Source organism: Poecilia reticulata, chromosome 5 (genome assembly GCF_904066995.2).
Source record: "Poecilia reticulata chromosome 5, P_reticulata-male-v2, whole genome shotgun sequence".
Classification (NCBI taxonomy): Eukaryota; Metazoa; Chordata; class Actinopteri; order Cyprinodontiformes; family Poeciliidae; genus Poecilia; species Poecilia reticulata.
Genome location: NC_088834.1, coordinates 25,402,958 through 25,547,136, shown reverse-complemented (window position 1 = coordinate 25,547,136; position 144,179 = coordinate 25,402,958). Strand labels below are relative to the sequence as shown.

General features: G+C 40.2%; 1 protein-coding gene and 1 long non-coding RNA gene across 2 annotated transcripts; one reads left to right on the top strand and one right to left on the bottom strand.

Moving 5' to 3' along the window:
• The first annotated feature begins 28,914 nt into the window (after positions 1-28,914).
• suclg2 (succinate-CoA ligase GDP-forming subunit beta) lies at positions 28,915-142,087 on the top strand. The gene is made up of 11 exons (XM_081607364.1): positions 28,915-29,072; positions 53,128-53,269; positions 81,279-81,378; positions 82,972-83,062; positions 85,235-85,387; positions 88,546-88,635; positions 89,982-90,078; positions 94,198-94,359; positions 96,103-96,245; positions 130,641-130,761; positions 141,129-142,087. Exons 1-11 carry the CDS (start codon positions 28,989-28,991, stop codon positions 141,239-141,241), a joined length of 1,296 nt encoding a protein of 431 aa, XP_081463490.1. The 5' UTR covers positions 28,915-28,988; the 3' UTR covers positions 141,242-142,087.
• LOC145551745 (uncharacterized) lies at positions 94,001-99,587 on the bottom strand. The gene is made up of 2 exons (XR_014087637.1): positions 98,346-99,587; positions 94,001-94,395 (listed from the first exon to the last, which is right to left on the bottom strand). It is a non-coding gene; the product is annotated as an uncharacterized LOC145551745 (long non-coding RNA).
• Positions 142,088-144,179: the final 2,092 nt, after the last annotated feature.

Sequence of the window (144,179 nt, the reverse complement as noted above, 5' to 3'; positions counted from 1 at the left end):
AGAACCACACAGCTTTGGATAGCTGTTTTCTTAATCTTTATTAATTGAAATCATTTTAAATGTTTAATGTTCTTGAACATTTACGTGTGACAAAAGGTCAAGATCAGAGAAAATCTGTAAGGAGGGAGCTTGGTGCTCATGAGTGATGGACCTGATGGTCTGCGATATAAAGGCGATTTATCTAGATTTTAGCCACAAAGAAAAGGTTTTAATTTCTTTCTCTATCTACCTTCCAACCCTAAGCAATTGCTCCCAGTCCATTGACTAATTCTCAATTAGTTCGGGCTAAATTACCAGTCAAGTTAAAACAGTTAGTACTCCTTGTTCGTTCGTTCATGTAGCTGAAGGCTTGGACCAAAGCCAACTCAAATGTTTGATCTCATCAATCCTTTGACACATTCAGTGCCTCAGGAACCTTCGTACATTACGTGAGTATTTACACCTTTTTCCACTGTAACTGATTCTCTTTCCAAGACGTGTCCTTGAAGAAAGTTTTAGCTGTTCTTGATGTACAAAAACGAACTTGGTTCAGTGAGCAGTTTAATGCCTTAAGCCAGGTTTCCAAATTGCTCCCAGTCAGCCCACGGCTCTCTTTCTTCCCCTGTCCTCACCTTTCTTTGCACCTGGCCCTTTTCGTAGCCCTATATATGGATTTATGGAGTTTTCTTTTTAGAACATTAAAATAAGCCCCAACAGCTTTTGTACGTAGCTTTGTAACACAGCCAATAAACTGCAGATGTCTGCATTTTAACACAAAGGCGGGAGGGGGGAAACGCATGTTTTAACTTTTTTTTTTCACCCAGTATGGCTGCAAGTAGAAACCATAAAGTTGTTGCAACACTGGCAGAAGAACAACGTCAGGATTTCCACCTGTGTATTATAAGCCTGGCGGGCCACCAGGCTTTCCTTGTGTCCCCACCAGGCTAAGCACTGCTTAGTTATTTAAGTTTTCAGACTTTATAGTTGGTGTTCAGGTATTAATCTTCCAATCCTTCAATAACACATAATTATCAAGTAATATATAAAACACGACAGGCTGCTGGATGAATGACTGTCCTAGCGCCCAACCACCAGGTTTAGCAAGTTTTCTGGGGGAAACCTTTAAAGTGCATGAAAGGAGAGCATTGAACGCCGTCCTCCTCCCCTGCCCCCCCAAAGTGACTCATTACAGTGAAACAATTCCCCATTTTGGTCTCATCTGTTTTTGGAGCCCTTGTTGCTGCAGGTCTTGTGAATGGTTCAGGTGCAACTTTGCAAACCTAAAGCTGTGCTGTCAAGTTCCTATTAGGAGCAGCACCTGGATGCTACCTATCCTTTACAACTTGCTTGGGCCAAGGTTTTAAAACACAGCTTCTGTGTTCACATTTATTCAGAAACCAGTATTTTTCATGTATGTCTGAGGATGAGTAAAAGCTCGTTTTAGTAAGTTCTGCTGCACTAATCCTCAAAACTGGATGTTATTGCTTTTTTTCCTCTCTCTCTCTATCTCTCTCTCTCTCTCTCATTTTGACTTTATTCATGCCAGATATTGTGTTGTGTGCTCATTTAATTTTTAGAGAGCCAATGTTGTGCATTCGAAGATTTAGCAGGGTTCCATTCAAAACAGAAGCAGAAAAGCTCTCTGCAATATTCATTAACTATTCATTACCTGTTTACTGTTTCTATTCAGACTTTTTTTTTTCCCCCTTCCTTGTTTGTCCCATTTTACTAAAACGTGTTAAGAGAGTGCACAGTGGGTACAAAAGCAAGATCTACATTTGCAACAGTAAGCCGCATTAAGCTCCAGGATGTTCCTCTTGTGCCACAGATGTTTAACAGCTCTTACCTTTTCTCATAAAATCATGCATCAAGGCTGCCGGGCGTTTGTTTTGTTTGGATGCGTATGCTTTTTGATTTTGATTCCTTTTAAAGCAAATAGCCAGAGGTGCATTTCTCAACAGCTGTAAAGTTACAGTAAAAACATGGCAGAATGACGAAAATGCGACTTTTAGGCAGAGGATTTTACGAAAACGTGTTTCTCAGTCACACATGAGAACAGAAATATCCGTATATAGTGTATACATGTCGGTTTTATCACAGGAGGTCTTAAGTACTGACCCCAAGGAACTTTAATAATAGCAAACAGCAAGGATTAACGTAGGTTTTGCGTCATATTCGTCATATAATTTTGCTTGTCCTTAGAGCTTAAAAGAAGGAACATTTTCAGCATGAAAACTTTTTGACAGTCTTTTATGATTTGCCTTTAAAAAGGAATGAACCTGCCAGGCCTTTTTTTAATAAGGCACCCCAAATGGTTAAACAGGCCTTTTGACATTTGTAGGTTGCGCTTTTCAATCATTAATACTGTAATCACTTAAAGCAGTAAAGGAAAACTGTCCGATAATCACATAAGGAAGTGAAACACCTGAAACGGCCAGGACAAGAGTGATGCTTGGACTAAAATGAATCATGCAAGACTGGAAATAATTGGTTGTTAATGTTAAAATGACAATATCATGGTGTAAAAAATTATTCTTGGACACTGTGCTTGGCAGATTGGTGCAGAATATATAGCTAAATTAGGAATTCTTTATTTTTTTTACTGCCATTTTTTTTTAATTAAAACAATTTGAAGAAAACACAGATGGGTTCTCTCCAGTTTCCTCTCACAGTCAAAAACATGAGTTAGGTCAATTAGACTGTAGAGATTGCTCTCAAGTACAGTTGTGTGCATGAAATGCTTGTTCGCTCTGTTGTAATTCTAATGAACTGTCTAAGATTCACCTCACCCAATGACAATGATGCAGCCGCCGCACTTCCTACGACTATACAAGGATAAGCAATCGCAGGCTTTTCAGGCAGGTATTATAAGAAAAAAAATTGGTAACAGTTTGCATAAACTTTTTTATTGCTGTAAATACTGTGTGTGTGCAGGGTTTTCATCATGCATAAGTTGCTACGCATGGAGGCACAAGAACTACATGCAAATGAGCCACAGCCAGTGTTGCTCATTTGTTGGCTTTGTGTAAGATGCCCCCCACGCCCCCCCACCTCCGTTTCCCCAAAAACATATTTTGTGACTCCTAATGTATGCAGTGACCCCGCCGGCTGTCAAACAGATTGGATTTGGGATTTAAGAGGAATAACACAAATCAGCTCTCTCACAATGACACAGAGGTCTGCCGAACACAGGGAGGCTCGGCTCGGTCAGCACTCTGCGAGAAGAGGCGGCGGCGGCAGGAAGTGAGCTCCACAGACGGCGTAAATCATAGATCAGTTCATTAACAAAACGGCACTGATGGATTTACACTGAGGTCAGAACATTACCAAGCGCCCCGCAGGATCCCCGGCTCAATTTGACAACCTTGTGTAATGTTCCGACCCTGTATCCCTTTCTGACGAACATTTTAATTCTACACTGAACACCTCAGGCAAAGCGGAGATTTTCACCTCAGACAGCCACGAGTGAGAGAACAGGGTGGTCATAGTATCAATTTAGTGAGACTGTGACATTGTCAGTACACAGACGTTGCACTGAAAGAAGCCATGTGGCTTTTTTACACTTTTATTACATCACTGCCACACACTTCATGTGATATTATATGAAGTGGAAGGAAATTGATGTAAGGTTTTCCAAAGTTTTCATAGATAGTAGAGCCACTGGATTTACTGTGTTTGGCTTCTTCTGGTGCAGGAATGTCATGGGTTGCATTTGGCCAAAAAAACAAACAAAAAAAAGGATCTCAGTTGCATTCTTAATGTAGTTGTTCCAAAAAGCTCAGGTTTTTAGTAGTAGTGTCCTGAAACAGTCTTTCCCACTTGAGCTGTGGATTCTTGAACAATTTGGTCATTTCCATTATTTTAAGATGGAATCATCTGTGAGACGGCCGATACTGTCACTCTTCTTTTAGAACCTAGCTCTTGCAAGTTCCTGTTAAGATTTTCAGTTGGGAAAACAATGCGGTAAACAAGTGCAGCATTTTCTTAATGCACTTAATGCTCTACTTACTAGTCTCTAACAAAAGAAATCCCAATAACATGCATTGTGGTTTGAGACTGTAATTTTTCCACATACAGCAAAAACAGAAAAGATATCAGTGCATCTCTGAATTTCCAGCATTGATATCTAGATGTTAATATAAAGGTGGACAAGGTTATGCAGAGACTGAGTGGGCAGAATGGTAAATATGCTCAAGGATGCAAGCATTTCCATGTTCCTCTTGCATTTTTGTGCCAATGATTGTAGTTTTAATTCGAATGTATCGCAAAGTGACTGAAGCAAACGTCTGCATAAAATATAAAAGAGCATATGAACAAGACAAAGACAAAAACTGATTCATTAAAAGCCTACAATCACACATATTGTACAATCACTTCTGAGATCATTTGTGATCAGTTCCATTAATGAAGGCGGGCGCTAAACAGTGATGGACGCACCAGTTAGAACTGTGACAAGCAGGGAAAAAGCAGGAGCAGACTCTGAGTCACACAGCACTTCTTCCTGCATGAAAAGCCTCTATTTTATTTTTTTTCCTTCTCTGGCATGAATTACCGTTGCCTGAAGCGCCCCCTTTTGAAAGTCAAAAAGGGCATTCACACGGCATTCAGGAACTCGTCAACAAAGACGCATGTTTATTATAAAACATGGTCTAAGCCGCTTTGATCAGCGGACGAGATTGGGACGTTTTATTTATCTGTCTGCCCTTAATGCTGCAGTGAAAAGGCCAATTCAGACTGTAAACACACTTATTTTTTTAGTATTTACACACAGCAGCAGCTCTATGGTCATTATTCAGATACAACAAACCGTCACCTCTTATCATAAACCCGGCCCCGTTTAGCCAGCCCAGAGAGGACCGGTCTGTCGTTTCTGTCTCCGGTGTTGACTGTTGTCCCTCTGCGGGGGTTTCTGTGGCTCCGCTGTGACAATGAGTATTTCTTTTCAGAGTGGCAGCAACTCGGCCACTGCCTGCCGAGAGCAACTCAGCCCACGCCGGGTCAAGTAAAGGTGAGCCACTAGTCTCTTTGGCCCCGGTGAATAACCTTCTTTACTGCTGTGTGAGGAGTGTCTTCTGGGCTCGGCTCACGCTCCAGCCGACGAGAGCGAGTGTCGCTCTCTGGGGAAGGAGGGTCTGTCGTGAGTGGGAAAGGTACTGAGGGGAAGGAGCTGCAGGTTCAACAACCACTGACCGTTAGGAGATGTGTACAGCGACGGAGGGAGGATATAGAGACGGGGAATCAATTAATCGCACTGCAAAAAAACAAAATCTTACCAAGTGTTTTTGGTCTAGTTTCTAGTGCAAATATCTTAGTACAAAACTGACTTGAAAGTAATTTTTCAGCAAGATTAAGAGGCTTGTTCTAAGTAAATAACTGCTAAATATTGATGGAAAAGTATTACTTCCATTGGCAGATAAATTATGTTACAACATGGGAAAAATGTCTTGTTATAAGTTAAATAACCTGCCAATGAAACTAGTAGTTTTTCATCAATATTAACCCCTAAATTTAAAACCTATATTTTTGCTTGTTTTAATTGTACACAGTTCTTTAAATGTCATGTGCGTAAATATATTTGACTTAAGGAATTATTGACATAAAAAAAGCTTCAATATCTTGCTAAAACAGTTACTTGTAAGTTAGTCTTATTTCAAGTTTACTAAGATATTTGAACTAGAAACTGGACCAAAAATACTTGCTAAGATTTTGTGTTTTTGCAGTGTGCAGGCTTTCCTTTCTGAGAGGTGCAGAAATCTTGTGACAGGAGCTTCACATTAAATTTATTGTTAAAGCTTCCCCAAATCAAATAACGTTATTTTCTTAAGTTCCTAGACTTCAATCCCATACAGAGCCTTTCTGTGAACAGCTTACAAACCTGAGTTTTCTCATAAAACTCTGGCTTCCTCTAACACAGTGGTTCTTAACCTTTTTTGAGGTACCGAACCCATTAATTTCCACAATTATCACATCCTTTCCACATTCTTCCGGGTGCATTGTTGAAATTTTAGGCAGCAGTCTGACATTTTGCTCACTTTATAATCAGATGGTGATTATATTGTGAAGTCAAAATGACTAGTTTTGAAAATTTAGAAAGAAATCAAATTAAATAGTTTATATTTTGTACATAAGAATGTAAAAAGTACACAATTTTTTCATTATTTCTTAAGAGCTGATGCATTTTTTTCTTTCAAATCGTAACAATGTACTACTTTGAGCTCATCTATCAAATAAAATCCTGGTGAAATATGTTAGAAATTTCTTACATTAATCGACGGCTTTTGTTTTTCTGATCCTTTCTGGTTTTTTTCTGAATGTCACATTCCCTACAAACACTAAAAATATGCACAAATGTTACAAGCTGAGACTGTTGAGACAAAATAAAAATGGAATCAAGACAAATAAGTATTAACATTTTGAAGCTGTAGACTGTATATTCTATATCTTGCTGCTAATGCAGAGTGTAGCTCACACGGAGCTGGATGGCAACGTGTGGAAAGAAGCTCTGCACTCATGCCACCATCTATGAAATCCAGAAATGGATTTTTCTTTCTCAAAGCAAATCAATAGAAGAACTTTACAGTCAAGGAGATCCTGGGAGCCGGCGGCTCGGATTCCAGTCAACAGATTAGATTTGGTCCACCCGTCTTGTGCTGATTATCGACTTGTGTTCTTCTAAATCCGAATATGTTTTTGGTCACCGAGGAGATTTTCAGTTTGCCTCTCGGCTAAAACAGAAGCTCAAACACGGTGCTGCTTTTGCTTTAATCTTGGTGTAACATTCAAATTTTACTCAAGCAATAATAAATTGCAGCCCATTGCAATTTAGTTTGTTTATTATAGAAAAATTAAAATACTGGAAAAACTGCACATTTGCTCTCTTTTCTATTTACATTTGTATTACATAATCACGTGAGGGTGATTGCACTGATAAACAATTATTTGCCACAACTCCACTTTGTTCTGTGTTACAAAGTAACACAAAAACAGGAAGTGCCCCAGCCCTTTCAAATGCAGCTTCCTGTTGTATCCGGTTTCAACCGATTTTTCTTTTAGCGCAGTTTTATTGTTGCGTTACTGCCCCCTTGTGGCCAAGAGAGGTATCGTGCGCTAATTCACCTAACTAAATGTCGTTGCGTTGTGTTCACACAAAACAAAATTGTTTCGTTAGGTTAACGTGACAAAATCATGTTATCTTTACTAGAATGAATTCATTAAACCCAACAAGCACATTTTTTTTATGTGTTAACTTGAAATGAAATATTAACATAATGTGAAGAACTGCCCTGTTTCACTTCTGTGAGGGCATGACGGCACGCTTGGCTTGTTCAGCTGCTGACCCCGCGCATCACCTCGCTCCAGGCTCTTCCTCTTCAAAACAAACAATAGCATCTTTCACCCTGCCTCTTCAAGCGGTGGGCTGCGGACTGGCAGCTGTCCCGAAAAAAAGGAAAAAGGGAAAAAAGAAAAAAAAATCAATCCAGGTCTAATAAAGCATTTTGTGTGTGGGAGGGCTGGCGAGTTTAGGCGAAATAAAAAAGCACAAAGTGATAAATTTAGCATCATGAAAGCTGGAGCTCTGAGATTGTGGGATGCTGTGGGTGTTTACGAGAGAGGAATGTTTTCATTATACCTCCGTTACACGTTATTATAGTGACTGTGCCATTTTCCAATTTATTAGTACATTTATTTTTAGAAAGACCATTCGTGGGAGAAGGAGCTATCTGCTAGCGGGGGCCGATGTTTACAGTAGTGTTTGATATGGTGCTGGCAATCGCCATATGTTAGAGACTGTGCTTGAAATAGAATCATTGAACCGCAATATTGTTCTAAATTATGAATGCTCAAGTACAGAGAAACACATTAGAAGCACTTAACTGAAGATTAAAAATAAATCAGCGTGTGGGCTGTTGCTGCTGGTGAGTTCATGGTCTCGCCTTCCTAAAGAACGCGATCCGAAAGATTTCATCAGATGCAGCGCCGCCTGCTTTTATTTGCAGTTCTTAGAAAAACATAACCAAATGTTGCGATGCCGAGTTGTTTTGGACCTTTGCTTCAGCTACCTTTTGTTTTGATTGCTTTATTGCTTCGTTATATCTTGCAACTTCCCATGTTAGCTCAGTTATTATTGCTGGTGATTTTTTGGATTTGTTCTGTCAATATTTATTTCTATTTCCCCTCAATTCTTTGTTTTTGTTCTCGCACTCTGCCTTACTTTGCTCCCCTTCCCAATTCTGTTGATCATTTTCCTCATCAAACAAATCATTTAATCGAGTTCAGTTAAACAATTGATATAATTGATATAATTTATTTTGTAACATTTGACACAAGTTTTTATCAGGGCTAAGACAAATTAAAAAAAAAATACTTTATAACATGAGAAGGACATAAAAAAAACATCAAACAAAAAACAATGTGTAAAGGCAACCAAAAGGAGTTTTTATGGATCAGTGCGTTAATACATTTTTGAAATGTATTAAATTATGAGAACAAACAAAGTACAAGTATAAACCAACTTGATTGTGAAATATGTTGCACAGGATGGGTGTCTCAAAGGTCAAAATTGTTATCGCTGATGTTAGTAATGTGGAAATAATTGCACAGTCAATGACGAGAATGTGAATTTTTAGCGTCATTTAATGTGGAAATACCGTAATGCTTCATCTGGTGTGGGGGAAACTTTAATGATTGTCGGTGTGTATGAGACAGGCAGGAAATGAAAACATCTTCTATCTTCTACCTGCTCCTTTTCAAACAAATTGTGTAAAATTGCATGATGTTTTGCCCTATTTTTTTATTTTTTTTCTATTTTCACTTTTTATCGTCTGTTTGGATGAAATCATATTCATGGAGTCTCATAAACAATAAAGGTATTCGTACAAATAAAGAAAAGAGGTATTGATCAGCATTATGTAGCACACTGTGTTACTTTCTCTACTATCACTGCATTTGCTAAAAGAAGCAAAAAAAACCCGCTCTCTTCATTATCATACAATAGCAAGAAATGCTTTGTGTCATCACATTATCAGTCCTCTGTGCCGTATGCGGTTCAGTAACAAAAGCTGACTTTGGAGGTGCACAAAAAGCAGCAAATCTGAAGAAGACACAGTGAGAGGTGAAGCATGAGCGGGAGGAGGAGAAACTCAGGGGTCACATAAACACTCACAAAACAAAAAAGAAGAAGAAAAATATGATAGCAAGGAGCTGGAATCCAATTTAGTGCCCTAATCAGAGCAGTGTTGTAGCAGAGAGACGGACGGAGCGGATCTGGAAAGGTGTCTGATGGAATTCAGCGAGCGAACATCAGCACCCGTCTGGCCCCACGTCACGGAGGAGATGGAGACGGTGCACTTGGCTCTGAAAAATCCTTAAAGAGATGGATGTAGTTTTTTTTTTAAAGCATAAGGTCCATGGCTGACAATCATTAGATTATGCACTGTTAAAGACAAGACATCTATAAAATGACCACCTTTCAGTGTGTAAAGCTACTCTTTTCAATTTCCCAAAGCATGCCGCCACTGCTTTTATGCCAGCGTGAAACAGAGGACTAATATTGCTTTTTTTATTTTATTTTATTTTTTTATCTATTAAGCCGATGAAAAGTTCCAGCTTTAAAAATAATGGCAACAGGCGCATATGGTTTAGCTCAAGAGCCCTAAAAGCAATTTTTTTCTTTAAGTTATTTCACTGACATTGCTGGATTCTCAGCGTGTAGCTTACTTCGTTTCGCCGGTGCGATTTTATGGAATCCACCAAATACATGTCGCTATAGTACAGAAGTGAGGCCAGAGACAAGACTGAACTTGTTCTGATGAGCCATCTTCCTGTGATGAGACGTCCTCGTCCTTCACATCGGCCGGTGTTTCATTAGATCAGCGGGAGGGACGCTGCGTTTGGTTGTTTTCCTGCTAACTGGCTGTCAACGTTGAGATTTGGAAACACTAATTTCGCGACCCGAGCAGTTCCCAACAAGCTCACGCTTCGCTCTCTGAGCCCGCTCCTATTTTCTTCCTCTCTTCCTTCTTCTGTTGTTGGTTAACACTCAGCTCACAGAGTCCAGACAGCAGGTATCTGCTTGTCCAGCGTGAAGTGGTTTCATCGGCCGACTGAAGCCTTACCAAGTTACACCGAGCTGAGGTCCAGCTGAGTGGCTCTCTGCCCCCCAAGATTAAAATCACACATCTTCGAACACCACCTCCATATCGTAAAATGATTCCTGACAGAAGGGGATGTGCTCACTTAATGGAGACGCTAAAGTTTGACCAGGTCTCTGTCTAACGTAGCAACCGTCATGCTTTTCGAGTTTTGTCGTGTCGCAGCCACAAACTTCAATGTATTTTATTAGGATTTTATGGCAGACACAAAGTAGTGCTTATTTGTGAAGTGGTCAGAAATTATCATTTTTAATGTAGGTAAGGTAATTTTATTTTATTTAAATAGCACATTTTCAGCAACAAGCCAGTTCAAAGTGCTCTACATGAAGTAGAAATAAATACAAACAAAACAACAAACCAAAGGAAAGAGCAAAAACAAAAAAGTATAAATTACATGTTGGTTCTCCATGTTTGATTCTATAAAGTAGAGGGTGCTAAATGTTGATCTAAGGTAGAGTAGTTTCTCTAGATAAACTAATATGAGTTTATCTGGATTCTGAGTTCGTTCAAATTCCTGTTTTGGGTTGAGTGAAGTATATGAGCTAGATTCTCCTGTTCTGGATTGCTAGGCAGAATAAGAATATGTACACCAGGAGTTTTTCTGTATAAACTAATGAAGCCTTGGCGTAAATTCAAAGTGGAAGACTCTCTAGCCTCACCTGCATTATCCAATCGGTGCGACTCGTTCGTCGCCGTAGACCAGGGTTGCCCAAAGTCAGTCCTCGAGGACCGGCATCCTGCACATTTTAGTTCTCTCCCTGGTGCTATAACAACCTTTTCAGCTTGTCAATGTTCCTCTTAGGCCTCTAACGAGCCATTACTTGATCCAGGTGCGCTAAACCAGGGAGAGAACCAAAATATGCAGGATGCCGGCCCTCGAGGACCGACTTTGGGCACCCCTGCCGTAGACCTATCAATCCCGGACCGAGCCCCGACACAGCCAATCATCAACCAAGCTCCCGCTTATAAAGACCTCCATCCATGACATCAACCTCTTTCCAGCTACGCTCAACCCACCTCCGCCCCTTTTCCACCTCCACTCTCCGAGCTCTTCAGGCACCCATCCTTCACCGACCTCCACCCCCAGTATTGGGTCCCGGGGGGTGGCATTCCTAATCAGCATCGGGAATCAATCAATCAGTCAATCAATGATGAATGCTCATCCGAGCTTATTGCAATTCACAGCTCGATGTCTTCAGCTGGGGTCCGAGCGCCAAAGAACTTTAATTCATGCATGTCAATAAACTTTTTTATTCGCTCTATTTCTTCGTCTGAGTCTCTCCAGATTGAAATAGGAGTTCCTCTGGAACTTTTTGTTCTAACTAAGCTTTTGTTCCTGTTCTGGGTTGAGTTCACAAATAGAAATCTGAAAACTTTCTGAAACTATGTTTTGTTGTTATTGTTGCTTTTCAATCTGTCTTCTTTTTGTTTGGTGTGTCTTTACCAGGCTTGACTGAAACCTTTTTCTGTTACTTTTTGTAAAGTGGTTGGAGATCATCTCTGACTTTGACAAAGATTCTCAGTGAAATTATGAGGAAAAAAGGGGGTGAAGGATCATGCCTAACACCGTCCCAGTATTACATCTAATTTCAGCACAGCTATGTGTCAAATCCTCACCTCCATGAAATAATTATTTTACATTTTACTATGCTGTGGATCTCTGTGGGTCTAACAATTTCCTCTTTGATCAATCCTCTCTTTCCCTGGCCTATCAAGTTGGGTGGGGAGCCATATCTTTTCTTTATTTATTTTTTACCATTTTTAAAAAATAATGAAACAGTACAATGCGAGACGTTCACGGCCGCTTTTATAATCTTAATGCCCTGCTTTAAGCTTTTCCACAACTGAATCTGTCATTTGTTACAAACATTTCTGCAAGGCTCTCATCTGGAAGTGGGAATGTTCATCTCACTGATGAATCCGTTTTAATATCGTAGCACAGATGAACTTCAGACGACGCAGAAATCTGGTTTCTGGGGTACCTTCACGTACAATTAATCTTTTCTTTTATTAGTTTTGCTTATCCGCAGTCCTTTATGCTAAGAAGAAATTTGCATATTAAATGTCCGGTTGTGTAAATACGAAGGATGCTATTTTGGAAGTGTGCCTGCACTTATTAGTTTATTTATTACACTTTTAATCAGGGTCTGCATTTTCTGGCTTTCTGGTGTTATTAAAACTGACCTACTCCCCCGACTATCCTGAATTCGCTGAGATTTTTGCACTACAACCTATTTGGCGTATTGCATCTGGGTCTTCTCCCCTTCATTAATCAAACCAGCACAGTGTACTTTCAGGTGCTCGGAACAAAAGGTTTTGGTTCGACACACTCAGACTTGTATATTTCTCCCTCGTATTTCAGCTGCCGCATGACACTATTTTTACATTTGTACTTTATGGTTACGACTCCCGTCATCCGTGACGGAGGTGATTCACCTTCTAAGTGCAACAGTGAGTTCAACCTGGTTTGTTGTCTTGGGGTTGAGTGTTGAGAGAAGAAGACAGCTGCAGCTGCCGTCGAATGATGCTGGACACGACCAACCTGGAGGAGGCGGGTGAGCTCTCAGCTGTAGTCGCTGATCATTTTTGAAACGCAAGCAATCAGAAACTGGAGGGGGAACAAAATTGTACTTTGAACCATGAAGCGCCTTTGTACCTGGATGACGGATGAAAGAGCCTGCTTGTTGTCATGCATCCATTTCACTCCGTTTTCAATTCGTTTCTAACGTCCTCGGTTTTATCTGTTCTTATCGTCTCTTACTGATTTCTCTCATGGGCTCTTCATAAAATAAACATTGTCAATGCCAACATTTTTCCTGTTGATCTTAGTAATGTGCTAAAGTTACATTTTTGTTTTGTAAAAAATTGTAGCATATTTAAATAAAAAAAAATCATGTTTAATATGACATATCCTGTAAAATTTGAATGAAAAACAAATCTGTTTGGGAAAAAACTAAACAAAAAATTCGGCAATAACCTGGTCGCAAAAATGAGCAAAATGTAAAGTTAATACTTTTTTGTCTTCTGATTTATGGTCCATCAGTTGCAGTGAATGTGATAAATAATAAATAAAGTTAATTTGTCCCGGAATGATTTCTTGACATCAATGTGTCAGAACAGTTTCACTGCTCACAGGTATCAGTCAGGAGAAGGTTACAAAAAAATGTGCACACTATTTTGCACATGCAATGACACAGTAAAGACACTGATTAATAACCGGTGATCAGAGAATCACAATCGTTTTGTTGGTCAAGTTTGTTTTTACTTACAAGTAATTTGACTTTTGTATCAGAGACATATATTAAATATAAACATGTAACATATAAACATGGGACAACAATTTTTCCAAAATTGACAAAAAGCTAGAAAGAGGCAGACAGCAACACTGATGGATCCGCAGGAATTTTTTGCAAGTAGTGGTCATGTTTTACGTACTAACAATGTCCGTAGCTCTCCATTTATAATTTAGAATATATTCAAGAAGGAAGCATTTTCTTCCAAAAAGTACCTTCAGGTCTGGTTAAAATCTCCCAAAACACGTTCTGGGCGAACATGTTGCTGTCTGATAAAACTGAAATAGAATTTTTAGGACTTACTTCAAAGAAGGTATGTGTAGAACAAAACAGCGACACACAGTAGTGGCAGGATCATGCTCTGGGTTTGCATTTCTTCAGGTGGAACTGGGTTTTTATCAAGATGAATGGAAATATGAGCGGTTCCAAATAGTTTGACCAGTTTGACCTCAAAACCATAATATTTATTATTAGTTTAAGGGTATTTACAGCATCCACAGTAATTTTCACACCAGAGTCAATCAATCCATTTTTAACACGTAAAAGTTTCCACATTTGTGTTTACGCTCGCCTGCCACTCTTACCAACAAATCTGAAAGCGTAATCGTTTGATTCAGAGCCCCGTCTCGTCGCTGCGCCTGAACTTCCGGGAACGCTTCATATTAATGTTCTTGTAAGCAGCTTTCAGCTATCATGGAACCAGATCATATTTCATGCTTTTATTGAAAAGAGAGCCCATTTGAGTTCATAATTACCTGTGCATTGCGCCTGGGGCCCTTTTTCCTTTCCCCACTTTTCTGATTTATGTTCCACTAATCTTCGGCGCGGGGTGTGAAGGCAGCCAGTGGCTGACCTGGATATCACCGAGCATTATAAAGCACTACAGGGAGTCTCAGGCTTTGAGAAATTGCGCCAATGGGGCCAGTGCTGTGAGCATACATCTATTGTTAATACGTCTTCTGCCCTCGGGGCCCCCTATAAGGGCACGTTAGGGACGGCGGCAATCCATTCACTCCAACTTACTGTCAGTGACAGAGCAAACAAACAGACTTTTAAAAGACGGAGCTGTCTTGAATTCTCAGTTGACTTTTTGTTGTTATAAAACCACTTTTTTCAAAAAGGGTCCAGTTAGCCAGTGCATAAATTGCTCATATTTCTTATTTTGGGGGGGGGGGGATTTTATGTGACAGACCCATAAATAATAGCGCTTAATTGTGAAAGAGGAGGAACAATATATATGGTTTTCAAATAGTAATAAATAAAACTAGTCTAGTCTAGCAAGCTTTTGTGCTCATCATTAAATAAAATCCAATGCAACAACCTGCTTAATAAATGACCTCATATAAATAAATAGACTCCGTCTGTTTGTAATTTAACCACAGTAATCACAGCAGGGCTTCATTATCCCAAGGTCTGAATATTTCACAGAATGTTGTTCAATCTATCATCTAAAAGCAGAAATACATACACAAATCTACCAAGACTGTCCAAAACCCCTCCAGACGGTCACTCTGGAGGAGCTGCAGAGATTCACTGCAAGAACCCAAAGTCTTGCCAAGTATTACTGTCTACACTGTAAAACATTTGAAGGTGGTTTAACTTGAAAATGAAAGTCCACCTGCTGCCTTGAAAGTGCAATTTAAGTCAACAAGACAATTGTATTGGTTTTAACTCAGAAATCAAAGTTCATGAAGTTGATTTAACAACAAAAGACAAGTTTGACTAAACGTTGTTTTTTTTAAGTTCACTAACTTTGTTTTGTGAGTTTTAACTTAACCAAATAATTATTTCACAATATGCAAGAAAAAAAACTTGCCCTGGCCTAGTTAAAGAGCCACGTTCCTGTTATTTTCACTCACAATATCAAGATAAAATAACTACTTATTTTACTTTATAATTTAATCATTTAAATTCTTGTTTCAAATTGCATGAACAACATTTCTTATCTGATAATGAATTTTATTAAACATCACAATGAATTCAGCTCAAAAGTATTTAGTGTGAACAAAACATTATCCTCAAGCTTTGCAAACTGAGAATTGCATTAAAATGAACATTTGTCTTAATAAAAGACAGGAGTCACATCAACGTAACGCACTTCCATCTCAGGATACAAAAACAAGCCGCTAAGCATTCTGGGAAATAATTCCCACTCCTGTCGTTTTCTACTTTAATTTTTTTAAGTGCTAACCTAAAAACTCTAGTTTATACAACTCCTGTAGTTCTGACAACATTTTTTTTAAAAAGTTAACACAACCTACTGCTGTAAGTTTATCTTTCACAAACTCACACATTTATTTTCAAAATCTAAGATCGCTAAATTTATTTGACTTAAAGAGTAGAAGATTACAGACACAACTAAAAGTGGCTCAAATGTTTTACAGTGTCGTTTATAGTGCAAATATCTTCATGTACCTGAAACAAGATGAAACTAACTTAAAAGTAACGTCTCAGCAAGATGTTTAAGTTTGTTTCAAGTTAATAATTTTGATTTTTTTTTTTTTATTGTTCAACTGGTAGATAATTATTGTTCATTTATAACAAGACGTTTTCCCTGTTTTACGTGAAAGAAATCTGCCAGTGGATCTAGTGCTTTGCATGCATGTGTTTTTACAGTGTTTACGTCTAGTCTGGGAGATTACTTTGACAAGACAACTCTTTGAATTTGACCTTTATGAGAGAATGGCAGGATTAAAGCCGTTGTTGACAGAAAGAATTAAGTCCCATTTGCGGTTTCTCACCATGCTAGGGACAAAGAAACCATGTGGAGCGAGGCGTTCTGGTGAGATGACACCAAAATGTGACTTTTTCAATCATCCTGGGGAGGATTGGGGAGGGGGGCACTTTTCTCCAGCACTGACAGGAAATCTGGTCATTATAAAGAAAACCTGCTGGAGGTTGTAAAAGATTTGATACTGGGACAGAGTTTCCCCTTTCTCCAGGACATTGACCACCAGCTACATTGTTAAGTTAGAATCAATGCAGTTTCATGTTAGAATGACCCAGTCAAAGTCCTGATGAAGATCCAAATGAAAAAGGAAAAAAAAGTGTAAAACTTGAGTATTGATGCTTCCCATCTGACCTGGTAGAGCTTGAACAATGATTTGGCAGAACTTTCAGTCTCTAGATTTGTAAAAATAGAAAAGAAAAAGAAAACATACCCCAAAACACTTGTGAATTTAACGTTACAACCAAATGTGGTTGCACAAGGAGGCTGATGTATAGATACACACCACACTTTTAAGATTTTCATTTGTAAAAAATATTCGAAAACCACAAATATGATTCTGGTGTGTGAAAAAAAAAATAGGAAAACGTTCCACACTGAAAAAAGAAACTTAATTGAATTGTTAGGAAGCAATTCAATTAAGTTTATCTAACTTACTGCATTAAGTTGGTTTAACTTGACAAATTTAAGTCAGTCTTACTCAAATCATTTAGCTTACTTCAAATAAAGGATCTTTTTTCTTTTGACTCAGACAGCCTTTATTTGAAAGTCACTAGAGAAGAAAGCAGGTAACAAAAGAGGGGGAAGACATGTAGTAAAGGTCATCAGGCCAGGAATTGAACCTGCGACAGCCACATCAAAGACTAAGGCTTCCTTGTGTGTGTTGATCTTAACCCCTGCGCCACCGCAGCACCTGGTTGGTCCCTGGTGAAGCTTTCATCATGGAGTCAGACGAGATACGAACACGGCGTTGAACTTAACTGTTTCAAGTAAAGTCAAAGTAAAAAGTTAATTTAAGTTAAAAAAAATTCAACTTTTAAGTTAATTCAGCACAAAAAAGTATCACCAAGCCAAAAGAAGTAAGTGAGATTCATGTAAATGAGTCCACAACATGAAGCACAGCCCCAAACACACATCTTAGCGTGCAGGGCTGGGGGAAGTTTCCAGATGGACTGCACAGAGTTTACCAGCGTTGTAGTTTTGACACATAAAACTATTTGATGGTTTGGAGTCTGGGTTAAAGTGGAGCATCTTTACTTGGGACCTAATTGTTTTCCTGAGAGTAATTTGCACATCAGGGAAAGAGTTCCAGCTGTGATGAAAGGGAAGTGATTCATAATTCATGGGGCTGTAAATGCGGGGAGCGACGGGCTAATGGGCAATATGACGTTATGCAATGAAACTGTGCATAATGAAATTTGGGGATATTTTGTGACCCCTGTAATGAGAAGCAGGATTTTCTAACGAATGTGGAAGTCAGCCTACATGTGTCGAGTTTATTTAATTTCACTTAACGACGTGGCGCGCGTTTGCAGAGGCAATTATCGTGACGTTCGCAAAAGACGTGAACACAAAGCAAAAAATATCTATTCTCTGCTCGTCATCGTCGGGGAGGGTTGGGGGGATTGCGATGGAAGCGGTTGACTTGAAAAGCTCTTTTGATGTGACACTTAAGACACGGTTCCACCACCGGTCAGATGTCCTTTACAAAAGAAATCATTAAAACCAAGAGATAAAAGCAAGGTAGAGGGACAGATTGGAGAAAATAAGGGGAAGACAAACAGCAAAAGAAAAGGGGAGGGGGGGTAGGTGAATGATGGGAAGAGCATCCTAAGGAAGCACAGCTGCTTTGTTCTCATGCCACACACAAGAAAGGGCCACATCAATGATGCTGGCTGTTTCCAGCAAATCGCATAAAAGTGAGGGGGACGGAGAGGGAGGACTCAGTAGAGAAACGGGGAGAAACTGAACATAATCCATTTGGGATTCTGGAAGGGACTCAGTCCTTGCTGTCACCCGTCCATCGTTTCCAGGAAACACAAAGAGCATTATGCATGAAGCCCAGAAGGTCTCGGAGCGCGCGCCGTGCTGTCGCACAGCTCTACCTCGCAAAGTTGCTCCGACACAATTGCTCCAGGATCTCACAATGCCGCCATAACACAATGAAGTACATCCAGATCAATGACGGGGTAAGAGGTGATCATTTGCATGGCTTTTCAGCCTCGACCCAACCCTCCTCCCCCACACTCCCATCTCCTAAAACTTTTATTAAAGAGTGAAAATGTAAGTCACCTTTCAGGTGCGACATTGCTTTGCTCATAAGTTTGAGTTTAAAAATAAAAAATATGACACGGGGAGAAAGTTATAAAAGATATTCAAATGTGCTGTGTCCTTTTTCTTTTGAAGTCTTAAAGTGCTTGTCTGAGATATTTTAAATTTCTGTGGGTTTTCTCTTGAGTGGAAGTGCAAAAACTTCTGATTCTGCTGTAAAGTTTAGCAAAGAGATACAAAATCAGGACGTGGCAATCGTCCAAACATTGTTCAGCTGTGTTTTGCAGATAGTGTAAAACTCACAGCAGCCAGGGAAACTAAGGAAAAGATAAAAGCTAAGTCAGATTACATTGTGTAAAAGCGGTGCGATAGAGCTGATGGTGAAACAGAGCCACTTTCACCTTCGTATGCATTTTTATAACCTGGTCCTTTGCAGAGAAATCCCAAGAAGCCCAGAGTAAACCAGTCAAAGCTTCGAGCTCTTCCTGGCATGCTCAGGCTGACATGTCTTAAATCTTAAAGGGACATATTTTGTCTCCTTTATTCTGCATTCATCTGTATGGTTAAGATATGCAGAATGAAAAATGACTCATGTCCAGGTCCAAACGGAGCCAAGAACTCTGATTTATGCAAAAGTGTATTTACATACAGTACGGACCTATATTTAAGGTTCAGCGAGATGATGCCTCATGAAGGAAGAGTAAAATCACATGAAAGCATCTGGTCTAATATAGTTTCATATCTAATAGCAGTGCATCACTCTATGTCAGGTTGTCACCATAAATGTAGCAACATTTGTTTGAACTCAAAACATAAACTGTGTTTCATTCCAAGCTTTTAAAAAATGCAGTTTCAATTTGAATCTTTTCACCAACATGAGTACCAACATCTCACTGTCAGATCTAGGGGTGAAATACTTACTACGCGAGTAATAAAAAGTCACTTTTGACATCATAAATTAGCACCAATATCATAAATAATCTTTGTAAACGTTTCTAAATTAGCACCACAAAATCTGTAATTTTGAAATTCAGGAGAGTCTGATCAGTGTGGAAAGATGTTCAATATTACTTAATTTTAAGAAACCCTTATTGAAGGCTGAAACAAACAGCTATTTATTAATATTTTTAACAGTTTGATGGGCCACTTAAGAACATTCAGATTTTTGATATGGCTCAAAATGAAAATGACTTTGACACCTAATGTGTTTGAAGACAAAAAAATGTGTTCTTGTTCATCTCTTTCTATCAGTTTCTAGTGTTAAAGTCCTATTGAAGTTTGAAATGATAACCGCATGGACTGTAGTTGGTCTCTGGATGGTGATTGTAACCTTGTTTCAACACCCAGCGTTGTGCTGTGGGCTTCGTTAAAGTTACTGCAGTACATTTCTCTGCCTGCGTCCTTGTTTGTGAAAACATGTTTGTCTGTTTAGAATGACTTCCCCTCCACAGCCCAGACATGCAGATCATGAGAATTAATGAACCCAGTGGCCGTACATATGCTATTCCCACTCTGTTTCTTTCACATCCAGATACAATACAAAGCTTTGAATTTGATTTGTTCTGATGGACAAATAGTTTAAAACATGACGGGTTAATCGTGTTCCCACTTTGCATCTTTTGGTTAAAAGTACATTTAAGAGATGTGAACTAGATGAAAACTACACTAAACATTATTGGCATACAGAGTGTGAATGTGAATGCATGCTACTTGAAATACAACATCCCAGTGTAATCAAGCGGCCTTTGTGACTGTAATACTGCAAACCCTGAAATTGCAATGAAGATTGGGATTTGATTGGTTGTGCAGCTGGAATCTAAACTCTGTTTCTCATTAAGGCTGCAGTGAAGGAATGTCTGATTCACTCAGAACAATCACCACTTCTCTTTTATAAATCAACCTTTCATGTTACATGTATTCTGTACAACAGAGAACATTACTAGCTAGAAAATGAAAAAGGTGCAATAAGCTGCTTAAACTAATACTTTGATAAACTACTATTTGTTTTAATGTCAGCATTAAGAGTTCTTAGATGGAAGTGAGAACATCTCGACTAGGTAACATCTGCCCACTCCCACAGAGGCCTTCCAAATCTATAGTATTGTGAATACATTTTTGTTTCCACGGCCATCTTTAGGTGACCTTAGAGACTTTATGTCAGACCTCGGGATGCCGACGTGGCCATTGCAGAACTTCACAATGCATCTGGTGATACAAAAGATCAGGAGGTCAACAGCAAGACTGAAAGAGCTGCAACAATTTCTGGCATTTTCTAGTTGTGTTGTACTATTACTGATAATAACTTGCTGTATCCTCCACATGTCAAGACTAAGACGATGGCTGCAAAGGCCATACAAACCTGGCTCAAACACTTGTAGAAGTTGTTTGGCTTGATGGTCTGAAGGAACAAGCTAGAATGCTTGGGACAAAATTCCAGAAAGCGTGTTTGGCACGAAAACAAGGAGCAAAAGTTGGTGTTGGCCATTGTGAAACACGGAGGTGACAGTATTATATTCTGGGGTTGTGAGTTTTGGAATGGACTAACGAGGGTCCGGAACAAAATCTGACAGCAAATTGGACACTAAATGTTCTCACGGTTTGTTAGGGTTGGAAAACACCTGCATGTTGGAGTGGGCGGACATGAATTTCTTGATAGCACATGTCTCATCGAAGGTGAAAAAGGTTGGAAACAATCTATGATAATTTCACCAGATGTGAATATGTACAGGGCTGTGCCCACTTTTGAGAAGCACTGTTCATTTGTTTGCGATTATCTTGAGCAACTTTGAAGACATAAAAACGTGTTTAACGGCTGAGCTTCACAAGAGGCTACCTTACAGGTGTCGCTTAACATTCAGCCCTGTCCCGGCGCAATGCAAACCAGCGAAAGCAAATATTGGCTTTGTGTCAAAAAGCTACTTTAAAGTGGGATGTGTTAATCTTCTCGCTATTGGCCTGGTGAAGCCTTCCTCATTATTCCGGTCCCAGCCTCCATCTACTGAGGGTATTTCCACAAGGTTAATTAGTGTAGGGTCCCTCGAGGTTCCCTCACTTGATGTGGGCTTAGGATAGTGGAGGTGCCTCAAACAAAAACAAGGTTACTGGAGCCTTAGAGAGGGCCCTCCTGCTTGTTCCCCCGTCCACCTATATCCACACGGACAGCCTTACCATTCCTGCTTTAAACTTCTGGAGGGATAGTTGTTTATCTTGGAAGCGGGAACTGGAGGTATACGCTATGAAGGGGACATTTGCATCAGCTTGAGGTCAATCCATAATTTAGGTAATGGTTCAGCTGGCGATGGGAAATGGAGTTATGGTAAATAAGCAGCTGCTTTCCTCAGCAGTGCTACGAGATGGAAACCAAGAAGTTGAATCATTGCGCGTCAGTGTGCAGAAAGAGCAACAATGGGAAACATTCTCGCGGCCGAAAAATGCATTTGGATATCATTTTGCTCCGGAGAAACCATTTCGGCAACAATCATCCATCAGCGATCTTGCAGTGTTTGGGAGCTTTTCTGATATGGGCAATAATGTTCTATTGAGCTAATCTGAGGCCCACGGGTGCATCTGTCATCATCCCCCAAGAGAAAGTGGCAGTAACACAAGGCTTAAATCAAAGAAATAACACACGGAGTGGATGGGGGGGGCGCCTTGGAAGGTCATCGTGTCACAAATGACTTTGCATCAAGAGTCACACTCTGAATCTCACCCTTGAATAAAGTGTATCTTCGAGCCAGTCCCTACGGCCTGCAGCTGAGCACGCTGCGCCTCGCCATTTATGCCCCTTCTATTTCTGCCTCTTCCTTCCCTCCACCTCTGTGACCTTCGTCAGGAGGAACATGATTTATCACACCAATATCCCCTTCGGTAGCATCCTGATTGCTTTGATTTCTCTATTGACATTTCCCCACCATTCCGGCCGCATGCATTTTTCACACTTGCGAGCGAGCATCGGCAAATAGTGTCAAGAACACACTCTAAAATAACATCTCGCATGCCAACGCACGCCCTGAGCCTAATGGGCAGCTATCGCGTTTGCTTTACATGCTGCAGATTCAGAGGCCGACCCAGCCTGGCTTCTTGAAGAAACGGCCTTCAGCGAGATTGAGATAAGGGGCGTCTCGCAGCACCTGGAGGGTCGCAGGCAGGAGAGGTGTTGAGGTGTTAGGTGTTTGTTGCGGGGAGAAGAAAAAAAATGAAAGGCGGGAGAGGAGCGGCTGAGACTTTTAAAGCCTGACCCGGTTCTCCTTTGGTGACCGAGGTGGCTCGCAGCGTGGACTGAGAGGCTTGTGAAGGAATGCAGCTCCTCTTACCCTCACATGCACATCTAAGCTCTCTCCCATCCCCTTTTCCCGGCGATGCAACGACGCTTCAGACTGTTTGCATTCATGTGTAGAGGGGGCTTGCATGTGTTTTGTGTGTGTGTGAGTGTGTCTGTGGTTTTTCGCTTTATCAATTCAGTCCTCGCCTGTGCAATGAGCCATGCTGTGTGATACGGAAGCCTAGAGAAAAAAAAAAAGAAAATAAAATCCACGATTGAAGCCAACATTTCAGATGTCACCTATGCTCATCCTGTTGAAGTTGAGAGTGTGTCAGCGTTTGTTTTCCATTGCGAGAACACAAGAAAGCCTCTAAACCCCTCTCCTGCTGCAGTGCGCCAAAGCCCCCTTAAAGCTCAAGATCTGCATGGTGTTGCGGCTTTGCAGGAGCTTCCAAGGGGCCAATCGTAGTTGGGCGGCAGTAGGTGGTGGGCGAGCGGGGGGGAGAATTGCTTCAACTCACACGCATGCGTGATTAACAGATCAGTCGCCTCCATTAAAAGCTCCTTTCATGTGATATCACGTTATTATATCACGCCTCCTTTGATCCGAGATGGCAATTTCCATCTGGGGGAACCTGCTGCAAAAACCTGAAGAAACATCACACGGCCGTACACCCGGCGCTTCACAAGCTCCGTTTGATGAGTCTGTCTCCAAGCATGGGGCTCGTCGTGTTATTCCACAGCACATTAATGGAAGGCCTCCAGCTGAGTGTGGCTGACAGGCATCTGGGAGGAGAGAGATAGCGAAGATGTGGCAGCTTCTGTCATCGTATTGATTCGATCTCAACCACTGACATTCAGAGCAGACACAGGCAAAGCTCAAGCAATTTTCTGTTCTCTTGCCGGTATGGATTTTAGGATGGAAAAGTGAAAGTTACGTTGAGGTAATGCCTCGCCCTTCTGGTTAAAAAATGAAGTTTATGCCCTGCACAAACCCTCTGGAAGGTAATAGGAGAAAAGAAAGATAAAGAGATCTTCTAGGCTTATGCATATGCATAGTGATGACATTGTCAATTTAAAGGGCTAGCACAGAAAAATGATGACTGATAATGTTTGCCGTCTGTCAAAGCAGAAGTTGTGCTGAGCGCAGGGTGGCAATGACCCTTTTTCCCCCTCCTTCATGTTCTCCTCCTGTCCGATCTCTCTCTGCTCTTGGTGCTGGTGTCTTTCTTGCCTATTTTAATTTCCTTGTCATGCTGTCTGCTTGCTGTCTCTGTAAGCTGCTACATTTCTTTGCTTGTTGACTCAGCAGTAAAGTGCTGTAATTCCTCATCCGCTCTATTCATTTTCTGTTGCTTTAGACAGAGATATAGGACTTTTGTCGGTTAGCAAAAGCCCTGTAAATCTATGTGCAAACACACAGCTAATGCAAAAACACCCATGCCTCCTAAACTTTTTTTTTTTTTTTTTTATTTTTTTTACTATTTTGTCATGTTGCAAGCCTCAGTGTACATTAGTGGGATTTCATGAGGACAAGCCAACACACAGTAATGATTATTGTGAAGTAGAAGAAAAAAAAAAAGACATTAAAATATGTGAGACGTGTGCATCATGCATTTGTTTTTAGTCAGCATGTAGCATTGTAGAACTGGATCAAGGTCTGGACATTTAGGGCGCTCACAGATCGTCAGCAGACCTCCGAGAGTAGATACCGAAAATCTCGCCACACTAAACAAAAGCCAGTCTAGCAGTAAACAGGAGGCTGTAGTTGCCGTAGACGCCGTTTCACTCTTTCATTTTTTCTGTACGTTTGAGGTCCGACCAGTGGTAAGTACGCTACTTTTTGTGTGAGTAAAACAAGTAAAGCATTTTACTTTGTAACTTTTCCCAAACGGATGTGTTTTACTTTACCACTTTGGCTCGCTTGCTGTCTCACTCATGACATTTTCACCAAATATCCAAACAAAATAGACTTGGGATCTGTTCTTGATCGGACAGAGACACAGATAAAAATGTGAAGAAGTACTTTTTGTCACTATCGTAGGTTGATTTGTTTTTGTTTTCCTGTGCTTGTATTTTTATTTATGCTTATTCCACATCCTATCTTTTTTTTGTTTACAGTTGTGTTACGTTAAATCTTGCATTTCCTTAGATCCATGTTTGTTCCTGCTACTTGTCCTGTTTTCCATTTGCAAGCGTTACATTTATATTATTTAAAAGTAGCTTTACTAGCACCATGCCTGAAACGGCCTCTGCGTTGGCAGACCAAACATGATTGGTACCTCCTGTCTGAATTCATTTTGCTTTCACATGCACGCATGGATGTGCCCTCACTCTTGCATGCGCTGCATGTACTTTCACCGTTTTGCCCTTTTTGCTTTAGTTCCTGTGGCCCATGCATTATATGTGCATATATTCACAGAGGTCAAAACCTGGAAAGCCGTTGTTTGGCCCCTTCTACTCTTTTTAAAACACGAAATATCAGTCCGGGCTGAATAAAATAGACCCACTGGTGTGCATAGAAAACTCGTGAATTCCTCTCTGTACGGTGACCTTCTCCGCTGTCCAGTCAGTTCTCTTAATGAGACGGACCAAACCTTAATTTCCTGCTCCCAGTGACATTTGATGGGGTTCCTACGGTCAGGAGGTTCTCCGCTGAGCTCATAAACGGGACGTTCGGCTAACAGGCAAGCCAAGGAAAGCAAAAACTCCCACACAGAGGGAGGGGAACCAATGTGGACACAGCGAAGAAACTAGAAGAACCCACAATTAGAATTAAAGTTAAAAAAAAAAGTGACAGAGAGCGATGGCACAGCCATCAACACTGCAGTCTATAAGCTCCAAGCTGTGAGTCCTGTGAGCTGTTAGCCAAGCCTCCTGCTGCTGTGAAGGTGAGAGCGAGGAGGCGGAGTTCGCCACACAGTCTGCAGGGATCAGTGGCTCTTATTCTCTGCTGCTCTGATGACTTGCGGCTTTGCCTGGGACTCGCAGTGGATTATTGGCAGGAAACCGCAAATTAGTTGCTCTGCCACCGCATTAGCTCATGTTCCTTTGGAGAGAGGAGCGAGTGGAGGACAAGATAGGACAAGTGGGAGTTAGTGGATGTATGCTGTTGTCTTCAACAGGGGCCACCTGAGACTGGCTAAGCAGTCACAATGCAACCAGGCATGAAAAAGATGCTGTATTGTTCTGTACGAGCCAGAACCATATATAGCTCTACGGCACTTTGCTCATTTGCTCAAAACAATGTGCTGTGCTAGAGAAGAAGTAATGTTCAAACGAAGCAATCAGAGGAAGTAGTTCTTTAGGATTTCTAAAAGGCTCTCAGATCTGGACAGAACTTGATTGTTATTTTGGGTCATTTTTTTTTAAGATTGTTGTGGTTGAAACCTGGAGAAAAGTCTATGATTCGAGGTTATATCAGATTTTACTGGAACCTAAGAGGTCTTCATACCCCCATTTTGAAATTTTTGATGTAAATAAAAATATGAAGCGTGCATTTGTATTCTGCCCCCTCTACCACCAATGCACCTAATAAAATCCAGAGGATATTTTCATCTCGGTACAAATCCAGCTGATCTGTGAAGGCCTCAGTGGCTTGGTAGACAAAGTTGGTGAGTAAAGAAAATCACGAAGACCAAGAAACAGATCAGCAACAAAATTATAGAGAGGTTTGGAGATAAAACATTGTTCTTTAAAACATTGAGCTTTAAAAGTGGACAGTGAAGGGGCCTCTCTGACCTGCAAAGGCAAGTCGTTCCATAATTTAGGGCCCTTGACAGAGAAAGCCCTGTCCCCTCTGAGCTTCCTCCTGGATCTCGGTACCTCCAAGAGCAGCTGATCTGCTGACCTGAGTGACCGATAGGGGTGAAGAAGCTCAGAGAGGTAAGCCGGGGCAAGATTATGTAGTGATTTAAAAACAAACATAAGAATTTTAAAATGAATCCTAAAATATACAGGCAGCCAGTGAAGTGAGGCCAGGACAGGGGTCACATGCTCCCTCTTTCGAGTTCCTGTCAGAAGTCGTGCAGCAGCATTCTGAACCAGCTGCAGACGTGAGAGCAGCGACTGACTGACTCCCAGATAAAGTGTGTTACAGTAATCCAATCGAGTTGAAATAAAAGCCTGGATCACTGTTTCAAAATGCTGCCTGGAAAGAAAAGATTTCACTGACGCCAATCGCCTTAAATGATAAAAGCTGGACTTAACCACGGCTATCACCACTTGGTGATAAGAATTCCTGAAACAAATGGACTTTTCAATAATTTTCTTATTTATTGAACGAGTCTGTACATGTGAGTAAAGTGAAGTATGACAGAGGAACAAAAACTCGTTGAGATTCCAACATAAACCCTCGGCTGGCGAATCGCTTTGGCTTCAGCTCAGAGACTCGCTTTATTCCTATGCAGAGCCTGCTACTCTTCACTGGCACACCGAAGCAGTTTATGCATTCAACAGGATTTGTTAACATGCTGAAATATTATGCCACAGCAGCACTTTTCACTTCATTTGTGCTCGTACAGTGATTATGTTAAACAGGCTTGCAGCCAGAAGAATTTTCTATTTTTTTTCCCTCGCACGGAATATGGATCACCAAGTGTCAAAATGCACTCGCCCTAAAAGAGGAGAGTTGAGAGTAAGAAGATCAAACAAACATGGGGCAAGTTAGACTGGCTCCCATCTGCGCACGTTGTCGAACTTTCCTGGGGTTTTGTCGTCTGGGCTTTGTTGTTTGAGCATGAAGAGGCTCAGAGACAGATCTCCTGGATGTAGCTGTTCATCATCGTCTCCTCCCCTCCATCTCGTCCTCTGTAGCCTGCTGACACTGATGGTTTCTGGGCAAGTATCTCTCTCTCTTTCTCTCTCTCTGTCATAATCACTGCTCTTTATGATTGCTTTGCCCTCTCTGCCCTTTCAAGATGCGGCATGTAATGAGGGCTCTGGAGGACTATGTGAGTGGGCTATTTAGCTATTCAGACAAGATCGCCTCACACATCCCACGCTCTCCAACTCGACTCCCTACCAAACACCTTTCAGCTGAGCGCAGTGATTGTTTGTCCTGAACACAAGGTCACATGCCGGACGGAGCCAGAGTGGCTCCAGAGCACCAACATCCATGACGGGGCCCTTTCACCGCCTATTTATTTCACGCAAATTAACGTCTGTGATGAAAATGGATGCTTTGGATGTTTCAAAACAGCAGAAATATTCTATTTTATAGCTGCAGAGACAAAATAAAGGTCGCTTTCCTCAAATGCATAATGTGGAAAAATAGCTAAGTTTTGCCGTTTTGTATTTTATGTTTAGAAACGTAATAAATACATGAACTTTGTCTTCATAATTAATGTTTGTACATTTCTTTTGTGAATGTTTACCTACGCAGAATAAAAGGACACATTATAACTATTGTATTACTGTCTGGGATGAAATCAGGCTAAAGTTTTCCTGTGATATGTCGACAAAAAGTGCCAAAGCTGTCTTTCTGCTAAATACCAGAATAATAAAAGAGATGTTTATTTTTTTTTGTGCAATGTTTTTTCCTCAAACAAAGTCTTGCTGGAATTCTGACCCATTCCTCCTGACAGAACTGAGTCAGATTTGAGGGTTTGTGCTTTTTCCCTCCCACACATTTTCTGCTTCTTTTTCGGGGAGGAATTTGGGTTTATATAAGCAATGTTGAGCTTTTTCCACAATCTTTTGAAATTTACCTCTGTTCAATAATGTGTTATGTGGAAAATTACAACTTTTAAGCAGATATTAAACTTACTTTTTATTAAGCCCACATTTCTGCTTTATAAAAAACCCCAACATCTTTTATTGGTAAATGTAATATTGGTTGTTTGTGTGAAACCCTCATCATTTATAGTCTCTATATACAATGCACTTTTCAGGATAATTTATAACATATTACATTTTTATATATTATATAATATTTAACATATTGAAAATGACTATACAGTATCAACATTTTATTTTTTACAAAGCAAACAGCATTTGCTTACTCAAATGACTAACCAAAGTGACAACATTTGGGCTAAGCAAAAAGCAAACTTTACTAGACAAAATCCTCTCACTTTTTCATCATTTTACAGCAAGATATAACCCACTACACACATCATGTCCATTTCAAATGTATTGGTAGTATTTATAAGTGTTGTCACGTCAGACCTGTGGGAAAGCGGTTCCCTCCATAGGTTCCGTCTTCTTGAAGCCCCGCCCACATCTTCCGGTTGCCCTATGAACGGCTCCTCATTGACGTACACGTGGGTTCGACGTCACTCCTGTCTCTGGCATTGCGTGTCAACATGGCGGCTTCCATGGCTTCCCAGGCTGCAGTTAGAGGACTGAGGACAACTGCAACAAAGCACGTCCTGCTGGACAAGCTAAAGGTAGCAGTGCGGCTTGTGTTTGTGACGGCGCGGGTCTGTGCTCCCGCAGGTTGTGCGTGGCGTGTAGGAACGTGGTTTGCGGGGTTATGCTACTTCAGCACAGTGACAGACAGTAAAGGCTCTTTCTTCCCTGCAGACTCCTGTAATAACTGTAATTATACATGTCCTGTTACAAGGACTGCTTGACAGAATCATAGTTATTTGACTCGAACTTGTCTGAAGAAAGTCTGAGTAACTCGTCCGTCCCAGAAAGTTGGAAAATTGTAGGCGTGTGTAAGACTAGATTAGTATCTTAAATGCTTGTAAAATTTCAGCCAATTATCTTATAACTTTGATTTTGAACAGAGGCAGAACACGTGAAACATAACTAGAGCTTTTAAATTGAGCTGAAGATACAAAGTGTACCTGTACCCTGCTTGCAGGACAAAGGTCAGAGTGGTGGACTATAACCTCATTTCAGATAAACCTGGAGTACAAAGGTCACCTTTGGTCTGTAAACAGCAGGAAGCAGATAGGCTTAAATTAGTCGAATGCTGTCAAAACTGCTGAACAAACGAGCTGCAGTGTACTGACTTGCAAAGAAACACTGGAGAACAGAGCTGCATCCGTAATGTTTTCTATTAATTTAGATTAGAGGGATACAAATATCAGCTACAAACCTCTCCAAGTTTAACTTTTCCCCCTGTAGTTGTCTTCTCATTTGTAGTAGACATGGCATGGTTTAACTAACATGTATCACAGTCCAATAATGGTGTTTGGAAATTTTAAAACGTACATCTCTCTGATTGAACATTAATTGTTCCATGTACAATCATGTTGTCTGACATTTATTTATTTTTAATCAGCACTTGTATTTTCCAAGTGTTTTGTACAACATATTACGCATATTATACCAACAGCAGCGTTATAGAAATTGATCTTTTTGCTTTTTTTCATGCCATGACTCGAGGTGTGTGTGTGGAGCATTTATCAGTTGAAGAGGAAATCCTGCAGTGGGTAGTTAGCAGGCATTTTCCAGTGATTTATTGGTTGAGTGAGAGTGGCAGATACCCTCTACAACCATGTTTGCATTCTTGTATATATATGAAAAAAAATGTTTTAAGTTAACGTCAATATCGGCCAAATTTAGTAATCGGCCGATATTGAGACATACCGGTTTATTAGTAAATCTGAGCCGATATTAAAAAACAGTGTTTATTTCCGTCTTGTTTGTGTTTCTGAAGGAGAGACGGTTGGACATGTGGTATTTGTTTGTTCGTGTGATAGTGACGCAACGCAGGATAATAAGGTGTTTATTTGGCGCAGTGTGGTTGTCTTTTTGTTTTTTTTTACATTCCTAAACGTTTAGGTTAAGTACATATAGCAGTTACTGGTCACGGCCATCATTGTTAATAATTGCCCAAATTTTGACATTGGTGCATCTTTATCTTAAGTAATGGACAAAGTAACTCAATGTCCACAATCAGGTAAATTCCAAGTTGTGTGTGTGAGACCTCTCATGTGGAAAACTGCACATCTAGTTTGTAAGCGATTCATTACATAAAGTCTGCCAGGTCACTTCTGCAATGCTGGCAAATGTCTTGTTGTTTAAGGAGGAAAACTCCTCCCAGTCCACACCTTCACGTCACTTCTTCCTGGTTCATCTGCTGGCTAAGGAAGTGTTGTTTGTGACTGTAAATATTTCCAAATTTGAGTTTCCTTCAAGTGACAGAAAAATATTGTAGCTGCTCCTTTTCCCCCTGCCAGCAGACTGACAGTGCACAGTTAGGTTGGAAATCGGCAGCACTGTTACTTCATGCTCCAAGAGAAAACTACTCCAGTCCTTTTTTTTCTATCTTGATAAAAATACTTTAAACTGCTGAAATTGTAGGGCAGAATTAAAACTGAATGACCTGCCCAGGTCTTGTCAGTTTTACATCTTTAGTATGTCTGAGTCAGTGCAGAAGTCTTCAAGACAATACAGCAAAGCACTACTTTTTCCCCTCTATGAAGAATCAGGTGTTATGTTTAATTTAGTTAAATGGTAGACAATTATCATTCATTTTGCCCACAAATGCAGGCAAAGTATTTCCTGCAAAGCATTTCTTTTCAAATTGAAAAGTAAAATCCCGGGCTGTCGAGGCTCCAGGAAGATATCCTTTTGTGCCCTTCTTGACTGCCTCTGCTCCTTCATGCTTGCCAAACACAGCGCTCTGAGCTGTCCCAGGGTGTGTTCTTACAAACAGCATGCTGCTGTTGCTGAATCAGAAAAGCGAGAAGGAGGTTGTTGTGTGGTGCAGTGGCTTTCACTGTGCCAGGATATCCCTTACACGCAGGTGTTGATTCAGCTCTCACGCTGGCCCTGATGCTGGCTCATGAATGCAACTTGCAATGGGTCTGTTGCATTATTAAGAAAACAGCGCAGAGGAGGCAACGGCTGCACCTCATACAGCCTGTGGGGTGGGAGATATTATTATGATTACTCTCCTTATAGAGCTCTGGAAAAAATCTATTTCTATGAACTACTGACAACATGTCTCTGAAATTCCAAACAAAATTTTTTTATTTACTTACAAGAAATGAGAAATGGTCAAAATAATGAAAAAACATCCAGGCATTCAGACCTCAAATAATGCAAAGAAAACGAGTTCATATTGATTTAGAAACAATAATACAAATGTTTTAACTCAGGAAGAGTTCAGAAATCAATATTTGGTGGAATCAAAGGGAGATTTTCAATCTGGTTCGGTGCAGTGGGCTCTTTATATTTTCCAGAGCTGTATGTATACACCAGTGACGTGCTGTCATCATGGAAAAATAATATAAAATCATTTATATTGCTATTTTCATGTACTATAAAGTATCTATTTTTTACTTAGCTTAACCAATTCTGATGAGTTTTTCTTCAAAATTGCTGGATTTTCGCATTTTCCCATTCAAATGCTCAGAAGCGAAGCCGGTGAGGCAGCAGTGAGCTGAGCCTCACCTGGGATTGCGCAACCTCTAGCTAACTGCACTGGCTGCCATTAAATGACAGCAAGTTCGTCCTGTCTGTACGCCGGCAATAAAATGCCTAAGAAACATTTAATATATAGACTGATTTTCCATAATTTTGCTTATGTATATAATGTACAGTGTTTTTTGTCACACACTGTGTGTGTATCGTGTTTTGTGTGCGGAGTAGCGAACAGAAACGGCAGAGAACAGAATCGAGGTGAGGCTGGCAGTTCTCTTGCCTCATGGCAGGGGGCGCTCATGTTCCCAGATATTGTGACTGCACAACTGCAGAGTAAGACACAGTGAGCTAGCCATGGAGCTAGCCACACAGTAAATAAGTAAAGTACAGCGATATATTTCTCTCTTCCGACGTCAACATGAAAGACTACATTTCTACACTTAAACAGTTTTCTAAAGTGGATTTTCAATTGAAGCAGGAGATGATAACTAAAGGAAGACCAACACCGGAGCTGAAAGTTTTACTTAAAGACAGTTTGATGATTCTCAAACGGAGTAGAAAAGACATGCCGAGGATAAACTTGGCTTTGGATGAACGGATATTTTTGTGCAGAATTAGGAGTGCATGGATTTCATTGATACGTAAAGGTAAGACAGCAATAAGATGTTTTTGTTTAGTTTTTTAATTAAATGTGCGTTTTGTGGGCTACAGTTAATGTTTACATAATTCAGTAAAGTAGAAGCGGTAGCTAATCTACCACAGCAATAATTTATTAATAAAACATAAACACATCAAAGACATCAAAACCCACTCTAACCCTAATTTAGCCATAAGCAACTCTAAACAGGTGGGCTTTAAGTTGAAATTTAAAGGCACCCAGTGTTTCAGCTGTTTTACAGTTTTCTGGAAGTTTGTTCCAAATTTGTGGTGCGTAGAAGCTGAATACTGCTTCTCCTCGTTTGGTTCTGGGGATGCAGAGCAGACCAGAACCAGAAGATGTGAGGGGTCTAGACGGTCGGTACAGCAATAACAGATCTTTAAGGTATTGTGGTGCTAAACCGTTCAGTCATTTATAAACTAACAACAGTATTTTAAAGTCTATTCTTTGAGCTACAGGGAGCCAGTGTAGGGACTTTAAAACTGGTGTTATGTGCTCTATCTTCCTGGTTTTAGTGAGAACGCGAGCAATGAACCTCACCGCACGTCACTGGTATACACACACACACATATGTACATATGTAGCATCTTGGGAAGCAGAAATACATTGACGCAATGCTACTTGACAGGCTATTGGCTGGCATTTGTAAAGCAGCCAATCCAGAGGCACCATTTATTTTTCTTGGCACTGATTGGCTGTACTACAAGGAGTGGAGCGAAGGAGAACTGTAGATGTTAGTTTCTGTGGTAGTGCTGCTAACACAGTTTCCACTGCGTGTATAAATGTGTATTTGGTGGTTGAATTATTAAAACCGGAAGTTGTAAACGGTTTTAGAGAGGATTTCAAGTATTTGTGGATTTTATCTGTTTGTGGCAGACTCTGGTCCCTAGCCTCAGTCAGTACAGGAGGTCAGCTGCATCTAGCTCCATCCATCTTCCTATTAACTCTAACCTTGTTTGTCCTCAAAAACAAGCACGCTACCACTTCTATAGGATACATGGAATATATGTTTACTTTATGTCTATGTGGCAAAAATAAAATACTAATACACATGTGATAAATAATTATTACAATGTAAGTACACAATGCGTATATTATGTTGGCAGCAGAATGAGTAATTTTCACTCTGGTTTTTAAAAAGCTGTTGTGTTTTTCACAATTGATTTATATATTAGATAATTTACATAATTCTATGAACCCTGCTACTTTTACTTAAGGTTATTGTTTCACTAGGATCTCATACTGGCTCTTGCTTTAAAAACTGTAACTTATAACTCTTCATGAATCTGTGGCGTATGGTGCATTACTCTTATGTACTCACTGGCAGCTCCATCCTTGGATTCGTTTGTGGTAATGCTCCACCTTGAAACTCAGCCTCAGCAAATTCCATCCAAATTTTAAAACCTTTGTTAAAAAAAAATAAGTAAGGGAGCCTGACTTCAGCTGTTATGTGGAAAATGAGCCACTTCAGTGTATTGCTAAACTATTTTTGTCGGGTGGCAGAGTTATCCATTGACTTCTGTTGTGTAAAAGAAGCTGCAGCTCAAGGCTTCTCTCTCAGAAGACACTTCTGAATAAAAGCGAAATAGAGGGGGTAACGATTTCTGTCTCGACTCGATGAAACATGCTGTTACATGAGGTCTGTCACTAGCAATGGGCCAGAATTACAGCAAACTAGGAATGCACGATATTGGATCTTTGGTTGATATCCCATATGCTGACATGCTAAAACTCATTTGACCAATAACTGATACCAATACCAATATTTTTTCATATGCCTACTTACTGAGACTATGGCTTTCTCTACTGTGAAATTAAAATACTGCATTATCTTTGTTAATTTAGCCTGCTACCAAATGCAAATGCTGAAAGAGGCTGAAAATGATGCAACACTTTCAACTTGCATAATGTTTAGCCAAATTTATTCCTGACATTTGCTCTCTCTTGGACAATGACAACACTCAAACAGTGCAAATTTGACGTTATGATGTGCTGCAGGGATCATTGTCACTGGTGTCATAAAAAAAAAAAAAAGCAATCGGTGAGTTATTTTTACAGCTAATATCGGCCGATACCGATACCATACCAATGATATCGTGCATCCCTACTGCAAACTATCACGACAGGATTGTGAAAGTACATGAAAGACAATGTTTGTAAACTTTTAGCTTTAAAGAAACTATAATAAAACCTCATAAAAATGTGGCATTATCCTGGTATTGAGCTAAAAATAATAAATTTAGGTTCACCTAGCAACAAGAAGAAACGTGTATCTAGTTCCAACTAAATATTAGGTTGTCTAAATTACCTCTAGGTGTGAGTGTGTCCAGATGTCTCTGTGTTGTCCTGTGATGGACTGGCGAACCCTCCAAATTGTACTCTGCCTCCCACTCTGGAGATAAGGGCCCAACTCCACACAAAGAGAAAGCAGTTATGGAAAATGGATTGATGTATGTATGCCCATGCTTATCACCAGGCTATGGACAAGCTTGAATATCTGACATTTAAAAGCACATCCTTTTGCAGCAAGATGCAGCTCAAAAGTAACTCTCGCAAAACTTTTAATCTCACTTTTGCCACCTTTTTGTAACTGCTTGTCTCCTGAAAAGAAAGGAAGTCCTTTTGTCTCCGTCTCTTTCCCCCGTTTCTCTTTTTTTCCACGTCTTTCGCTCTCTCTCACCGTCTCTCTCTTTTTATCTCCATCTCTCTCTCATGGGGAAGGTGATAACGGTAATGCTGAGGATTTCTCTTTGGTCCACAGCACAGTGTCGCAGCCGCAAATGATTGGCAGCCAGGTATCACCACAATGGAATCAAATCAGCTCTGACAGTATGTCAACTCAACTGAGAAATTCAATTTGTGATGATTTGTAAACAGCAATGCCTAGGACGCGTCAGTATCCAAACAGTTAGGCTGCAGAGTAGTCTTAAAGGAGTGGTGAGATGTTGTTGTCTTTCTCCAACTCATAAATCAAACCTCCGCAATTCTTCGGTGCTGGGTGAGATAAACCTCAAGCTGTTTTTCCCTGTTCCCCGAGCAGCTGGGAATATGTAAATATTTATAGTTTTCACTTTATGTAAGGTGTTCATGTCTGCTAATAAGCCAGCGGTGTTGAAGTCCAGCCCAGTCTGAAGGGTGCGGGGGGGAAGAGGCAGCTCGGGGGACGCAGGCCTGAATATTTCATCGAGGGGGTGGAGAGCCCTCTGCTCGTAACGACTTCTTTAGCTGGAACTTCAAACGGCGGCCGGTTTCCCCCATCTGTTTCAGCTCGAACACATTTACATTTCCTCCCCGCGAGGGACACTGGAGGCCGTAGTTAGCTCTTACTGGATTTGAATATCACTCTCCAAGGTTAATAGCCGTTTCTGTAGCTGATGTGGTGCTTTGGCTCTCTCAATTATTTAGACTGGCTGCAGTCATTAGAAACTGTAACCAGCCTCTGAAATGAGGAATGCAGTTAGTGAATATGGCTGTACTACCTGCAGAACTTCGACTCTTATTCTGGTTTAGGAGCAAAGAGGAAAAATTTGATTTGCATTGAGAAGTCATTCAACTCTACTTACGCTAGGTGTTTAACCACTTACTGTTTTAGTGGTCTGATGTTAGGCCATCTGCTGTTTAATCTAATTCCAGCGTGTGTGGAAAAGTGCTATAGATGTGCATCCAAATCTCTGTTAGAAATTCTTCAATTTTAGTTGATTTCAAACCATACAGGGGCAGTATGAGAACCTACGTGGCATGTTATCTTCATGCTATGTAGGGTCTTTACTGGTACCATTGCCTTCCTACATATCTCTGCCCGATTCTCATCTCTATTCAGTACTCCATCTGGGATTTTTTCCATTGAACTCGATATTTCCAACTTTTCGTGCTGCTGTAGAATTGTAGTCTCCTATAGTTGTAGTTTTAGCAATGGCAGCAGAGGAAGTAGACAAGTAGACAAAGCCATTCAGTCTGCATTGGCCAGGCTTCCAGATATTGAATTAACATTAATAGCTGTTTTGTTTAGCTTGGCATTTGTCTATTTGCAGTTGAGGATGGCTGTTTGCAGCGCAGGCAATTTCTGGTAAGCATCATAGCGTTGAACTGGCGCATTGTGTACTTCTCTAGCAAAAGTTAGCGTTTGGGTAAAATGAGCACACCTATTGCTTCTCTATAGACGAGGGTTCAGACCCTCTGAATGAAGTAAAGCATAGAAGAAGAAGCTGAGTACTTCAGTTTCATCTTTTTTTCAAATTACATGCTTTCGGTCTCTCTTAATGACCTTCAGTAGTGTACGTGCATATGGTTATTTGTCCTCTGCTTCTCATGTGTTGCCCATGTGGACCATCATTTCAGACTGACTTAATTTAAACCACTTTTCTACATTCTAGATATGGCAATTACTAAAGAGAGCCATGTTTATGGGTTAAGAGCTGCAGGACATCAGCAATTTTACATAATTGGCATTTTTATCACAACTTATAATACAGTTTTGCTAGTGGTGCATATGAAAATTCAGTGCTGTGAAAAAGTAGTTGTCCTCCGACCTTTCATAATTTCTGGTCATGAAAAATACTTTGGTGTGAAAGACAAGTAGATATTAAAAGCAGTTTAAATATGTGTTAATTTTTAAGGAAAAAAGCTACCTTAAATCAACCTAGAATTGTGTACCATAGAAACTGACACTGAAATCTAACGATTGGTTGAGCCGTCATTGGTGGCAATTACAGGCAATGAGTCTTTACATTCCTCAGAAGCAATGTTTGCCAAAGCATCTTTGCTAAATAGTTTTAATTCAGCCGCACTGGAGGGTTTTTAAGCATGAACAGCCCTTTTACACAGCAGTGTTTGTACACTTGTCAAGCTAAGTCGTAGACGGCTGAACTTTGACACAGTTCCGATTCCTCTAAAACCTTGTCCTCACCAACTCTTTATCTCCCTTATTCACTTAACACTCTTCAATACAACTGTTTGCACCCTTTCTCTTATTAGCTATGCTAATTGCTAAAATCCACATCTATAGAGACTCAACAGTCAGGTTTTCCTTTCTTAAGCCTGTCTGCAAGAGATTAGGCCTGCCTTGCCCAAAGACCTGCCGATGATGCAAATCTGGCTGATCTAAATCCCGGAGCCATGCTCTGCTGCTCTCGCCTCTATCTCTGCTCTTGTTCTATCCCCAGCTCTTTACCCGGCAGATGTCAAATCTGTCTGTACACCACTATGCTCCGGGCATGACCTTTAACTCAAAAGGCAAAGACAGGAAACTTGGCAACCTTTTGTTGGTGTGTCCTTGAGCAAACCACTAAACCGTCACTGCGACGTTTTTTTCTCTTACACATGCGTTCTGTGATATAGGAATAAATGCCCTGGTTCTGTAAAGATGTAGCTTCAATAGCAGTGCTGGCTAATCAGACTGGCTATTGCCATTAATCCAACAGATTCAATTCTGCTGTTATCCGCAGTGTTTTCTTTTTTCTGTAAGACTGCTAAACTTAATTAGAGAAGGGGGATGGATCGTTTGTTTTTTTTTTTTTGCTACATCTCTGGCTTTAAATATTTCACAGGGATGTTTATGCAGAAAATCTGTGCCTCTGTGCCTTGTTTATTTGCCTTCATCATATGTCACGGTCACCTCTATGACAGCTCACTTACAACTGCGTGCTCGCCTAATTGCAAAATGGTCTGTATTTACGAGATGCTGCAAAGTGGCAGAGTGCCACCTCATTAACTGAGGAACATTCCACCGCAATCAGTACAGCAATGATTCTGATAGCCGCTGCGCGAGGACTGCCGTCTGTGATTCAGCCTGCGCTCGCAGAAGTGGACACTAAGAGCTCCCATTTCAATCCTTCCTGGATGGTTAGCTAAATGGATAGGGAAAAGAGACGAGTTCATAACCCGAAAAAGGGGAACAAATCAATTACATCGAATTGTTGAACTGGCAATCTGTTAATTTCTTAGACATTTGATATTGCTCTCATAAGAAGCATTCTGGTTAATTAACTCTGCAGCCATTCGTCGTCACTAATTGGGTAGTGTCATTTCAAAGGGTTACAGTTTGGCCATGACGAGTAATTAGGATTTTAACCTCGGCAGACATCTCTGAATTCTGCTTTGTGAAATGGGACTTTTTTTTCTTCCTCCTCCCTCTTTTTTTTTTTTTTTTTTTTAGTGCCTGACCAATGAGTTAGATTAGCAATTTAGAACAAACTGCAAAGGTTAATATAGGTGAAAGTATGGGCTTTTGTTCAGACAGGCCCATTATTAACCAGCGCTGGCAACAGATTTATACTTGTTGTAAAACAGACAAAGAGATGCAAATTGTGTAATTGTTTCAGCTGCCAGCTCTGCTGTTCTTATTTTTTCCTTTGGACAAAAGGTGTGGTTGTAACCCCTGAGGGCGCCGTCAGTGCCAAGCACAACAATAACGATTTATTTAACATTTCAGTGAGCAACACAAATGAATTAGGAGTAAAAATTTAGGAGATCGTAACAGAAATGAGCTGGGGCTCAGTCCCAGCATCAGGCACCTCTACCTGTTCTTATCGCTAGTGACAAGAACAGGTAGACTGCTGCTAGACTCCAGGACGTTCAGTTTCCAATGTCAAGACATGGAGACTAAAGAATTCAAGCCCATTACATCTGTTATGGTAAAGCTTTTTATGAAAGTACAATTGACAAGCTAAGAAGAGACTACTGAGGCACATGCTAATTAGCCAGCTAATGTTAGCTTTTCATCCTCTTAGTGTTACTTTATAGAGATAAGAAGCAAAGAAGTGTCAATACTCCGTGCAGTAAGTACATCCACTTAACTTGAGGTGCCTGATCTTGCTATTATGATCAGACATAATTGATGTTTTAAAGAACCAGGGTCAGCTGCAGTGCTGGTGTCAACATCTCCCAAAAGAGTGGATTTTAAACACTCCCAGTTTCTGCATTGATAATGTAAAACCAGATAAATGGAAATATTTCTCTAAAAGGAAATGTTGGATGTAGGCCTGTCGCGATAAGCAATAAATAAATTAATCATGATAAATTAAAATGAGGTTGATCATTTTTAGTTACTTGCTTGTTTGTTTTTGTCCTGCCTGTCTCTCTCTCTCTGACTGGATGACAAAAACTTCACTTTGGTGCGTTGAGTTACTCCTGCCCTTCTTGTTTCCTTAATGGTTTCAACACATAGGAAGCGACAAACGACAGCGAACAGCGTCAGATTTCCGCCAGTCGGGGTGAACCCAACACTCGGGATGTGGTGGCGACGAATGTCCACAGTCACTGAGGTGTTTAATCGACAAACAAAATGTAAAAAGGCCAGAGCAACATGTTGTACACTAAGACAGTTCGCTAAAGAGATACTTCCCTTTCATCTAATTGAAAAGCTGCCATCTCAAAGAATACTGCCAACATTTGACACCTACTGTAAATATACGCTTTTTTTTCTCTCAACAAAAGTCGTAACTAGCATGATTGCCTGTTTTCCCTGTCTGAGTCAAACCGTGTTATCTGCTTTCCGGTTTGTTTTTGGATATTTAAATGTCTTTTTAGTTCCACTGTTGAATGTTGTTTAGAAATTAGTTTATTAATTTTTGAGAGTGTGGACTTGCATTATAATTCCAACTTTCATTATATTGGTTGAAAATGAGCTCAAAACGACAATATTACCGTTCAACAGAATCATTTCCGGGGCAATTTATCGACCAGCAAAACCGGCAAGTTTGTACGTTTCCTTTCATACATGTGACAGTCAAATACTGTGCCAAAGACGTCTGACATGGACCAGGCCAGGGTTGAACCAGAACTACTTGTTTTATTACAGCTCTTACGGAAAAACCAGGCCAAGATGTGAAACATTACACAATCTGAATTTGTAAAATCGGTCTAAAAGATTCTGATCTGTGCTTTACATAAAATTATTCAACAGAAACAGTCAAATCAATGCAGTCAATATTATATAATTAAAAGTTGACACCATCAGGAACACTTGGGATTAGTTTAAGACATCCCAATATGTCCTAATTTTTCTTTTGAAGATTTATTCAAGATCTCAATGATTTTGTAAAACTGTGGTCCTTCATTAGATATTTGAAAAATAAAATTGAGCTTAGCGCGCCTTCCTCTTTCGTTATTGTCGTGCAATCTTGCTTTACTTCACTTCTATGAAACTAATTACACTTTTCGACCAGTGCTTCCAAGTCCTTGAGTTTTTGAGTGATTGACTGACAAGCGGCGTAGCATCGACTGGCTGCTGTTTATGGACCGGATCAGGGGTGATTGCCTGCTTTTTGACCTTCTCATGTAAATTACGGCTCTAATAAATTTCCGAAGGAGGCAGACCTTCCGTGTCAGATGGCCACTTTTTTTCGACATTGTTCCCCTCTCTCCGAGTGATAAAGACAACTGCTTTAAATTAGCCCGAGGATATTGACTCCGTAAGTTTAAGAGAAGGGCAAACGAGAAAGTAGCGGCGTGACTTTGCGAAGTGCCAAGATCAGACGTCGCCTTTGCCGTGATGACACTTGTCACGGCGTAGTGCAGTTTGACATTGTGCTTCCCGCTCTCTACCAAAACACGACGACGCGCAATTTCAAACCTCTTAGGAGGAGAAGAAGTCCTGATGTTGCACGATGCTGCACTGAATACCATATGGTGCAGCCAGAAAAGTGTTTGGAGAGTAGCACCAGATACCATGACTTTGTCCTTCAGTGGCTCTAGTACGTCAGTGCATCTGCAGAGAGGACATGGTCATCTGCTGCTGCGTCTCTCTCAGGGGCAGTGAGATGAGTTTCAAGCTTATTATTACTCTTAACTCTTTTTTTTGCAGACTTCATGTGCCGGTTTTAATAATTTAATTCAATACAAGTTTCATTATTTTTGGTTGCTGATTGTGGCTGCCTTTTTTTTTTTTAATTATAATTTGAGCCATCAATCAAATAGATTTCTAAGAAAATGAAAACTGTTTTCTCACATTCCTTCCCCCCTTCAACATCATTCAGCCCTATTTATCTTTCATTCCCTCGGCTGTTTGCCTTGAATAACCCCGGACGCCAACGTGATTGACTGCAATTAAAAATAATGTGGGTTAGCTGTTTTCAGAAAATAAGGAACTTTATTAAAAAAACGGAAATGGAAGACTACATCGCTGATTTCAAAATAAGAAGGATGTTTGCTCCTGGCGTTATATGCTACTTCACAGAATTTAAGGAGAAAAACAACAAAAAACTAATGTTACTATATATATATATATATATATATATATATATATATTTAATCTATGATGTACAAGTCCTTTCAATCAACACGTATTCTGCAAACTTGCTTGTGAAAATTAAATTTCTGTAATGTTAATTTATCTTCCATGTCCTTTTACTAATTTGAAGTTTGCTTTAGGGTTGATTAGGCTTTAGCATCAAATTGCAAAGTTAGCTCTAAACTTATTATTGTTTGGAAAAAAACAAAAAACAAAGATTTGCTGGAGATAAGGATCTCTACATACAATGAAGCTTGGAGAGCTTTAAAAAAAATTCTAAACAACAAAATTGAACATTCCTGTATGTGGCAACATTTCTATAAAAACATCCAAACTACTCAGTCAAGACAGCGGCCCACATCACTCAAACCAAATTCGATTTGCCTTTTGAGAACACGACTCCAAAGGCCGCCTGATTCTTCTTCCTGGAAAACACAAAAGCAAAGTTGGGTGGAGATGTTGGTGCTGTTTTCATCCATCTCAGGAATACTTTTGTAACCGTCACCCACCAGATTTTGCCGACATACCTGTCTTACTTAAGCCTCTTTTTAAATACACTGAACTAGATTGAATCATACTTTTCATCTAGGATGCAGTGTGTTAGGCTGCAGAGCTGCGAATCACTCACTAGCTCTAAAAATATGTTCAAAGTAATTGCATCTTCGCTGTCAGATACCTAAAAAACAAACAAACAGTTGAATCGGGAAAACACAGTACAGATTCAGTCCTGGTCCACAGAATATTTCCCAGTCAAGCTTCACTGCTGCTTCAGGAATTCATTAAGAAGAACTCAGATAATGCAACCAGAGCAGGCACCAGATATGACCGTATTATATCATTTCTGACAGGTGCTTTTTATCTAGCTATTTTTATCCCCGAGCCGGAATATAATTCCAAGAACCTTTCGTGAACTTCTGTTTTTCTACTCCTTCGGGCGAACATCTTAAGACTTGGCTTCTGGAAAACTGTAACTGTCAACATGATGCCGCTAAAGTTGTAACTCTATAGGTTTTAAAGTCCTTTTTATAGCTTGAATATATATATATAATTTTTTTATTTTTATTTTTTTAACAGTCAAGCCCATAAATATTCATTCTGGCGGATTTAAATTTGGGATAATTTCCATTCAACCAAGATGTTTGACTTTGGAAGGAAATAAGATTCTCAAAAGATAAAACAATGATTTTTTTTCCATAGCATCACTATAGAAAAAAATATGTTTTACATGTTTAGTTATGCTTATACATGTAAAATTATTTAGACCTGTCTCAGTAAACGATGGAAAATATTTCCTTTATATTACACCAATCAGATCTTGATTATAATCTGACTAATAATCTTTTTGGTAATTAGCTTTAAGTTATTGAGGTTGGAAGGCCTCCTTACCATCACCCTAATCTTTTGCTTCCTTCATAGGTTTTCTATGGGATTCAAGTTAGAAGCCAAACTTTAAAAACACAAACATTACTTCCAGTCAGAAGAAGCGTGCTGGGAAAAATGAGATTGCTTTAAATCGAAATCTGCACAACCGTTTAGTTGTTTTGACCTCGATTTTTGTTGTATTCTTGTATTTGTCTCCAGACTACCAGTAAGCTGTGGATGGAAATGAAACACTTTTCCATAACCTCATAGTTTAGTTTTTTTATCCAAATGTTTTCTATTTATCACCCTATTTAAAACAAAAATAAACATAACCTTCCATACACACATTGGTATAAAGACCACCAATGTCTTCAACTTTAACTAGTACAAAATGTCCAAAAATTATAACCCAGACCACTATGGTTTAAAACCCAAACTTTTTCTGATTTGTTTTCACATGCGGTAAAACATTAATGCGGTTTTCCTCTTGCCTCAATAACTTGATAGAACCAGTTATTTGTCTTTGTCACCACTCCACGTCTCCCTCGCCGGTGTGTCCCACTTCTGCTCTCTCGGATGCATTCATCAGAGGGATCTTTAAGTGCTTTTGTGTGTAAAAGAGTTTGCTGTGAATACTTTATCCCGTCTCAGGCCCTCGGCTCACAACATCGTGTTGTTATGTACAGTGCGTCATGGTACCTTTTCTTCTTCTTTATCAGTCTCTTTTTTTTGTGCTTATGAGGGTAAGTGGAGCAGTGTGTAGGTAGTGGGGCTGTGTAGCATCGTCTCTGGAGTGCCGATGATGATAATTACTGTAGAGACAATGTCTCAGGGGGGAGCCCGGCCAGCTGCCTGCTTCACTGCCACTCTGTCATCCACCACTTACTGTTTTCTGCCAGGGGAGACATGTAGCACTCAGATAATTCCTCTCCATTTTAGGCCTCTGCAGTATCATGACTTTCCCATCTATCAGCATTAAACAGATTCGAGAAAAGCTGAAGCAAGAATTGTGACCATTCTGATGAGTTTTTTTTTTTTTTGTTTTCCCAAAGCTAGAACAGTTCACTCTTAGGGTGGTCTTAATTCTTGTAAGATAATTAAATTTTGTTACAACTACAGCGATGGTTGGTTTTGAACAATGGCGTTTTTAAGCAGCATGCAGTGATTATTAAACAGTATTTATGGAAGGGTGTTTTAAATGTACTTTATTAAAAAAAAACAGTTCAGCAGTGGAAGAGATTGTTTAAAGAGAAATGAATGGTGCTGCGACTGGAGCTAATTTTACCGTGTTAGTGTTTCTATATTCTGACCAGTTTCTCTGCTTTCAGTAAGGATTTTCAGAGCAACATCATAAAAGACGACGGGTCGACCAGGTCGCCTTATTTTTCAGTCTCTATTCTCCAGTTAACGGTTAATCGATTTCTAAATGAGTTATTTAAATAATTAATTCATCACGATTAATCTGATTAATCGTTTCAGTCCTAACGCGGATTTACAGGTTTTGGTTTAGGTGACTGTGATGTCAAGTAAATTTGTCCAGATTTGCTTGATGGAGTCTTTCAATAAACGATGAAGGATGATTATTGTTCTCAGTCTATTCCTTTTAGATTTGTTGTAAAGGACAGAGTTTACGTCTGGTAGGTCCCAAACTGTTTATTTACATTTGCTCACATTAAAAAAAAAGAAAAAACAATAGAACAGAAAATTAATTTCTTTGCAAAACATCTCAAAACTTTCATTTCATTTCAAATAACTCAATTCACTGTAAATGACCAGTTGGTCATTTCAAACTTTTTTGTTTTTCGCTACATGCAGAAGGAAATGTCGTGAGTAGTTTTCTGTTCGTTACTCAGTGCTAAAAAAGGTCACTTTTAGCAGGATGTTTACGATCTTCTGAATAGCCTGGTTTGTCTGTTTTAACTTGTTTCTAGCTTCTCACATTTCTTCTACTGCCTGCATTATGTCTGAATGTCTGCTGCTTAAACCTGATAGGACTGCCAAAATAATATGATGTGAGTTGTCCGTTTTAAACAAGCAAAAAAATAGGAAGTCAAGATAGCTTACAGTATTGTTTTCTTTGTTTAAATTGTTTTCTTTTTTAAATTTTAAATCGTGTTCCCATATGAACCCATAATGCATTATTATTACGCCTGCTTCAGTTCAGGTTCATTTCTGGCTACATTCACAGACACTCCTCCTGTGTTGCAGTTTACCGGATCCCCTCTCTAAAAAGATCTGTCTTTGGATTCGGTACATCCAGTGCCCTAGGTTTATTTTCCATTCTTTTGTGTCTTGCCCCAGGTAACTCTCAGTGCCTGAGGGGTCACCTCAAGCCCACCTGACCTCTTCAATAAGCAGTTATTTTAGGATGTCTGCCTCACTTTAAAAAAAATTTTTTTTTTACTTTGCTCACATGTTTTTTGGGGTGTTGGAGGAGCTCAAGCGTTGGGGTTCTAGTTTGATGTTGAGCTTTTATAGGAAAGTAAAAGTTTTGCTTAATGTACTATTTTTACTCTTAAAACCACGCCTGAGAAATCGGGGTAAAAGAGCTTACAAATCATCCACTCACAGTAGAGTTTAAGACACATTTTAGTTTTTCTTACTAGAAGACTTTGGATGTAAAAATAGTTTGTCCTCTCAATTCTCAAAAGCCCTTTTCTGAATCGGATGGGGCTCCCGGTGACCACGTCAAGGACAGAGATCCTTCGTACTTGAACCGCCTGTGTCACCACTACGCCACACCCCTTGCCACGGCAATAATCTAAGAATTTTATATTACGGCGCTCCATATAAGCACATGTATGGAAAAAATAAAATGATTTATTGTATATTGTAATATAATAAACACTTAAAGTCCGTCTGTCTATAAATCAGTCATTTATTATCTGTTAATCCATCTGTTTCTTGAATATTCTGTCCATCCATCCTTAGATTGAAGCATTTGTTCATCCTTCTGCAGATACTATATTTAAACTTTGATCAATCTGAAATGATTTGAAATTAATAACACTAAATTTATTTGCAGGAGCTCAGAAATGTGCTTGGCATGCTGGAAATTTCCATTTGGAGTAACTTTTGAGTGTAAAACTTTGTGTTGGAAAAAGCCTGAAAACAACGCAGGGAATTCACGAATAGATACATTATTAATTAAAATAATTAATTACTTTAGCACTAATAAAGTAATATTTCCCAGAAACACAAATAAATTCACATGTTCAGAGATGATTATTTTGTCTGTTTGACCTTTTCTATCTTTGGCTCAGTTGGTTTTGCATTGAGGACAGAGCCTTAGTGATGTCTGCAGCATGTTGACTTCACCCTGTTTTCCTAATTCGACTGAAGAGCATGATAACTGAAAACCTCTGCGCTATTGTTTAGCAGATAGATAATTGTTTTTTAGTCTTTACAGCGGCTAGTGCAGTGTTTTGACCTTTTTATAATTTTACTATCTCGGCTTGAATGTCGGATCTTGTTGTGACTCACGGCACATAGTGAGTCACAGGCATCCGAAATGGTCTGCAACACTGGTGACTCTTTAAACCCCATTTACCCATGACATTATTTATGTAAAAAAAGAAAAACAAATTAATTCCTTGCCATAAAGTTAAAAGTCCTGCACAGCGACAACAGTAGGTGCAGCACCACACGACTGTGTTAACTGAACTGTAAGCTGCTGCACCAGATTCCTCCTTAGTCTTTGTTGGTGAGGCAACTCACAGGCAGAAAAACTGCCTTCAGCAAGAGCCTTAATGGTATCGAATCACTTTACTTGTCCACATTTTTTTTTTTGGTCCCCCCTTTCTCTCCAGCCAGAGAATAAAGATTCACAAATCAATTTCGCCTGCATACTTCCAGACACAGAGACCCACTCTCTCTAAAAAAAAAAAAGAAAAAAGAAAGAGAACAGAGCATTGTTGCCGGTGACCCACAATCATTATAACAGCCCACTTTTGCAAATTAAAGCTGCCCAAGTAATTGAGCCTTTTATGTCGCTGCTAAAAAACACCCCAACTTTTAGCTACAGCTTTGCATGGTATCTTGGCTTCCTTAGGGGGAAAAAAGCTTGCATTTGGTGAAAATCACAATTGGCAGGTCCGACCTCAAAGAAAACTGGTTTGAGCTGTAATGCATCTGTATTTTTATTCTACGCGCTGAACTGAATATATATATATACATTTTTCATTATTTCTTATTCCTTATTGCTGGATTTCTGTCTGCATCTTCAGCCTAAACCAAAAACTTAAATCACGTAATGGATGGTGAGTTACAAACGTTGGGAAGTTGGGAGTGGATGTTGTAGGAGCGACGGCCCTGTGGGAACCTGACAGCAGAAAAATGACTGTAGTCTGCAGAACAGGGAAATCCTGTTCTGCAACTCGGCTTGTTCTGACTGAGAGAACATGTTCCCCTTAAGTGAAGTAGTTAAAATAAATGACAGGCAGTAAAATGCAAGCAGGACTATTTCGTCCAAATTTATTAACAGATTTTTCCTTCTTTTGGTTTTTATTTATATTTGCATATTTCTATGTTTCCCTATAGTTCTACATTTAACCTCCTGCTGAGCCTTTAAACCCATTCATGCTGCTCCAGAAGAGCCCTGTCATCATTATGCTCTAAGAATGTTCATCTGGGGCTTCAGAAGCAAAGGTCTACATAAACTTCTAATACAGAGAGTAATAAGGGAAGCATGTGGCTAGTATATTTTAACAGATGAGTGTGAAGAGTTGACCTGCAGGACCCCCTCACGTATTCTTTTATGCAGAAGTTGAGACCGGCGCATATCAGCATGCGCTGTTCTTTTAAAGAATGAGCCGTTTTGGCTCTAATGAAGTCTCTGGACAGCCTCTCAGGAGTGTGGAAGTGCAGAAACCATGCTAATCCAGTTTAGCACCGACATGACTGGTCTCTGGGTTGCACATTCAGAAATGATGACTCAGAATAAATACATAATCTGACTTGATTATTTGTCCACTGAGATTGTCCTAAATAGCTACTCTGACGACCCTAGATTGGTTAAAGGGGGTTCAGCGCTGGATTATAAGAGGAAAGTCATAGAAGGCATACCACAAAAAGAGCTTTTCATTTTTCAGAGATATGTGATGAATTTTGTGGCGTATGAGAATGGATTTGTTTTTCTTCTTTTCTGTTTTGAATGCTCTGCTGTGACTTGAGACCTCCTTCATATTATTGTCATGCCTCTGGCCAGCAAATGGATTTGGTTGATCGGTTGTTTGGGTCAATAAAGAATTAAAGTCTGACCTGAAGGACGTGGTGGGCCTTTTCACGTGACATTTTCTAGCCTTGATCCATTTGTGTTTTGTACATCTTGGTGTGTATTATCACCATGGAGTATGTGAGTAGCAGTATATATATATACTGCTAATTTGAAGCTATGCCAGCAATAACTGGTTAAAGCTTTTTTCTGTGGGGCGTTCCTGCCCTGAGTGGTGTGTGATATGAAAGATGAGGACTGCAGTTTGGGAGATTTATCGATGACCCGTACTTTAATGATGTTACATTTTCTTTTATGGGTGAATTTTTGTAAGCGTTCTGATGCTAAATTCAGAGATGGATGTAATTCAGTGAATCACAAAGCTTTGTTTGCTTGTGTTACCAGCACCACTTCTATTGCATTTATGTTTTTGGCTATCCAGTAAAAATTAAGGATTATAAGTGGACTTCCAGATGGTTTATGCACTGTTCATATGTTACTGTCTCCTTTTTCACTATGACCCTGACACACAACATACAGCTGTCCTCCAACATAATCCAACAGTGGAGATGACATTTAACCAGTCTACAGTGGACCTCCAGTAGTCACGGGTGTTGGGCCCACACTTGGCTAAAAACCGCATACTTGGTATTCTCTCTAAAAATACTTAAAGGTACCTATTTTAATAGTTCAAACACTAAATATACTTTTATATGCGTTAACTGGAAACTTTCTTAAGACTTCCGCAGTGTGACCAATCAGTGTCAAGGAATATAAATGGCAATCGCGGATTGGCTGCTTTGCAAATGCCAACCTATTTAAAACTTCAACACGCCTCCATCATGTATCCCAATAGTCAAGAGTCCAGACCTTCTGTACGAAGTGAAGCGTGGAACAAGTGGTTGGTTTTTACCAGACCACTGAAAGCCGTTCTACTCATCACTTATTGGCTGCTGTGCTGGTTTACCACATGTTCTTTGTAGCCCTTTGATCTGTAATAGTTTGACAGCCTCGGTTGTGCAGCAGTCTTCAGAGTTTTCTCATTTTTATTACTCGTTTTGTAAGAATTTTGACTAATTTTTAGCGTCCAAGTTTCATCACAACATGCTGACATGTTCCTCCCCCGTATGACAGGATGACTAATAGCTAACTATTTGGTCATTTCAGAACAGTTTTCTGGTATTGTGTGTTTTATCGCATCATAATCTCTCTTAGTGTGTAATGCTAATAACAAAAAGGATCTTTCAAAATGCAATAAATGTTGGCTAATATATTCCAAGTTTCATTTTGATGCCAGTAAGACGCAGCCTGTTGAACGGAGTGTGACTGCTCTAGATGCCCACACCCATACAGAGTAGGTCCACGATGCAAAATATTTGCTTAAATAATATGTATGAAATTTCATGATGCGCTCTGTGTGCACATAGCATATCCTCCTCTATCCATTACGTCCGTGCACAGTGGACCAAAATTGTGTTACAATAGTTATAAAACTGTCTTAAAATGTCTGATAAGTCCTTATGAAACATTTACCATTTCTGACACATGAAAAACTAAACAAAATCTATTATGTTTATCAAGTAAGTTTGCACTGGCTTAAGACCAATGCATACTCTGCAAAAATAGAGAAATTTGTTCTTTTACCCGAGGCTGCTAGAACAAGGTTCTGTCTAGGTAGAACATACAGAACTCCTCGAAAATCTTCATACGTCTCTCCGACGACAGCAGACCCACTTCATTTTTCAGAAGTAGGTTTGTCATCAGACATAATCACACAAGAAAAAAGGTTCTGCCCAGAAATGAGCCAAGAACAAGCATGATCTCCCAAATCAAGACTGAAAGAACAAAATGGTCATTCTGCCCTTACAGCCTGAGGAGTAAGAACACATTTTCTTGTTTTTTCAGAGCATGCATTGACCTTTTATGTTCTGAGTCTAATGTTTCCATCCAATTGTCATAGAAAATCTTAAGTGTACTCTTGAAATGTTGGAAAAAAAAGAAAAATGCAAATTAGGCGTAATAAACAAGATGCTGAGCTTGCAAACTAGCATAAACCACATATTTTTCTCAGAAAAAGAAATGTCTACTCTAGACTTGGACATTTCTTAGAATTTCGTGCTTCTAGTAAGACACAGACCCAGCAGTGAATGGGAGTGATCCACTTCTCCTCTCTCAACCTCAAGTTCCTCTCTCCAGCCACTCTAGGCTACAAATCTCTCCTCTGTGCTGGATGTTTGGACTTTGAAATGTTCAGTTTTGTGCTTCCAGTTGGGCACAGAAGGCCTAAGCAATCTTCAGATTAGGCACTAGCAGTGATACTCCAAAATGCTAAAAAATGTCTGCTGAAATCAGTGCGTTTATTATAATTTGGATGTATGGATGGGATCATTTTTGTGCTAAGAAATCCCAGTTGTGAAGACGTTTTTCTTTCTTTAATTACATTTGGAAACTTTTGTAATTCACTTGAACAAGAAGCCCAAGTCAAGTCAATGTAAAGAAATCCCAAAGCATGATGCTACCACCAGTGTGCTTTACTGTCTGCATGTTTGTCTTTCTGTGTTATGCAACGATGCTTCATTTGGAGGCGCCTTTTGTATGTCCTGGATGTGTTATAGCGTTGGTAAAAAAAGAGCAACATGGAGTTGCCTTTTATAGATTTTTGTTTCACACTTTCAAGGTTTGTCCTTCTGCTTTAGGAGCTGTGGGGTCAGGAGCTGGTCACACGGTACATTATTGTTCCAATATGCATCACTCTGAAAGTGTGAGCCCTGGTGCTATTTAGGAGCATACATTTTACACTTTTTCTCTTTCACACACTCTTTGGCCATCAATGCCTTTTAGGTCCTGACTTTTAATGTTGCCATTTATTGCAGTCTAATGCGGCTTTAGAAACACACATCTGGGGCAAATTATGTTGTTTTCTGTCTGTATGTGTAGTGTTGTGGGTTTGGTTAATCATTTATGGCTGTGCAATGCATGATTCAGAAAAGAATAAATCAGTCTTATGTTTATTGGTAATACTTGTATCCTTACTTTATGTCAATAAATGACAAATTCTGGCAAACTCCAGTTTTCTTGTCCTTGTGTTCTTATTCTGGATCTTTCTGAATGCAGCTATTACAGAGCACTTTCTTTTATTTTTTGTCATAGTTTATCCTAAAAAATAATAAAAGTAGTAAAACTGTCTTACTAATATGGGCACAAACTTCTTAGCATTTATTTTGTTGGGTCTCTAATGTCTGAAGAGTCTTTCAGTTTTTATTTAGCAGCTTCTTTGTCTTCGTTTCCGCTAAATTTGTCTTCTGGTTTTAATTTAGTGAAGACGTTTACAGCAGCAATTTGTTTTCCTACATGCAGACACGTATATTTCAAATTCACTCAGACAAACATTTTAACCTAATTTAGCTTTGTGTGAATATTTTAGCATGGATTAATATACGCATGATAACACAGCTTTCCTTTTTTTTTTTTGAAAAATGTATAACTCGTGGCAAAAAGTTATTTTTTTTTCACAGACAAAATATATTCAAGTCATTGTGTTACAGGCAGAAACTCTTGATTTTATTTGGTTATTCGTGGGCTGAATTTAAGAATATGTTAATTGAACATTCTGCCTTACTTAGCTGTGCTTTTAAATGTTCTCTACATGTATAGCATGTCATTGAGTTGAGTATATTTTGACAATGCAAAACAAATTATGGACAACCCTGAGCGTCCTCTTCATGTTCAATTCCTTTTAAAACCTGTAGAGTGTCTTCAATCAGAGGCTTCTTCAGAACCAATGGGATACAGACCACTACAGGAGGTCTGCCTTTATCTTCTGTTTCTCCTGGTTTGGACCAAAGTTGACTGGTATTTAGAACATCTCATAAGTCCATTCAACCCCAAAGCATGATGCTGACACCACTCTGATGTGTCAGAGCAGTCTTTATTTTATTTATTTTAGAAAGTATATATTTGTATTGACTGTAAAACCTTGTGGAGCAACACATCAGAATCTTCTGTTTTGTGCTAAATGTTTATTTTTTTTATTTCAGATTTATTAATTAATGGATAATAAAGTTAAAAATAAGCAAATCTGACACAACACAGATCAAACTGAGTCAATTATATTGGATACATTCCACACCTGATGTTAGTTTGATGTTTGATTGGCAAGAAAACACAAAAATCTGAAGCATCATTTACACACAAAAGCCTAATTTACATCAAAATCCTTGTTTTGCTTTTAATTTAACAGACCTTTCCCTTCCTAATGACTCCCTGAAGTTTTTTTTTTTCCCTCCCCTCTTTGGTAGCATTTGCGTGCATGCACATGTGGCCACTTGCCGACTTGCACCTCCACCTGTGTGCTTAGCACTGTGAGCTGGTGCAGTGGGATTTTATCTCTAAAGCAGCCCATGTTTCTCCTTCCTATTAAAAAGCCAATTTCTTTTTAATAGCAGCAACAGCTGGAGCTGGCAGGGCCAATGTCTGCTGGTGCAGCAAACGGCTCCTTAGCTGTAATTCAGGTGCAGGACGCAGTTTGGTGGTGCATAACGAGAAACAACCCAACAGTTGGGAATCTTGTCGCCAGTCCTTCAAAAATATTTGTGTACCACGTTAGCCGTTTCCCCACGAAGCGAACTTATTCTCCCGCCGTCTTGTCCGTCCTTCCAGTGCAGCTGGCTGACCCCCAGGAGATGGCTGAACCTGCAGGAGTACCAGAGCAAGAAGCTGATGCAGGACAGCGGCGTGGCGGTCCAGCGCTTCTACGTTGCCGACACAGCGTCGGAGGCGCAGGAGGCGGCAAAAAGACTCAGTGAGTAGATTGTGCCAGAACAGTATACTGCGTGCACTGTTATAAGGCAAGTATTTTTTTTAAAGATTCTTATTGAATTGAACAACTACAGTCCTCTGAACCAATAGAAAATATCAAAAAACCTCAGATGTGAATATTTAAGAAAGTACATGGGAGGTTTTGACTTTATTAAACAATATCTGGGTGTGCACAGTTAATTTGAAGCAATTAGGATGTGCAAAATTAAATGATTTTTGTTGATTTTTATTCATTGAAGTGGTTATAATAACTCAAAATGGACAATTAAGCATTTCTGACAAATTCAGTGACCAATAACGGCATTCCTTCTTTACTAGGCCAGTGGTGCCTTCATCCTGCATGTTTCAGTTCTCTCCCTGCTGGTAGTAACAACCTCCTCAGAATGTCAATGTTCTTCTAATTAGCCATCTTTGGATCCAGGTGCGTTAAACCAGGGAGAGAACTAAAACATGCAGGATGCCAGCCCTCCAGGACCAACTTTGGGCACCTCTGCACTAAGCAGTCAAAGTCCCTCCATTCATGCAGTCTGTTAGTTCCTGGATGTGTTGACAGCTTGTGTGACAACCACACACTGTTAAGAGAGCAGAACTGTTTTCCTTCTCTGTAAAAGGTCTCTCACAAGTTCTCAGTAGGGTTTAGGTCAGGTAAGAAAGCGTGACGTGTCATTATTATTTCATGTTTAAGACCTTCACTGGCTAGCCGTGAAGCGGACTACTTTGATCCTTGTGGCGGAGAATTGTCTTAATTAAAAATAAAGCTCTTCTAGAGCTTATAGACTTATACGACCTTAATACAGGTCGTATAAGTCACTCTTATCTCATCGGTTCATAAAACCTTTAAAACAGATATTTCCTGGGACAGTTTTGACGATTCAACTTATTTGTCTTGTTTGGCGGGTGCTCGGCCGTGTCTCTGGACACTGTTGGAGAATAATATCCTTTCTCTATTTTGGTTCGTAATGTATGAGGTTCAAGAAGAGTCAGTGAGTTGAATACATCAGTTCCATTTATTAAGACCAAAACACAGCGCTGGTTCATCGCTATGCTTTCCTTAAGGGACAACACAGCAAAATGGCCCCTAACTACAGCTTCTAATTCCTTTTGTTGGCCTCTGTCTAAGCTACGCCCTTAAAAGTAGCCTTAACTGTGTATATATGAGCATCCAAGTAGCTAAAAGAGAAAGAGGAAAACACAGAACTATTTAATCCCAACAACACCTTCTGCTTCTTGGCAGCTGCTCTGTTAGCTCAAACTTTCTGGTGTCACCGCCTCATTTTTCCAGATAAAAGCATGAAAATACTTCAAATTGCTCCCGGTCCGTCCTTAGAAGAAAAGAACATTAATGCGTTTTTTTGCACAACCTCTCGCATTGAGTTTCTCACGCTTTGCATGCGTATCTGATGATTACCATTTGTCTTCTTGCTGTTATTACTTGGCGTTTGTTGCCTTCATACACTCACACAGAGCCGTGTGCGTAAGGAGCTGAAATTCTACTTGTTCTACAAGTCTGCAACAATGCGTCGCACATGCACGAACAAAGAGGGTTTAGCATCTATTTGTATGCGCCCACACTCTGCGCTCTTCTCCGTTTTTTTACTTTCCCTTTTCTACTTTGCTTCTGACACATATGGCGTGTGTTCCTGCCTTTAGACTTTATTCAGTGTTAGTTTCTAAATACAGAAACTGCTTTTTTGGAACCGTATCCAGACTGGTTTTCAGCCAGCGAGGTGCCACTATGATTGCCGCCCAGGAAGTCGGGAGCCTGCGGTTCTGACTTCAGTGGCTCTGGTTGTGATGCAGAAAAAGATAAACTGAATACCATAAGGGTTATATACATTTCCCTGACAGCTTATATTGCTGCAAGGGATGAAACAGAGAGAGAGAGAGAGAGAGAGAGAGAGAAAGCTGAAGACAGTTGAGTTACTAGAGAGCAGACAGCTTTATACAAGCCAGGCGAGACATGGGCAGATGGAGATCATCGTTGAGCAGCGATTTTCAGATGTTCCCACAGATTCTCAGTTGGATCTACATCTGGCCTTTGACTGGTCCATTTTGACACGGTAATGTTTCAGGATGGAGATGTTGTGTTCAAATTTATGTGCAGTGTTCATTTTCTACCACACAAAGAATTGTGGATATAGACCAAAAAAATCACCTTTAGTCTCATCTGACACTTTTTTTCCACTGATTTGTTGTGTTCCCCAACATGGCTCATGTTAAACTGCAAGTGTGTATGAACCAGCCCCGTTTAGTCCGCTTTAATTGAACTTTGGTTCATTTGCCTACAAAGTCCGGTTCATTTGGGGAGGTGTGAATGCATAATGGGACTCTGATCCAGGCCAAAACAGAAAACTCTGGTTCGTCTACAAACTTATGTCTCAGTTCAGTTGCAGTGAACTCTGGTGTGCTTCAAATATATACATGCAAATAGACCGGGCTCGACAAGTAGGAGGTAGACTACGGTGCAAGGCATTCTGGGTAAATATAGCTAAAACAAATTCATGAGCAGGAGAAATTGGCCCATGGTCTATAGCCAAAGAGAAATCCTATAACCTCTAAAGTTATGCTCAGTGTCTTCTTCAGAGGCTTTTTATGTAATTTCCTTCAGTGGTTCTTGATACAGCGCCTCCACAGGCGAGGAAGGGAACAGTTTTTTTTTTTAGAGTTTGGGTTGTTTGACAAAGTGCAGTGTGAAAGTGAACCACACCAGTTGAAAATTTAACAAATGTTGCAACTTTGCTCTTCATTGTAATTGTATCTGTGAAAACACCTGCATTCTTTCCCCTTGGCTTTCTTCTTGCCGCTCCTCCATACAGTCCAAATTTATGGAGCACACAAACAATGGCTGTCTGATCGACAAGTGTCTGCAGCTCCTCATTCGAGGTCTATTGGGTGCTTTACTGAAGAATCCCCGGCCAGCCTTCTATATTTGCATGATTGCCCAACTCTTGATTTGTTAAATGTCAGGATATTGTTCTGCAACCTAAACCTGCTTTAAACTTCACCACGTCTTTGTCCCGAATCTGTTCCTTTGGTTTTCATGATCCTGTTTCTCCACTAATGCGCTAAGAAACACTTGAGCTGTTCATAGATCAACTGGATATATACTGTATCAATCAATCAACTCACTTTATTTTGGTAAATTGTCAACATTAAACACAGGAAACAAAAAAAGAACAATGAACAAACCCATAATTTACCAAAAAAGGAATAGGCTGAAGCCAAAGCTTATACTTGCCCTATTTATATACTTAGCAGCCTACCAATATATCTTCACAATACGTGTACATCTGCATAACGGGGTAAGATTTTTATCATTTTACATTTTATGGCTCTTTTAAAGCTCACCAAGAAAGGACATCATTTGAAATCATCACTCAATTCATTCCACAATTTCACACCAGTAATTGAAACACGTACTGAGATTAAGTTACACAAAGGTGAACTCTATTTATTAATGATGTGACTTCTTAAGGCAGTGGGTTGGACTGAATGCAAAAATAAAATGCGCTCTTTAGATTTTATTTGTAAAAAAAAAGAAGTTTGAAAACTTTGTAAGGAATTGTATCTTGAATTAAGTCTGAATTGTCTGGGATTATTATTTTTTTGGATCGTTGAACTTTATCGTTACTGCATTCTGAGCTCAGCCGCATTGACCTCGAACTTTTTTTTGTAAGGCATGTTTATCTCCAGGAAAAAAAACAAAACAAGACAAAACATGAGACTTGTTGAACAGCTCAGCATCAGGTCTTAATTGGCACGCTGAAGTCGGAACTGCTTAAAATAAGGAATTGTTGAAAATTTCCTGCCAAGCTGTGGGGGGGGTGGGGGGGGGGATGCGTGAGAGTAATGCTTTCAGTGTCGGTTCCCTTGTCCAATAATGCGCCTTGGTTCACCTGGCGTGCCTCTGCGACTTCCTTGCACTTCTGCAACCCTTGACTACAGCTGGCTGGCTAATAAAGCGTGCAAGGGAGCATCCGCAGATGCTTCATTTCTCGCTCGCACTGCGTCTGTGAACGGCTCCTCTTGGGGCGTGTTGGGTCGCGCAAAGATGCATCAGAGGGGGAAAAAAAAAAAAAAAGAAAGCGAGAGATTGATAACCTTTTTAGTTAGCACCAATAAACGAAGTGAGAATGGCAGACCCGGACTCCCCAGGGGGGGCAAGATGGGGCATGGAGCCAGCCCTGGTTGAAGCTCTGTTTAACGACATAAGGCTTTTCTCCATGCATGAGATGCGTCTGGTTGGGGGTATCTGAGCTGACTCGGAGCAAACTGAAAGCAGATTTACGGTTGGTGCCGGCGTCCTGCTGTGAGCTTCTGGCTTCTTGTGCCCACACCAGAGTGAGCTAGCCAAGCGTTAAGGCGCAGAGATGAATGGGATTCATCTCTTCCTTTAGGCTCACCAAACGATATTCTCCAGTTTTTTTCTTCTTTTAAACTCTCACTTAACCATAATGCGGTTAAGGTGGTTAAATTGTATTGCATAGAAACATTTTTCTCGTCTTCAAGAAGTCAAAGATCGATGCTTTCTGTTACCATTTCTAAAAAAACCTGAAAGAGCCCCGAGTTTTCTATCAAAACTTAAAAAAAACAGAGCCCGACATGGATCATTGATTTCCCTTTTAACTTGAATGGCATGTCTAGGAGGGAGGTTTGCAGTGTGGCAGATGGGTGATGCGCCCCCAGCTAATGGCTCATGGAAAGAAGGGTTTTGATTTCGGCGGCGCCACACTGGGTGAATTCTTCAGGGAGTTATCAGAAAGTCTGAAGCTTTTGTAATGCGCTCTCCGCCAGGACGCTGCGAGAGTGGCAAACTAACCAGCCCTGTCCGTCCAAAATCGATGACCCACATCCACCCGTCTCGCACTTCAAGCTTTTAATCTTTCCAGTGTGTGTGTGTGTGTGTGTGTGTGTGTGTAGCCGAAGTGGTCTGTCTACAACAAGATGATGTGATTTAAGAAACCCAAACTTTTCCTCAGAGGAAAAATATTTGAAATATGTCTTTTTCTGTTACATTTCTGTGTTGTCAGCACACTTATCTGATTGAGTACTGCTCAGGCTAGAAAAAGTCTGACGAAGAAAACATTGTTTCAGTTCAACGTTCTGATGTCAACCTAATGCGATGGACGGACATTTTTCCAGGTTTTTTTTTTTTTTTTTTAGATTAAAAGTTATGCTGAACGTAGGGATGAACCAAACGCCTCCTGCTTGGGCTTCAGGTCCCAGATGGGGATGAAACAAGAGTTTTCCAGCCTTGGACATCAGAGGTTGAAGTATTTTCTGAGCAGAGAAGAGCCAGCAAGGCGGTAGAGGGATCTCATGTTCTTCCACTTCCGTTTCTTTCTTCTTTTCACATCGATAGGTTCAACGGGAGCACCGACGTTTTGCAGGAATGGAGCAGAGATCCGGATTCATCAGAAACCCACAGCGATATTTCTGATCACATTTTAAAGTTTTATGTGGCTTTAACCTGGATCATTTAAGACAATACAACACAAATGTTAATTCAAACATCCATGACAGAATCAAAGCAATACTCCAGGTATGTTTTTGATGATGGAAAAGCCTTGTAACGTGATATAAAGCTCAAAAAGTTGATTTTACATAACACTCCCCTGTCACTTTGATAGGGGATAGACTTTTCTATCACTAACAAAATAACACTTCGATCTAACTGGTTAAGTAATTTGTGCTCAGTTGCAGCTTGAAAGCTTGGTACCTCAAGAAGAAAAACAGTTGGTGTCCCTGCGTAGTTTCTACACCTTTATTTCTGTATTTTCTGCATGCAGGAAATATTTTCAGGACGTTGTCATTTGTCTTTCTTTTTTCCTTCTTTCTGTCAGCTCACGCAGTACGCAGAAACTCATGGATCAGATGCTGCTCTGCACTGTAAAGAGCTTTTGAAATCACCAACTGTTTTTTGAATGAAAATGTTCCTGTGATCCTCGGCAGAAGATCCAAACGCAACAGACGGAGGATCAAACATGAGCCAGAGCAGGGGTGTCCAAAATGTGGCCGTTTGAATGGTTCTGTGTGCTTCCACCGTCAGACAAGTTAGAAACTCGGCAGACGAATAAAATCTTAAATCAAGACAAAGAAGTTCTCGGTACAGCACAGATTTCTTATTCATCCGCCTGGTTTTTGCATTGACTTTAACCACGTAGTGAGTAGAGCTACAAACATCCAGCAGCTTTTAGTCGAGGCTGGCTCGGATGCTGGAGTTTTTGCAACCCACAAGTTCTCTCAATTTTATGACTTTTGGCCCTCAGAGCAAAAAGTTTGGACACCACAGAGCTAGAGTAAAGACAGATGATGTGACAAAAGGACTTGGCTCTTTGGTTTAGTGAAGTCACACCGGGTCATTTGGTGTTTGGTCGTTTTTTTTTTTTTTTTAAAGCCAATTACACATCGGCCCTTCAGCCAGCTTAATTTCCAACTTAGTGGGAAATTCAATCAGTCAGTTTGTAATTACAAAAGCAATTCACACTAGCTATAATTTCCAGGCATTTTACAAGACTAACTGGTCTAACTCATAGCTGTACACAAATAACCAAATCATCAGGGTCATATAGATGAATTCAGATTCAGTTTCACACTATTCAGTTTGATCAAATCAGTTTCTATCAGCAGAACGGGTTAAAGTTCAGCTGATCATGTAGAAAGACACTGGGCGATCATGTTTTTTGTGAAAATATATTTGCTCCTTTTCTGTACCTGTAGACTTCCTCAAATCACTATTTGGCTTATATAACTCACGGTATTTCAGTTACTACAACGTTTATCTGCCAGCAACAAAGGAGAAGAATTAAAGTTCTGCTGCGTTGCATCAGCGGCACCGGCATCCCATTTTCTTCTCATAAAGCTCCGTTTTCAAACCGAGGAGAGCACAGACTGCAGTTTTGAAAGCCAAATATTTCCCCTGTTCTTGTTGGATGCAGGGTTTTAGTTGCTGAACAGTTTGGAAGGGTATTTGTTGTATTTTTGGCTGGGCCGCATGCGGCACAGCCCATAATCCTCGGATGTCTCTTTGCCTGTCTGAAAGCAAAGTCTCAGACAGACAGAGAGCGAGCGAGAGACTTCTTTTTGTTTTTGAACGTCTCTTTCAGAGCCTGAATACAAATGAAGGCTGTTCAGCCACTTTCACCCTAACGTGTGAGGTGCCTTTTGGTCAGAGGTAATATTATATTGAAGGAAGTTAACTTTCTTTGAGCTTTTTTTCCACCCTCAGCTCTCAGCAAGCTGCAGTGGATCGCTATGGTTACAGGGATATTTTTTCTAGTATTTTTATTTTTTTATCTGATTAACACAAGTGGCTGGTGCTGTTTTGCAGCAGCTCGATTCAGAATATGACCTTGTGACTCCTGCATCTACATCAGCCCTTGGGTTTAAAATTGAGCACTTTTGCTTATCCAAATCACATTGTGCTGTTCTGCACAATGTACTTTTTTAGTGGAAAACTTTCCATCACTGACCGTGGTTTAGCAGCCTGCAAACTCCAAATATTAGGTTAGACATTTTTATTATTATAGCTTCAAGTATGTAATTTGCATTGTGGTTATTTTATTAATGATTTTCTCAATCCTTTAAAATATATATCTATGCTTGAATTTAACATTAGTTGCTTGTGTATGATGCTTTAAATAACAATGATTTTTTTTTTTACCATGCTGTGTTATGACCGTTATCTGTTATGCTGTCTAGAGGGCTCCGATGTGGATGTAAACATATTTTTCTTTCTATTAAAGTTAGTTGTTGTTTTTTTTAACATATGGCCATAAGGAGAACTGAGCAAACATTCTCTTAAATAAAAACAGGGGAAACCATTTTTAAAAGTAGGAGCTTTCTGTCATCTCTATATATATTTTTTTTTTCTCACTCTCCGAAGTGAAATCAGACCTAAATCTTTGCTTTAGTTCAGTTAGAATTTACAAAATTATTTCTGCTTGTTAAATGTCACAGTAATGAGAGAATATGTCAGAAATGTATTTATTATTTAACCCCTCCAGATAGGAAAGAGCACCGACGATCCAGCCAGCTTTGCAGTACCTAATCCCGCCACACTTTGCGGTATCTGAAAAATTCCAACAGTTTCTGAAAGGAGAGACGTTGCGCTTTCCCGCCAATATCGGATTATTACGGTAATTTTATTTCTATGAACAATACTTTAGCAGTCCAAACCCCATCCCTCTTTGCCTAGTCCTTTACCTTTCAGCATTTTGATAATGTTTAGCGTTAAAGAAAAGACCACATCGGATATCGACGCATTTGAAGCTCCTTTGTGAAGCTGAAATCTTAACCGTCCAAAATTGGTTTTCAACAATATTGATCCTGTGCCAGAATTGGCTGAGGGTGCACCATGACCCAGCAGCATCGAGGTGTATCTAACAACCTCCTGGACTTTAAGATGTGCACTTAAGAAAAAAAAAAGTCATTATGTTGATGGTTTGTTTGATTCCCATAGTTTTTACTCCTTGTTGGTAAAACACCTCATTCAGATGTAGAGGTGTTTTAGATATCTAGAAAGCTTTTACAGAAAAAAAGAATATTCTGCTTACATTTGATGCAGGTTCTCACATGCGGTCTTATACATGCACACAAATGAACATGTCACTGCACTCGCATACCTGCAGCCTGCTGCAGCCACTTAGTGCGTCTCCAGCTGCTTGACAGATGCATCTGTTGAGCAAATCTTGATGGATTTCCAGCCTGAATTCTGAATCAAAACCTCATTTTCCCTCCGTCTTCTTGCTCCAGACCTCTTTATGTCTCCTGTATCTGCTGCCTCCTCTGAAATCATTCATTGACAAAATGGTGATGGAGGGATTTGTGGCTTTTTTTTTTGCTGGCTTATCTCAGCTGCATGCTGGCGTTGTATGATGAATGTGGGCGACATCCACCTGCGCAAATGTTCACCTATCTAATGAAATAAGGGTGGAGGGAATCGTGTTCTTTTGCTGTTGCTAATCTTCTTGTCCTTTTTTTCAACAAACTGTGCCGGAGCCGTTTTATATTAATGTTGCTGCTGCGCCTTTTGGCTTGTTTACATTAATGTCGTTTTCAAATTCCTCATCTACCTCAGTTGGCCTCTGCTCCCGATCTTCTTCTTCCCCAGAAGTCTCTCTGCCAGAGTGACGATTATCACAAGAAGGAAACATTTTCATTTGTTTTGCTCTGCCATGAATATTCAGTGTAAACAGTTTTTATGCACGACTGTCTAATCTCATGTGTGCTTATTAGAAGGATAGTTAATTTGATATGTCGGCATGCTGAATAATTGCAAGCTACCTTGACACGAGCAGACTCTATGAGGCAGACGTGTGTGTGTGTGTGTGTGGGGGTGTGTGTGTGTGTGCGTGTATGCGTGCGTGCGTGCGTGTGTGTGTGACTGGAGGTAATATTGCAAATTCAGGATGTTCTGTTACTGTGAGGGAATAAGACATTTACTCATGGATCTGCTCTCGCTCTCAAATGCTACAGATCGAGCCAAATGTCAGAAAGCGGGGAACATTTCGGTTGGGTTTTCCCTACTCTGTGTATTGATTTGTTAGTTTATTTTTTTGACGCGACTGCAATTTGTAAAAGCGAGTCTCAATATAAAAACAAAAACAAGTCCATTTGTGTTTATGGAGGATTTGAAGTTTTCTCTGGCTGTGAGTTTCTGCTAGCTTTTGGTCACTGCTGTACATTTAGAGTGGGATCCATCCCTCTCATTACGCTCATTAAAATCATTAAAAGTAGTTTGGAAGCTAAGAGTAGCATTTGTTTCAAGCAGCGGACCACAGGCTAGCTACCCAAGCAGATAACGCTACAGATAGCCAGCTAATATTAGACTGTTAGAGTCCCTGTGTTACCGTAGTGACAGTTTTATGCTATTGTCTCCATAGCAAAATTGACCTTGAAGCCAAATGAAAAGGAAGCATAGATAATAATATAAATCTGTTGCTCTACAGTAAATGCAAATTGATTAAAAATACCCCAGAAGGAAAAAGAAGAAAATCGTAATCCTTCAGTGTATATTCATTCTCTCCTTTCATTGAATCCATCCCTCCCTCATTCTTTCACTGCCTTCTTGTCTTATGTCCTCATGTTTTACCTTCTTTTCTCCTGCTTTCTATCTTCACTCCTTCATTGTGCGCTTTATTAATTTCTTGCCTCTTTGTGCTCTTCTTTCTTTTCATGTAATAAATTCTGCATATTAACATAATGTCTATTACATTCATAAATAAGATTCTGTGTTTTCTGCACTATAAGGCGCACCTAAAAACCTTCAATTTCATCAAAAGCCGACACTGCGACTTATAATCCGGTGTGCCTTATATATGGACCAATATTGAGCCACAACAGGTCTAACAACTACGGTAAGCAGCCGCCGACTTCATTTTCCCCCATAGAAGAAGAAGTGTGCGGTGCATGCTGGGATAGTTGTCAGAACACTGGTTTGTTAATAAAGTTTGATAATACATTTAAAGCCAGGGGGGCAGGGGAAGAGAGAGAGAGACTGCGGCGGCAGCGTGTCGGTTGGTCTCCGTTACCCAGAAAGCAGTTGGGCACAATATTGCAACACCAACACCGTGAGTGTTGGTGTTGCAACACATCCACATTTTTTTTACAAATGTGGATGTGTAATAATATAGTACGGAACAAATTGGCAACCCAAACTGAAGCATCTATTCTATGCGCCTTATAATGCGGTGCGCCTTATATATGAAAAGTTTTAAAATAGGCCATTCATTGAAGGTGAAAATACGGTAGATAACATTGCCTTATTTTTTTATTGTGTTGTTAAAAGTCTTTGTGTGTTTGTGATGCAGTCATAATAATTCCCATGAAACTCCGGAAACCAGATTTAATGATTGAGATGAGTCTGGCTCTTTAGCTTCATTCATGGCCCAGTTTTTTAGACACTTCTCAGTACTTGCCCAGTGATAGAGCTTTCATCAGCATAATTTTCAATCGCATGATTTATTAAGGCCAACCCGTTTCAAAGAGATCTGTGAATAGGCAATGCACAAGTGATTTTTCTCCTCATTCTTTAACGCCATTGTTGGATCAGACTGTGGTTTTTGGAGATTTTTTTTGTTTTCATATACTCTGCTGTTTTTTTTTTATTATTATTATTTGTATTTATAGAACAATGCTGACCCAGGTCAACAGTCACACATGTTGGAGCCAATCTAATGCGATTAGAGAGGAGAAGAAATTCAGTCATGGCAGGTTTGTGTATGCTATCCGCGCTTGTGGCCCACTTCTGTTCCAGATAGCAACAAACGAGTGTTACTGTGAAATGTGGATAAAGCACGGAACGAAGCCAGAGCAATCATCGCTGTATATCCCCTCCCATCTCATTCACACTGTGCCCACTGGAGCCTCCTCGTGCTCTTCAACATTTCAAGAGCCTTGTAAGGCCACTTTCATCTTCCCCCTTCAGAAAATGAGACAGTCTCTGGTGAAAAGTGCTGACAGTAGCACTTAGCGTTGAACAGCGCAAGCTGAACTTTAGTGTCTGCCTTCGTCTGAAGTAGCGCCGATAGGGCCGCCTCTGTTAGAAGTTACGTTTGTGTATATTTGTAACCAGCTGGGACGTATGGAGGTCCTTCATCTCGCTGGTCTGCTGGACAAAGGACATTCAGGCAGCTGCTCATTTATCAAAGCAACTGATCCCACATCAAGCAAAACAAGTACATAAGCTTCAAAGGATTATTCATCTTTTGTGCAATATAAGAGATTTCATTCAAATTGCTGCTCTTTTTTTTGTGTTTGGTGCCAGCCATTCAATTTTTATAAGTGGTTATGATTGTGAGCTCTACTATTGCCAGAGTAAACACTTGGCCCTCCTTGGAAAACACCATTAGTGATGAGAGAGGCTGAATGATGTTCAGTTCAAACTGTGCTAGCGCGTCCTGGCAATCCAACTTTAACCCACATTGTTATACGCACTCTCTAAGAAATTCAACTGACAAATTTACTGCCGTTAAAAATCTCGCCTCTGTTTACGTAGCCAAAGTTTGGAGCACGTATATACCATACCATACCATACCATACCATACCATACCAACTTTATTTACAAAGCACTTTAAAAACAACCACAGCTGATACAAAGTGCTGTACATTAAAACACAACATAACAATAATAAAAAATAAAAACTCTTACAGTTTAAAAAACAAAACATACAATTTAAAACTAGATCCCGCTGGTGTTGAAAGCCAACTAAAATAAATGGGTTTTAAGACGAACTTTAAAAGTGGACAGTGAAGGGGCCTCTCTGACCTGCAAAGGCAAGTTGTTCCATAACTTGGGGCCAATGACAGAGAAAGCCCTGTCCCCGCTGAGCTTCCTCCTGGATCTTGGTACCTCCAAGAGCAGCTGATCTGCTGACCTGAGTGACCGAGTGTACCTCCAAGGGTCCCAGGTCAACAGAGGAGGACTCGCAGGAGCCACTGGGTCCAAACACCAGCACCTCGGTTTTGTTTTCATTAAAATTTAAAAAGTTCAGGGCCAACCAAGATTTAATATCACCTAGACATGCCAGGAGATGTTTGATAGAATGTACATCCTTCTGCTTCAGGGGCAAATAAATCTGACAGTCATCAGGGGGGGTTTCTCGATTGATTTTTACCCAGAAAGCACATGGGCAAAAACCGTTAGTGAAACGGTCACTGAGACTGACTAGTATATATTTCATTGGGGGAAACCTGGAATGCGGCGTTCATAACAAGCATGTGTGTTCATCTGCTCTACCGCTAGCAAACAACCATACTGATTAAATAACATAAAAGTCAAGCAGTTCCCTAAAAGTCCAACAGATGGCAGCAATGCGTCATGCAAAACAAAACACCCACAGTTTACAGGACACACCTCCTGCTAAACAGCCCCCTGGTGGTTGAAGAAAAATCCACATATAAACTGGAAAATACAATATATGAAAAAAAATCTGAATGCTCTCTGGTATTGTGTCGGTGGGCCGGACCAAATGTGGCGGCGGGCCGGATCTGGCCCGCTGACCGTAGCTTGGGGACCCCTGCCTTAGAAAGAAAAGGCAGCTTCGAAATAGGCCGATAATTAGCCAGAAGAGTAGGATCATGGCAATAACCTTCTCTTGAATTGGTTTCAGTTCAAGAAACAAACTGAAATGTGTGTCTTACCCACACATCCCGAATTTCACATTTTATTGACTTTGGTACCACTCTTTGTAAAAACATTGTATCTTCTCCACTTACCCCCATTTCACATTCATTGTTTCCTAAATTCAGTCAGTTGTATCTTCTACTCTTTCATGGAGTAAAGGAGGTGACTTTGGGTTTCTACGCAGTGTAGAAAAGTATTAATTATATGTAATTAAAATATTTCACATGCATGTACCGTATCAATCATCCAACTGTCTGCCGTTTTATCCCTCTCTCTCTTTTTTAAACTGTCATCCATCCTGCCGTCCAACTACCAGTCCATCTGCTCCATCCAACAGTCTGTCCATTTATCTGTCAATCCATCTGTCATTTAACAGTCTGTCTGTCCGTACGCTTATCCATTCTTCTGTCCATACAACTGCCTGTCTGTTTTCCTTTCTTCAGGTTCAATACTGAAACTCAAACCACTGGAAGTATATACTTTAAATTCATAGTAGAGTTGAAGTAACTTTAAATGTGCAGGAACCCTAACCACCCTACCCTCCTCTGTGTTGGTTAGCACCACATACCTATGGCTGACTCTTCTATAGAATGAACATAGTACCCATTTGCCACTTGGATCACATTGCAGGAGATTAATGAACAAGTGCAGTGGGTTGGATTGAGCGCGCTGTACACGACTCTCACCTTCCTACTCGCTGCAAGGCCCCTGCTGATGGACGGAAATACTCATCTCTCCATAGGGCCGGCCTGTCACACTGGAAGACTGATGTTGGGCTGCAGTTTTTCTGCACGCACCGCCTGCCAAGATCGTACGCGTAGCACACAGTGAGGGTAACAGAAGGGTGGAGACGGTGTGTTACGAAAGGTTATAGACCCAGGCCCACACTGCCTCGCCGATTTACAGGCAGAGCAGAAATCCCTTCCAGGGTTTATAGCTGATAAAAACATTTGCTACATAGACTTCTTCACACAAAGATCAGACAAAAAGATAGGCCCATCAACAGACATCTTATGCCGACCTCTACCTGGCTTTGTTATCCCTTACATGAGCAAGTGTTTAGGTATGCCCTGGTAAGTGAAGTTCAACGGGTCTGAAATTGTCTTACCGGATGTAAATGGGCTTTGCTGGGTAAAGCAGGCTGTCTCTCAAAGAGCTGATTTGTGTAAGCTGCTTAGTGTTTCCACCTCCTCATTACACATCCTAACCTATTCATGTTGTGGCTAAGACGTTGAATTATTCCTCACTCATCCCCTTTGTCGTATTAAGCTGATTCTTATGTGCTAGTAGTTTTAGACGTGTTCTCTTTTGTTGGTGTCACTTGTTACGGTCACTACATAACGGCAGTATGTCAGTGTTTATCCCTACAGGCCAGACTTTGCATTAAAATGAATTAAACCTGTGCAATATGCAGATACGCACAACATTATTCATACACCTGACAGGTCTGGATTTTTATCAAGAAGCTTGTTTCTAAATATAGGATCTATGCTTTACATGTGAGACGAGGAACAAATTAGAACAAATAAAATTACTAACAATTTATGGAAAATGTATGTTTTACAGCAATCAAACCTTTCTTTATAGTTGTTTTTTGATGACTGGCCAAGGTTTTGAGGTTGAAAGGCCTCATTGACAAAACTTAATCTTTACCTCCCTCCACTAGTTCTCTATCAGATTCAAATCAGGACTATGTCTGAGTCACTAAATGTAAACGCTTAAATTAAAGTAAACAAATTAAAGGATAACTTTATCCATATTTCTGGGCTTAACTCTGTATAGTTTGTCTTTATGTAAAACAAAATGCACCTTCTCTGTACTTTGTTTGAATTTGTGATAATTCCAGATGTTTAAGAGAACAATTCTTTGTGATTTTCTTTATATTTTTTATTCCCTTTGGTCTTTACATAGTATTTATTAGCTATTCTATGTGGTTGCAGCGAAACCCTTGAGTTGAATGTCGAGTACAGAGCACAGATTTCTGGATAATTTGCCAATACCGATGCCTGCAGGCTGGTCATAAGGAGGACCAGGGCAGACTGGAATGACCAGATTTATTTCTTTATAGATTTTCAATGACCAACTGTTTATTCTGCCTTGATGCACAAAATTGCTGCATCATCCTCCGCATCTCCCGCAAATAATCCCCGGGCAGATGGACTTGAATGTGACATGATTGCCGGTTCCAGATGGGCTGGTTTGAGTATTTAAAGAACTGCTGACCTCCTGAGATTTTCCTGCATCTCGCTGGTTTCCAATGATTGGTTGGAAAATGGGAAAGCATACATAGAGGCACTTGTGTGGACGAATAGAACGGCATTAGTAGCTCAAAAAAAAAAATACTCGTTACAACCAAGATATGAGGAATATTATCTCTGAACATATCAAGCACCAAAGAAGTAGGAGGCCACACTGAGTTCAACTTCTGACAGCTAAGAAGAAATGAGCCAAGACACCAAACTAAAAGAATGTGTGGAGGACATGCATGGAGACGAATCAGATGGATAACGTATAAGAGAAGTATCCGTCACATTCTCAGATATTTTCTTAGAGAGTATTGAAAATATTCTGAAAAGCGTGAGAAGCTGAAACACCGAGACGCAATGCTGGTGTTTGCAAAGTGACCAATCCAGGAGCGGCATTTTATTTTCTCGACACTGATTGGCTGTGCCCCCAATAGAAAAAATACACTATAGATGTTGCCTTCTGTGGTAGTGATGAGGCGGTTTCCACTGTGTGTATTAATGCATATTAAGGTATATTTGGTGTTTGAACTATTAAAATGGCCAATCATGAGCATTTTTAGAGTAGTTCACAAGTATTTGTGGACTTTAGCTGCTTGTGGGCAGCCATCCCACCATAACCCTTCTGAAAACCAGGGGTCTATTATAGACCATTTGTTCTCAATTTCTTAAGAAGATCGTTATGCTTGGCGCTGTTTGCTTCAGACCCAACATCACCGTTTGGATTCATCTTGTGCCTCATCAGACTCATATTTAGGCTCAATGGTGGAACCCCTTGTTGGTGGAACAATACTCATCTCTTTTATCTCATGTCAGTTATATTTTGCAGAGAAAACCTCTGCTATACTGGACGAAAATGTTACAAAACCAGCGTTGGAATTGTCTAAAGTTGCTCAACCAGCCCATTGTGTATCAAAGCGAGCATCTTTGTGACAATGTTTGTTTTTAACCATTATTCTTGATGTCGAGTTCAGTCCTTACTGCGCTGACATCAGAGATCCAGATGCTGATTCCCATGTAAGAGTTTTCTGCTTCACAAAGAAGTCTGTGTGGATAAAATTATGTACTGGAAAGTCTCAGTTTATGAGCTTGCTGTGTTATGTTTTTGTTTCAATAGATATAATCATACAGTTGTTGTAGAAAATGCACCTCTGGCAGTTTCTCTCAAGTTGAAATCAGAAGTTGAGGAAAGCGCAGAATTACAAATAGGAGCATAAAATGTACAAGCACCTTTTGCTTTGTTCTAAGAAGCTCCAGCCATTAGGCACACTTCATTACTCATCCATGGAAGTTGCATTGCAAGTAGTCCTTCTGCCCTTTGATGCATCAGCAGAATGTTGCAGCAGATGTTGGTGCTTTTTTTTTTTTAATATATATATATTTTCTTTCATTGTTCATGCTGAACTGATGGAAATTTGTTCAGTCAATATTGAAAAACGAGCAGCTCGTTTGCTGCGGTGGGTTTGTCCGTGGCTGCCGTTTCCCGCAGTTAAGCGTCTCGCGATGCCGCTCGTGATGGACGCACGCGTCGTCTCCCTCAAAGCAAATGAATGTCCCTGCGGATATCGGCGTGCGGTCATTTAGCACCCATCATCCACAACGCTATCATCATTACTGTCACCCCCTCCGGTTGCATCGCGTTGGCAGTCTCTCCGTCATGGGTTTTGAACTGCGGCTCGCTCTGTCTGAGACCTGGGCCACCTTGGGTTGTCATTAGAGGTGCCTTCTGCGTCTGAAATGCAGGTGGACTTCTCCCCTAATGAGGACTCAGCTGTCATGCAGGCAGGGAGTGGAGGAGGTGTCACATAAAGGTGTCACTGTCCGTCTGGGACACTGGTATTCTTTCGCTTTTGAGTAGCGCTCAGACGGTATTGTTACAGTTGATACAGAGACAGACAAATGCCTTGTAGATTTACCTAGACGAGGCAGCGCTATGGTAATGGTAATGATAACTTTTAGTCATGGCAGGACAAATAGCTGTCTTTGTCGTTTTTGGTGCCGAAATCTAATTTCTTTTTAGCTCGTTGCTGACCTTTCACCTCAACCCTACAAGCAACAAGTGAACTTTCCTTCAAACCCAGAGCTGCTTATATGCAAACCTGTTTGATTTTATGTTCCTTTCCACTCACTGCATGGATGGAGAAATATGCGTGTCTGACCTTTTTACAGTCTGGTAACGTTTGAAATGGTAAAAGTTTCTAAAAAGCCTCGTTTGAGCGAAGTAGAAGCAACTTCACAACTGTGTTTGAATATAAACCATCACAGAGGCTGCTTTATAATTAATCTTGACCTATTCTGCGCCCTGGGTTTAGCTGTGCTTAAGTGTAATTAAAATACAATGTGTTGGCGATGCTATTACACTGATTACATTTACACAAGTAATTGTTGACCTGCGTTGACCCTCTAATATATATATAAAACAGAAAACCATGCAGACGTGCAGTTCTTAGCTCACATAATTAACTGAACCCCAGGCTGTCACCTTTTTTTTTAGGTTGTTAATATCCTCCATCGCCTTCAGTGCCTTTTACCGTTATAGGATTCATTTTTCTTCGATTAGTGCATCACTAAAAAGCCCCATTGCAATTTGATAGTAAGCCTGAACCTAATCGTCCATTTTGACATCGTAATTGAAGTTATTTAAAGAGATGCCATTTGGCAGTAAATGAAAGCAATTTAAAATGGAATGAAAGAGGAACGCAAAGCTACTGCTCCCTTCGCTCTGCATGGTCCCTTCCACAGTAAACAAATGAAACAGACTTTACCTGGAAGAACTTGAAACTGACAAAAGTTTAATGGCAACCTGTTTGTTCACAATTTAGCACAATTCAGAGTTTGCTTTTTCATTCAGAGTTATTTCATGTAATGACAATAAAAATGGACATAAAAGATAACAATCTGTATTTGAATCACTCTTCCTGAACAAACTGCTGACGGTGTCTCGGGTTTGAGTGCTGTTATTATACAGATTTATATGTCTGCTCATATTTTATGCATAACAAATTATTTAAAAAAATAAAATCATATTTTTTAAAAGTAACTGCAAACATCATATTTCATTATGGGCAAGGTGTGTTCAGGTTACAGGTGTATGTTAGTCTGTTTTAATTTGAATCCTGTGAGAAATTGGGAATTATTAAAATTAATTGTAATGATGCTAACTAAATTGTCTGTAAATTGTTTTCCAGATTCCAGACTTGCGCCACTGATGGTGGCAGCATGTCAGAGTAATTCCGATTTGTTCTTTTTGGTTGGCTTTTATTCATAAATATTTTGGCTGAGGTATTCCATGTGAAAGGATTTTTTTGTCTTACTTTCGGACAGTTTACATGATGTGTTTTTACAACTGGGAGCTGATTGTTGCCTGAATAGTTGACAAAATAAATGAACTACGACCTCCAACCCTAGAGGAGTTGAAAAAGAGGCTTCATGGATGCAGAGAGAGAAAAAGGAAGTTCAAACCATCTTTCCCATCGATCTAATCTGCAAGGATCATATCCTCAACTCCCAACCCATGACGTCTTCCTGCTAGACGTTCTGACTAAACGGCCAGATGGCACTTTAAAGAAGAGCAAATGAGGTGGATTAGCATCGCTCCAACAACTGATGGACATTCATTCAAGACACATTATTGCAAAATATTGTCACAGCTGCCCGGATATAGAGCTGTTAGCATGTCGCACAACAACAGCCTTCAGATGCCCCTTCATATTTATTCAAAACTACCAGAGATTTCTTCTTGTCCAAAGCAATTCTTTGAGGATGATTTGAGTTGCAACAAAATTGATTTTTTTCTTTGGGATAAATAAAGTATCTTTGATCTAAGGGAATTTTCACACTATTCCGTCTTTCTCCCAAAAAGTCCTCTGATATTGCTCAGTTCTGTACTTCTTCAGCACACATACTAGTGAAGAGCCCACCCTCATCTTTTTCTTTCTCCCTTGCAGATGGTGGACAGATCTTACCGTCTCTGGATTGGCTTTCTGCCTAAATTTTTCCCCTACCAGCCAGCATCTCCCTCGTGGCGCAGCCTCCACGGCTTAATTAAATATCATTCCAAAGCTAGCCGTGGTGCTAGCCGCCATTGGGCCCCTTCGGAAAGGGAGGAGGGCGGGGCAAGAGAACCGGTCTTTTTCTAGCTGCGCGCTAAATGAACAGGGTGAAAGAGAGACTTCGTATCGAAGTAGCATCCTCTCTGCCAGCTGCTGTCACAGGCGAGCGGGCTGCGAGTTGATTTGCACTCATTACGGGGAAATGAGTAAGGCCCGAGGATGATGACCGCATTACTCAGAACGCATGTGATGTGATTGGAGATGTTGTGCGATGTTTAATCTCCTCCCCTGTGTCCCCAAGAAACAGAAAATAAATGGAGATGAAAATCTTGTTCTACATCTTCACAGTGGGCCCTCGCATGATCCAAATGGAAGTGGAGAACTGATTATGCAAGATCCCCTCCCTTACACCCCCGAGAAGAAGAAGAGGAAGAAGAAGAAAAAAAAAAAAAGATTCTCACTCTGCTAATAACTGGAGCCCTTTCTGTAGGAGGTAGTTATAATTATAGCGGCTGCATCATGTGAAATTATTCATTTATCCGGCTTGTCTTCACCTTGCGCTCGGTAATGGAGGCGCGCGTTCACGGAAACACCTCGGACTGAATGCGCATTTTATTGTCGTCTGATGGAACACACATCGGCGTCACCCTTCATTAGGCTGACCTCGATGTTTACGGATTTAATACCGCGTGTTTCCGCTGCATGAACACCCTCACCGCCGACTCTCCAGCAGCTCTCGCTGGTGTCTTTACTGATTAAATCCAACCATGTGACCTTCTCTCCTCTTGTACTTTGCGCCGTCTGAGTCGAACATAAAAGCCGAACATCTTTGTGAATTTTTTTTTTTTTTTTAAACATAGTGCTGCTCCTTTTTTCCATCCACCCCACACTTTGCTCCATGCTCATTATGGACCAACCTCGGCCTCAACGTTAGAGGCCAGCTCTTGTCTGTCACAGCAGCATCGGCAGGAGCAGCTAATGGTCACCTTGCTCTTTACCATGCCCCATGTTCACTGTGATCTTTGAGGACATCATTATCTTCTCCATGCATTTCCACAAAGTGTGCCGTTTCTTAAGCAGAGAAATTCTTCCGGTTCTGCAACAGAACCGCCAGCTGGATGTTTGACAATTTGTTTGCACATTTACAAATATCTGCTCTTCCGTTTTCTCTTTTTTTTTTTTTTTTGACCTTGCAGAAGTAAAACTTTTGCTTGCATTACATTTTTTTGTGTTGCAACCACGAATTTCAATGTATTTTTCAACATAATTTAAGGCAATATTCTGAAGTGGAAGGATAGCAATACATAGTTTAAAAAAATAGATGAACATTTAAAAACATGTTCTGTTTTTGTATCTAGCTTTATTCTAATATCTCACTTAATGTATTGTCCCAATATTTAAAATATTTGATACCATTGTCAATAGGTCAAACAGGTTTCTTTCTAAATTAGGAGAACAAAACCCAATCAATTACAGTATGATGATGCTTTTTCTCTAATAGGGGAAAAATAGGAAGTAGGAGACAATTCAACCCTTCTTTTGAAACCTATGTAATTTAAGTGTCACTTCCTCCTTTGACAAGACGAGAGTAGACATCACTAAGTATGAGCATTAATTATTGAAATGAACTTTATTTAGTCATGCAGTTGTTCATCGTTGCTTAATTAGCCACTGTATGCTTCTCTTTGCCTTATCATTTTCTGTTGATGAATAAATATTACCACTGCCTCAGTATAACGGAGTGCTGTTTGGTTGGAGGCTTCGCACTTAGGAAGTTCATCTGGCTTAGGGAGCTCAAAGATAAGACTGTTCGACTGTCTGTGAACCGAATATATAAACTGATGTCATTAGTTTATGTTATCTATGAGTAGGCCTGTCGCGATAAACGATAAATCAATTAATCGGACGATAAATTAAACCTATCGACCTCATTTTAATTATCGTCTTTATCGTCTCTTCCGGCCTTTTTTCTTTCTGTTGATGACACTGAATGAAAAAAGGCTCAGCTCCGGTGCTCTCCACTGACCCTACCTTCCTCATTTGCTTAGTATAATGTTCAGCGAACGTGACACTAGTTATCGACTGATTGTCGACCCATTTTCAAAACCTGAGAGCACATTAGCCGACAGAAATCCTAGGTATAACGGTTCGATCGGGCTCGTCGTGCCGTGTGGTGTCCAGCCACATGGGCACAAAATAATGGCTACAAGTCCAGTTAACTAATTTTAAAATCAGGCATTAATCAATTCTTTATTAGAATCTACCTGTAGTGCATGTGGCTAGATTCAGTGTAAAGTCCTGACTGAATGAAAATCGATATAACCTATTTTTGTCATGTTAACGAAGAACAGCTGAAAAGTTACCGGGTTTATTAACTGCAGTAGCAATTTGGCTCCAACTCCTCCCGTTATTTCTATATTCTTTGCACGAAATGTTGAATAAACATTAATGTTGTTTCCACATATCATCTCCAATGTCCGCTGGACTTCGGGTTGCGCCGTGTCAGCTGTTTGGGATTCCCCTCCGTAATTTCCCCTCAGAAAACGCAGAGGAGAATCCGCGCTTTCCGATTGGCTACCTGTCGCAGTCAACAGGCTGCGTTAAGCTCCCAGTCGGGGAAAACCCCTGATTTAGATCGGAGCGGCCACGACGATCTACCGTAACTCACCACACACTGCAGGATGATCGGTTACGAAATCACCAGCGACAATCTTAGATCGGCCAACGATCTAAGATTGTCATAAGGGGAAAATAGGGGCAAAAAATCGTGTAGTATGAACTACTGCATTAGGTGGTCGGATGTGCCCATCTTCTTTATTTAAATCTAGTGATTACTGAAGGCCATCACTAGATGGCCTTCAGTATACTATATACTATATACAGATTATAAAGTCTGTATATAGTATACAGACTTTAGAATCTGCACTCTTTTGGTTGAATGCAGTATTTATTTCCACTTTGGCTTTATGTTTAATTTTTATTCAAGTATGTTTTTTGTTCATGGAGACTGAGAATCCATTTTATTTTTGTTTTTGGTTTTGTTTATTTAGTTAATCAGTTCCAGTGTTATGTGTTCTTTTGAAAATAAAGTGTATCTATCTATGGCAGGAAATACATTATTACGTCATTTCTATTAAATCAGTGTCAAAAGGTCTTGAAACAATATTATTGTTTATCACAATAATTTTTTTAGACAATCGCTCAGCAAAATTTGTTATCGTGACAGGCCTATCTATGAGGTTTACTAGGCTACTTCAAAGTTGCGAACGTTATCTCAAACACCATGTCATAGTGTTAGCTTGTAAGGTAAGGTAGGTAAGGTAAGTAGGGCTTCCACACTTCCCTTATCTGTGCCTTCTGTCACTTTTTGTCAGCAGTTAAAATTGTTTAATACGTTAACATGTCGTAACCTGCTTTTCCGAGTCGCCTTTAAACGCAACATAAGAGCTAAGCTGCTTGCGCTGGTCTTACACCTGTGCAGCAGCGAAGGAGACCTGCTGCTGCTGCTGTGCAGAGTTACTCAGGTGTGTGTTTGAATCATGGCAGCAAACCAGCAAAATGCAAAGAACTTTGCACTGTTTTTCCCAAAACTAACAGACTGTTGAGTAAAGCTGTTGGATGCAGGTAATGTTAGCTAAAAGATGACTAGCCAATACCAGCACCTTAAGCTAGCTAACAAGTAGTCTCTAGGCTACTGGTGAAGTCTATGTTCAGAAGTGGGTAGTACTTGTTACATTCACTTGAGTAACTTTTTTTTGAAAAAAAGGTACTTGAGTAGTTTTACTGCACTGTGCCTTTTTCTGTTACTTGAGTAATATTATTGCTACTTATTCATGTTACCCCCCCCCCCCCCCAACCCCCCCCCCCCAAAAAAGTCAATACCCCCAACACCCCTCCTGTTAAACTTGTCTGTAGCCGGGGCTGCTTCCATGTAACCTTCCTACGGCTACGGCACTAATGTGAAAAGGTTGAAGGGGTGTGAATGCTTGTGCAAGCCTCTGAGTTATCACACAGATTGCTTCTCCAGCACCCATTTATAATTGCTGATTTGCCACGTAATAAGCAGGTTTGCCGTCAAACACTTGTGCAGCAGGAGTGAACACCTGCCTTGTTCTCACCCCATTACCTCTCTTTACGCGTTACATCGTGGAATAATATATTTCGCATATCTCCGCTTTACGATCTCAGCTTGCTGTTTTGAACGTCTGTGTCAGCGTGTCGGATATTTTACCTTCCCTTCACATCCCCAACAACGCGGTCTCCCTGTTGGCCTAAATATCTTTGTTCTGCCGCTTGTATCTCTTTTTTTTTTCTTTCTCTTTTTTTGTTATAGCAGAAGTCATTTCCTCTGCGCTGTCCCCGTCTTCTCCTCATGCCCGCAGGACACTCTTTCTCATCTTGCTTTGAACTCCTTAATTTTTTTGCATAGTAGCAGTTTTTTTTACTACCATATTTATTCATTTATAACTCCTTTCAAAGGCCTTTGCATATGAGTGCACCTTTTTTCTCCCCCCGTCTCTCTTTCTCTCCCTTAGCTCTCCACACAGAGCAGGCCTTACTTATACAGTGTTGGTTTAATCCCCGTCGCCCTGTCAGAGACTATTTTCTCTGGTTTCTTTTCAAACTACAGCAGCTCTGAGCTCAGACAGCATTTTTCAGCTCTCTTGGCTTCTCAGCTCCTAGACAGTTTTCACTGTGCCAATTTTTTATTTTTTATTTTTAACCGGCGCAATGTCGTTGAAGCAGCTTGTGTTTTTTTTTTTTTTTTCAACCAACAAGGTCAAGGTGTCTTTCTCACTGCAACAGATCGTCCCTCTTCTGCTCTTTTCACACTGATGGGATTCGTCTGACAGTGGTTGATTCCTTCACCCTCTCATCTGAATAATCATTACTTAGTTAGATAGCATCTTTTATCAGGAGTCCTTGGTCCAAATGCAAAAGAAGATGATTGTCTATGGAGGCCTGAGGGAGGCTCCTCTTCATGTCCTGCATGGTCACAGCAAAATGAAGCCAGGTTGGTTATTTAATGAGGATGCGTGAAACCGTCCAACATTTGATAATGTTGGATGTTTTTTTTTTCCTCCTTTGTATTCAAAGACCCTGTTCTAAAATCAAATTAGCCTCTAATGTGGTTGTTGTTACACAGGTAGCCATGTTAATAGCAGAAGTCCTCTAAAAAGGGAAAACTCTACAATTAAGTGTCATTGTTGCTTTAATTACTATGAACTTTTTCTATAAATATAGTTGGATTCTAATGAACAGTAAAGCGTCAACCAATCAACCATCCAGATTAAAAGACGATATACGAGAATCAGTTAATGACAATAAAAAAAAAACAAAACAATATTTTTGGGAAAACTACAGAAACCCATTTTGGTTTTAGAACCATATTTAAGGTTCACATATAATTGACAGTGTTTTAAAGAAGTTGTAGAAAAGTTTAGGCCATGTTTAACTAGTCCACTACATTCCCAAAAGTTTTCACTCGTCTGCTTTCACACTGTGAAACTTGACTGGCATCCTGTTCTAAATCCTTGGAGTTTAATTTGATGTTGACTGTCTCAAGGATTCTGGGACTAGAAGCCTAAGTCTGGAGACTGTCGACCTCTGGGGAAACTTCCCACAAGGTTCAGGATTTCATTTCGGGGAATTATCTAGAAGCAGGTTTGTGAAGTCAGACACTGACATATTTTAACTTTGGGATGGAACAACCTTTGGTTGATTGACAGAATACCTTCCTATCTTTGGGTCAAGGTTATGATTTAAGGTCAGTACTCTATCCAGGCCAATCAAGTTCTTTTGCATCTAGAACTTTAGTACTCTGCTTTCTGCACTGGTTCACCATAATGATGGCACAGGAACGGACAATCCCCAAACTGGTCCCATAAAGCTGGAAGCATTGAAACTGTCCAAAATGTGCTTGCATGCTGCAATGTTCCTTTAACAGGAGCTATATTGGACCGTTCGATGACACTGTGTGCAGTGCACAGCCAATCTGTAGCAATATATCTGAGCAAATATATTTCATGACTTATTGCAAAGGTACCACTTCACCTTGCTGGAAGATGAGAATGAAGATGACAATGAACAGTTTTTTCACAATATAATCTAGAATAAGACTGCCTGACTGGGCTGCTGGGTTTTATACAATCGTGGCCATGGACAGTCCAGAAGGCTGATCCAGTTCTTTTGGTAAGATGATGTATTTTAATGCTAATGACACAGAAGTACTGAAATTACTCATTTCAGTTGGCAAACGTTTTCAAATGACATATGTTCGGTTTGAAATGATCAACTTCACACCTGATCAATTTACTATATCTTTACATTTTTCAGCTAGAGATAATTAAATACAGTCCAAATTTATTGAAAACTGTAAAATAGAACTGTAGTTTCCCACTGCTTGGCCATTTTGAAGCAGATGCTAACTAGCATCGTTGGCAACTCTTCTTGAGCCTGCTGCTGTTAATCATGTCAAGTTAGTTACTTTCTCGATCGGCCATTCAAAATGCTAGCATGCAAATTATTTCAAAATATTGGCGTCTTCTTCAACATTTTTGTAGCTGATTGTTGTTGGCCAGTCTCACCTTGATTTGCATCTTAATTGGTCGACTCTACCAAACTCAGGAAACTCTGTTCTTATGTCAAAACAACAGTTTCAAGAACAGATAGTCACGGGTGTCGAGCGTAAAGCCTCCACCTTCATCTCCAGGGCTTGTAATAATATCTTGTAATCTCTTTCACCAGACAGTGTCACATCCTGACAGCAGTTTGCCAGACACTCTTCACTGTGACAGGAAATATTTAAATAAATCTAGTTGTCATGCCCTTTAGATGTTGTTCTACACCACTACTCACCAGTGTTTGCAGTCGGCTCGTTTCCTCTTGATCAGTTCTGACTGGTGATGACCGGGTCAGACACACATTTTTTCCCCCATGTTCAATAAATACGTCAGACTCAAAATATATGTATATTTTTTTGACTTCACGCAGTAAACACGTCAATAAATTTTCCTCTTTGATTTAGCTTTTGTTTGAAGTCCTTCTAACTTATAATTATGGAGTACTTTTACTTATTTAGGTACCCAGAACAGGAACGTCTGGTTTATATACTTCACTCAACCCAGCGCAGGAATTAGAACAAACTTAGAATCCAGAGAAACTAGTTTTAGTTTTCCTAGAGAAACTACTCATTGCCTTAGATCAACATTTAGCGTTAAATTCAAGACCTAGAGAAACTCCTGTTAGTTTACCAATGTAGAACAAACTTAGAAAGTACCATCTAGTTTTATCAGAACAAGAATCCAGATAAAACCCTAACAGTTTATACTTCCTTAAACATGGGGAACCAATATGTAGTGTTATACTTTTTTCCTTTCTCTTTTCTTTTGCCCTTTCTTTTTCTCACTGTTTACGTTTTAATGATGTAAAGCCCCCCGGAGAGGCGCGGGTACTGTCCCCCACTCGTAGAAAACATGGGTAAGAGTCCCTTATGTTTAACTAAAGTCCTACGGGGTTTAGAGTCCCAGTTGACGGCGTTTCAACTAAAAACCTAGAGGTTGGAGTCCTTGTCAAACGGTGTTTTTGACGAAAGTCCCAGAGGGTTAGAGTCCCAGTTAAACAACGTTTAACTGAAGTCCTAAAAGGGGTGCGGGTTTTAATGTTTTTATCTTTTTTAATCTTTTTTTTTCCAAAATCTTTCTCTTTCTCACTGTTTATTCAATGTCGCATGCTGTTTTTATTTTAATTATGTAAAGAACTTTGAAATGCCTTGCTGCTGAAATGTGCTATACAAATAAAATTTGATTGATTGATTGTATTTATCTTTCTTAGAATTGTTAGACCGGTTTGATACTCCATTAACTAACAAGCGAAAATTATAGCAATAACCAAGATTTTGTCTTAACTCAGCTGTATGGAAAACTTCATAGGGAGAAAGTGTTTCAACTCTACTTCTGTGCTGAAAAACCCTGAAAGAGCTGACTTGCATCCATACATGTTTCATACTGTAAAGATTTTTAGGTTTTCTGCCTCTGAAATATAATATAAATATGCCGCTCAAGGCATCAGTCTGCAACAGTTTTCTTTCTAATGATGCTGCTTTTCATTTTACTTTTAATGTCCCACAGTAATATTCTAATCTAAGTAAAATGATTTCCATACAGAGCGACTGCTTTCCTGTGTTTCTGCTGTTGCAGATTTAACAAAAAGCCGAACCTGTACATTAGTGTTTCTGATCTGTCAACTGTAGTTTTGAAAATTATGTGTTAATTTTAGCTTCACGTGCTGTAAACTCAACTCCTCTGGCGATATTCGTAAATCGCATTAACATGCTGTAGCTGTGATGGAGAGTTCTGAACAGAAGTTCAAACTTCTTACTCTCTCATAATCTGTATTCTTCTCTTGTCTTCTTTACACCCCTCTGTTTTCAACCTCGCTTACCTTTTCAATCCTACAGACAAATAAGTTAGCGGCTCACGGTGTTGTCTGAGGGGATGAACCCATATCTTAAGTGATCTGTCTAACTTCTCCTGAGATTTTATTTTTTCCCCCTCCTGTCTCCTGTTTCAGATGCCAAGGAAATCGTCCTGAAAGCTCAGATTCTAGCCGGTGGGAGAGGCAAGGGTGTGTTCGACAGCGGCCTTAAAGGTGGAGTGCACTTAACTAAGGAGTAAGTGTTCCCTTATGTGTTTTTCAAAACTGAGAGTTACCGTAGGAGATAGATTCATGTTATTTTCCCCAGTGGCAGCAGCTTTCTGAAGATGCTACTTAAGCACAAAGACAGTGTCAGGATTTCTTTTGCTGCAAATATTTCTCATCCGTTATTCTGTATTTTTTTAAGCGGGGGGAAAAAGCCTCCTTTTAATTAAATGGTGAAAAAAGCAGCTTAAAGGTTAGCCGTAGCGCTTTGCACCACCAAGCGTGCTGAATGACGATGACGGCCTGAGCAGAAATCTGCATTTTCTTTCCTTCAGAAATCTAAGCTGTGACTTGAAAAAGCGTCTCTTTGCTGCCGCACCCCCTATTTTCTCCCGGCACCTGAAGAAGTGTCTCCTTTTTTACCAATTGTTGCTACCACTTACTGCGGCCTTAAAGGCAAAGAATAGGAAAAAAAAAAAGGTGATTCATGACATTTGTCGCAGGCGTGCATCAGCAGCACCTTACTTTGCAGTTTAAAATCTTCCTAAAAGTTTTTTTTTTTTTCTTAAGTGAGACACGCTGAAGATCATCGTCCCAAGACAGTGACATGGGGGCTCGGTTCGCACCGCCGCCATTTATCAAAGAATGAATGCATCCCCCCGAACACCAGCTTCATTTGTATTCTCTTACTAAACCAGAGCAGGCTTACAGAAGCAGCTCTGGTTTGCTGGGAGCTTTTAGGCAGAGAGAATAAGGAGAAGCTCATTTACAACCATCTGGATCAGAGCCCTCCAGAATTAGTCACTTCTCTTAAAGGGCCGGTATTAATACATGCTTTCCATGCACACAGTGCCGTTTTGCAGCACAATTAAGCATCAACGTCACCTTAAGTTGTTATAAGAATGCTGTAGATATCAAACATAACTTTGATTTCGCAATTTGATGCCTTGAAATTGGGCCTCTGTCTCTTTAAGAACGTCAGCACAGCAATGCTCCTCTGTTATGCAGTTTATACCGTTCTTAGGAGCATTGGACTTAGTAGTTAGCATAAGCTCAACAGACTTTTTCAGATTGTTTTTTTAAAGCTATCCTTTTTTCCACTTCACAATAAGGCACCACTTTGTGTTGATTAAAAATAAAGTTTTCAAGGAGAAAATAATGTATGTAGTTGTAGCTCGTTGTAGCTGTAAATCAGAAAACGGTACTATGATGACATCACTAGCAATAAATCGACAATTCCTGTCCCCTCCTCTCCACCGCAGCGTTTGTAGTGTGAGCTTCCAGCTTGGTGATGTTCAGCAGCTGCGTCAGGTTTGAGCGTCTCCTCCAAGCAGACCCCCCGGGGGGGTGAGGTGCGAACTCATTACGCTTGGAATAGATTGTTGTTAGGAGGATTGAGCACACCCAACGTCGCGGCGATGAAGTAGCCGCGACGTGTTGCGCGGCCCTAGTTGCAAACTTGACAAACTGTGAAAACTCAAGGAGCATAAACACCTTGGCGAGGCAGCGTATGATGTAGTAATCCCCAGAGTGAGGAAGAATATGTACAATGCTATTAGGAAGTCGTAAAAAGCGGCCATTACGGTGATGGATGTTGTTTTAAGCGCCGTCTCTCCACTTTCAGCCCCGCAGTTGTTGGCGAGCTGGCTAAAAAGATGCTCGGCTTCAACCTGATTACCAAGCAGACGCCCAAAGACGGAGTGAAAGTGAAAACGGTGAGCTAAAAGAGGAAGAAAAATCCACTTTTCTCTTTCTTAATGTTTTCATTATGTTTTTTTCTTCTTTTTCTTGACCTCGTTTCTCTGAGTCCAGTAATGCTGCTCTGTGAAATGAATGTCTGGCTCCGAGTTCCCTCTCCTGCATGTAAGCAGTAGCTGTCCGCTGTTGTTTACTGCGGGTTTGTGCTGCCTGGTGTTCAGGCTTGTTGCATAAATTGAGCCAGGCCCAGTGTGAATTTAAAGTGTTTGGTAAACAACTGTTACTATGTGCCACTAACAAGCAGGAATATGATTTTTATGTATTTTTTTTCCCCGCTCGTATGCTGCATGCAGTACCTCCTCACAGCAGACGTTTCCAGGTGATGAAGCCCTCTCAGTTTCTGCTTGGTGTGTGTGTGTGTGTGTGGCTCCTGCACTCCTCTTCTTTCCCCTCATCATCCTTCTTCTTCACCACTCCTCCTCCTCCTCCTCCTCATTCCTGCTGCAGAGTTTACAGGTGGAATTCAGTTAGCCACAGCTAAAGTCACTCAAACAACTTTGAGTTCAGTTGTCTCAAAGGAACGGCAAACGATCTGTTTTTTGTTTTTTTTAATTAGTTGAGCAAGAGTAGAGTTGTCTTTTTGTCTGGACATCCACCGTATTGCTTACAGTGCAGAAAATCAGACGAGACGAGGAAAAGCCGAAGAATCTTCCTTCAAGAGCAGCAGTTTTGCTTAAAACAACACCTTTCCGATGGTTTATGTTGTTGTTATTCCTGTCTTGAACTCACACCCACCTGAAAAAAGAGGCCCAGAAGCTCTGCATCCGATTCGTCGACATGACACTGATAGATGGATGACAAGGCAGGGAGGGAGGAGAGTGTAGGTGTCGGGTGAGGAGCACCACAGGATGACACAAAATCAGACTTATCAGGGAAATGGCAATTGGAGGAGGACCGGGGGTTGAAAACATGTTTGGTTTGTGAGCAGAGACTGAAATGAAAATGAACTCCAGAGACTTGTTTCAGTGACTGGGCACGGCAGCGTTTGGACAAGGAAATGGAGGGCCAAGTCTTTTAACATGAAGGTTAGAGAGAGAGCTGTCCATTCTCATTCACACGGGTGAGAAGTGGAAGGAAACGTCCTTGTTCAAGCAGACATCGTACCAAGTAAACCCGCTGCTCCTTAACCACAGCAGAACGGATGGTGTCCCGTTTGCTTTTTCCCTCCCAAATGCCCTCTTTCCTTCTCTCAGTTTTTATCTGTTTGCTCCTTGATTTGTGCAATGTTTCCTGAAAGGTCCTTCTTATAACCCTATGTTAGCATGTGGAACCTACCTACTTACTTATGTCGTCTAGTTTGTTTTGACGGTAAACAATGAGAAAATGTCAAGGATTTCCCAGTAAAACATGGAAAAATCCAATTGTGAAGTCACTTAAAGTGGACATTCCTCTAAATAGCATCTGCATCTCGAATAAGAGTAAGAATAAATAGAACAAAAAATAAAGATTTCTTGAATATAAATGCTTAGTTCTGGTAATTATGTAATAAAACTCCTAAAATTCAACTTCTAATTATTTTATAATATTATAGAAAGGATATAAAAAAATATTTATTACAGACATGTTGGCAGACAGTCACTGACATCTTCAACAAGCCATAGAAGATCATTGCTTTCTAATCTGACTGTGACAGAGCGCCTTTTCCCATGCATATTAATAGAACATTGAGTGGAAGGAAGAAGTGTGGTGCGGAAGCATTCAGCCTGTTGGACTTGTAAGCTAAAGTTGCAGTCATACCAGTCCATGTCCACTCTTTCTTGATTGGGATTTTCTTCATAACCACATTTTAACATAGTTTGACAGAAACCTCTGTGAACAGTCACAGCTGTAGCCCATATCCTTGATATATCTGTGTGTGGTGGATCTTTTTTTCCTTCCACTGAATCTTCATGAATATGCTCAGGTGCAGCACTCTGAACAACCAGCTTCTGTAGCGCTGACCTTTTGTGGCTTATTCTCACAACTTACAAGGATCTAAGAAAACAAATAAAGTTACATTTTTTACCAAGCTATTGAAATAAAATAACACCTCAAAGACATTCTGATATATTGAGAAGCCGGTGTAGAGGATAAAAACATGACGCCACACTGCTCTGTCTGCCTCTTCATGTTTTCCTCTTCATGTCCAGGTGATGGTCGCCGAGGCTCTGGACATAAGCAGAGAGACGTATTTTGCCATCCTAATGGACCGGGCCTGTAATGGTCCAGTAATGGTGGGAAGCCCCCAGGGAGGGATGGACATCGAGGAGGTGGCCGCCACCACCCCAGAGCTCATCTTTAAGGTACGTCACTTCTGGTTTGAAATAGTGAGATATTGACAGGAAGTCTTTTTTTTTTTTTTTTTGCAGAATCAGAAGTAGTTTGGAGTTTTACAAAAGCATCCACTGACGCTTAGCAAGTTTGTTCCTTTGGGAAAACTAGTGAGTGTTTAGCGTTTTATTTCGATTTGAAGTTGGGTCAAGTTACCAAGCTAAAATTTAAGGAGGGATTTTGTTTCTCATCCAGTTGATTCTTGTGTCTCTGCAGCAGCATGTTGGGCCTCAATTTAAACAAACGGAGACACATTAAAAGGCTGCTTATGCTTTCTATTGCTTCTCATTAATCTTCAATGGGAGCTGCTTGGCGAGTCCCTGCCTCTGTTAGCAGATGGACAACTTTAAGCACCACATATGCCGTCATCTTGTCACATATACTCATGCAGCTTCCAAGGTCAGAGGTCAGCGCATTGTAAAGCTTCGGCTCTACATCTCTGATGGAGTGTTTTCAGACAAAGATTATTTTTGGTATAAAAGTTTTTTATTATTATTATTTTTTTTTTAAATTATTATTATTATTATTTTTCTAAAGAGATTAAAAATGTTTCATGAGCTTGGCATGAGATTAAGCTGTTTTCGCCATGTGTGTGGTTTTTTTTGTCTTGGCGGACATATTTAAACTAAATTAAGCTGGATGATGAGCATCAGGTTACAGCCTTGTGTAATTTATTTTTCTTTTTAGAGTTGGCTTCAGGTCCAAACATTTGCTATGTGAAGCCAGGTGTTTCATGTGCTTTTTTCTTTTTTTTTTGGTAATAAGCTTTGGACGAACATGTTGTTGGATTTTAAAGCTTCGCTCCATTCAAAGCTTTTCTGTCCTACTTTAACTCTACTTTAATGGCCTGATTATAGAAGTGCCTGATTATAGAAGTGCCAGGATGACAGCAAACCTTCAGTAACTCTTGGTTGTGCTCAAAATTACCATTTGACAGTCAAGTAAAAGATCTTTGATCACCATTTTTCTCTGGCTGTATTTTTCAGATGTGCCTCTTTATGGCTTCAGAACCCTCCGGTTTGTGCTTTTGGTTTTGTACATCATATCTAAATCTTTACTGAACGTGAAGGCTGGATTGTTCTTTAGCCTCCAGCTTTCCTTTCAGTCTGTTTTTAAGTATCCAATGTTAAACTCGAGCTGCAATGAGGAGCCTGTCTTAATTATGTATAATAACTTTGGCGGAGCACACGTGGGGGACTAAGTCCAAGTTGTAGAAGCATTACAAAGATCTCTGATTGCACGGTGACGTGCCAAGGCTTTTAGAGGGTCTGGACAAAAAATGAACTGAACTTTTCTGTTAATTTCACTCTTCTGTTTGAAACTAGTTAACAAGGCTCTCCAAAAATCAGATTTCTCTGGGGGGGATTTCACATATTTGTGTGTGCGTACGACTGAAAAAGGACTGAAGTGAATTTAAAAACTGTACCTTTCCACTGTATTCCTACATGCAAAGTAAATGGCTTTGTTTAGTATAAAGTAACAAATAAGCAAATGAAGAAAAACATATTCATGAAAATGAAAAAATAAAAACAAGTTTAGATTTTCTGAAGTATGGTTCTGTTGAGAGGTTGTAACCACGAGAAGTTGAAGACATCTAAAAATCCACCTTTCAATGGTATTTATTTTTTTAAGGTTTTATTGGCTCTAGTGGCCTTTCAATTTTGATGTCATTTTTTTCCAAAGATCACCCCCCCAATAATTTAATCAACAAAAAATCATTAACAAAATTCATCTGGACCACTTTACATCTGGCATATCTGGTTACATTATAGCATTTCTGCAGAGTTAAATCAACACTATGCCAAGTCTATATTGTCCTTATCAGAATTGGTGTTAATTTAACTCTTGTCAGAGTTATTTCAACAAGAAATTAAGTCACTTTAACACTTGAAAAAGTTAGAACTACTCAAACTATAACTCTGTAAGAGTTAAATTAACACCAGTTCTGATAAGGACCATATAGACTCGACATGGTGTTGATTTAACTCTGCAGAATTTGTTGTCAGTATAAAAATTAAGTTGTGCGCTAAAAGTCTTGAGGAGACAACACAGTAGGACAACTTTGGGTTTGCCTGGTGGTCCTTCCGTCTACACCCCACCTTTTCACTCTTTGTTTAATTTCAATTTTCTTAAAAGTCAACAAAACAATTCAATTACGTCTTGTCAATCTACGTTTTGTTGTTTTAAAAAGGTCATGATTGGATGCACTCTCCCTTATTGATGGCCCAGGTTGGATGTTCTGCTCCTTCCTTTCCCTCTCCTGTTCTTGACCTCTGTCCTCCATTTGTTACCGTCTTAATGATCCTCTGCTCAGATGTTTCTGTCTTGGTTCTCTCTACCCCTCATTAACTTTCCCTGGGCCGTCTCTGGGAGCAGACATCCAGTACCTCTTCATTTGATTTTAACACCACATCTACAAGTTACACAAGCAAACGCTTTCCATAATGCAGACCGCAAACATTAGGCTGATCACACAGCAGTGTAGGATGTCTGGATATGCTTTAGCAATAGGGATGCCTGGTTTTCCAGGGAGTTTCCACTTCACAAGGATTATCTAGAGAACTCTAACAATGGTGGAACTGGAGAATATGTGAGTAGGACTGGACAAATATGGGTTTTTACTGACAAAATAAGAGTTACGCCAAACCTTTTCAATGATGATCTCAATGGAACGATGACCGTAAGCGAGACTCGATTGGTCGCTGCAGCTTCCAGTTTGTGTGATGGGAGAAATTAAATTCTTAAAATTGATGTTGGAAGCAAAATGACAGCTTTACAAATCGGGGGAATCACATCTTTATAAGTTTATAAGCAATGTTTAGCTAGTTTTCATCTGGAAAACAGTTAAGCATCGAATTGTCAATGAGTCAAAACAGATAAAATGCCGCTTTCTAACCCACATGTCAACGTTCTGGTTTTATAAAAGTGAAGACTGACTGACCATCCTCTCAGCTGAACCAGGAAACATCTCTGATATCTGCCATGCAGAGAAACAGGACAGACATAAGCTCCCTCTCTAAATATACTATAGGATGGCTCTGTTTTTGTTTTGGTGCTTTTTTCCCCCTCTTCCTCTCTCCCTTTCTTCAGTTGTTTCATGTCTCCTTCTTATGCTGTGCTTTTCCTCCAGGAAGTCATAGATATATATAAAGGCGTGCAAGACGACCAGGCGCTTCGCATGGCAGCTAATTTGGGTTTCAAAGGACCTCTGCAAAGACAGGTAATGAGCCCACCGAAGGCTTTAAAGCTACAATGTCAAGAGGCGGCAGAAAGATTTTGCAATTCATTTGTGCATACAGACGCGACGGGTTTGCATTTGCAAACACGCCGTACTTCTTCTGTTATTAGTTTCCCACGGGCAACATGTTGAAGGGTCATTACGACGGACTCACCTGCCAGGTGTTGGATGGTTGTAGCTGGCAGTGAGTCATGACACTGAGTAAGATTTGACGTCGCTGGTGACAGAACCAGCCACACAGTGATATCGGGATCAGTGCATTTTGGGATGTTGCGGTTTAGCTGGAAATCCTCCCTCTGTAACATCTGGTCTGTGAAACAAGAGGGTTTGTTTTCTTTTCAACCTTAACTTTTAAAATTCGCCTTTGACCTTCATCGGCCCATTAAATGAGGGAAGACGAGCCCAGGCCTCGCAGTCCAAATGAGAACAAATTGATTTGAAACACTCTGTCTTTTGGCATCAGGTCAGTAATTTGTTTGCTTTTCAACCCAACAAAAAACAAAATCTGATTAAGCCGACAGCTACAACACACAAAGAACATATAAGTCAGACAAACTAGAGTTGAATACATGTTTGCTTTTGATTGTGCAATACCACCGTATGCCCTCCTCTCCTCCCATTATTTGTGATCTTTTCCATTTGCAGGGTGTTGAAAGGGCATTGATTTTGAACAGGCACAAGGGAAAATAGAAAAGGATTGGGTAAATGTCTGCATTGTTAGTTTGCTTTTGCCCCGGCTGCCTCCGAGTCGGCTGCCAGACTCTTTCATTCCGATAAAATTAAAACGCTTCAAAAATAACTTTTCTGCTTCCAATAAGCTATTTGAGGACAGGAGAGATGTTCAGTGCATGCCGGGGCTGTTTTTTTTTTTAAAGACAGGAATAGAAAAAGTCTTCTGCAGTTTGTATAAGGGCAAAATTGTGGACTTTAGTTGTGGAATCAGTTTTGCTTTTTCTCGCCGTACTCAAGCAGTTGAAGAAGAAAGGTTCAGTCATGTCACATGGATGTTTTCACGTCACAACCATTAAATCAACAGCTACAATATGTTTCAGCTGCAGAGATGTTGACATCATTCTATACATGTAAAACAAAAAAATGATGGAAGTGTGTTGATTTGTGCTCGATTTCTTGCCTAGCTGGTCTTTAAAGATAGAAAATCAATTTTTGTCTGCATGGTGGTCTCAATGCAGAACGGGCTCTTACTAACGGGGGCGACGTTGGGAGCCGATTTGCCCTGTTTTCACGCAGCTTGTGTGCAGAAGCTGAGTGGCCTCGGGGGGCTCAGAGTCAAACCATCAGGTAATTACTGTCGTCTGTGGACTTTGCAGGCAGCGGATCAGATTAAGAGGCTCTATGATCTGTTCCTGAAAGTCGACGCCACTCAAGTTGAAGTCAATCCGCTCGGAGAGACTCCCGAAGGACAAGGTATCGTGTTTCGCAGTGGAACAGCTTTTGCATTTTTTTTTCATGTTAATGATTTCCAGAATTGTATTTATTTTAATAAAATAAAATAAAGCGAAAGAGCACAGCAAGTCGCAAAGATGCTATCGTCTCAGGCCTGAATGCGTTGCAGGATGTGAAGTGTGCTCTAATTGCAACACACTGACATCAGCCACTTGTCAACATGACTTTATCTGCTTCAAAATACAGATGGCTTCAGGGAGCAGAGCTCTGTATTTTCACACCATGCTGCTGCTTCAGTTCTGATAGCGATTTTTAAGCTCATCCAGAAGTAACGGGAAAAAAAAGCAGCCTCTCATGCTTCCCTGGTGTACCGCAGTCTGAATATGATTCAGAAAAACAGTCAAACAAAAAAAAAAAAAGAAATCTATCAATTGGATACGTTTCTGAGAAAAGGGGATCAGGGTAATTCCAGGTCCTCAAAACGCCTGCAGCTACATTTAGATTAGTAGCAGACATCAGAAGGGTTGTTTTAAGTTTCTATTAGAAATATTTATATTTTTCTCAGATATTTTTTCCTATGTTTCTAAAACCCAAAGCCAGTTCATTATTGTTACGTGTGGAAATTCTGGGCCAGACTCCGCAAACCCCATTCAGATCTCAGTAATTGTCAAGGAGTTTGGTCACTTGAGTGAGTAATAAAGGAGCAGGAATCCTCCAGTCAGAAATCTTCCTTACTCCTTATACATGAAAGGCAGATTAGGACAAATTGCAATTAAAGGTTACAAAACCCCTTAAATAGGCTCGCTTTTTAGCAGCTCACTTTAGCCTCTTACCGCTTTCATCCACAGAAACAACTATCGATATGATGCACAAAGCATCCGGCAGCACAGAAAAGGAAAACGACTCAGCGTGAGCTTAACCTCACTGCTCTACGCTGCATTCACTCTAGTCCTGCTCAGTTTGCTTTAACCAAACTGCTAGCTGCTAACGACGCTGAAGTTAGCGAAGTACTACATTAAATTGGTATTTTGCAATTTTCATCAAATATTACTTGGAAAGGAAAACCCAGGACATCTTTACAAGCAACATTAAGGGTTAAGGAAGCTTGGCATTTAGCTTTGTCTCCTGTCCTTGAACCCTTTTGTGTTTGGGAACATTCAGACAGACGGTTATTTTCTGATCAGACCAGCTTTCAATGGGTTGCTCATGCGCTTCATTCTTAGTACATGCACTGCCTTTTAGGGCTCCCCTGAGAAGTCCTGACCAGGTTTAAGGCTTATTGTCGCTGTCTCCATTATAACAGCAACTGCATTAAAATATTTATGTGTTGTTTCGATGCTCTTTGATTTTATTTGAAATCTCTTTCTCCCCAGCTCCCATTAGCTGTCTTGTATTTGGAGGTGTGTGCATGTATCTTTGGGTTTCTGAGTTTAGACCTGATTAAGACCTTCTCTTTGTGACTGTCTCGCTTAATAAGGTGTCTGTGAAATGGCTTTATGGTATTTATGTTGGCATAAGAGAGCTGTGACGGTTTCTGCATCAGTTTAAAATAAACCCTAGACTGTCTGATTTTCCTGTTGTTTGTGAGCTGACCCAAAAAGTGTTGATTAAAAACAGACGTCATGGAGTTGTGCCATATTGGGTCCTAAAATTGCTTCTCTTAGAGTATTTTTATTCACTTCTCTGGTGTATTTAAAGATTCAGTTGTGGTTCGGTAACATTTTATTGCAACTACCATCCTTAAATTTCACACAAGCTCTTTCCCTTTTATAGCTTGCATATTTTGACCAAATTTAATGTACATGTTGAAATAAGTTACATCAATCGCTCACAGTAAAATCTACACAATGCGACTCTAGCTCAGGTTAACGGGGTTACATTTCAAGTCCTCATCATCCATCTGACAAAGACGTTTTACTCTGTCACAACAAATCATGTCTGACCTTGCAGCACTGATTTTTGTTAAACTTGTGCTGACCTTGTTTTTTTTTTACATTCTTTCAAAGAAAGAAAGGAAAAAAGGAAAATAAGATCAGTTTTCATTTTCTCTAACACTGAACAGATATAAAGAGATGTGTTCTGTTGAGACACTACAGCAAGATTACTTGCATCTTTAATGTCACACATGTTAAAATCTTATTTGTGTTAAAATGAACTTTATTTTAAAAAATATGAACAATGACAGGATAAAAGGTTTACGCTGAGGTATTTAAATATTTCTGTTTGCTGGAAGGTCAATATTTAAGCATTTACTGCTCAGTTTGTGCATGTAACCATTTACCATGTCTTGAAGAAAAGTATGGTATATCCATTTTTTAAAAATGTAAACATATTTAAAAACATAACTGTTAAATTGATTTTAATTAATGTATATTTCAAAACTAAAATGTGTTGTTTGAAACAATTACTCTTTCTTTTCTATAGAATATTTGTGTTGTATTTATCAGAAGCCTGCAGTGTAGTTACATAATAAATGTTTTTAATAGATTTTTTAAAACCTTAATATTTTGATTATAGGCCTAGATATTTTGTAACTTGTAAAAAATTTAAAGAGCTGTAAAGGAAATATTACTTTTTTATTTTGTTATGTTAGCTATCCGCAAGCTAACATACTCTCACTACTAGCATATTTGTCTGATAAGGAACAAAGTCAAAGCATTCCAATCAGTGTTCTAAGAAAAACCAAACATTTTATTTTAGCACACAATTTTATATCAGCTGAAAAATTTTATTTTTTCTGGCAAGAAGTAGTGACGCATGAAGCATGCTAGTTAGCCTGCTAGCATGATAGTTGCTGTGGAGACATGTCAGTATTTCAAGTTGTCTTGTTTACCTTTACTTATTTTTTTCATGATTAATGTCCTCAAATTCCCAAAGCTTTGTACATGCAGCCATATTGAAAATGATCACAGAGAGCAATTTCCAGGCTAACCGTTTCTCTAAATATTTCAAGATGTTTTTGGTGAAATAAGACTAAAAAAATCTTCAGAATGACAGAAATGTTTTTAGATGGTTTGAAAATAAGGAAAATATAGCGGACCTCATTTAATTGAGAATAAATACCATTGATTTGGAATATGAGCATCTGCCCTTCTTTAATTATCCAAATAATTATTGAGTCTTCTGTCAAAGTACCTCAGAGGTCCTTTAAGGAATTGAGCTCAATTTTAAATAAATGAATCAAACACAAATTATAAAATGTATCCATCATTAGAGTGCATCTTGAAACTTCAAGCTGCACTATATGCTCAAAAATAGCATGCAAGGGAAGAAGCATGCGGATCAGAAAGTATCATCCATATTCCAGAGGGCCCACTTTTCTGCACGTGTTTTGATGTTTTCCCACTTCAGCACACACTGTTTAACTAAGCTAGTCATTAAGTGTGTTCTCTAGGTCTTGATGAGATGTGGGAAAATACTTTGTAATGTCTAAACATGTGGCAGCAGGAAATCACCAAAAAATAAGAGAAAGTGGAGGATAAAGAACTTCACAACTACGCAAAGGATAGTACGAACCTAAAAATGTTGAGCTATGAAATGATGCCGATTAGCAATTGTTGGGGAATGAATCCTACCTGACACAAAATGGACAGAGCAATGTAATATTTATTTAATTTAGGTAGTTTTGTAAAGTGTGTATATTTGTCTTAAATTACAGCCATATGAAGTTTGTTTTATGTGGGAAACAGACTTCAGCAGACGACTGGAGTGTGTTTTGTTTACATTTCCACACAGTTTGACGGCATCCCACATAAACGCTCTGTATCTGTGCGGGTATGCCATCTAAATGTAAAACTATGTGTATAGTGTGGTTACATGTAGACCTTGTTGTTTACTTTTAAATTAGTTTAAAAACATGTTGGATTTTTTTCCATTTACACGCCTGTCAGCATCAAAAGCACATAAATTAATGAGTCAAACTGTGAAATAACCATGACCGGGGAGGAAAAGGGACAAATTTCCCTCTGCTCAATCATTTAATGCTTTTAAAAATCATAATTGGCTTCCGTTTATCTTGTCCAGTTCCTCCCCTTCTTTACCTTTTCTCTTTACCATTTCCCAGTTTGCGTTTTTCTCGCCAACTCCATTACTAACGCCGCCCTCACCGTCCTTTCTTTTTTTGCCCACCTGTCTTCCTAGTGGTCTGCTTTGATGCCAAGATCAACTTTGACGACAACGCCGAGTTCCGTCAGAAAGATGTGTTCGCCATGGATGATATGACGGAGAGCGACGCCACGGAGATGGAGGCAGCCAAGTGGGATCTTAAATACATCGGAATGGATGGAAACATCGCCTGCTTTGGTAGGAGGACAGAGCGCCGTCACAGGCCGCATCCACCTGGACACACAAACACCAACAAGTAAATGAGTCACTGTCAGTAGGTTGACACCTCCTGGCAAATGGCTTTGACCGTCTTACAGCAAAAACCGTGTCGGGGGGAGGGGGAAGTGAAGGAAACCGCTGTAGCTCTCGTCTACGTTACAAGCAGTTTTCTGAAGACTCCAGAAACGAACGCTGCCATAACCAATGGATTCTAATTAGCCATAATCCGCCCAGAAAGTCTCCAGTGAGCCAGATTGTTAGCATTCTCATTAAAGGCCTCCTCTCTTGTCATAAATCAAAGCTTTTACAGTGTACAGCAGCACTAACAGGTGCTCTCGCTCCTTACCCCGTAGCCTCCTAAACACATTAGATGTGTGTTAACGCCCTCGTCACCCCCTCTTCCCCGCTCGCCCCCCCAATTCTGCATCCCCTGCTCCCACTCTCTTAAAGTAACAACAGCTTTTAAGACCCCGCAGCTTCCTTGAGAGCTCCGTAAGGCACCAAAGTGACAGCTGTTAAAGCAAATTTCCCTTTTACTGAGACCTCAGTCGGAGGGGGAGCTTGCCAAGACTCAATTTCAGCTTGTCTAAACCAAATGAGGTAAGACATACTTGTGCCACTGGCCCCTGCACAACCCAGCAGGGTGATGGTACAGATGGTTAGGTAAACGATGGCAGGCCGTTATAAAAAAAAACTATAAAAAAGTACAGCTGAGTCTCATTCAATTGAAAATATAAACTTTTTTTTCACTAAATCACTAAGGCAAGAATTTCAAGCTTGATTTCTGTAACAATCCAAGTAGATCACACCTGTAAGGAAATCAACACAACTGAGTTTTTAACCTTTGTGTGAAAAAGACAGAGAAATAAATTACACACGTGCTCTGAAATGTGTTTAAGAAATATTATAAATTTGTTTTTTTTATGACACTTTCCAGATGTCACTTTTCTGAGTGATCTAGTCACGTTGCTTTGATGTAATTTTGACCAATTCTTCCCCATAATGTGTCATCAAATCTTAAAGGTTCTGACGATCGCTCCTTTTCTCAACTACCTTTAGTTCTTTGCCTCTGTGTTTGGGATCAAGACAACCCCATTATTTATTTATTTATTTATTCTTTTAATCTTTGAAGAACAATGAATAACGCCATTTCACCATCACTCACGATGTGTGCTATGAAATCAAAAACGTTCACTGGGCTACTAAATGTTCTTTGGGAAGCTTTAAAAAGAGTTCAGTGTGAGTTTTCTTCAGTAGTGGAGTCTTGTGCAGTGAGAGTGGAAAAGGCCATGACAAATGAATGTATTACTGTAGTGGTAATTTTTACACATCTTTATAGAGAAATGATAGTGGAAGTACCTGGTTGAAGATGGTTTGTGATGAAATTATGTCCTTTCTATGTTCAGATCGTACATATAAATGTCTTCGCCATTAGATTCAGATTCTGTATATTCTGTTGAGAAACCTTTGTAGGTCAACAATTAGGACTAAAGTAGTTGACATAATTATTATTTGCACTGACAGATTTCGTGACTTCCCATTTTTATTACCCATATCTTAATTTATGGACTAATTTATATTGATTTCAGTGCTTGAGTTGAATTCCAAGTCTAATGTTTACAGAGAAAGTTACTGAGGTCTTCAGTACCTGTTTACTTGCTCTGATGTCTTGCTATGCTATACATATACATATATATTTATTTATTTTTATTTTTTCTTCAGTGAACGGAGCCGGTCTGGCCATGGCAACATGTGACATCATTGACCTCCATGGGGGAAAGCCGGCTAATTTCCTGGACCTCGGGGGCGGTGTCAAAGAGAGGCAGGTGTACGAGGCTTTTAAGCTGCTGACTGCTGACCCAAAGGTAACGGCTAGCTATCAACAAAAGTGGTTTGCTTCTCTTTCTGTCGCACAGCTTAACCACATGAATCAAGCCCATCAGTGAATCCGCTTCCTTATATCGTCGAAATTCAGCTTGACGACCTGTTACTATTATAAAAGTCATGTTTCTTGTCAAAAAGTGAGTTTTTTTTTTTTTTGGTTGGCTATTGCCGTGACGCTCAGACAGTAGCGCTCATTAGTGGGGCTTGGCGTTTGTCTGTGCTTCACAGAGTTAAAACAGGCTTTTGTGTCGTCATATTTCATCATTTCGGTTGCTGAGAGCAGATGAACTCTATTCTCAGCTGCATGTTTGGATGTCAGAGGCTTGTTTCAATAGCCGTCATCATGCGCGTATCAAAAAATAAATTTAAAAAAAGCACAGTCAGTCAGAAGCGCGCTTCTGAGAGTCTAAGTGAGTGACAGCTTGGGCTGTTTTGCAACCGATTCGACTTTATGTTCAGAAATCTAATAAGTCCAGTCTAAACAGTGTGAGCCGCGTAACTGTCCTGCACGGCTGATTGTGTTTTGACAGTTATCACATCACTAATTCCCTCACTGCTGTCGCCCCCCGTATCCCAGCACTGATCTGCGGTTGCCTTTTGAGTCGGCGGCCCTTTGACGAGCGGAATGCAGATTTAAATGAGCTGGTAATCAGTCCAGCTTTTAAAAACCACCTTCCAGCAACAACAAACACTTCTTTGACTCGACAGTGTTTCGCTCTAATTACGAGCTGCGATGGCTCGTTTGCTGTTGTTTTCACCTCGGGCGCAGGTGTAGAAATGCGGTCGGAGGAACACTTTACCATGTTTATCTGCGAAAAAGGTCTTTGAGTTTATGCCCGTGCAAAAGAACAATTTGCAAATGGAGAACTTCACAGGTGTTTCAAAGCATGAAAGCCCAGTTTGGAATGAATTGGATGCCTTTGGATTTCTGAGTACTAAGACGATGTCCAAAATAATAAAAAAATAAAACAAAGCAAGTTCAGTCCCAGACGTGGCTATTGGAACCTCTTAGAAAGACTCAAAATAAATGTGTCGTTTGTTTCATCTCTCCTCCTGAAAGTTCAGGAAAATCCTTCTTTTTAATTCAAATTCATTCCTTTACTAGGGAAGAATAGGATGTTATGTTTTTGCTGTCTAATTCAGAATAGTTGACTTGTTTGTTCCTATATCTGTAAGAACTCATTTAAATGCTTACCTGCTGTGGTTGACACTTCTGTCTTTTCGCCTCCACTTGTCAGCTTTCCAGTTTTACGCACGCTGTACTGTGGTAAAAACTGGAACGGTACATTTTTAGAAAGAGTAGAACTAAGATCTTCACATACACTGAATAAAAAGCTTTTTTTCCCTCCCCCTTTTTTTTTTTTTAAATCTAAGTTTATACACCGTTTCAATCCCAGATTTCTAAGCTAAGTTATAACTCCCAACATTTAGGTGAAATGGAGGCGTATCTTTTAAGGCAGCACTTTAAACATTGATTCTTAAAGGTGCCGTATTGATCTATTTCGGCAATTTCGTGCAACATTAAACACTGTGGGAATGCCTGGGAGCCAGCCACCGGTTCTCAGATTGGAGATGTAAATTTCACGATGATCACATCAAATTCAGTCCAGTTCTCTTCCTTATTTTCATGTATATTTTGCTAACATTACTAAAAGGATATATTATGAACTCCTAAAAATACAGAAACGGTGCACATTCTCATAAAAACATACTCTGTATTTTCTTATTGCTTTAAAGTATAATTTCAACTAAAGCTAGTAGACATTTAACAGTGTGAATTCTTAAAAACAAAAAAAAACTTCTCCAATCAGCCCTTACTGCCTGTCAAATCACATTTCTGCTCTTTGATCGATTTGCCCTTCTAATCTGAAACCCAATAATGGAGCAACAAGAATACGGTGGTTTGAAAAAGACATGCAATCAACAGGAAAGACAGGGTCTCGCTCGTCACTCCCTCCCCATACGGAGCGGTCGTGATTATTGTAATGAGCTTTTTAAAAATAGGTTGGATATTTGCGGAGAGAAAGTGATAGAAAAAGCGGGAAAAGGAAAGAAACTCCCACATGGACAAGAGGACCTACCCTCCTGTTCCTTCGTCTCATCGTGTCCTGGGCCGTCTCCCCAAATGCAGATTGGGAAATAAGCCTGCTGTCTGTCCCTCCTGCTGCTGCGGACGGAAATAGCAACGAGAAGCTCCTCCCTTACTGGAGGAGAAAAGTCGAACAGGATTGACATTAAAGAGAGTTGGAGGCGCCATTAGCATTTCAACCCGGGTAGCTGGGAAACCTGCTCTGATCTGCACAGGGAATGTTAATCATTTCATAATTTCAGCAAGCTGCTCATTTGCATTTATTTTCTGCTTTCTTTCTTTCTTACTTTTTGTTTTACTTAGAAATAGATGTTTAAATCGCACTGTGGATTTGGTGAACTCAACAAACAGAGGTTTGAAGACTCAGTGAGGTTGCTTTATGGCAACTGGTTGGTTGTCAGTTTGCCTTAAAGTGCCCTCAACTCTTAAACTTTTATATCAGATTTATTAGAGATTTCACTATTGAGACGTTTTGTGCCTGATATTCGCCGAGTTGTTTTCTGATCCTGACTCTCTGCCTGTACACACAAACGTCATCCCATTCTCAAAGATATTTTATTTAGGGATTGATGGACTTTAATACGACATGCTCTTACAAAAGCATCTGCTTTCTGGATCAGCTGTCTGCACTGGTGTATTTTAGTGAAGACACTGTTGCAGCGATCAGTTTAACTATAAAAAAAAACTTTTATAAATGTATGAGTTTCTCAAGATGTTGAAACATTATTCCTTTAACCCTAGATATGGTTTACAGGTGTTGGAAGACCGACTTTGTAGTTGTCTTTATGTGTAGAAGCAGGGTGCTGGATTTATATATATATATATATATAGACGACTAGACCAATTCCTTAATTTGAATGGGTGACTCAATACTTCTAGAAATATATTGTGTGCCACTAACTAATGCTGCATTACATTTCCTCAGTGTTACATGGTCTCTGCTTTGATTTCACTTTGTGCTACTTACCTCATTTACATCTTGCACCACTTCAAAACACCCAGGGGGCATTTAAGCTTCTCATCAGACTACTAAACCTTGTACAGCGTTCATTAATGTAAGTCATGTGACTAAATCATATGAGCAATAGAGTTCAATCAATTGATAATTTTCTTATATTAGAACATTTACAGAATTGACTTGGTCATAATGATAGTGGATACCACAAAAAGTACAAAAATAGGATCTGGGGAAAAGTCCCGAAACTACTATAACAATTTAATTTTTTTGTTTTTATCAGATAATGTGACGAGTTCACTGTTACTGGTAAGGAAGGTACTTTTGTCCCTACGAGAGCATCTGCAGGACATCCAGCAGTGAGGTCAACATGGTTAGGAAAGCCCAGACCCGAAAACCGCCTTTAATTAGTTTTTAAAGATACATCTAACTTGATAAATACTGCAAAAATCAAACATTTTCTTCCTACTGACAATAAAGAGAAGTTTGCTTAGGGTCTGGGACATTAATGTTTACTTCATGTTTTTATCTGATTGGCTGATAAATTACCTTGTCGTCTTTTTCAGTCCATTTCCAGCTAATTGCGATAAAGACTTGTGTACAGAGTTTCCTTAATTAATAAACATCATAACATTTAATGGATTGTGTCTCAGCTGCTCTTTACGCAGTTCTCTCCTGAATCTTTAACTGATATTAGTTTTATTCACTATATCTCTGATGAATGTATTCTCATTACTTAGTATTTGTCTGTTAATATTTTGGTGAACATCATTGATGGCGCGTCGTATAAGTTTGTTACAGAAGAAGATAAAGAATTGGGTGCCTACTGTAAAGATAGCCATTAATGTCTCGCTTATCCTTATCGGCCTCTGTGACGTTTTAGTCGCAGCGAGAGTCAAACGATTTATAACCCATTTAAATCCTAGAACCCATATGAACAAGGAACTGGCTTGTAATAAGGTCTTTCTGTGGCAACCGTCACAAAAAAAGCTGATATTTTAGTATCTGTCATCTTTGTTAGCCACTGTCTCTCTGTCACACTTCGTTTTTTCTGTGTGTTTTTGCTTCTTTCTGTCTCTTTTCCCTGCTTCTCAGATGCTGCTTTGATGTCTCTGGGTCATTGTGCTGAGAGGAGTGGAAGTAATATTAGCGTCTGCAGCTGCATAACAGAGACGAGGCAGGAGATGACAAAGCCTTCTTCTTTTTCTCTCTCGGTTCACCTCCTTCATATCTTCCCTTTAAGCATCTATTACCGTAAAGAGTAATATTTTTAAAAAAGTAAATGGAAAAGGAAACTCGCGTACTTAATGGAGATACTTTTGCGTCGCTACATGCACAGGAAATAAACTCCAAAATGCAATGAAACCGAGGAAAAGGAGAAAATAAAATGACTGGAAGCAAAGTTCTCGCTTTTAAATTTGTGAAGTTTCGTGTGGCTCGGTTGTCTCCACCAGACCATTCAGCTTTGTTTGACTTGAGGCCTCCCCCACACCCCCAGCCCTTTTTATGCGAAGACGTATTTATTTTCCATGCTGAAGTAAATAGCTGCACTTTCTTCATATCCGCAACTCGAACAGTTTGTTGACAGAACAGCTGAATTTATTGGGGTTTTTCTCAGATCACCTGTAGGCACGGAGCAGGAGCAGCAAAGCTACACCAACAGCCAAATGACCTTGTTATTGCCTCTCGCCTGTGCCATGGAGGAAGTGGCAGATGGATATTTTTTTGTCCAGCTTGACATTTATGTTGTTCTCAAGGCTTAGGGCTGTTTTTTTTTGTTGTTGTTGTAATTTCTATGGGCTACAGAATGTGATGGAATTCCTTTAGAACGCTGTTTACCCCCCATATCAGCCTTTCTGCAATAATGTAACTGAGACTTTATTTAAAGTAATGTAAGAATAAACTTCAATTCTCATGTTTTATCGCCACGGCTTTGTAAAATCATGATTGGGAAGCAGAGGGGCTAAACCGCCGCGTTCGTTTCTTCCCCTTTAAACCTGTTTTTTGTTCACGATCATCAAAAACTTCATCTGTTTTTTGTTTTTTGTTTTTTCTGAGGCAGAATCATTTTGCACCAGGAGGGAACTCCTTATAAAGATATGAAGCCTTTCAGAACAGTTTGTTCTGCTGAGTCTGGGGCACGTTTTTCGTCGTGTGTGTTGTTGGGGAAGCTCAGCCTCCCGCTGCTGTTCTTCAGCACGTCCGCAAAAACAAATTTGAGAAAAAGGGGCGATAACAACACCGAGTATATGCAGACGAATTAAAAGGCAGGTTGAATGTGTTATTTTCAAAGCTGATAGTGCATTTAAGAACATTAAAACCGGCAAACTGACCCAGCTTTATTCAATACACAGTACACGAGATCAGTGTGAAAATATGTTATTGTTACTGCTGAAGTTTTCATGTTATAATGAAAGAATGAAAGTATTTCGGCTGCAAAGTTACTTAAACAAATACAGTTTACTCGCATCAAAACAAACTGTTTTACCTCAGATGTCTCCGTCAGTCTTCGGCAGCACCGCCAAGAATAAGTTGGACGGATGCGACCGCCACTTTATCTTTGTTTTGCTGTGGCGATTCTCTTCTCTTGTTTTATTTTTGAAAGGTTATGACATACTTATCATTGGTATGAATCTCATGATGGTTTTAATGATGTTTTCCATCCTGCTTTATCCAGGTTGGAATGATTATACATTCTAGCACCTTGATATAAACAACTTCCAACTTAGAAGATCCTAAATCTAGTTTTTAAAGCATGACTTGTGTTATTGTTTTCCACTTTAAACATCTAACCCAAACTGTCTCAATCTCTCTTTCTCTCAAATGAAACAAATGCTACATAGATTATAGACTATAGCGTGAACTGAGAGGATTCTGACTAAGGAAGAAGGGAGTTCTATAAAATCACACTCAAGCGCTGTAAGAATCTGTCTCTGTCCACACGGATAAGCCGTCGTCTTCTGGAGTAATGTCTTACGATGAGAGACGACAAAGATTGAGTTGTTGGGTCACAATGTCAAGAAAAACATTTGGAGGAGTCGAGGCGAAGATTTTAAACTAAAACTAACTGTATAAACTATCCAATGTATAAACTAGCATCACTTTCTTTGTCTTCACCTTAAATCGATTGATTTCATGTTTAATAAAATTGGGTTTTCTAAGAGGACAGTGATCTCTAAGTAGCTAAACCCAACCCAAGCTTTGTAGTAGGACAAATCTTCAGACAAAGTGGTGGAAAGTTTCTCTGCATTCTGCTGAACATTTAATCAAATATCGGTTGAAGTCTATGCACATGTCAAATTGTGATCCTGTGAAGATGATAGAACAGTCGTCATAAATGTAAACTTTTTTTGTTGTTATTATTATGTTTTCCTTCACTCTATGTAACTTTAAAAGGTGCCTCCCACAGTTCTCTATCCCCCAAGGCCCTGAAACAAAATGGCACACAATTTAGCTTCTTTCCGTCTCAGTGGCTTTGCCTCTCCTTACCTTGTGGTCCATCTTTAACCGCTTTCCTCCTCACGGTGACACTCCAGATCCCATCATCCTGTCCACAGGGCCAGACTCTTTCTGTTTTCCTAAGATTACCTTTCTACAGATTTTTTTAAATTTTTATAGATGACATTTGCCACTAGTTATTTAGTTGGACATGACTGCACATTTATACCGAGTGTAGTGTCAAAATGCCCCCATTAGTGCTCCCATCATTCTGTCTCCTGTTTTTTTTTTGTGCGTGTTTTACTTCGTCTATTTCTAACTCCTCTCTGAACTTCTCTCCCTCCTTGTGCCTCTCCTGTTCCATCCCTGTAGCCTTTCATCTCGCTCAGTCCTGTTGCACTCAAAAGTGAGGACCTACTCTTAGTTTCACGGCTGCTAGCCGAATCCTGCAGGAGCTCATCCCGACGCCTCTAACGTCGGATCCTGCATCTGACGTGCTTCGACGTTCCAAGATGTTGCGGGACGGAAGAAGCTCCACTTGGGCTGCGAAATTTGTTCTGAACAACAACAGCAACGCCGCCTTGTCCTTGAAGAAACGCAGGAAGAAATAAAACAACTATGTGCTAAAAAGCTATTTCCCTGGTGCTTTAAAGCATATTGTTCTACTGGAAACCACACGGCCCTCCTACTTTCATCACAAACACATGTAAATAGGTGCAAATACGCGGCTCCTGTCGCCGCCGCTCGTACGCACGTGCAGCCCACCTGGGACCCGCATCAACTTTTAATCACAAGACTCGCATGTGATGTAAAAGTCCTAAGCTGTTTTATTTTGGAGCCGAGCGAAATCACCTCTCTGTCTGGAGCCGCGGGCCTGTGGGAGATGCTGCTCCCACGTGTAATAAATACAAGCAGTACAAGCGAGAAAGAGAAGAAAGCAAACTACCCTGATAATGGAGTTCATTCTCGGCGTGCGGAATATAACACAAGTACTAAATAGGGGAGCAGCCTTTCGGGGACGCATACTTAGTCCGGCCGACACGCTGGGGCTGCCATATTGAGGCCAGGCTACGAGAGAAGTGAACATTGCTTTTGACAAGCAGACAGTTTGTGTGTTCTCGGGGAGCAGTAGCTCTGCTTGATGTATTTCTCTCTCTTTTTTTTTTTTTTTTTTTTCTTTTCAATTATGTGCCGTGTTGGTCATTGTATTGGTTTGCCATTACGGGAGGAGGGAGGCTGTACGTTATATAATGGTTTTTCTGGCAGATTTGCTTACAGGGCAGTAAAATCTAATAGTGACCGTTATAGGGTTGGCATTGTGCGCATTGTCGTCCACCATTGTTGGCTGTAAGATTAGTGTTGTGTTTTAAGCCAACCCCGTAATAATGCTAACTCTCTGTTACTCCATGAAACTTTCTCACTCCGAGCGTGATGAAATGCTACACCTCAGTTTACTTTGTGTACTTTTTTTTATTATTATTATTTTTTCCATTTTGGATGCAGAAATTCGTTTGTTTCTTTCTGCAGGTTTCAAGGTTGTACATTCCAGCCTCCGAGACGGGAAGGGTAGGAATTTATGTCCCAGTTGGGCCGCTTTACCGAAGCGCACGTCTGCTGATTAATGCATCATGAGTACGGGCGTGATTAGATCTTTGTTTTGTTTACACACATCAAAAAGTGAAGGGAAACACTCCTGGTCGTACTTTGCAAAACCGCAATTTTCCTACAAAAACACAATGATCAATAAAGAAGCGTTTAGTTTAGTTCAGTGTATTTACTTCAAAGCATTTCCTTTTATCCTGATTCATAATTGCTCGCCTCCATTCCAACAGAGAAACGTGGCGGTGGCTCCGGTGCATCTGGAGCTCGTCAGGGTTCATGAGGAAAGAGGAAAAGATTGATATGCGCAAATTTAAAGAGGAAATATCTAAAGCAGTCAGCAGCATTAAATAATTCAGCTTATCTTGGACATACGATCAAAGCTAGTGTAAAATAACTTAAAGAACATCCAGATCTCTGTAGAGAGATATAGTTATATAGAGATATGATGTATAAAGAGTTTAATTTGATTTTACAGGGAGTAAACTTATTTTCCTCCAACCTCTGATATTTTATGCTTAATCTAGTGTGGAAGTAGCTGTATTTTTGCATAATTTATCAGTTTTGAGAAATGGTGTTGAATACACTGATGGTGAGCTGCAGTAAGGGGAACTGCAGCGCTGTGAGGGTGTGTCAGCTCTGACTTCTGCACTCTGATAAATACATTGAAAACACAATGAATCACTTTGTAGAACGGGTATAAATTATGAACTATTGCCTTGTTGGTATAAATATCTATCAGAGCCCTTCGTTTTACATTCACGTCAGTGATTTCTGAGTGCGTTTCATTGACGACAAAGAAAGAATGACTGTCGGTCCAGAGTATGATGATTACTACATGAGAACTTCCAATGTTCTTCTCGGAAATGCATAATAATAAAACGCAAGATTGTTGGAGAGCTGCTCTTGCCAATTGATGGTGATTAATGTTCGGGAATCAAAGCAATAATGTCCAATTTCCACCATTCTGGGAGGGTTCAACTGGAACGTGAAGGGCAAACGGTGTGAGTCCGCTCTCTTTGCCGAAGGTTAATTTGAAGAAGGGATATAAATGGGTAGAGATGTAGCCGACCTGTCGGGTTGATTTGCCCTTTTGGGAACTAATGCCAAGTCCGTCGTCTTCTCCATTTGATCTGCATTAGAAGGGCATAGCATGCTTTTAAACACTTCTATTTTATTTTTTTGCTGCCTCATCTGTCAACAGAGTTATTACTTAACCATTATGTTTGAATAAAGGGCATAGATTGCTAATGTATTCACCCCACCTCATCACCTTGTCTTGGCATCAATTTGTCCCCATTTGATTTTCACATAACCCTACACACGCAAACACATGTGCGTACATCTACACACACACACACACACGCACACACACACACACACACACACACGCACACGCACACGCACACACACACACACACACACTCAGAAATGGAGAGAGACAAGTCCCATGGTTATGTCTGATTGAGCTTTCCCCTGTCTGCCATTCCTCATTCTCTTGAAATCAATAGAGGATCTTGGATTGGAGCTCAGGCTAATTGAGCAGTGCGCTCCTTGTTCTCTTATTTTTGCCAGGAGCATTTTGTCATCACAGCACCGGGTTCACACTGTGGTGGTTGGGTAGAGGCTGGATGGATGGTACCAATACAGCCTTTGGAGGCTGCAGACAGAGGGGATCTGCATGTGGCAGAGCAACTTTTTGTCAAGGACTAAATGGACGTAAAACTTAAACATCTGTCCATCCAAACACCTTCCTCTGCCATCGATTCTCATTTATTATCTTTACATTTTCAAAAGATTATCAAGATTATCATTTACTGTGCTGGTCTTGTAAAAGCATAAAAATAAAATTGAAAGTCTTACAAGGTGTTTTGTTTTCCAACGAATCCTCTTCTAGTATTAAATTGACACCAGTTCTTTGTGTTTCAATCACCAAAAGCTCTGGGTCTTGCTGTCATTTGGCACTGAAACTGCACCAATCTCACTACCAGCTGTTTGCTGGACCAGTGGAAAAATGCCTCAGTTGGTACCGGGTACCATTTCAAAAGGAGGTTACACAGAGATGAGCTGCTTCGGATTGCAAAGCGGCGTTTTCACACCCGGTAGTAGGGTAGACTTGTTTAGATTAGGCAACAAAATTGCAGCATTTGTTACATTTTCAGCTAGTGCAGATCGCTTTCACGTTGCCTTATGCCAAACAAACCAAACTATTTGAAAAGACTTCTGTATTGGATGCTGAGCTCAACTTCCTCCCTCATGAAACAAAAATGAGTGTCGTCAGCTTTTAGCGGTTGTAGGATTTCTCATTTGTCTTTGGCAAAAGATCACACACCATTTTCCCGTTAGCGCTCGACTCGCACGCTTGTTTTGTTTTGTATTTACCCAGAATGCCCTGCTTTATAATGCACTTCCTGCTTTTGGGGTGGGCTTCGGTCTGCTTGGCATTCAAACCGCACCAAAGTTCACTTCAGCCTAACCATTAACTAAGTTTGTGGTGGACCACTGCGTTGGAGTTCGATTGCACACTCACGCCTCCCCACATGAATTTCTAGGCAAACAAACTAGAGCTCAATTAAAGTGGGCCAAACAGGGCTGGTGTGAATGCACCCTAAAATACGACTAGGAAGGAAGCATAGCATCTGTTTGCTGATACTGAGTAGAATAATTGGTGTTGTTAAACTTTTTCACTTTGCCCTGCCCATCTGCAAAAGTTCTGACTAAAAGGCAGGTTTAGTAAGGGAGACATTTTGAGATTCCTTTATAGAACCAGTTAGAAACTGGCCCAGTTCTTGTACTGAAACTGGTTTGGAGGAAACCCCCCAGCTGCATTGTTTCATGTGTCTTCTTGTCTGAAGACGAGATGTGAGGCCGCTCAGCGACTCGAGTGATGAGGCCATTTGTGCTCCCTGAGCCGTGCACTGACACAACAAAACGCAGCCCTTTTTCTTTGCTACTTGGGTTCTAATGGGTTTGATGGTCTTCTAAATTTGTTTTTTAATGATTGCATCACAGTTTAATTGCTTTCTAACGTTGTTGTAAATTAATTAGCTCCGTAAAAGTAAAGGGCTGTTAGCAGTGTACCAAAGCCTTCCCCGTTTGGCGATACTTGCTCAAAGTGCGTCTTGCATCATTAGCTGATGTGTCGGACAATGTAAGAACATTCCCAATAAATTCTTGTACGACAATGCTATAGTATCACCACGTACTTGTGCTGGTGTTAAGAAGATTAACTGTCTGTTCAACTTTTAAGAAAAAAAGTGAATTTTCTGTTGCTTCTACCAATGTAAATGGAACCGTTTCACGGCCTGACGAAAAGTTGCAGAGACGCATAAACGCTTCATTCATTCAAAATGAGTACAGGTCCATTTTTGTCTCGAGTGCCCAGACATTTCTAAATATTCCAGCAATTTGTCAAAACCATCTAAATTCCTCAAAATCCCAAAGCTGTGCTCTTGAAATATGAAATCTTTCTGCCAGCTGTGAGGCCTAATTAGCTGTTCTCCGCACAGTATCTCTTTAATTATCTTCTCTCATCTCAACAGCTTCGCTCCCAGTCTGTCTTGTTTCAGGTATTTGTTGCTTTGTATAGTGAGACATGCCTGCAGCGGTACAGCGAGAGATTATTGTCACTATAATTGGCTTTTCCAGGCCCAATTTGATACGAGCCTCTTGTCTGATCCGCACAGTTCTTTATTATCGGCTGTAATGGAAAGACAATGAGGCTCACATGAAACACCCTCCTGTCAAATCTCCTGAGAGATCGGCTCTTGCGTTGTGTTTTTACGCTGCCGGTCAGAATAGATGACGTTCGTGTGAAAACACACACACGCGTTATGCCTCCGGAAAACAGTCTGATGTTGGCATTACACATACAGCTGCAGTGTTAAACATGTACAGCTATGTTTTATTGTCTGGATTTGGTATTGGAAAATGTATTGGAAAAAAATCAATACATCTTTATTGTGTTTTTTAAGAGTCTAACTATGAAAAATGTCTGAGTTTCCAGACATTTGTCTAAAACATACAATTCTATAAGCTTTCTGGGAAAAAAAAGCATAATTTTTCCACTGATTTATTTGTAGTCGATGCCCTTTATGTTCTGTTTGCAACATCTCAACTTACATTTTGACTAGCTCATTGACGCTGTTGGCTTTTGAGTTAGTTTTACAAAATAAATTGCGCATTTCACTATTGCATTTTTAGTCCTTAGCTATGAATGAATCCATCTTTAAACAGGAGCTCCACACTTCAGTCGACTCTGATTCACACACCAAACAAAGCTCTGACCCTACAATCGTTTTAAATTTTTGTAAACAAACAAAATGCATCACAAATCACAAACTGTTGAATCTCGTGAAGAGTAACGGAGTCTAGACACATCATGTGGATGTTCACTTGTATTTCATTACATTATATCATTCAAATCTAAACTTATTTTACGTCTTTTACTTAAAGTGAACCAATAAGGTTTCGTTTCATAGCTTGAGAAAAAAGTATTTCTGTTTATTGATTTCCGATCTGGACTAATGTAGACTTTACATTTTCTTTAGAAATGCGGGTCATACAGTCCGACACGCTTGGAGTCCAGGTCACTTAAGGTCCTGATAGGTCACCAGAGTCGATGATAATTTGAAGAGCCACGTCATCAAGCCCAAAGACAGAGCAGGAGTTTTCCATGAAAGTTAAGAGGATGCAGTTGCTTCCTTTTGCTGATTTTGATTTGAAGCAGGACTTTGCACCTGCCCACACTGCCAAAAGTACCAGTGCCTGCTTTAATGACTGCCGTGTTACTGTGCTTGATTGTCAGTAAAATGACCCAACCTGAACCGCACAAAGAATCTGGCGTGTTGTCAAGAGGAAGAAGAGACAGCGGAGCCAACAGACGCCACAAAGTCTTCTTCTTAAGGCAATCTGTCTATTCTTCACACCTCAGCAGAGCCACAGGCTGATCCTCCTCATGCCACGCTGCATCGATCACTGATGCAAAAGTAGATACAGGCAAATACTGAGTACATCTGTTGCACAGTGAATGGACACACACGTCCACATTTCTGCATTCTAAGTTTGAGGCATTTAATGAAGTGCTATAATTTTCTGAAAAACTAAAATCTGGGGTTTTAGTTGTGTAGAAAGAGCCTCGAGCAGGAATGGAGTGCATGTCCATTAAAGTACATGGTAGAACTTGTTTTTAGCATTTCTGCAATACAATATTCATATTTTTAGTCTGTATTAGCTGTAAGCCATAATCGTAGAAATAAAACAACCTTAAACGGTCCAAAAACTGAGACACCAGTAAACTCTTACAGCATTACGTGTCCAGTGTTTGTTAAAGGATCCGGTTCATACGCCTGAATCGATGAGATGCTCTGCTGGGGCTCCCAATGTGTGTGTGTTTTTTTTTCAGTGACTTATTCAAATTTATTGCTTGGTTGAGTTTGAAATTGAGATCTTCTAACGTTGTCCAGACATTGAAAAATTTGCAGCGAAATCACACTTTCCCATATTTGCAAATTGAGCCAAAATTCAGCCTGTTGTGTTTTTTTTTTCTATCTAGATTGGAGTTTTGTACTTAAATATCCAGAACGTTTAAAAAAAAATCTAGAACATTTCAGAGGAAAAGCCATAGTAACCCTGTTCTTTACTCACTCATTAGTATCACTACGTTCATCATAAGTGGCAGCTGGTAGAAAAACCCGTGTTGTCAGATTGCATGATACAGCTAAATCCCTTGTTTTCTATCTGGGCTTACGTGACTGTCTGCCGCTACAGAAGCCTGCCGTGTTCTCCAGGCAGCTGAGGCGATGTAAAACACGGCTCCACCGCACTATTATCTCAGTCACCATCAGCTGCTGCCAAAAGAAGATGCAGATGGACGGGAGATTTGCGCTGTGGGGAAACCGAGATGCCCTCTAATGGCACAGAAAGTAGTTTTTCTGTTGCTGATGGAGCGCACTGAAATTTCAAATGATCCACACAACAGCATCTGCCGCCAAACCGAGTGTTCATCTTCGTCTTGGCTCTTGTTGTAATTTCGTTTTCTTTTCGTTTGGATATGGACTCTTTCAGACTGATGTAAAAAATAAAACAAATATCCTCACATTTCCTGAAGCCGACATGCTTGCTCCATTCTTCCGAGTCTACGGGTGGTAGGCCATTCGATTTATAGAAGTTATTGTTGCCAAGGCGACGAACTCAAAGGTCTTTTGCTCTGATTTATTGTAATCATTAAAACGCACCATATCAGTGCTCTAAAATGTCACAAAATCCTTCATAAAGGGAACCGGCTGCTGGATATTTGTGTGGATCAAAATGTGGACGAGTGTACCCAATGTTCTCTGCTCCTAATGGATTCTTAATGGATCCTGGTGGACGGCTTTGTTAAAGAAGCTCAAGTTTCTTTTTCGGTACACACTCAAGTCCGGTACACAAAATAAGGATTTTGTATGTTCTCTGTTCTCTTTGTTAGAGTTTGATTGGATTAAAAGATAATGATGACATTCAGGTGGTACTCTGGAGGATCTGAAGGATGTACACAGGAAATCTGATGCTTTTCATAGAAGCATCGGCGTAGCTTGACCTGAGGGCAATAGGGGAGCTGCAATTTCATGGGATTAACCTACAATATTGTAGCTCAGGATGAGCTGGCTATGATTTTATTAAAACATTCTTTGATGTTGGGCTCAGACCTTTTTAAGGGATATTGTTTCCTTTCCTGATTGGTTTAAAACATGCTGCGCACTGAGGAAACTGCAGACAGTGGGCTTTTTATTGAGTTGGATTCCCTGCAACTTACATTTAGACTCGATGTCTGTTTCTTTTTTCCCCCCAACAATGGCATATGACCCTTTTGTGGAGCCTTCAGGAACTTCAGAAGGTTGTTCTGTATGTTGTGGCAAGAGGGAATAAGACAAAGTGCTTTGCAACGTAATACAGGGTTTGACCAAGCTTACATGTTGTTTACACCCAGTTCTGGCTTCAGGCTAGGGGTGGGGTTAGTGTGGCAGCTGTAACTGGGGTGATAAATTGGGATGCAAAGGTATCCCTTGCACCTTTGTGCAAGGCATCACCTAAAAATCAGGATACCTTTGTCTCGGTTTTTATTTTTTGTTATTTAAACAAAAATAACAATTGTTATCCTGAGCGTCACAGGATAACAATTCTGTGACGCTCAGAATTGTTATCCGAATGCCACGGTCAGGTTTATACTCTCACTGTAAGCACGTCATGATGCTCTATTTGATATATAGATAAAAGGTTATTTAGGAATTTCTTTTTTGTTTATATGAAATGTGATAGACACCAAGATGTAAAAGAATGGATAAAAGAAATGAAAAAGGGAAAGAAGATAATGGGAGTAGATTGAAGAAGCACAGAGAGAATACAAGTCAACAACCTACGTCTGCTCCTACACCTGCAGAAAGAGGAAAAACTACACTGACAAACCAACAAAGTACAGCAACATTAAACACTGGATGCTATGTGATAGTTTTAATAATCCTGCTTTACTTTGATTGCCTTCTGCTCATGGCTGCTGTGGCACAAAGATGTTTGATGGATGATCATAAAATGCACTAAATTTCGTTTTAATGGTAAATCAATTTGCAGCTAACTATTCTGTACTATTGCCTACCACAATCATTAAAACTAATGAACCAGTCATCTAGGCTACATTAGGTTTCTTATGTTAAAAGCACAAGAGCAAAAAAAACTGTAATGCATGGAATATGGCTTTAAGACATGCATAAATAAAGAATAGATAATAACTAAGAGACTCTCAGTCTCTTTGTTTTAGTGGCTTGTCAACACTATCTAATCATTGACAACCTCAGATCATCATATCTCGTATCAATAAACCAAACTTGTCACTTATTTGGCCAGGTTGAAACATTCCAACTTATTTACGTCCAGCTTCAGTGAGCCAGTGCGAATTGTAGTCCCGACTTCTTGCTCTGAGCTGGCAGCATTGGCTGCTGGTGTGTGTTTTTTGGCTTTAGTTTTAGTTTTTGACTTGACGTTTGACACGTTGCGTGTTCAAAGATTGTATTCTGTACACCTTTTATTGTAAAATCTGCTCGTTTGAGCTGCGGTTGCCTTTTCATCATCTTGAACCGGTCTGCCTGTCTTCCTCCGACAAAAACAAGGTTTTTCCAGTCACACGTTCTGATTATTTTTCTCTGTCAGGCCATTCGCTGTAAGCCTGATAAATAATTGTGCTTGAAAATCCCATTATATCAGCACTTTCTGAAATAGTCAGACCGTCCTGCCTGGGATCAACAACCGAACCTTGTTCAAAGTCACTCAGAGTCCATTTATTAACCATTCTGACATTTGGCTTAATTTTCAGGAAGTCATCTTTAAAACATCTAGATGTCTGAATATATTAGGCAGCTGCCATGTGCTTAGCTCTGCAGCTTTTTTATTTCTGTGATAAACAATTGAATCAGCGTATCTAATGAAAGTCTGTTGAGTGTTTGCTTTGCCATAACTTAGTCTGACGACAAATTATAACTTTTTCTAGACCTCCCAATCTCGACAGATTGTTGGTATTTTTGACATGGCATTAAGAAATTACTGACCTGCTAATTTTTGGTAACATCTGAATTTTTTTTTTATCTGTTCTTCGTGTATGCTTATGCTTTGGTAACACTTTATTTGACGCGGTGTGCATAAGACTGACATAACATCTGTCATGAACATGAAGGAGTCTTTGTGAATGTTTGGCTGTTGTCATGAAGTGTCTTTCGGTAAATAATGACACTTTTAATGCAAAGTCGCTTTAAAGTTGCATTAAAAGTCAATTAAAAGTGCAAATTTGCATCATTTGGTAAGTAATGACACTTTAATGCAAAGTTGACACTTTTAATTGACTTTTAAAGCAACTTTGTATTAAAAGTGTCATTATTTACCGAAAGACACTTCATGACAACAGTCATAAACATTCATAAAGACTTCTTTACGTTCATGACAGTGTTATGTCAGTCCTGTGCACACCCCTTCAAATAAAGTGCTACCTATTTGGTCGGCGAATAAATTACGTTTTGTTTTACACTGATCTTTTGTGGTGCTTGTTAAAAGCTTTTAGGTGATGCTCCATCCATTTTTCTTTTCGTCACAAAACAAACTAAAGTGAATCATAGGTCTGAAAGTGAGTAAATATCGAAAGTTTACGTGAGTTTAGTAATTTACAAAGATATTATTTGAGCACAATAGCTCAAATCACTTCAGATTTGGGCTACTCCTGCCAAACGTGATTTTTGCAAAAAAAATCAAGAAAAAGGAAGAAAAATCCGAACTTTCTTTTTTTTTCAAAAGTTGATTTAGGCATAAACGCTTAAAAGTTTTGGAATAAACACTTTACATTTCCGTGGTGTGCTGCGTCTCCAAAATGTAAAGCTCATTGGTTGGCAGCAATAAATAAAACCCTGCAGAGATATTTCCCCCCACAGGAGCTGCTGGCCTGGACTGTGTCAAGTATCTGCACTGATAGACGCATTACTGAAACGGTAGCTCTGAACTAATCGAGTCAGAAGAAGGGAGGGTTAGCGCATGTGTGGGCTCTGCCAGCCACGGCGATAAAACTCCACTCAATTCATTTTTCTACCCTCGCTCCATAAATAGTCACCGCGCACCTTTAAAATCACCAGCGTGTCCCCGTCCCCCGCTAATCCTCCCGCCCTCAGTAAACCAGCGTGTGAGGTGCCGCGCTCCTCTGCCGTCCCCACCTCTGCAGATAAAGTCTTTCAGCTGGTTAAGAATAAACTGGAACACTCCCATCTTACCACTCTATCAAGCCGCCATCCCGTACACCCAGTCAACCACCGATGACTCCCACTTGCGTGTCCGTGTGTGTGTGCGTGTGTGTGCGTGTGTGGCGGCGAGGGAATGGAAGTCGTCTTCTGCAAGATGAGCTCCAGTGATTACAGCCTGAGACAGTTTTCTAATTATTCTGTCAAACATCAATCCTGTGGGCTGATGCAGGCCGTCCTGCGGCCTGATGGACAATGTAATCACTGCTAGGACAACCCCCCACTACACTCTTCCACCCATTTTACACATCCATCCAGAACTTCCCTCCCTCTCCACTCATCTTCTGCAGTTTCTCATTTTGCTGTCTGTACAGTGCCTCAACACAACCTTCACTCATACTTCTCTGCAGTTCATTTTTCATCCCCGCAAACTGTATTTTATCCAGATTCTTGTCCCAAGTTTGAGCACCCATACCTGCCACTGGGAAAATGCTTAAGATAAGTGCTAGTGCAAACATGTGGGAAGGTGGAAACAAAAGAATAAAGGAAACTATATTAGTTATGTAAGATTAGTCCTGAGGCTCAAACAGAAATACAAACCATGTTTTTGGAGCTTCTATAAAGCATAGAGGCTCTAGTATCATTCAGACACTTGAATGGTTGTTTCAGTGGTTGGTAAAAAAAAGCAAAAAAGATAATGGTTAATTTAATCTCGTGGAGAGATGGCTATGAACAAGAGTGTAGAATCGAGCGTAAACAGTCTTCGCCTACTTTGAAATGATAGCACGAACAAAAACGTCTAACTGCCTGAAGGATTTTTAACAGCCAATAACCTAGACTTCAACACCAATGTCAAACTTTGTTTTGTTAACCAAGTATCTAAACCAAATGCACTTTAATAAAGCTTCTATGACAAATTCAGTGTTTGCTGAATTAGTCACAGAAAGGTGGAGGCTTTTGCATTTTTAAACATATTGTCTCTTTTACATTGCAATATGGAAGTTAAAAATAGAGCAAAAAATAGCTGATATATTATTACATTTTCACTTGACTGAAAAATACTGTTAAAATGTTGGTGGAAAACAGTTTAGATGGGGTATTTTTGTGGGAATACAAACTGAATTGTTTACAGAAATTTTTGCCACTATGTTGCATCACTTTGTAAGAGCACGGTGTAAGCACTTTGGAACAACAGGTTCTAGTTTCTGAGTTTTACAGGGAGACGTTAGGAGATGTGCACCAGGTTGTGTGGATCCACTACTTGCAGCCCGCTTGAATGATTTGCTTGTATTTCTAAGTAAAGCAACCCGTACGTTGCTCCGACACCTCAAGTCAATTGAATCATCTTCTGTTGGAGTTCAAAGGTCACATTATTTGTTGAGCTTATTTGGCCGTCGTGATATAGAGAAAGCCTGTAGTTGTGACCTCTATCGATCCGAGAGCCGGTCGGCCTCTTCAGTTTCTCCTGAGACTTTTATTGCTTTCTTTGATCCCTCTAATACCTGAGGAAACCCGTAACGGCTAATTAATATGCTGTTCTCTGCTCTTCAGCTCCATTGAAAGTCAGCAGGGGGCGACCGGTTGATTCCCTTTCCCTGCAAGACGTCCGACAGATCCTCTATGAAATAAATTCTTCTTTTCGGCTCAATAAAACTTGAGATTAGCTGCGGTTTGTTTGCCGATTCTTTTCTCTTATTTCAGAAAGAAGCCAACAGGAACAGTGGGAGTCGATAAGAAGTCTCATCAGTTTTCGGATGCATATGTAGGTCTTTGAAAATCAGACTTTAATTGCTCCCATCTGTTGCAAACAGTTTCGTCAGTTTGTGTAAATTTAAAGCTCGGTTCTCCAGACCCGGTAGGAACCACATGGGGAGTGGTTGAAGACTGACGAACCAAAATGGAGAGTGAATACTTTGTTTGGTTGAGCTCTGAATTACACATAAAGACAATAAATTGACCTCTGAGGAGGCTAAAAAACAAACCATCGATCTTGTAGGATATTTCCTTGGCCTCTCTCTCTTCACTTGTAATGCTGACAACAGCTGTCCACTCTTTTCATCTGCTGTTACCAGTCCAAACATTTTTATGTTCTGTGCTGCTCTGTATGAGCTGTTTATTGTGTCGGGTTTTTTTTTTTTTTTTTTTTTTACCTATCTGGTCGTTTCATGTTGGCTACCATCGACTTGTCTCACAATTTAAAGGAGTCACTCAGTAACTTCAGCTTTTCATGTTTTCTGAGGAAACTGTTGCACTATGTTGCTGCAAGCCTGAATGAAACGTATTCAGATGAGAATTGCTGTAACGGTGCCACTTACTGTATTGTGAAGAGAGTGAGGTCCAAACTGCACTTTAAAATAGGCACATTTTTGCAGAAACTTTTTTTTTTTTCGTCAATCCTTCTCAACTCATGCTTTTAAAAATATTTGCATTTAGACTAACCGTAATGCCATTCCATTTGAATAACAAAGTATTATAAGTCTTTATCACTGTCAGACAAGTTGTTTCTAAAAGACAACGGTTATTGAAATCACAGTTATTGTTACTAGATCAATTTGTGCTGATGCATCATTTGGCAGGTAGATTATTCGGCGCCTGAAATGATGCTCTTCGGTCTCACGGGAATATAATTAGCCAGGTTGATGAACTCTCACCGCCCGAGATACTTTATCTAAAATGCAGTCAATAACCTTACATTAGAGTATGAACGTTCTGATGGACTCGCTTCTCAGATTAAAAGCACCTTTTGAAAATTACAGCCTTCAAGCCGGTATTAAAGATATGCTAATATTTCTGTATAATTTCTTTTTTTCTTGATCTGATGGAATGTTCTAATCTTAATTGTTGTGTTTTCATTAGCTATAAGCAGCTAATTAAATGTTGGAAAACATCAGTTTTTGTGTAATTGATCTATATAAAGTGAGGTTTCCCCCAGAAAACTTGCTAAGCCCAGTGGGGGGGCGCTCGGCAGTCGTACATCCAGCGGTCCGCCATGTTTTTAGTTAAAAATGTTTAAAGTTGACACAAAATTTGAAAGTATCATTTGATAATTATGTGTGATTGGAAGATTAATATCTGAACACCAACTATAAAGTCTTAAAAAATGCAAACATTAAAAAAAATACTTAAATAAGCATTGCTAAGCCTGGTGGGGGCACAAGTAAAGCCTGGCGGCAAATATTTTACAAATATGTAAAAAAAGACATTGGTTTTTTAAAGTTAGAATGATGAGGATCTATGAATGAACCTCAACAGACTGTAAAGATAAATATACACAATGAAGCATAATGTTTAAACCAACAATGAAGTATGAGTATGGTTGTATTTACCATACTCACTTTCTTTGTGAAATTATGACTTTTACTTCTCAGACTTTAAGATAAACAGCTGAGCTTTATATCTTGTATGGAAATTTTGGTCTTGGTCTACTCTCTGCCCTCGCTCCTTCTGCGCAAGTTAAATGTTAAGTGCGCAAGTTAAATGTTAAGCTATTTATCTATTATTGGAATGCATTTCACTAAAGGTGAGCAAACGGTCCACGCATTTTGGACATGTAAATGGTATGGAGGTGACACAAAAAAAAAACGAGTTGTGGTGATGATTTGCCTTGCAAAGAACACCCATCTGCCCTTTCCATGGCTCATTGGCTCCCAAGATCAGGTGCAATCTGAACTGGAATCATTTGGATAATTGACCTTCTGTGTGCATACATTAAAATAAATTAATTTTGATTGGCCGTGCGGCATTAGGAACAAAGTGGGAAATGTTGGCACTTTCATATTCAGCTGCTGGTTTGTTGTACCGGGTCTCTGAGGTGATTAGGTATGCTATTCCGCGACTGTCGTGCATTCCTTCAGTCTAATGAAATAATTCTTGCTCTGAGCGAAGCAGCCTAAGAGACGACACAGAAACATTGTTGAAACTTTTTAACTCAGACGTCATTGTGAAGTGGCGAGAAAATCTTTCCAGTATATGTAGCATTAGGTGTGTTTCTTTTTCCTTTTAAACATGCTAAACTGCTATTAACCATCATCTTCTATCCCTCTTTTCATTTCTCCGAGATCCCCCCCCCCCCTAATCTTCACAAATAACCTTGGTATACCATTGAACTCACCCATACTGTGTGTGTCCACACTGGGCACACACAGCCCTGTGTGTGCCACTGCTGTCTGATGGACAGCTATTAACCCTTGGTGAAGGGGTTCAGGAATATTTATGTCTGCCTGTCAGTAATGACACGACTCCCTCCAGGAATGAATAATATGCTTGCCCTACGTTGGCTCCAATTGTTGAGTTCAATTCAGCACAAAATGGTTTGTGTGTGTGCGCCTGTCAGTTTGTGTGCGTTGGTGACTGTGTTGGTGAGTGTAAGTACACAGAAGGGGTTCAGGGAGTGTGTGTGCGTGTGTGTGTGTGTGTGCGTGCGTGCGTGTTGGTGAGTGTAAGTACACAGAAGGGGTTCGGGGAGATTGTGATACCCCGAGGTGAGCAGCAGGAGGGGAGTTGTACATCCCTCACTGATATCTGACAAACCCCGTGTTCACGACCGAAGCGGCTCTCCCGTCCTCCCTCTGCATCGTGTGTGGCCTCTCTCTCTCTCTCTCTCTCTCTCTCTCTCTCTCTCTCTCTCTCTCTCTCTCTCTCTCTCTCTCTCTCTCTCTCTCTCTCCCTCCCCCTCTCTCTCTCCTGTGGACTTTGATGTGTCGTGCTTCTCTAAAAGTTTTATTGAATTTGAATAGGAAACGCTGAAAGCTTGGATACATTTAATTAAGTTCTACACCCGGGGTGTCAAACTTATTTTTGTTTTGGGCCAAATCAAGATCATGACTGTTTGTAATGGGCCGGATGTGCCAGAATGTATTGATAAAACCCATTCACAAACCGTTAAAATATCAATGAATTCTTAAAATTAAATAATGTTACTGAACATCTTTTCAGTCCAGGGTTTCATGTTTGTGGGGACTAAATTGGAAATATTTGCGCTTATTTATGACGGTAAATGTGACTTTTTATAACTCGCTGTACAGGTCATGGACTATAATCTGACATCAATTAAGACTGAGGCAGCTGCTTAGCACAAGTAAGAAAGTTTTGACAATTTTTGAGAAAAATCTGGAATAAACTCCCAATAGTGCAAAAAAAGTTGTTGATTTTGTGTGAATTTCCACAATAATTCTCAAGAAACTGGAGGAACTGACTGATATAATTTGGCAGCAAACAGGTGAATCTGCATTTATTAGATTGATAACATGATATCTAAGCACACTTAGTTTTTAGTCTATAGTAACCAGAGGGCCACAGTTTTGGTATTTGATTTAGTTGGTTTCTAGGTTTAAAGACAGTTCTTCTCCGGACAATAACTGCAGATGTTTTTGGGTATTAAACACCCTCCTCAATGTGGGGGTTTTGAAATTCTCATTCTCCAGTAGCCGTTCTCGCCATCTTGGTTGTACTCTCAGCACCTGCTTCAGTGACTATCCGAGCCTGTCGGGGTATGTTAACAACTCCATGAAGCCTTTCAACATCAAATTGATCCTGTGCCTCCAAAAATAACAACATGCACAGCTGTTTTGTATCTCCATTACAAACGATGTGCAGCGTAGCAAAGCACGTCTTGCAAAGCTGACTTTCAGAGGCTTGAGATTCATACAGCAACTCGAGTGCAAAAACAATGCGGAAGCTGTATAAACATTAGCCTTGTACATTTTGATGAGAATAGTCCTCTAGCTTTGAACGCTTTGAGCAAAACGGCTGGAAGAAAGAAGGTTTCATTAAACATATTTTCACAAAGACCCAGTTTTGCCGATCGTAACAAAAAGACGGACAGATTTATGTGTTTGGATTGGAGCTGCACAACATGAGGAAAGTCTTTAACTGCGACACTGTTTCAAGATGCCTCTGCTTGAAGCAAACATTGACCTCCGACATGGAAGGAACACTCCACCTTTTCCCCTCAGAGTCTGAGGAACTGACTCTCGTACCGGCCGCCTCACCCCTGGCTGCGAGTCGCTCAAGTGCATAATGGAGGTCATGGCCATTGGATGGCAACAGAACTATATAGTCTGAAAAGTGAGACCCTGAAGTTTCCTGTCTCATACCTTCTTCTCCATCTATTGCGATCCTGCCAGCGCCCACAACAAGCAGGATTTCTACAAGTCTGCTTAAAGAAACAATGGTTTCTAGTACCTGTTGAATTTGGATTAGAGGAAGACGATGGATGGGTTGATGGATCGACTAAATAGACGTCTGCAAAGAACGGTGAACTGTAGAAATCTGAGTTTAGAAAAGTGTTAAATTCTTAAATGAAAAAGTCATTATTACACCTTGGATGAATATTTTTATGTTGTATAATAGGACACGTGCTGTGACCATTTCTGTAACGTAGCGTTTGATCCGAATTTCAGCTGTCCTGCATATCAGACATCTGAAGGTTGGTGAGAAAGACATTTAATCTCCAAAATGGAGATCTCTAACAGTGTAATGGTTATTGTTAATAAACTTAAGCATGTGGTTACTTGTGCACCGGATGAGAGTGAGCGGTTGAGACCAAAACGAGTTTTGTTGAACAACACAAGATTTTGTTTTATTGTCTTTAAAATAAATTTTTTATAGACTCCATTGTGGGTCTTTTTTCTTTTCACTTGTTTTGTTTCTCCGTAGGAGAGCTGTTACCATTTCGTGCGACAGCTTTGTTTTTATGGAGTAAAACTACACGTTTTCTCTGTTACCCAACCAAGAGAGGGTTCAAGAGTTTGATTAAATTATGCATGAAGTGAAAATGTGGAACAAGTTATCACAGGCTTTGTTAGTTACAGGAGTTTGCAGATTGACAAGGACTAGGTTTATTTGGAAAGAAATAAAGAAAGTATTTTTTCCACTATACGAGACTTGCACCATTCACTTCACACAAAGACGGACGACCTATTTTCTGTCTCTTGTCTTGACAAATGCATTGCATATCAACTGAAAGTGAATACAGTGACGAACGCGGTCATGAAGCAACCTGACGATTCTCAAGTGATTACATAAAAAAAAAAAGCAAGATCAGTCAAGAAGGCATTTTTAAAGGAAAACAAATTAAAGAATTACCTTTGGAGAGAAAAAAGGGGAAAACGGAGACGATGGAAATAAATCCTTTCAGTCAGGACGCATTGGAGCTTTTTTTTTGTTTGCTTGCCACATAACAGTTTTTATTTACTCTAATTAGCATTATTTGTGCCTCTCCCACCTGTCAAACATGTTTAGAATGATTTTAATAGGGAAGCCTGGCAGTTAGTGAATCAGACGGCGAATGATTACAAACATTAAACACCACATGCTGCGAGATTTTTTTTTATCTCTCGAGTGTCAACACCAAATGGCGGGGACTGGAATAGAGCTGATCCCATTTGGTCCAAACCTGCCATTAAAACCCAAATCATAATCATTAGTGGCTATGAAATTACAACATGTACCCTGCTGCTAATTTTGCAGTTGATTTTTTTTTTTGTTGTTGTTTTGTAGCGTCGGTCCTAGACCCTCCCACCTGTGCAGCCTGATTATCTCTTTTTCTAAAGGCTTGTTAAGCGAGGTGAAACATTGCGCTCAACTTGTCCCGCATGCTAAGGCTTAGCTTGACTTCCTGCTAAGCCCCGATGGGCAATACCCGACTCAATAGAAGTTCAGAAAGGCTGCCTTATTCTTTTCTCTCTTTTTTTTTCCAGATAAGAAGGTTAGAATGGCTGGTTAAACACAGCCATGATGAAAATGTCACAGCCTTTAACCTCACTAGTTTTCTCCCTGCACATTTTAAAGTAAAGGCCATCTCCAGGATCTATTCCCTGAGCTACCAGACGTCACCCTTTCTCAATCCATCCCCCCCCTTTATTCACCCCGTACCATAAGAAAACCGTTGTTGCACCTGATTGGGTTTCTATTGACTTTAACTGGGGATAAAACGATGGAAATCAAAGAGCTGATGGGTTTAAATGTGAGTGAGAGCTCGGGGCAAACATGCGTGTACTCAAAGATTTGGATGCAGGTGATCGTGATCATTGATTATTGATTTATAAAGGTTTTTGCCAAGAACTCAGTTAGGTAAAAGGTTATTACTGCCCCATTTAGATGAGCATTAAAATAAATTTTATTCAACAAAGAAGTTTATTTTCTGATGGTGAATAAGAAAAGGTGAACGCAAAAGATAAAACAACAAAGGAGTACCTGATTTGGAATAATCTTTTTGTTTCCATTTTATTTGAAAAGTGGCATATTCACAGTGAGTTTAATTTTGTTTCCAATCAAGCCCTCCTGCTAACAGCTGCCAACCTTTTGCATGTTTCTACTGGTATTTTAATGATTTATCTTTGGTGATGAGGTTTTGAAGTCTTTAGTGTTTATTTGGACAGGGTTAGCCATTAAAATATATCTCCTATATGATTATGCAGGTGAAAATCAGTTATCAGCAAGTCAAACACTAAACAAATTGTATTTTTCCTCTTCAATAAGTGCATCAGCTAAAAACTGATTCTTTAACTTTCTATTTAGGTTTGATTGTGTTTGTTTTGAGTATCATACAATTCAGATAAATGTAAGTACTTTGGAAAAAATGTGAATTTCCCAGATTTTTTCTCTTACTTTCTTGTCATCTTGTCTTTTTTGTTGTCGTCGTCTTTGTCTTTATCTTCTTCTTGTTGTTGTTCTTGAAACAGCAGTTTATCCTCTGTTTCAGGTAGCGTTGGACCTCTTGTTCTTGGTGAAATCCCTAACTACTATGACTACATCATTTCCATTTATTGTAGTACATTCCCATTCATGTTTAGGGTTAGGGTACGAAGACATGGACCACTGAACATCAAACAGAGCTGCCATAAGTTTGTGCAAATGGCACAAAACAGCACAATCACCCAGTATCATTACCTGAAACTCAAAAGTCAGTGCCAGCTTTTGTTTAACTCTGCAACAAAAAGTAAATTCTTGGGTAACACTTTATTTGAAGAGGGTGAATAAGACTGACATGACACTGTCATAAACATGACATAACACCTGTCATGAACATGAATAAGCCTTCATGAATATTTATGACTGTTGTCATAAAGCGTCATTCAGTAAATTATGACACTTTCAATACAAAGTTGACATTATTCAAAATGTCTTTATGACAACTTGACATTAATCAAGAAATCATTACTGTTTAAACTTTACCTTTAATAACATAAAGTTACCTAATTTTTAAAGTGCAATCAGTAATACTTTTATAACAAATGTATATCAGTAATGATTTCTTGGTTAATGTCAAGTTGTCATAACAAAGACATTTTTGAATAATGTCAACTTTGAATTAAAAGTGTCATAATTTACTGAATGACGTTTTATAACAGTCATAAATATTCATGAAGGCTTATTCATGTTCATGACAGGTGTTATGTCATGTTTATGACAGTGTCATGTCAGTCTTATTCACCCCCCTTCAAATAAAGTGTTACCAATTATTGTATTTAAACAGTTCAGATGTCCAAAAACTGCTAAAAAAAAAATTAGAAATTTGAGTTTACAAGTATGAAATTGTGAAATAATAAACCTGTAATTCCTGTGTGTCAGTCAGACAGCTATCCAGGTACCAGTTTGTGGATTTTTTTTTATTTTTATTTTTTATCTTTTAGTGAAACTTCAGACACGACATGTTTGTCAAAAGTGTCCGCTGCCAGTGACACGGCCAATCTTTGACACAACGCACAGTCTGTCTCTCTGCAGTCCCAAGAAGAGACTGTCATGCTTCAACAGGCCGGATAATTATTTCCCTCTTATCCTCCTTTGGCAGGCCAATCCTAGCCTTCAATGGAAGGCAATGGCTGCACCACTTCCCATCACTTCTCCCCGTTCCTTTTCTTCGCCATCTCTCTTCTCCCATCTGTTTCACTTCACCTCACTCTTTGACTTCAACACCCTCTGTTCCCTCGTCTTGTCTTTATATCACTCTCTTCTTCTTGATTTGTAGCCTCAATAAGAATAGATTTGATCTGGCAAAAAACGTTCTTGTTGTGACGGAACCGAGCCTCAACGAATTAGATTCCCATTTATAGATCTGTCTTTCATTGAGAGCATGGCTTTATTGGCACTCTTGCACAATAGACAAATTGGTTGCTCTACTGCCAAAATGAAGAGCCAGTTCAAACTGGGCATTGTTTTAATGAATTAAACAAGTTTAGCACAGTTTTGTCTGAGTGTTGTGTTGTGGCTGAGCTGTATTTTGTGTTTCCAAACACCATAGATAGTTTTTTTTTTTTTTGCTTTTTAAAGTTTTGGTATCTTTTTTCATCTACATATACACTTGCTAACCTCTTTATCAGGTACACCTTCTGGAGTTGTCAAAACAAATGGCAAATTAGACAATCAGTTCATTGACTTTGTGCAGTTGACACATGTTGTCATGACAACCTGCAGAAGTCAAATCCAGTGGTGGGATGGGTAAAAAAAAAGAGATTTAAGTAACTTAAACTTGGCATGGTTGTGGGAATCACTGGCATCGGACACTTGTCTGAGTATTTTCTAAACTGCTTTATTGTCTTAAGATCATAATACGATGAAAGAAGCTTAGACAATGAAAGCAGTACTAACAGCAAGGGCCTTTTGTGGAGCATTGACTGCAACTTCTGCAGAGAAGTCTGGATGTGCCGTCCGAACCAGGAGTGACATCTTTCAAAATTTCAGAATGCCAAGAAACACTTTTGACTTAACTTGTCAGCGCCACTCCTTAAAACTGTCTCGACAGAACACTCACCTCTGATTATGTAAAGAAATGCCACTTGACGGATCAGGCTGCTGACATTTCGAAAACTACCAGATACATGTCCGATTTAGTACCACATATGGAAGTGGCACAAGTCGGGTGGTTTTTAGTTGAAAGATTGGAATTGGGCCATTCAGACCGCCGTGAAGATTTAGGGATTTAGTTGCATTTACCTGCTGTGTGAACGTAGCCTGTCCTCCAAGAATGAAGGCTCTCCTGAAGGCAATAGTGTGTAAAATGCAGTGCTAGCAAAGTGTAACGTTTTGTAAAGTTGATAGTTACTTAGAACAGTGACTTTAATTATAGCCTGAATAACTACATAGAGGCCATTTGCACTGTTGCAACAAACTAGTTTATGGAGCTAAACAAAAAGGAGAAAAATAAAACTAAAGACGACAGATCACAGATGAGATATATCTCTTCTTTGATGAAGTGGCAACACATCCTAATCCTCTGCAGTCTAACGTACCACTCATGTCCTAATTCAGAGGTTTCAAAAAATATTAATACCTCTAGCAAACGTGCCCTTTTAAATCTCTTCACAAAACCACACCTGTTTTTTCAAACCAAAATCTGTAATTAACGGCCGCCATGAGATTGGAAAGCTTGCATGCTAACCTCTGCCCTCGGGGCTGAGCATTGGACCCGCGACAGATCATAGAGAAATAAACAAGGCCTGCCAAAGCAGGCGGCGACTGTACAGGCTGTCTCCAGCAGATAAGACGGAACAATAGCCCTTAATAGGCCACAGAGAGACACACATGTACCCATCTTCAGTGCTGTCTTTTCCTCCTTCTATCAGCTTCCTGCTAACAAAGAGAGCAGGGCGCTTTTCCTTGTCTCTCCTGCAGAGAGATTAGCGACACTTAACAGGAATACGGGCATGGAAATGTGTATTTTCGTGATAATTCAGGAACACAGGAACTCGTGAAGGAGCCTTGTAGAAAGAGACAATGCCTGTATTGTCCCCTGAGTGAGAGTCTGGAGGAGAAAAAGCAAAAACCTGTTTGTTTGCTGCTCGCAGCATCAATTTTATCAAGACTTTCTTTGCCGTGCGGCGTTACTTTCCAATGCACATTTGAGACAACGCAGACGGCAGCTGACGTTCAGTTATGAGACGAGTCCAACGCAAGATGCGTCGCAGACACATCTCACGAAAGCGCCCAGACAGGAGGATAGATTCACATGAGCATGTCAAATTGTTTGGGCTACATTTCTTTCTTGGCCTAAATGCAGTTAGTGGGGCGTATAAAAGCAGGCAGAAAAGCTTGTTTCTCTGGTGAAGGCCCTTTTTTTTTTCTTACTCGGCGCAAAAGAAACCTTGGCATGGCATTGGAACGCCAGCAGCGGTGATCTAATTCTGCAAAATTTGAATCATTTCACCAGAACCCAGGTAAAAAAAAAGAAGAAAAAAAGGAGCACATTTTAAAGCCAGGAGCTCATTCTGCGAGTGAAAGAAAGCACAAAGATCTGCTGAAAAAGAGTGAGCTGGCACATTATACTGTACCTGATGCCTTTATGCCGAGCTCTGATGAAAGGAACCTACCCCGCTGCCAGCTTAGCTCACCTTAAATGAACGCCTTTAAGGAAAAGACTGTTCTTCTGTAACGGGGAGGTAAAATGCGCTGGAGTGGTATTTGGAAGGCTTTTTCTGGCGGATTGAAGTGTGCAGTGCTGTTTCATAGCATGAAGCTGGATTTCAGAGGCATAGAGAACCTACATGGAAGAGAGAAATGTGAGATTTTGATTGCGGGAGATGAGAAATCGGCTCTAAATTTGGCTCCTATTGCCTTGACCATGTTATTATTGAATCGTTTTAACCCCCATATAACACTACTGGGGCTAAATGGATATACACAGAAGATTATAAATGCAAGCTTGTATTTTGTTGCATCTCTTCTTGGACTAGGCGCAAGTGGGAGACCAGTTTTTTCTAATCAAATATCCGCTTCTTTGTAGACATCTCTCTCCGTCCGCAGGGAGAATAATGTAACTTGGCTTGTACCTTCTTGTAAACCGAAGACAGGGTGGAAAAATAAAACAAACTTACAGCAAAGTACAACTTGCTCTTCCCTACATCCATATTTCTATAGACTGCATTTACGTTTGTGCCAAGAAGCATAAATCATGTCCTATGTATCATTAATATACATTGTTGTCAATGGGAGACGCATGAATGGAAGAAATATGGTGCTTCCCAATAGAGACAGAGTTGAAAAATGGGCTGTAGATATGGTGAGAATAGAACTGCTGCTCATTTGGCTGCATATGGTGTCTAAATCTCTACTGCCCCCTAGTGGGGCAGCTTGTAATGGCCCAGCTCTACGTTACATTGTGTGCTTTATGTATTTTTTTAAGTTATATCCTATATTGTGTCATGTCTATAAAATGAACATTTGTCTGTTTTTTTTTTTTCAAAGATTCATTCATGAAAAGCCTGCAAACCGAATGGTCTGTTAAATTGTTTAATTCTGTGCATTTGTGTAAGAAATACCGCCCACATTTATTATCACAGTTTGATGAACATGTAATTTGGGAAAATGCACTTTTACTTCAGGTGGTTAAGTTAGAAGTCAATTATATACACTCAACTATTTGTTGTAACCAGAAGATTTTATGTATTTTAATATGATTTTAGGTGTTAAACATACACACAGTAGAACACTGTTGCAAATTGGGAGAAAATAATCTGGTTTCTATATGTTTTGATGAACAGAAATCTAAAAAGTGTGTCAAATATTGTGTTATCAGTGATATTTCAATTGGTTTGTAGGTCTGAAACCAATTGAAGAGCACAGATTGGGGATCTGTGCTCACAGCTGCTGTGCTCTCCAATACGGCATCAGGCATGAGTTTAGGATTTAGGTTTCTACCAGCATTAACTCTCACCAAACATCCTCAAAGTATGATCCTGCCACCACCATGTTTCAAGGTGTTCAAGACACTTTTTTGAATGAATATCTAGATGTTCATTTATAATTTCGTTTACACAGAGCACCTTCTTCCTGTGTGCCCTACGTGGCTTGTAGGTGAACTGCAAAAGTTTTTTGGCGATTTTATTACCTTAAGCAGTTCTGTGTTTTGAGAAGTCTAAATTATAAGCATCCGAGGGGAGAATGCTAATTTCAGTCTTTAGGGATTTGACTTGGACTCTGAAAATATCACTTGCTTTGAAGTTAGAGAGGACTGATATCTTTAACTCATGGATTTATCTTTAGCATTTTGAACTCCAAAGAAATCAAATCGCTGGGAATATGAGACTTGGATGCTTCACTAAAATAAAAAAAAATAAAAAACAAGGTGAGTGGTTAGATTATTTTCCATAAACTCGTACGCCTTGCTTTTTGGTTCCGATGATGTCAAAAGTATTTTGCAAAAATGTGCAATTCTTTGCTTTTATTTAGTCTATTATTTCAACATATTTTCTCAGAATTTCTTCATCGTGCATCGAAACATTTGAGTCATGTTTTTTTGTGATTGAAGGCTGCCATTAGCCTGCCTTTTCACCCCTGTTTTTATTCATCCCTAGTTGCATCCACACATTAGAAATTCAGTAATAAAAAATAAAAAAACAAAGCACTACAGCTTCTTCAGACAGTAGCGAGAGTCTTTTTGGTATTTCCCCACCTCAGAGTTACTTTCTGAGCTCTCTCTGGGTCTCGTGTCATCCTCCGCCGTCTCATAAGGAGATGCTCATTTGGATAGCATGTCGAGGACAATGCCACGGCTGTCGCTCTGATAGCAATCCAAGTCCTTGATCTTCTCCCCCCCGTAAACATCATTACCGCATGCTGGAAACATACACATTCACAACAGGCAGGCACACGGGCGCACACCCCCACAAGCTGCTCAGCCAAATCGGCGCTAACAGATTAGCAGTGATTATAAACAAACACGGAGGATTAATCCTGTGTGCTCTAAGTCTACTTTTCCACTGAGCTAGCCAGGGTAATTACCAAGTGCTAGACTGTTAGTGTAATCGCACACATACACACTCCGGCTGCTTGTGTTTCTGTGCTCGCTGATATCAGTCTCAGCTGCTCACTTCATGAGAAACTTTAAGATCCCTTCACCGTAAGAACACCAGAGACGGCAAAAGTAAACACACGGCAGACGGCGAGATCGCTTGGCACAACTTGCTGTTTGAAATTCAGAAGGTTTGTCCGACCATGTCCATATCCATGTCGTAGAAGTCATGGTTGGCAACAAAAATGAAATCAACTTCTAGATTTGCTGACCACAAGTCCTGCTAATTATGGGTTTGTCTTACATTTGTGGTGACTTGGTTTTGACAGCTATATTTCACATCATCATTGGGTATATTCTTCCTATATTTTCTCTCATTTTGAGGCAGGATCTTGAAAAGTCTTGAATTAAACACCTTCAGTGGTAGGCCACACAAAGTTTAACACACAGTGGTGATCAAAATATTAATTAGCCTGGGTTCTCGGTACCACGTGTAGCCTCCTCTGACATTGTTCAGGAGGTACTTCATTTTCTTACATTGTAAAATTTGCTTTTCTTCTTGGCTAGAGAAACTGTCCTGCCCCGTGACGTCTCACCAAACCACGGGGCCAGGTTTGTAGACGTCCCACACCCTTTCCATTTTCAGAAGATTGGTCAAACAATTTTCTATATTTTTTTTAACCCATTCCTGCTTTAAACTTCAAGGTATCCTTGGCCTTTGTGGTGCCTTCCTTGACCTTCATCATCCTCTTTGCTCACCAGTGTTCGCCTAAAAAACCTCCATCTGCTGAGACTAAAGTACACACAGGTGGACTATTGACTGTCAAGGGGACTTCTGAATCCAACTGGTTGCACTTTATTTTATTATCTAAGTGTGTGTGTGATTTTTTTTTCCTACTTATATAAAACTTTGGAGCCATTGTTGTGTATCCAGTGCTTGCCATCCCTCGTTTCATCCCCCATGGCAACCCATCATCACTGTTAGAACAGCAGTGGATGTTTAACACACTGCATCGTGTCGCAGTTTTCATTAGCGGCAGCCAGAGTAGCAGTTGACACGGCACTGATTGGCTCACCTTTCACCTGCGTATGCTAATGCCACTCAGTCCACTGTGTGTGGGAAGCTGTGGCTCTCACCGACACAGGGCCAGTTGCTGCTTACCTTAATCGTCAAGATCCTGCTTAGTTGTGTGTCCAGAGCACAAAGTGAAGGGTGTGTATTTATTAGCATTTAATATACAGTTTCTAGCTCGAGGCTTTTAACCTGCTCCCGTGACCTGGCTGTGTGCGGAGGCGCCGTTGCATGTTTGAGATCTCGGTGACACTGAGGTCAGGAGACTGAGGTGAACCTTCACTATTTCTGCTGTAGCCAGTGACAGCTCAACCTGTGTTTTTGTTTTGGGTAATTTTCATGCTAGAACATCCAATCATGTGCTCAATTTTATATCTGAAAAGTGTAAATTTTCAACCAAAATGTCTGAGTTCACACATCTCCAAAACACCAGCGTCAGCATTGATCCACCACCATTTCATAGTAAGAAGATACTTTCCATTATTGGCTTTGTTGACTCCTTTAAGAAATATAACTTTTGATCTCATCCCCAAATTAATAAATTTTAATAGTTTTCTTCAGGCAGCTTGACCATCCACGCAGCCCTTTTTTTTTCTTCAGCAGTTCCTTTTATTTCTGTACATTGGCTAAAAGCTGTTTTATTAAATCCAGACGTTCTTGTCATCCTCTGTTAGTTCACATGTTGTGCATTAACTTGCAAAAACCCTGCGTCGCCGGCTTTCACGCTAAAATATCTCGTCTTTTCACAGGTCGAAGCCATCTTGGTCAACATCTTTGGAGGGATTGTCAACTGTGCCATCATTGCCAACGGCATCACCAAAGCCTGTCGAGAGCTGGAGCTCAAGGTCCCGCTGGTGGTCAGGCTCGAAGGTAAAACAGTAGCTTGTGCGCTGACACGCCAGCGTTTTTCCTCGTGCTCCTACAGAACACGGTTTACACCGCATTGATTTCCCTCTAGCCGATGTTAAAAGCACTTCACCGCAATAGGAGTTTTATATGAATAGGAAATGATGGCGTCTTAGAAAACAAAAAGGAATCCCACAGCCTCCTGTTCTCTGTGTCTCAGGTTTTGACCCGTCTTTAAGATCTGTCATGCAAACAGATGAATTGTTCAGGAGGTTCTGATTCACAGTCCAGAGTGCTTTGCAAAACATATTGATGCCCGTTGAACATATTCCCATTTTATCCCATTACAACTGGGATTTTACGATAGACCAACACAGAATGGTGCATAACTGTAAAGTGACAGGAAATAAAACACTGCTTACAAACTAAAATGTTTGGTATTCATTTCTGTTCAGCCTCCTATTGAACCTCATCAGTTTTTCACATCTGGAGACTGATGTGCTTTGTTCGCAAAATGTCTCCAGCTCAGACTGGCCGTAGCGCCTCTGCTAACAGCAATTTTGAAGTTTTGCCACAGATTCGCAGTTGAATTTTGGTGTGGACTTTGACTAGGCCACTCTAGCACATGTATCTAGCTTCTCTGCAGCCAGCTTTTCTGTTTCTTTTCTGATGATTGTCTCGCTGATGTTGGAATGGTGCGTTCAGAGTGATGTGCAGTAAACAGAGTATTTTGCATGTAAGTAGGCCTGTCGCGATAAACGATAAATCAATTAAACGGACGATAAATGAAACCTATCAACCTCATTTTAATTATCGTGTTTATCGTCTCTTCCGGGCTTTTTTCTTTCTGTTGATGACACTGAATGAAAAAAGGCTCAGCTCCGGTGCTCTCCACTGACCCTCCCTTACTCATTTCCTTGGTGTAATGTCCAGCTCACACTACACGAGTTGTCGGCCCATATAACCTGAGACCACACCTTAGCCGATAGAAATCCTAGGTTTGATCGGGTTCGTCGTGCCGTGTGGTGTCCAGCCACATGGGCACAAAATAATGGCTACAAGTCCAGTTAACTAATTTTAAAACCAGGCATTAATCAATGCTTTATTAGAATCTACCTGTGGTGCATGTGGCTAGATTCAGCGTAAAGTCCTGACTGAATGAAAATCATTATAATCTATTTATGTCACGTTAACGAAGAGCAGCTGAAAACTTACCAGGTTTATCAACTGCAGTAGCAATTTGGCTCCAACTCCTCCCATTGTCATTTCTATATTATTTGCACGAAATGTTGAATAAACATTGATGGTACCACAAATCATCTCCAATGTCTGCTGGACTTTGTGTTGCACCGTGTCAGCTGTTTGGGATTCCCCTCCGTAATTTCCCCTCAGCGCGGAGCATAATCCGAGCTTTCTGATTGGCTACCTGTCACATTTAGCGTTAAGCACCTAGACGGGGGAAACCCCTGATTTAGATCGGAGAAGCGATCTACCACACACTGCAGGATGATCGGTTAGACCGGCCAACGATCTAAGACTGTCATAAGGGGAAAATAGGGGCAAAAAATGGTGTCGTGTGAACTATTGTATCAGGTAGTCCGATGTGCCGGTTTTCTCTATTTAAATCTAGAGATTACTGAAGGGCAATACAGACTTCATAATCTGCACTCTTTTGGTTGCTTGCAGTATTTATTTCCACTTTGGCTCTATGTTGTTTAGTTTTTATTCAAGTACGCTTTTTGTTAATGGAGACTGAGAATCCATTTTATTTTTGTTTTTGGTTGTTTTATTTAGTTTATCAGTTCCAGTGTTATGGGTCCTTTTGAAAATAAAGTGCATCTATCAGGAAATTACATGTATTATTAGTCATTTCCATTAAATCAGTGTCAAAAGGTCTTGAAACAATATTATTGTTTATCGCAATAATTTCTTAGACAATTAATTGTCCAGCAAAATTTGTTATCGTGACAGACCTACATGTAAGCCACATGTTTGCTCCACATGTTTGCTGCATTTGGAGCCTTTGTTGTGTACATGGCGCTTGGCCCCGCTCCCCCATTGCGGCCCGTCGTCGTTGTTAGAATAGCGAAGCATTTTTCACACGCATCACATTCTGTTGCGTGTTTCATTAGCGGCAGCCAGAGTAGCAGTTGACACGGCACTGATTGGCTCACCTTTCACCTGCGTATGCTAATGCCACTCAGTCCACTGTGTGTGGGAAGCTGTGGCTCTCACCGACACGGGGCCAGTTGCTGCTTACCTTAATTGTCAAGATCCTGCTTAGTCGTGTGTCCAGAGCACAAAGTGAAGGGTGTGTATTTATTAGCATTTAATATACAGTTTCTAGCTCAAGGCTTTTAACCTGCTCCCGTGACCTGGCTGTGTGCGGAGGCGCAGTAGCCGGTAATGGACAGCTAGCTGTAGCACGGCGGTCAACGCGCACGTTTTTTTCACATCTGCACATTTTTGCTCTCAGTCACGTAAGGGACTTAGATGAAGTATAATGAAATAAAATCGTAACTGCGTTTTAACTTTAAAGCCAAACGGAGGGGAAAGAAGCTCTGCTGGAACATCCCTCCGTGTATTTTAAAACCGGCTGATTAAGCACACGGTCGAAACATCCAGTTCTTTTAAATTGTTACCGGAGAGGAAGGGCCCAGAAGCGCCACGTTAGGCTGCAGTTGAAGTAACCAAATTAGCAATTAAAATTGCCTCTCAGTAAGTTGAAGCATTTCTCACATTAGGGCTGCGTAACTCAGCCCGACTCGCAAACGTGGCAGAAGGTCAGCCTCCGTCTGACGCTCCCGACCAGTGCTCTCCTGGCCTGGGCCTAATCCAGGCTTTAGTCGTGGGTCATTACATCGCGGGCTTCAGCGTTGCAGAGAGGATTGGTTCGGAATCAATCAGCTCAGCTCGCTCGGCCGGATGCCGGGCGGCAAGGACGGCCTGGCGCTCTTCAACGGGATCAGAATGGATTAACGGGCGCACTTTTAATTGGAAAGGCTCTTTTTAAAAGACGGCGCTTGATTGCACATGCGGAGAGTTATGTATTCCCAGATGTAGAGGAGAGGTGCCATGTGGTCAGGGTGCTATTAGGGATGTATTAATGTTTGTGGGGGAAGGGGGATGGCTGTAATCTTGTCATTTTATATTCGTCTAACAGATTCAGCTCAGTGGGGAAAAAAAACAGAAAATATTTACGCATGTGTGGTGAAAAATATTGAAGGTATAAATAGGAGGGAGCTACTTGAGAAAGTGCAGCACTGCCCTCTTTGGCTACAGCAGGAAAATGGACTCATTGCACTGTGAGCATACTGTCTGCTCGACTTGAAGGGACACTTTTCCCTTTAAGTAGTCCTCAGGGTCCAGGGGGGAGAAAGAGTTGACTGCGTTCTCCAACCTATTGACTCACTGAGCCGTTCTTTAGGAGAGCAGAGGTTTGATTTTTGCTTAAAGGTGTCATATTGTTTATTTAAGAAGAGATTTTGGAGCCTAATCAGGTTAAAACGGGACCTTCGGTAGAATCCGAGCCATTATTCTTTAAATGGCCGTTCTGCACAGAGTGTACCAACAGATTCGGCAAATGCAGCTTTCTGCATTTAGATTATCGGAATAAATCCTGTGTCTTAAATACTTTTCTTTTTCTGCTGCTGCTGCTTCTGGCTGACATGTTAGGCTTTTTAGAGTTCACCAAAAACATGATCCCGGAGATTAAACTGCCAGTGTCAAATATGTGGTTTAAATCCGGCCGACTTAGCCGCGCTACTTCTTAAACAGCGGTCTAGACAGTTTAAAAGACATGAAAACTTAAATTAATGGCTGGCTAGCACTTCAAAGGAAGAAGTTGCTGCAGCATTGAGGAGCCCCCTGCTCTGCCTTCAAATGAGAGGCATTTGATGTTGGACACATGAGGGCAGAGGCAGTTCTTCATCCTGGAACGTAAAGGGAATACTCCAACTGCTGTGAGATACAGCAATCATATTCAGAGTCAAAGAATGTAACTCTGATATGAAGGAACTGTCTTTTTTGCATAAAGATTAGAGCATGGAAACAGCTACTCTCTTACTGTTAGACTGCTGGGGCTCTGTTGGTTATTATTTCATTAAGTGTTTATTCTTTCTAAAATTGTAAAAAAAAATATATATATATATTTTTTTATGATGGGCATGCTTTATGAAGTTGAGTTTCTTGTTGTAAAATGTTCGTTTGAAGCGCCACTCGAGTCAACCGAAGGTTTTCCAAGTAATACTGCAGACATTTTTTTTTAAATCGCACGACCTGACTTGGACTTTTTCGGTTTGCTGTTTTACATCATAGAACAGGAAAAAAAGACCTACGTTTTAAAATAGTTTTTTTTATTATCTGCTAACTTTTTTTGTCTCTCTTAAGTGGGAATTTTTGACATGTGAACTAGCTCCCAGAAGCTAGTTTAGCAGTTAGCCTGGTTGCAGAGAAAATTCGCTGGGAAAATTGCACTTTCCCTGTAAATGACACATGAATTCTGTAAGTTGAAGTTAAAATAAGTAGACATGTTAAAGCAGTTTGACTAGAAATATGCTAAAAAAGTTTAATCATAAGCATAGATAAAAATATAAGCTGATGTATCAGATAAATTACAAATCTGAGGAGGGACAACTTTTAAGCTGGAGAAGAGGAAGAGGTTCCAGTGAAATCGGTAGGTGTCTTAGCAGAGCTCTGTAGCTCAGCTATAAATAGTATTAATAAAGATGCTTTGTTGTCTGCGAGCGGCTCATGTTCACAAACACAGAGAGTCATATCAAGGGCTTTTACAATGGCAAAAAAAAAAAAGAAATCTGAATCGTTATTTTATAAAAACGGTAAAAGATGTTAAAAAGCTGCCGCGCTTGGTAATAAGCCAGTGACTGGTGACCTTTTGTCAGATTTAAATGGTGTTTCTTGCTGAAAGGAATGATCAGGTAGTTAACCTTCAAGGAGCACTATTATCTCAAAGCTTCCCCATGCATTTCTATGAAAAAATAAGTTTTAGCAAAAGTTAGCTGTTTGAAAAAATATGAAAAAAAAGTTAATACACTGGATTAGAGATTATATCTGATGAAAGAAATATAATTTAATAATCTGAATGTCCGAAATGGCGCAAAGGATGCATGAGGAAATGTCGACCAAAAGGTTTAGTTGGGTTTAGTATTATCCAGAGACCGAAGCTCCAAATTCAAAGGTGCATTGAACACAACATCAGGAGCCACTTGATGGTTCACTGTTGTCCACTTTTGCTACTCTTTCCCACCAGTGGCCCTAGCATCACCGTTTGAGAATCACAGACTTGGATTAAGCCATTAATTTGATTGAGAACGGATTAACCGGAGGATGATAAAGACCCACTAAGTGTTCCTTGTTTCCTTGTTTCTACTGCCAACATCCTCACAAAAACCAAAGAAAAGAAATAATCTCGACTTGCCTTTCTGTCTGCACCGAGGCACTTCAGATACATGTATGAAACTGACCCAACTTTTTTCATGCTTGTCAGAGAGATGAGTTTCCCCAACAGATGTCGGCGTGCTAAGACAGAGTTAGTCACAGTTTTATGTTCGGTGGCATCAATTGAAGTTCTCCTGTGCAGAAACTGGCACGGTCCCTGGCCTTATTACGCTCTTTAAAAGTTGGCCCGTAATTAACTCATGGATCAAAGTGACATTCTCTCAATTGTCGCGAGTGAGCTTCCTAATTGGAGGAGAGCTCCAAAAGAAACGAGTTGTAAAGTGGCACTGTATCACACAGCTAAATACTGACTGCAGACCTGGCTTGGTTTGTTGCCGGCTCATATCAAATCAGAGTATGAAGAGTTTAAAAAAAAAAAGAAAAACACGGTTGAAGCTTTGAATTTATGTAGTTTAATGTTCTAAATTAAATTCCTTTAGCATTGGAGTCTGAGCATTCCCATTTATATTGGCAGTTAGAGGTAGATCTCGGTTAATTACATCAGTAATGATGAGATATGGTTTAAAAAAGTATAACTCGCATTTTATGCAAGATATATGCAAGATACCCTTACAGGTACCAGGTATCGTTAAAAGGAAGATGAGAGAGAGATGCACAAACAATGGGGACGAGTTATTATATCATAAGAAGTACATAAACTGTGTAGTACACTGCCATGCTTTTTAGTAGGCTGATGTTTTTCACCTGGTTGCGATCCAAACAACCGGAGCGAGACCCGCTTTTTAAGTTGGTCCCGGTCCGCTTCCACACAAACTTCTGGTGTGAATACAAACCGGCCCCAATGCAAACCAGCTACAGGAAATATACTTGTTTTTTTTTTGACTTTGCTGAACATTATAGTAAAAATAAGCCCTTCGGTGTTGCTAACTCCACTGCTGCCCGTACTGGTTGTACTGGAGTCGCAGCCAATCCGCCCGATTTCTGCTCAGCGATGCTGCTGGCAGCACATTGTGGGTCAGGAGGCACAGAGAGCATCTCGCCTCGTTCAGCTTGCAACAGCTTTTGCCGACGCCGTTCCAAAATTGGAAGCATCCCGTTGCGAAACCTGCGTTTAATGAGCTGCTATTGACAATCAGAACGCTATTGCTGTTGTAGCGACAGCTCAAATACAGCAAGCAGGACTTCCATGTTTGATTTTTTTTTTCCAAGTCTGTGATATATCCCCCTTCTGTCAAACAGGAGCAATGATAATTCTCAAATTATAGTCCACTTGCGAAAAAGTGAAACGTGAAAGTAAACCACACCAAACATTAAGACTTAAAAAAAATAAATAAAATCTATCTTATGTATTATTTTATCTTTCTAAGAAACCGATTTTTTTTTTTAATGAGCTTTGGCTCAAAATCATCCAAATAAATGTCAACTTTTCTCAACAGTATTACTAAGTAAATAAACCTGTGAATGATTGTGTAATTTCTTGAAACATGAACACAGGCATAAAGCTCAGGACTGCATCCTGTCCAGCCTGTCAGCAGGTCTCTAGCAGCACCTAGTGGCTGCAGGTGAGAACTCCCAGGAATAAACATTGATCCCCTCCACTTCCTCCTCCTCCTCCACTCGGTCACTCGCTCTCATCCAGCGGGGCTCCGACTTCGCGGCCGCCGCTGTGAGCCATCAGTGCTCCCTACCGCTCGCAGCGGAACTGCAATCAGCCGTCACGCACACATGTGCAGCAAAACGCGGCACATAAATGCATGACTTTTCCTCCTCTCTCCCGCAGATGTGTCGCTCCCTGCCTGCCTTCACACTTTACACGGGTAGCACAGGTAGCGCAGATGCATCATCGGAACAATGTGGCACGCGCCACTGCTGCTCATAAATATTTACGGTTTGTGGGGGGGAGAGTGGGGTAGAAAATGTTTAAATTATTTCATTCTTTCTCTTTTCTTATTTGTCTTTTTTTTTTTTTTTTTAAGGAAATCTCCTATATGATGTATTTGCAGTGACAGCTTCTCCGCTTGTGTTTTTTTGTCCACTGTTGTTTTTAAGCTTGTTGAATTAATCATCTGGCAGATAAGTCTGACAGCAGAGCATCATAGACCCATCAATCCTAGAGCAGCTCATTGGTCAGTCTGCTGAATGTAAAGTGAGCAGCTCTGCAATATTCCTCTCTCTCTTTCTCTCTCTCTCTCTCTCTCTCTCTCTCTGCGTGTGTGTTTGTGTGAGCGACAGCGTCAGCAATTGAGACACGAGTACACCCGGCCGGGACACCGTCCGCCGCTTGACGAGAAAACGACTCGAGACACCCTATCCCCCGCTCGCGTGTCAGAACAAGGTCTCTTCCTGCTCGCGTTCTAATTAATCACATCGCCGCATTGATTGTTTTGGAGTGTGAGCTCGCGGAAAATGTGTATGGAGTGACTTATACGGCTGGACAAAAGAGGTGAAATATTAGGCGCTAAGTGGCGCTGGTAATAGAATTCCTCATGAAAGGTCTATTGATCAGGGTGGCCGGGCCTCCGGAGGATTCACGTACCGCGCCGTTTTAATTACACGCCAGCCGGGGGGCCAGGGGAGCAGAGGTCAAGCTGGGAGCGCCTGAGCTAGCACAAACCTTCGCCGTAGGTTCGACCAAAACCAGAGCGGCTTAAGCTGCAAGGAGATCAGTTAATCGGGTATTGATCTAGTAAATTAAGTGACAAATGAATGTGAAAATTACACACACAAAAATTTGTTTTTTTTTTCTGTTAAGCACATAAATTAGTTTACTGTCATAGGGTCACTCTGTTACATTATGAAAACCAGTCCCACTGCATGATCATGCTTTGATTTAAAGAACAGCCTCCCCCCTGCATGATGCTGCCACCATCACGTTTCACAGTGGAAATGATCTGTTCATAGTGGTGTTTTTCAAAGTTGGGGCCAGGGCCACTAGGGGGCGCTGGAGGGGATTCAAAAGGATTGGAGAGAAAATGGGGGGGTGAAAAAACCCCGAAATAAAACAAGATTGAATCTAATAAGTGGTTTTTTTATTATCTTAAAATCTAATCTGTTTATCAATAATTATTGTGATAAATATGTTAAAAATAACTAATTGAAATGCTCTTTGCTCATCTTTCCGATTGGCTGATTGTCAAATTTATCAGGTGGGTAAAAACCCTAAGAGCTAAAACCAGAAAACATCAGGCAGCATTTATGCTAAACTGAAATTATTACTGTATAGTGAATGAAATCCCAGGGGGTGAGGGGGAAATACATTCTAAAGGTTGCATTTTTTATTTGACATATTTTCTAGCATTGTCTGTGTGTTTACTAAATGGGGTCCCTGAACAGAAGCTAATGCCTTTTGGAGCGCTGTGGGGAAAAATGGAAACGTTTGGAAACCCCTCTTTTAGAACAGACATTATTTTGTGCGTCACCCAGAAAGTTCAATTTTGGGCTCAGAGTTGCTTCCTCTCCTAAAAGCTCAAGAAGAAGTGTAAATTCCTGTGGAAGGCACCATTTACATGAATTACTGCCAACAAATTGTTTATGATAGTTTCCTGCTGATAAGCATAGAAATCTCCGAATCATTTAAAAGAGTAACGTTCTACTGCTCCACTGAGCCTCACGTAGATGGGATAAGGATCTTATTTGTACTGCTGGAATAGTGTAACACACACCTTTATAAGGGTCTGGTTTGTTACAACAGGAGATCAGCTGATCGAGTAAAGAGCTGTCGATCAGATGAGACTGATTAGATGTAAATAGATGTTTGTTTGTTTTTTCCGTTGTGTGTAGACTCAGTAAATGCCAAGCAAACAGCTGGATCTTCTGGCCTCCTACAGCAGTCACCGGGGCATCACTGCTTCGTTTGACCTTTTGCTCCGTTGCTCTCACTTTACCATTCCCTTCCTCCCCCCCCCCACCCACCCACTCGGTCACCCTCTCTCGCCTCTCCTCCCCACTCTGTGTTGTGACTCCGCTGTCAGCTTCGCGTTTGGCTGAGCGGCGTTCGGCCCAGTCGCCGTGTCACAGCGACTCGGGGATTACCGCGCATCCCCCCAGGAGGTTTCTGGGCTCTTTCTTTCAGGTTCACCGAAGGCTGTGATCAGCGGTGTGTCACCCAGCACCTGCTCTCCCTGACCTCGGCGAAGCCAGGGGAGCATCCATACACACACACACACACACATTGCCGTAACACTGCTCTGGGATCAGCAGGTGAATGTCCTATCATTGACCCATGGAGTGATTCCTTCTGAGGAGCTCTTCCTCTGTTTATCTTCTAAACTCCAGATGTCAGATCAGGTCAAACCTTGTTAAGCAGGATGTCTGCGCATCCTTGAAAAGTCTGAAATTCCTGTTTCTAAAATAAGGCCTTAAAATGTCTTAAATCCACCTTAAAAATGTAAGATGGCCTTAAATTTGTTCATCAAAGTCTTAAATTTTGTTGTTTCATCTTGTGTATTTAGTTTTCTGTCAGGCAAAAAAATTGAGTTGCACACAGACATCTTCACTGCGTCATGTGACTCGAGGTGGTTGAGGCTACTGGTAGCTAGCTGCTAATATACCCCTGTTAGCTAGGTTAGCTTTTTGCATCTATCATGGATAAGAGCAAATTTATTCCCAGTTGGCTGGACAGCTTTCATTTTTCGTCAACCAATATGAGGCTAGATACATTCTGTGCCAAAAAAAAAGAATAAATACTCTTAAGCAAGGCACTATGTGGGTTAAAGCTATAGAGTCATATGCAGTGAGAAGCACAAAAGAGCCACAAGCAGACCCCAGAAGCAGGATAGCAGGATCTTCCAACCATTCTCCATATTTATGTTTTATTCAATTATTATTTTCATTCAAGGTGGCATTAATTAGGTCTTAAAAAGTCTTGAATTTGACTTTTTGAAACCTTCAGATTCTCTGTTCAGAGCCATTTGTCTGAGTAATTCCTATGTTCCCTCTTTTACTGGCGTTTTGCTTGTTTCTCTCTCTGTCAGGCACCAACGTTCACGAAGCTAAGAGGATCCTGACCGAGAGCGGCCTGCCCATCACAGCAGCCGACAACCTGGATGACGCCGCCAAGAAAGCGGTGGCCGCCATCAGGAAATGAGAGCTTCTGGCGACATCTCCACACTTTTGCTCCTGCGTGGCTTCCATCATCACCAGCAGCCTTTTCTATCCACAAACCTCCAGTTTCTCTCATCATCGTCGCTTTTTCTTTTCTTTTTTTCTTTTTTAAAGAGTTCTCATTTCCATATTTGTATACGTTTCAAAAGCATTTTACTGTCATGCTGTATTTTTTGTTTCTGAATGTAACAAATTGGCTGCTTTTAATTACTTTAACCATCATTTCATGTTGATTGGAGAAAATTCCCACCCCTTTTATTTTTTTGGGGACATCTTAGGAGTTTCCAGAACCTTCGACTGAAAGTGGATTGAAGTTTTTCACTTTCATTCCTTTGCATTCCATTTTCCAGTGAAAAGAGACGTGTCTCTCTGGATATTATGGTGTTTATGTTCACTTTTGTAGGGAAAGGAAGACATTTTTGTACTTCTTAAGCATAAAAAAACAACCTGTGAACTCTTCCAATGTAACGTAAGCTAAAGGCGGCAAGACGCTTGGTGCAAACTGTTCACTTCAAGGCTCAGGTTAGCCACAGCGCCTTACCTGTGTCTCAGTTGAGTTCCTGCATCATGTCTTACATTTAAGTGCTAAGTCCATATATTTGTGCCTGAGGTTTGACAGTTGAAAGGTTTGGCTGCTGCCATTACAGCTCAATCATCTCTAATCTTTTTTTTTTTTTTTCTAATCTTTTTTTTTTTTTTTTGTGAAAGGTTGAAACTAGAATGGGGGAAAATATATCATTTTGTAAAATCATGAATGTATATTAACAACTAAAACGAAGCCTGAAAGTTGTACATAATCTAAGAGATTAAAAACGGATATTTCAAATCAGTGACGTGTGTCTTTGGAGGATGACCCCTCTGTGTAAAACAGCCAGCAGACAGAAACGTTGGGAAGGAAACATTATTACTGCTGACTATTTCTTTCTTTTTGTTTTTTTGCCTATTTATTAAAAACAAAAAAAAACATGTTTGCAGAATCTGGTGGAAGTGTCTGTTTGAGAAAAGAGCTCCAGCATTTTGTTCAGTTTTGTCCTTGAGTTCAGACTCTGTTGACTTCAGGAAAGACGGAGCATCCTTCATCATTTGTCTGTGGAGCTTTAAGGTACAGGATGTTTATTTTTATTTTTAAAAAATGTGCAAAAAAAACCCTTAACAAATACATTTTGTTAAGGTTCAACATCAGTTTATACACACTGATTCCATGGGAAAGAAAAAAAATTAATAACTCAGAAGTTGCAACCTGAGTGCAACACAATAAGCTGCTTGTTTGGCATTTCCACTTTATCGCATCAGACGAGCAGAAAGCTTTGCAGAAGAAATATTTAGAAAATGACCGGAGTTCAGAATGAAGCACGCCAATAAAAGTACATCTTTAAAGCTGCAGTGTGCGACTTTTGTAAACAATTTGTCTGTTTTAGGTGTTTGTTAGAAATGTCACTGTTTAGCAACAGAATACCAAGAGACAATCTGTGAAAACTTTCACCTGCTCTGCCTTCTTCCTGCGGTCCTACAGCCATCTGAAGAAATACGCTCGGTCGGAAACAACCAGTCAGAGCCAGGAAGTCTTTCACATAGCAGGTGATTTGAAATGAAACCCGGAGTGCTCGGTAAGTAAACTTAAAATCGGTCTTACAGCAGCACATTGATGCCCAAATCCAACACCAAAATCAATAGTCTTCCATGTCCACCTCATAAGTACCGTTCTACTTCAAAAAGTGTTAATTATGAATCACAAGTTTTCATTTAAAAAATACTCTCAGATGATTCTACAGTAACAAAAGATGGTTGTGTTTCAACTCGTTTTAACTCGTATTTTAGGAATTAATGTGACCACCACTGTAATTTTGTATTTTTAGCAGCAAGTTTCTGCTTAAACGTCTTATAATTTCTACGGAAACTTTTTTTTTTCTGTAAATTTGTCGATTTTATCTGTTGTGTTTGTGGACGATGGACAAAACTTTGGCAATCTACCACTAAAAACATTTCGAAATGCAACATCCTACCAGCTGACAGCCATATAAATTTTCTTCCAATAGGTTTGGCATCATTTGTTTTAAAAAGTTGTGTGTTTCTTTCTCCTCTTGGCCTGTTTGTGAAACGCTTCAGGAACAGATTTCTGCAGCGCTTGCTCCAGATTTTCAGGCATTTTTCACACCGGCGTCCAATTAGGTGTCCAGAAGGTCAGCGAGTGAGACGATGTGCCAGCAAGGCAACACAAGTTTTTGAAAGATTTCTCGGCACGTACGAGAATGAATGAGTCCTCCGGCGTCGTCCTCTTGTCCGCTGGTCCGCGTGTCGTCTTCTAATGGGGGGAACGGGACCGGGTGATGAGGAAATGCGACTCGGAGCGCTTTCTGGCTGATGTGTGGACCTGACGTTCGTTGGTTTAAAGCTTTTACACAGCTAACATATATTTACTGTAAAATGACAATAACTCTATTTCCCCACCTTCTGACATTAAATTAAAAACTTACTGATCAAGGTCAGCTAGGGTTGGCAACATGTTATCCATTTGCAAAATAATACAAGCATCTTTCAATAGCGTGGCATATTTTGGTTCCATCCCAGGATTGTAAGGCCAGCTTGTTTCATTCTCTGCCCACACATTCACTGTGAATGACCTCTCCAAAACACTGACTTCTTTGTTTGCTTGTTTTTTTCAGCTAAGTTATAATTTGAAAGACCCGTTTGGTGCTTGAGGTAAAATTTTCATTAAACCAGATGACGCCGTGTCTCCAAGAGCAGCGATTTAGTTTTTTGTCACCGGGTTCGTTTCCAAACTGTAATCTGGGTTTTTAATGCTGTTTTTGGTGTAATGGCTTCTTCCTCTCTGAGTGGCCATTCAGACGCTGCTTCCCTATGAACATCATCTCTCCATGGTATTTTACTGTTTACTGGCTCTCAAATTTCAGACCAAAACC

What these genes read in the sequence shown, in the direction of transcription:
- suclg2 (XM_081607364.1), top strand. Translation starts at nt 28,989, where the DNA reads ATGGCGGCTTCCATGGCTTCCCAGGCTGCAGTTAGAGGACTGAGGACA. An exon ending in GGAGTGCACTTAACTAAGGA is followed by an intron (nt 81,379 to 82,971) that starts GTAAGTGTTCCC and finishes CTCCACTTTCAG; the next exon opens with CCCCGCAGTTGTTGGCGAGC. An exon ending in TGGAAACATCGCCTGCTTTG is followed by an intron (nt 94,360 to 96,102) that starts GTAGGAGGACAG and finishes TTTTTTCTTCAG; the next exon opens with TGAACGGAGCCGGTCTGGCC.